This window comes from Ochlerotatus camptorhynchus, unplaced genomic scaffold (assembly GCF_037179485.1).
Source record: "Ochlerotatus camptorhynchus isolate MF236.1 unplaced genomic scaffold, CSIRO-AGI_Acam_v1.1 ptg000434l, whole genome shotgun sequence".
Taxonomy (NCBI): Eukaryota; Metazoa; Arthropoda; class Insecta; order Diptera; family Culicidae; genus Ochlerotatus; species Ochlerotatus camptorhynchus.
Genome location: NW_027040920.1, coordinates 9,622,647 through 9,766,825, shown reverse-complemented (window position 1 = coordinate 9,766,825; position 144,179 = coordinate 9,622,647). Strand labels below are relative to the sequence as shown.

The 144,179-nt window shown below is 40.9% G+C and overlaps 6 protein-coding genes across 8 annotated transcripts; 2 read left to right on the top strand and 4 right to left on the bottom strand.

Annotated features, from left to right (window-relative positions):
• The first annotated feature begins 40,244 nt into the window (after positions 1–40,244).
• On the top strand, positions 40,245–45,185 carry LOC135711590 (mucin-2-like). Its single transcript, XM_065234465.1, has 4 exons — positions 40,245–40,375; positions 40,454–40,650; positions 40,723–41,214; positions 42,175–45,185. The coding sequence occupies exons 1-4, from the start codon at positions 40,353–40,355 to the stop codon at positions 45,183–45,185; spliced, it is 3,723 nt and encodes a 1,240-aa protein (XP_065090537.1). The 5' UTR covers positions 40,245–40,352.
• A 3,577-nt stretch (positions 45,186–48,762) lies between these two features.
• LOC135711589 (uncharacterized) lies at positions 48,763–49,392 on the bottom strand (the record flags this gene model as incomplete). The annotated part of the gene is made up of 1 exon (XM_065234464.1): positions 48,763–49,392. A coding segment is annotated over one exon (630 nt), but the record flags the coding sequence as incomplete, so codon positions are not given.
• Positions 49,393–56,386: 6,994 nt separating this feature from the next.
• On the bottom strand, positions 56,387–59,994 carry LOC135711588 (sterol O-acyltransferase 1-like). Its single transcript, XM_065234463.1, has 5 exons — positions 59,615–59,994; positions 58,246–58,313; positions 57,829–58,181; positions 57,621–57,766; positions 56,387–57,563 (listed from the first exon to the last, which is right to left on the bottom strand). Exons 1-5 carry the CDS (start codon positions 59,706–59,708, stop codon positions 56,500–56,502), a joined length of 1,725 nt encoding a protein of 574 aa, XP_065090535.1. The 5' UTR covers positions 59,709–59,994; the 3' UTR covers positions 56,387–56,499.
• Positions 59,995–75,135: 15,141 nt separating this feature from the next.
• On the top strand, positions 75,136–116,290 carry pippin. Its single transcript, XM_065234638.1, has 5 exons — positions 75,136–75,426; positions 76,670–77,018; positions 90,031–90,166; positions 107,749–107,957; positions 113,479–116,290. The coding sequence occupies exons 1-5, from the start codon at positions 75,410–75,412 to the stop codon at positions 114,556–114,558; spliced, it is 1,791 nt and encodes a 596-aa protein (XP_065090710.1). The 5' UTR covers positions 75,136–75,409; the 3' UTR covers positions 114,559–116,290.
• A 4,865-nt stretch (positions 116,291–121,155) lies between these two features.
• On the bottom strand, positions 121,156–142,005 carry LOC135711686 (uncharacterized). 3 transcript variants are annotated; one of them, XM_065234612.1, is made up of 6 exons: positions 141,934–142,005; positions 141,732–141,876; positions 140,802–141,666; positions 122,415–123,015; positions 122,093–122,359; positions 121,156–122,036 (listed from the first exon to the last, which is right to left on the bottom strand). In XM_065234612.1, exons 1-6 carry the CDS (start codon positions 141,967–141,969, stop codon positions 121,782–121,784), a joined length of 2,169 nt encoding a protein of 722 aa, XP_065090684.1. In that variant the 5' UTR covers positions 141,970–142,005; the 3' UTR covers positions 121,156–121,781. The 3 variants fall into 3 exon arrangements, with proteins under 3 accessions (XP_065090684.1, XP_065090685.1, XP_065090686.1); XM_065234613.1 differs by having other exon boundaries at positions 141,732–141,867; positions 141,934–142,002; XM_065234614.1 differs by having other exon boundaries at positions 141,732–141,864; positions 141,934–142,002.
• Mipp2 (Multiple inositol polyphosphate phosphatase 2) lies at positions 133,921–135,441 on the bottom strand. Its single transcript, XM_065234462.1, has 2 exons — positions 134,255–135,441; positions 133,921–134,189 (listed from the first exon to the last, which is right to left on the bottom strand). Exons 1-2 carry the CDS (start codon positions 135,373–135,375, stop codon positions 134,006–134,008), a joined length of 1,305 nt encoding a protein of 434 aa, XP_065090534.1. The 5' UTR covers positions 135,376–135,441; the 3' UTR covers positions 133,921–134,005.
• Positions 142,006–144,179: the final 2,174 nt, after the last annotated feature.

The following is a 144,179-nucleotide window of genomic DNA, read 5'->3' as shown; positions in this document are numbered from 1 at the left end:
CAAACGACATACAGCTCGACAGCCTCATCCGCGTTGAATACCCAGCTCAGATTACTCAACCATCACTACAAAACGGTCCTTTTCAGTGCCACCAAAAATTTCTTAAAGAGTATTATTTGGACATTGGTCAAGGTCATCAGTTCCCGCAAGCAGCTAGCTATCAAGGCTCAACCTGTCTATAGAAGGTGTGGAATTGTAGGCCTCAATATATTGGTGCAATTAGTTTTTCCTCGGCTTTCATTCCGCACGATTCGTTTCTTTCGTTTAATCAATCACCTTTGTAGTGACGTCGAAAAGATTGTTTCAATCGGCGCTTACATATGAAATTTAATGTGGATTATAGAATTTTTTGTATGTTACCAAAATTTATGAATGGTTTGCCTCTAAATGTTGATATAATTTATTGATTATTGAATTATCACACTGTATACCATGAAAAACAGCCTGTTTGTGAATTTTACTTGTTTTCAAGTAAGGAGTTATCATAAAAAAACAAATCGCCAGCGGGTATTTCCCGGCGACTATACAAATAAATAAAATCAAACAAAATCATCATGCAGAACTAGCTAGCATTTGTTTTACTTCATATTTCACAAAATTGCTTTCGAGTGTTAAGACATCGTCTCCCGCAAAGTTTATATTTTTCCCTCTACCAACACATACATCAGGGCTAGATAGATTTTGTCAGGATCTATAGAATCCACGCAATTTCAAAAAACCAAAATGCACAGCATTACGAAAAGAGGCCAGGTTTCGACCAATAGCAGATAGATTTTAATTCTAAACAAGCCAAACGATTGGAAATTTATCTACCAATATGCTAAATTGAACACTTAGTTAATTTTTAATAGGTCACTATTGAAAAATACCAAATGTCCAACTGTTGCAATGGTGATCAAAATTATCACCGAATGTCTGAAAACAGCGCATTCCCTAACACAGTCTTAAAAATCGAATTCGATGCGGTCCCACTGAACGGTGCTCATTCTATCACCGTAAGTGGTGGTGTCCAGTCCTGCAGCAGCAGTAATAGCAGCAGCAGCAGCAGGAGTGCTTTCAACAACAACAACAACAACGAAAGGCTGCCTGCAAGCAGCGAGCTGCAGAGCTCATATGAGCAACCATTGAGAAGGAGGAAGAAGTCCTACCTCTAGGCTAGGATCGGAATCAGTAGCTCGTCGTGCTCAGCTCAGCATTACTCAACCATCACTAAAAAACGGTCCTTTTCAGGACCACCATAAATTATTTAGTATTATTTAGACATTTCAAGGTCATCAGTTCCCGCAAGCAGCTAGCTATCAAGGCTCAACCTGGTCTCTATAGAAGGTGTGGGCCCGAATGTATTGGTGAGATTAATCATCGTCCGTCCATTTTCCAGAACACGCTGGTAGGAAGTGTTAAAAATCCACTCGAATTTGAGAGAAGTGGGAATAATTCGCTTTGGGTGTATATTCACATTCAGTCCCCAGAAAGCCAATAAACGATACTTCCCGCCCTGCCCCATTCATATAATTCGGAATGAAATCCTGTGAGGGGTGAATTGAATACACTTTAATACCAAAATGCACAAAACTTAAAAATTCATGAATAACAAAAAATTCAAAATACACCTTTTAAAGTCGAGTAGATGAATCGAAAATACTCAAGTTGACAGTCCCTTGGATTCTCTTCATCAACTTTCTCTTTGAAATAAATACTACAAATTTGATACGCTTACAAATAAAAAACGGAAAGAGTTAAGATAATTGATGATTGATCAATTAAAATAACTAAATGTTCACATTTGTTCCGTCCACTAGCGGTCCTATGTCAAGCTTCCGTTCGTGCCCCTAGGCACAGACCCTTCTACTTTTTTTAATAAAAAAAAAAGTTGATTTACACGTATTCTGGTTTGACCAAATTTTGATCGTAACACCCTTTAGTTCACAATTTTCTCACTGCAATCAACAATCAATTCGAAACTAACGATTTTAAATTAACTCACTACTTGACTAGCCTATTGGTCCCAAGCAAATCGATTAACGTACCCCATTCTAGTCGAAATTCTAGTACTACACTATGTTTGTTTTGATTCGCTATGAAAGTTTGACAGATAAAATAAAGGGTTCGTGGATTTTCCTATGTTTCGAGGGGTGCATCGATTAGCTTGGGACCGAATATAGTACCAGAGCTGAGCCAAAAAGTTAAGCACATCTTCTGGACCTTCTGGTCTTAGAGTTACCTCTATGACGCAAGTATGAATGTGAACTTTTAATATATGCTATAAAGTGCATTGCCGGTTTTTTCAGCCCCTTCTCAAATTTTAGGCTGGCAAAAACGGGAAACTGACAAAATCGGGATTTTTTTCCCTTTATTTTTCCGATCAAAATTATTACAGAATAATGAAATTCTTATAGGGTAATGTGGGATAATGCGCGCTATGTGATAATATGACCTACAGCACTAATTTACGTGTTTTTAAAACAACCCATAATCACTAGAGGAGCTGCAGAACAATCATCTGGGAAATTGTTTATGAATTGAGGTGGTTAGAAGGAAAGGGGTGTAAGTGACTTTGATCGATTCTTTTCATCGACTTCCTCTTTTGATAACCACTGCTTTATAAACAGATTTTGTGCTATTTCTGCCACATAGTTTGATAAAGGAGATTCTCATCTAGCATCCAGAATGGTACACAAATCAAGGAATGTGTTTGCAGCTGAATTATTACCGAAAGAGAAAGTCGACGAAGAGAATCGATCAAAGTCACTTATACCCCTTTCCTTCAAACCGCCTCAATTAGTCTTTTAATAGTACGAGAAAAAACGCCGTTGTTCATATTACACCGGGGCGCGTTTTACCCCACCTTACCCTACATATGGTTATTAATTGTAAAAACTCTTCTAAACCAACAAATAATTAGAATTATTGAATCAATTTTCCTTTGACGATAATGAAATATGTTGACAGTGAGCATGCATAAGGGCGTAAACGCGATGTCCTTTTTTTTATCGACTTTCTCTTTACATTGATACAGCTAAGCGAAACAATATTTTGGAATTTGTTCAATGTAGTGTTGTAACAGGTTGTATTGGCTATCAAATGTAATAGCACACGCACCGAGAAACGTTAATCCAAGCGATATTTAACACAAGAGACAAGTGACGAATCGATCATTGCGTTTACGCCCTTATGCATGCTCACTGTCGTTGTATCAACTTTCAACGCACAGCAGTTCCATTTTAAATGACGATTTTTTTTTTTAATTTTTCGATCGACCTTCTACGATTATGTTGAAACTTTGCACAGTTGTTTGTTATTGTCCAACATGCCATTTTACATATTTGGTTCCCTAGTTTTGTACACGACTAACACTTGAAAAGGGCTTATGCAAAAATGATACGCATCAATAGAAAAAAAACATATATTTTGCGAACGATTTGTTTGATTGAGATGGTGTCTTAGAAGAAGTTGCGGTCAAGTATTGTGTCTTTCAAGAAAAAAATATACACTGTAAAAAATTATATATATTTTTACAAAAAAATCAAAATTATCAAAATAAATTAAAATTACTCTGATTGCATATTTTTTTTAAATTATTTTTTTTATATTTATTTTGTAGTTTAGATAAAGTAATACCTATTTGTTATATGCGTTATATGCGATATTAACTGTCGCATATAACAAATAAAAATTGACTTTCAGTCGCTAACCTAAATCGAAAATTAATTTGATGATAAATCATCACTATGGCCCGGTGGTCGGAGGTGAGGCCAGCAGCTCATTGCTCTATTCATACTGCATTGGACATCCCGTATCCAACATGTGTGATGTAGAACAGAGACGAGTTGTGTTTGTTCACATCGACGGTACAAGCACATATCGTCGGTAATAGACGATTGTTGTGTATTGAGAACGCTTGCGCAAAAAGACTAAGGGAGGGAAACGGATTCGAAACTCATATGTCATTAGCCAAATACATCCGTAGACCATAGGTCCACCGTTGTATAATTGGCAATGCACCCGTGTACTGAATGGGAATTGTGGGTTCGAATCCCACCAGTGCCCTTAGATTTTTTCGCAAATTTTCTCACACGCACGTCTCTTGCCGATGATATGTGCTAACCTCTCAGTATCTTCTAACTGTCGCATATAACAAATAAAAATTGACTTTCAGTCGCTAACCTAAATCGTAATACCTATTGACACTGTGCATTTGCTGGGCAAACCATGAACAAAAAAGTTATGAAATATTAAAAAAATAAGTATTATCCAAAATACCACTTACAGTTATCGAATATCTTTAAAATAGTGTTAATATTAAAACACATCAAATTTACAACAAAAAACCTCATAATGCTTAAATTGCCCAAAGTTGTTATTTTCGAGATACTCGTAGGTTAAAATTCCCTTGTCGCATAATTCGAGCAATTTTCACTCTTTTGAGATGTTATTCGTGACTGTTCAATCTTGAAAGTATTTTTAACAAAAAGTCCAAATATTTTCCTTAAACTTTGCTGTTCACAGTTTTTCAATCATACGCATTAGTTAAGATAATTTACTTTAATAATTTAAAAAAATATGCAATTTGAGTAATTTTAATTACTTTGACTATATGTTTAGTATTACTTCTGCGTGAAGTCAACGATTTACATAGTTGAAGATGCTAATTTCAAATAACAGACTAAAGTGGTAATTTTTATACGATAGATGGAGGAGATGAAAGTATAGAGTTGATAATTCCGTTAGAGTACGGCAGTGTGAAAATTGCATATAGATAGTAGATAGCGAGCTAGGGCAACTTTTAAGGTGGAATTCAGTTCAAAAAATTCAACTACATACAAACTCATACTTGCGAGTGTATGTGTGTTTAAGAGACACTACTGAAATTACCCATTTTTACGTGGATTCCGGCACACAGTGAAAATTGGGAATACCATTAACAAAAACTTGAAACACTTACCTTGTTATACCGCTCACATGAATCTGAGTTTTAACCTTTTTCGATTAAAAAAGCTGCCCATTTCAATTGAGGCGCGCTTTCATTTTATTTTGGGCCGCCAACGCACACCCTCTCACTACACTACACTAACACACTCCAAAAAAGCAATGTTTTGGTTCATTGCTAATTTTTTTATGTTTCACAACACTTTCCGCTCTTGTACACGGCTTCACTTTGTTGGTCTATGACTCAACTATTATAAAAACGTTAAAAAATCCGCGGCGACGAGCACAAAATCGCGAAAACTTCACCAAATGAACTTTGCGAAAATTTGGAAACGTCGATCGCTTCCCCCCGGCGCCGTACTAGCACTTTCCTGTTGTTCAATTCTCTATGCATTGGTCTGGCTGTCAGGCTTGTTGTTTCTTTTACTCTCGCACTCTTAAAATGCAAAATGTTTTACGTCATCATCATTGCCAAACATCAGTGAGAAAAGGACAAAAAAAACACATGACCAGTCTTGTTTTGTTGGCACAGTCGGAGAGGGTGTGTGTGTGTATTTTCAGTTGGGCTGATTCACAAGGTTGCTAGAATCATTTCACCGAATTCAAAATAAAACATCAATTCTCAAGTGAATGTTGCGTGAGGATTGCGTTAAAATTGAAAGAAATATTGATTGCGATGGCTTATTACGCGTAATAATGCATTTCTACTTTCGTAAATGATAATGTCGAGTACTAACAGAAATTATGACTAAATACTAAACTTGCTTTTGGCAGCACTGCCAGCTGACTAATGTATGCAAAAATTATGCTCAATTTGTGCGTAACTTCTTCGTGTTCTGGGTGCAGTTTTTAAATCAGAGATAAAAATGCCGCATTTAACGAAGGCAAAAAAGGCGGCTTTAAAACGCGAAGCTTTAAAGCGCAAAAACAGGAATCCAGTATGTGAAAGCGTGGCGATGTATAATCCAGAACCGGAACCGGAAAGCGATGAGGAGTTTGAAGAGATTCTGAACTTTCTCTCTGAATCTGATTCAGCATGTTCGGTCAATTGTGAGGGCAGTGAATTTGAGTGTTTTTTTTAAGTTTAAAGATGCCAATGTCGAGAAAGATGATGTTCAGATGATCGAAATCGGTAATGAGACCTGCGCGTTTGGTTTCGGAAGCGTATGGGAAACTTTTAATGCTTCCACATGCAGTGAGCTTATACACAAAAAATGCCATTATTATCTGTTCTTTCATCAAACATATCAATATCGTCGAAGGAGCATTATTGAAATTGCTGCTTCTTTCGGACTTCGGATCCACAAATTATAGATTAGACCATAACCGAAAACTTGAATTTGTGCTATGGTGTTCGGTGTGTCTATACTAGCATTCATGTAAACTAAATACTTATTCCTATTAGTTAGGACCCCTCCATTAACTTTAAGTTTTTTTCAACCCTTTTTTCTCTAACAAATCCGAGATATAAGTACACAGAGGGGGGTCCCGTGGCGTAGTTGGCTACACGTTTGCTTCTCAAGTGGATGGTCATGAGTTAGATTTCCATACAAACCCCCCCCCCCCCCATTGGTAGCAGTACGGAAAACAAGATCGACGGAAAATAAATCAAAGGAAAAAAAGTCAGTAAATAATGCAATTTTGAAAAATAAGAAAATGTTGAACTCAATTCCCCCGATAAATAATAAACCCTTACGTAATAAGTACATGACCCCTTACATGTATGAATTTATTTGAATCTGAAGTTTACACTTGCCCTGAAGTTTTTAGAAAAAAATATAGTTAAACTTAAAACTGCAAAACTACAATACTTCCCCCCTTTATAAAGAGAAACACTAATTTACTGTATGTATTGGTACTCCTGCACCAAAACCAATACATACGTTCAAATCATTTATGCATACTTATACATACAAAGGCTAAATCCAATCTGATTTGCACCTTAAGGAAGGTACAAATCGGTTTTTCATCTCTCTTTACCAAACTCCCCCTTTGGAGAGGGATGGTGAGGGTGAAAAAATTCGCATGGATCGAAGAATTTGTTATCAAGATGTTTTCAATGATAACTAAATCAGTTATTTTTGTGATATCCAAGGAGTATTCTTTTGTTATGATATTTGTTATGTTGTCTGTTTATTCAACCACAATGATAACATGTTCGGTTATCAAATCTTTATAACCGGGTATCAGAACTTGTGATCAATCTGGTATAATCCTTTACTCGGGTCTCCTCTACCTGGATCCCCTCGGGACCACGGTGAAGCGACTACTTCGGGAGCTGCTCCACTTTCCATTTACGCTGTAACTCCGACATAATCTGCGTGACTGCTCTGCTGACGACATTCCAAGTGCCCGTCTCTCGACACATTTCATCGAAGACATTCTCCACGGTAAGGACGGGCATCTCCCTTGGACAGAGGAAGACCACGTCCGGCGTTTCGTCCACATTGCTACACTCCGGACAGAGGGGTGACACTGCGTGTCCGAATCGATGCAGGTATTTCCTGAAGCAGCCGTGGCCAGACAGGAACTGCGTCAGGTGGAAGCTGACTTCTTCGTGTTTTTTGTTCACTCAGGTCGTAAGAATCGGTATTAACCGATGTGTCCATCTACCGTTCTCCACCGTGTTCCACTCCTGTTGCCACAAATTTTGGGAAAGTTGAGAAAAGAGAGAGTTGTGGCTACACCCGACTTTGAACGAAGGACCAGCGATCGGAACAATCTCTCGCATGCTCTCGCAATCTTGTTCGAAAAAGTTCGCGGAAAAATCGAACTTACGTTAAGTTCAGCCGAGGTCACCTTCCCTAATCTGAGATTTTCGTTTTGTTCGCGTGATAGAATAGTGGGTTAGGTGTCGGCAAGACAAAACGTGCGCACGTATCGTCATATATGGATGCACACCCAACTCTTTAATGTTAGACACCCAGGTGCCAAGCTTTGCCGTTACCCGCTTGCTACATCATCGTGGGATTCACCGAGAAGAAAGACAAGAGCACAGCACAGATATTAGGTAGTTGTACCATAGAGGTAACTCTAAGACCAGAAGGTCCCAAAGAAACGAGCTCAACTTTTTGGCTCAGCTCTGGTACTATCTTCGGTCCCAAGCTAATCGATTCACCCCTCGAAACATAGGAAAATCCAATAACCCCTCATTTTATCTGTCAAACTTTCATAGCGAATCAAAACAAACATAGTGTAGTACTGGAATTTTGACTAGAATGGGATACGTTAATCGATTTGCTTGGGACCAATAGGCTAGTCAAGCAGTGAGCCAATTTAAAATCGTTAGTTTCGTATTGATTGTTGGTTGTACCGTACGCACCCAAGTAGGCCTAGGTAGAGAAATATAATAAAGAGGAGTAGAAAAATACAAGCACCCCAAAATTCGTAAAAGCATGCTTTATTCCGTTTTCCGTTACTGAAGTAAATGTTTGATTTGATTTCGATGTAATGTTGTTGATCATTCCTATAGAGATTTTTACGTCCGCTTGTATTGGTGCCATATGTGAGACCGTGTTGTCAAACTCATTTTGACAGATCTAATTTCATACATTTTTTAGGTTAGCCAGAGGAAAATAATAATACTACTTTACACGGCGATGGACCCGCTAGTGTGCGTGCGTTAAACGTCACTACCCAACTAACAATTTTCGCAATGTAAACGCTTTACTCATTTCATTTATACAGCCTCAAGCTGTATTCAAATGTTATACGATATGAGGAAACTTTTACTCAACCTCTACACAAGCAAATCTAGCGAACTTAGTCAGCTACTTATGGCTGTTGAGCCGGTTGGGACAAGCTCTTATTGCATAACTATTTACGCTTCTATACAGCTTTTATCCTGCTGTTTAGTTGTGTGTGAACTTGAAAGGCACTTACTCAACCTATGTCCAATTATCCAATAATTACTACACAGCTTTCTCTTGATGCCAGGTCAGGTTAAATATTGTTCAAGCTGTTTTTTGTTGGAGGAATTTATCATGTTTATTTTACTGCAAATCAAACTATTTTATAAGCTCACTACCAAATTATTTATGCTGTACGGAACCTGGAATCGAACGCGAGACGACCGCATTGGCGAACCTTGATACTATCAACTTCGCTACGCCAACACTTTGAACTGAAGTAAACAAATTTACATGCCCTTCTACAACAATATTGCTGAGTAGAGGCTTTATAATAGTGCACGCACATGAATCACTTTTCTCGACTAGTTAATTCAGCTTTGTTAAGAAGCACAGTAAAAGCTGAAAAATTGCAGCCTAAAAATAAACCTAGTTGACTGTAAAATAGCTTCCAAAGTAGCGCTAACACAGTTTATTAGTTGAGTACCGGTTGTTTAGTTGATGAAAAAGCACTTTTGATGTTTATGTTATTCAGCTAGAGTGGTTGGTTGTGTAGAAGCCATCAAATAAGTAATATAGGTACCGTAAAACGGGGTATCTTTGATAATGCGGGTAACTTTGATAGTATAATATAAAGAATAAATTTACTCGCTGTGCTTTTTCCAAATAAGAAACATTGGTTCCATATTGTAGTTTAGAGTATTTCTGTTGATATGGTATATGGTTTTTATATAGTATGCGTTACATATTTAACAAAAATACAAAAAAAAAACATTTTCATGTTTATCGCCTTTTTGAAAAAGCAATCAAACCATCACTTATGAAATGTATTTCCGATACAGCTTGAGCTTGAGCTTGATTGACCGCCCACGGTTGCTACTCTGTTATTGCCAGATCAGCTGTAATTACACAGAGAACCAATAGACGATGCTTGGGACTAGCAATCATCCTCAATGTGTAAAAACTGGTGATCTTAAATTAGGCAATACCAGCGCTGGCCGCGCCCGAACACAGGTCAAGAAAGGAATGGGAAGGATTGTGTTGACATGACACTCGCTTTGATGGAAGCCGAGAACACCTCTGCACTTCCACGAGGAATCACTGGGATGTTGGATAAGAGGGTTGGGTTTGCAGCAGGGTTCGTTTTGGTAAACGATAAGCTGAATTGATGTCCTAACGATCATATAACGCGAAGGAGCTTGGGACTAAACCCACGGTCTTCTGCTCAGTAAGCAAAAACGTTTGCCACTAGGCAGACGAGCACCTTTTTAATCACCGAGTTGCTATTATTACCATGTAGTCATATTATCAAATAAAACGATTGACGAATCTTGAATGTAGATGGGCCTGAGATTAGACTCATGATGTTCTGCTCAGTAAGCAAAAACGGTTGCTCTAAGGCCACCGAGCCCCTCATATCACATAATACCGTTGCTCAAATTTTTGTATCCATTCAAACCCGGAACCAACGACAACAACGAGTTTCGCAAAACACACGATACACAAGCGATTTTACCATAAATCTCTTTGATATGTAAAGACCTGGGACCGCGTTTTTCTGCTCAGTAAGCAAGCCACTGTAACCGGCAATCTTTCAAATCCGAAAACTAAAAACTACGAAAAAGTACTTAGGCCTTCATTAAGTTCCACTTTCACGCGACGTTCAATGTTTCAATTTGCTCTTTACGTATTGTTCAGGCTATAAATAGGCTCTTTTCAAAAGTTACGCGAGTAATACGCACAATCGTCGCCTACCCCAGCAGAACTGGTTCCAAACAACAACAAAGGCATAAGCAACGATGTATTGTTGAACTTTGCTGGCGGGTGTAGTGCTGCTGAAAAAAGATAAGTCTATTATTTTGGTTAGTGATCGTTTGGATTTGGGTCACCCCACGTTGTGTTTAGGTTAGTATAAATAAATAATACTATTTAGTCATATAAATCACCACAGCTCATTATCTTCAGCGTTATCGGTTTTCGTTTCTGGATCTTGCGGCATACTATTTTGGGAGTGTATATGAGCGTGTACCATGTACGGTAGCTCATCTCTCATCGTGATGGTGGAACATAGTAGACAAATTAGAAAGAAAACAAGGAGGTATTAGGAGAAGTTATATGTAAACAAACAAAACAAAAGAAGAGAAGAGGAAAGAAGAGCAGACAAATAAAAAAGGGATGAAGTAGATAACAAATAAAAGAAACGTAGGCAGATTATTAGAAAAGGCATTATCCGAGACTCGGCAATCAAATGTCACTCCCGCCGAGATCTCAGCGAAACCCCCACCTCGCCGAGACCCGCACAGCCGAGCTCGGTAGAAAAAACTAAGATTGTAGATAGATTAGTAGGAAAATAAATAAAACTACTTTATGACTCAAAGTGCAATGAATGAGCGTTAGTTTCGGGATCATTTCAGTGTTAGAGTTATGTTAGTTTTGATCCGTAATCAGCCCTGCTGACCCCTCCAACATTAGTTGCAGGCAGTGGTTGTTAGATAATGCGGCACTGTAACTACTACTATTTTAGAGGTATGATTCGTCAAGTTTATACAACTCAATGTTTCAATTGAGCCAAACTATCTATCTTACAATTACAAAAGCAAACCTAAACTTACAATTATAAGCAAATGCAAAATGAAACTTGACAAATCATCGTCAATCCCCTTATTACAGGGCAGGGCCTGACGATTTGAATCTAATTTAATTTTGATCAGTGAACGGGCACCCTATGGTACATTTTCTCACCATGAACCTATCATTTCCAGCCTATCTGAACTATTTAATAAATGGAAGCCATAACATGGGTTACGCTCCCCCTAAGCGGGCCCTCCGCATCCTGTCTCTGTCTTATCTCAAATACAAAATGCCAATGGTATGAATGTATCTATATATATTAGTCAGGCTTCAGAATCGTCGTATTTTACCCATTGAGTGTTGATTAGTCACAATGAAACATTGTGACAGAAGTTGAGGTTACTAGTGTATTAAATAATCTAGGTCCTATTTAGGATTATATCTGAAAAATCCAAATCTGGCTAACGCCCACCCTAAACCTAAACCTGTTCTAATCCACCTGAAATGACTAACGAATGGAAGACTTTGACTACCCAATCATGCAATAGTCTCATTCCGTGCCTTATGGCAACTTGATGATTCTATTGCGCTCATCTTCTTGCACCACCCAGGGGAGACTTGGTCCTGTACCCAATGCTTAACTTATCTCCTTTCCACTCAGCTAATCGCAATTTCTTGTGATATAGTGCGCGGAATATTATTATATGAGACAATTCAATGCAGACGTCTTTCCAAATTTGGCAGATCGACAGGTAATCGGTGAGTTACCACGATAGTTGCTATTCAACAACTCGACAACGTCCCATCGTCAACGCCTTCTATGAGAATTTTCCATTGCAGACGCCAACGAAATGACGTCATCGAGCTATCGATCAACTACCCTGGTTATCGCCTGGTACCTTATAGCACGATGCTAGGAGGCGAACCGGAAGAATCGATGAGCTACCTCTCCCCCTTATGAAATGTATTTCCGATACAGCCATCACAAATTCAATGTTGTATTCTTATTGCGTATGAAGTTTTCTGATTATATACTCATTCAAAGTATCATATTTAAAGAACTAAATTGTTTGAGTTTCACTCATTTTTTTTTCTACATTCATCGAGCATTATCAAAGTAACCCCAAATCAAAATACTGAAGTTCGGTCACAAAACTAAAAAAAATAGTGCAAATGCTTAAATTTTCGTTCAACATATTACTAACGAATTAACTCTTGGATCCTCAGTACTTGTTTTAAAAATATATAAATTTGAAAAACAGTCATTGCTGTACAAAATATTTCGAATATACTTTAAAAATCTATCAATGTTACCCCGTTTTACGGTATTCGTTTTATTAGCTTTGTTTTGAACAGCCCGGTGGCAGGCTAGTAGGCAACATTGTATACGGTGACAGCGGGCCCAGTCAGGGATGGAAAATCATTTACATTCATTTCATGCATTCATTTACATTCATTTGCCTCTAACTTTTTTCATCAACAGAATTGCGTAAAATAGTGTTTGAAGCTTTTGTAGGCTTTGATATTAGCTACATCTTTTGCAAAAAACTCAAATCTGTATCTCTTATGCATGATGAATCAGAGCGATAAGAACCCACCATTGTTTTTCAGTGAATGTAAATTGCATTCACGGAAAAACAATAACATGTTCTGCCAGCTCTATTTCGTCGTGCATAAGAGATTCAGTTTTTAGTTATTAACAAAAGTTGTAGTTAATATCAAAAGCTACAAATGCTTGATACATCATCTTACGGTATTCTGTTGATGAAACAAGTTAGAGGCAAATGAATGTAAATGAATGCACGAAATGAATGTAAATGATTTTCCATCCCTGGGCCCAGTACAGCAAAACAAACTATTTGGGCCCCGGACATGCTGCCTACTGTCAAACATAGCTGTTAGTATAGGCCTCCCGAGCAAAGTAAAATATCAAATTGATAACAAGTTCTATTACCCGGTTATCACTGTTTGATAACTGAATATATTATCATTATGGTTGAATTAACAGCCAACATAACAAAAATGATAACAAAAAATTGCTCGTTGGATATCACCAAAATAACTTATTTTGTTATCATTGATAATATTTTGATAACAAATTCTGTATGCCATGCAAATTTATTCCATAAATTTCAAATCATGTTATCATTTTGATATCAAAGCCTTACGCTGATAACTGAAATATGATTAGGGATTAAGCACTATTTTTTATTGTTTCAATACGAATAATATTTAAAGTTTTGAACTAACCTTGCATCATTAATAAATATATAGTGAATTTTTCATGATAACAACAGATAACAAAATTGATCAAAACTGATAACTAAATAAGTTATGCGATAACAACTGAAAACATAATGATATCTGGGATAACAAGACTTGTTATCTACATGATATCTACATGAGTTGTTATTCTACTTTGTTCGGGCTTGTCACCGGCCTGGTTTTGAAGCTAAAAGTTGAAAGTTGATTAATATTTGCATAGATGTGACATTAGCTTTTATTGGGTGATGTTATTCAGTGCGACTGACAAATTGAATAGTGGTTGTGAAAAAGTTGAGTAAATGCTCTCCAAAACTATTTTGATAGCTTTCTGCTTATAGCTGTATCTGCAGCTTCTTTTCAGCTGTTTTACAGCACAACGCAGTTGGGTTAACACTCTTGCCATAAAATGAAATTAAGCTATTTAATATTCCACGAAAAAGGCACTGGTAACCGGTAGGTGGATTAATCAGGGCTTTTTTTTTACGCAAATCAAACAAGACAAACTGGCTTCTAAAAAAATAAAAACAAACCGTTGGAATACCCCGCATAGTTACAATGTTTCAATTCTCACCAAAAGAAGCCAGACACGTTCGCCGTAATTGTCCTCGTGGAAAACACATGTTTCCTACTTGTGGCTTTTCTTCGTACCGCATTCGTACACGCAGTCATACCTTGGAAACAGACGTTGAAACTCAAACAAAAACGGCAATCCAAAGGAGATCTCCAAACTGTTCCTATAATATGATGAAATCCATCGCTCTGCCACCGTTCGTAGCAGCATTAACCAAACGGATTGATTATAGTTGAGGCACTTTCGAAAAAAAAATAGACGAATTTCGATTCTTGGGTGAGATGGTGAGATAGTCGACTTTAACGACCGTGACACATTTTCCCGTTCGTTTACTCAAATAGTAGATACAGGAATTACAAAAGATGAACGCGTTCCATTGTCGGGTCCGATTTTGATACAGCTGTCGGCCATACATTACCGCTTGCGTTTTTATTATTGTCACACGCTGTTGCTCCTCCTGTGGCTGGTTGCCACTCACTATACTTACCTAATGCCTGTCTGTCTGTATGTCTGGGCACGAAAAGTGTGAGTTAGCTCAACTCTAGATGCGTATGATGTAGGATTAAGTGTGTTTCTACTTGATCAGTACACACACTTTCCGTTTGGATTTGATCGACGACAATTTAGAATGAAGCTTGGTAAGTTTATCAAAGTGTAAGTTTTCTTCATAGGCAGGGTCTTCGATTTGATTAATCTTTTTACCCCTCTCGATTTCTGATTTGGGTGACGTAAGAACGCCGCTACAATGACTTTCAAGAACCGTTTCCTCTTGATTTCCCCCACAACACGGCAGTACCCAATCGTTCGAAGGTAATAAATTGTGTCCCATTCTGCTCGCATCTGGGGTCCACTAATGCGACCGGGGGCCATTCGTGCGACAAATTTATGAAGATATATTTCACACTTTGCACTGTTTTGGCGTGGCATGTGGTCATGTATGTCTGCTTCTGCCACTTGGTAGTTTGAACCTGAACCCTTTCATCCGAAATTCTGTCTCGAAAGATTTGTTTGTGCTATTTATTCCAATGTGGATCTACAACTCCATTGCATTGCTTGCAGCGGTTCCATATTTTAAAAATAGACAAATCAAATGCAAGCTTATGGCAACATGCGCACAAAGGCTAAAATCTTTCCGCCCCTTATCACGTGTTGGCAACAGACAGCAGCATCCAAAATGGCGTCCGCAGCATCCCTCAATCGAGATGACCTGCGGTGATAACGACAACCCTCCGCCACATGGCAGACAAATCAGCGTTCCCTTCTTGGCGTCTAATTAGAGCATGCGCATCGATTACCGGTTTCTTTATTCCACATACCACATGCATGTGTTTACTAAATACCCCACATCAGCTTCGCTCTACACAAAGTGGTTTGATTTCATTCTCATTATCAGCTCGACCAATATTGTGATACACTCCAGTCGGAGTTGACCTGCTGATCCGGCCTCGGCGCTCCGATGTTCACAGAGTAATGACAACTAGCTCAATTCATCAAAACGGTCCAACATGGTGCTCTGCTCAGTGGATGCTGGCTGCATTTCAAAGACGCTGTCGAGATGATGATAACCTCAAACTGGATGAAGGTTAGGCTGAGATTGTGGTCCTGACGACACAAAAAAAAACAGTAAACCGTCATATGCAACCGGGATCTATCAGAGTAATAATAATTGATGAATAAATATAATTCGTTGCACAACCACATGGTCACTGATAAATTGTTTGGAAGTACTGAAAGAGCACGTGGTGCAATGATCAATATATGTTAGATGACTCTTTTGGATCCTACGAATGTCACACACACATGACAACTTCATGAAATTATTGAGGGACAGAATGGATTTAAACATAAATCTTTAAAATAATGGCTATTTTGCCTGATAGACTGATAATATTGATGTTGATTTTCACAATTTTAAGGTATTAACCTTCTGTCAACCTTATTATTGAAAACCGAATCTGAAGTATTTTGGAAAATGTTTTCTAGTAGGCTGACGTAGGGTGATGTCATATCATACTATCGTCGTGGTGGGCTTTTTTGAGTCAATTCCTTTGAGATTGTGACTGAAAATTGCACCACAAAGGTGCATGAAGGGACAAACTTTAATAAGAAATTTTGGTAAAAAAATTGCACCACAGTGGTGCATACAAAAAAATTCAAGTGTTAATTTTTTTTTTTCAATGTGGTTCCTGAATTTAACTCTAAGAATAAAAAAGTAAGAGGTTGTATCCAAGACACGACCGTAGATTTGACGTAGGAAGTTTTGATGTCACAGCAAAAGTATAATAAATATTAAAATGATTTCTTAACTCGTTATCAGTGAAAAAGTTCGATAGGTTGAAATTCCGAAGCAATTTGAGAGTACTGCTTTTGAGGTGCTCTGTCGGTGTCCTACTACAATCCTGGAAAATATGTCTTGGATACAAACTCTTACTTGAACTCCTTCGTTAACTCTTTTATCAGTCATTTGTGGTCCTGAAAATGACCGATAGGTTGGAAGCTTGGAAGTCTGTTTAGAGCAATGTAGTGGATTTTTTTCCTCGATGTTCTTGGAGATGACAACGGTGCGGAAATGAAATATGTATTAGGGAAAACACATCAATAACAGAATCTGAGCATACATTAAATTTTTACATTAAATTAATTTTTATTCAGTTGTTTTGTTTTACCATAGTTTTACAATGTAAGTGATCAACATTTGTTATTCATTCTTTACTAAAATTACTGAAAGCCATTGACTTATTTTTGCTAATTGGTATTTATTATTTTACAGTGTGAACATTTGTTCTATTTTAAATTTTTAAATTTTAAATTTCCTATCTAACTACATTAAATCCTAACTAAACCAACTATTTACAAAATTATGGGTAAAAATTTCTTATTTTTTCGTACACTGAATTGAGAGTCCTAGTTTGGTGCCTACTGGCGAGCGCAGTCATTCTCTGGTCGATTTGATCGAGATTTGCCAGCCGATGAACGTCGGCTATCCGTGTGCGCGGAGGCAGATTCAGAATCATCTTCAGGAACTTGTTCTGCAGGACTTGGAGCTTCTTCCGATGTGTTTTAGCACAACCCTTCCATACCGGAGACCCATACTCCAGCATAGGCGCAACAATCTGCCTGTAGACAGCCAGCTTGTTGACGGTGGATGCTTTCGAGCGACGGTTGATGATCGGATACAGACGTTTCAGCATGATGGTGCCTTTTTTGGCTCGGTCTCCCACGAGCGACCGGAAGAGGAGCTTACTGTCGAGAATCAGGCCAAGGTAGCGTACCTCGGGTGACCACTCAGTTTCAGCGTTCAGAACCTTTATCTTTGATGACGGTTTGAGCCGGTCGGTGTTGCTATGCGGAAACACAATGGTTTGCGTTTTGGCCGCGTTCACACATATTTTCCAGTCGGTGAGATGTTTGGTGTAGGAATCCAATCCGTTTTGGAGCTTCGATACGAGAGTGCGCATTACTCGTCCCTTGTAGCTGATTGCCGAATCGTCAGCAAACAGCGACAGTGTTCCACCTTGCGGCAGTGTCGGTATGTCCGATGTGTACAGATTGTACAATATGGGTCCCAGGATGCTTCCTTGAGGGACACCAGCGGGTACATCATACGGTTCCGAGAGAGCACTGCCTACGCATACTTGAGACGTCCTGCCGTCGAGGTAGTCTGAGATGATCTTCACCAGGTAGCTGGGGAAACGAAATTGCAGAAGCTTGTGCACCAAGCCATCGTGCCACACGTTATCGAATGCCTTTTCGATGTCCAGTATCGCCATGACCGTTGTCTTTAGGACCGACTTCGCCTGATTGATGAGGTTTGAGACCCGCTTGAGTTGGTCCACCGTCGAGTGACCTCGTGGGAATCCAAATTGCTCGTCCAGTAGGATGTCGTTCACCTCGGTGTGCTCGAGGAGTCTGGCGTAAATGAGTTTTTCGAACAACTTGCTAAGCGAGGAAAGCAAACTGATCGGACGGTAGCTTGACGGGTTGGTAGGATCCTTTCCCGGCTTCGGTATCGGTACCACCTTGGACCGTTTCCAGGGAGCTGGGAAGTGTCCAAGCTCTACACAACGATTGAAGACGTTCACCAGAAGAGTATGCGCTTTCGGTCCCAAATTCTTCAGGACAATGTTGAAGAGTCCGTCGAAACCCGGTGCCTTCATGTTCTTCGTCGACTTCATGGTGTCGAGCTCATCAAGTGTGATTTTCCGGTCCGCCGGAAGCTCGCTAGGCTCAGTAGCTAGCTGGTAGACGCTCTCAAGCACCGGACACTCCATCGGGCTGACAATATCTCGACCCAGATTATGCGAAGCCATAAAATGATGAGAAATGGAGTTCGCCTTTTCGACGGCTGATATGTGAACCTCATTATCAACTCTAAGAGGCGGCATGGGCTTTGGTTTGTTTTTAAGCACTTTTGTTAAACGCCAGAAGGGCCTAGAGTAATTTGGTATACTACTAAGGTCTTTTGCAAACTGCCTGTTCCTAAGTTTTTCTACCCTAATGGCAATAATTTTGTTTAATTTGTTATATAAAACTATCCTACTAACGTTTTGCGTTCTTTGGAACTGCCTCCTAACACAATTCCTAAGAGATATTATACGCTTGGTCTCATCATCAAGGTTGGTAGACTTACATGTCACCGGGGTTGTCGGGATGAAGCGTTGTTACGCTTCGCCTATGTCATCGGAGAGCGCTTGCAGCACGCCGTCGATTTCTTCCGTAGTCGTTAACGCAGAATTTTCGACCACTCGATCCTCCATAAACCGCTGGAGTTGAAGCCAGTTCGCTCGATGATAGTTTCGCCTACGATGCTGCTGACGTTGGTTGATGGTTTGATTCATCTCGAAAACCACCGGTAGGTGTTCGGATGACAGATCGGTAATGGCACGGGGCTCAGAGCAACCATCCGCCATGTTGGTGAGAACGATGTCGAGGGTGGATCCGACACCGGCTGGTGAGTAGAAGGTAGGCGAGTCTGGATAGAGGACCACGTAGTGTCCCGCCTGCAGGTCCGTGGCCAGCACTGCTCCGTTCTTGTTACTTTTGCATTGCCCCACAGCGAGTGGCGTGCGTTGAGATCACCCGCGAGGATAAACTAACCCTTCCGACGAGTCAACTTCTGGATTTCATTCTTGAGACGATCGATTGTTCCATCCGACTCCTTACATTTGGCAGGACAGTAGATGGCAATGCGTGTGATGAGACCATCCGGCGATGCCAGCTCGACTCCAATGGCTTCCACGAACGATAGACGAAAGTCAGGCAGCATCCTGTACTCCAGTCCTCTCCTGATGGCAATGGCAACGCCACCACCCCTCTGTGCTCGAACTCGGTCCAGTCTAGCAATTGTGTGATTTGGTAGGCTAAAGTTGACCTCCGGCTTGAGATACGTCTCGGTTAGAAACGCGACATCGATGTTATGTTGGCGCAGGAAATCTACGATTTCCGGCTGTTTTCTCGCCACTGAATGGCCGTTCCAATTAAGGGCGTTGATGGTGAACGTGAAAGTTCGTCATGAAGTGCATCATTTGCACCATAATTTTTTGCATTTCACTGACAAGCGTTGTCAGATGACTGATTACCTGCGTCAGACCATCGGTTGGAGGGACCAACGGTACAGCACCTGGCTGGGTTCCCCAGAATCCATGAGGAGTGCTGCTTGGTTCGGCTTGCGGCGAATTCCTATACTGCCTTCAGGGCAGCGGAAGGGGAGGAAGATTTGGTGCGCATCCTTCGGTTGGAGGAAGCGGTGGAAAATCATTTTCCAGATCGATTCCGAGTAGTTGCTTCTTTTTCTGCTGTCTCGGCTGGCTTGCTTTCTTCCGCAGTGCGATGAATTCAGCCCGCTTGGGACACGATCGACTAGTCGATGTGTGGGCATTCCCGCAGTTGACACAGGTTGGCTGCTTGTCCTTCATTTCCACGATGCATTGGGCAGTGACATGTTGTTGGCCGCATTTGGAGCAACGCGACTTCATATGGCAGTTGCGCGCGCCATGTCCGAAATTCAAGCAGCTGGTACACTGCGTCACTTCACGGTGGACCGGCTTGTACCGCTCCCACTCGACGACGACACGAGCAGCGTTCGGATGCTTTGAAGCTGCCTCATGTTTGTGGATCCGCCAACCAAATGCACCAGGTACAGTTGGTCGCGATACTCGATCGCCTCGTTGTGGCGTTTGATCACGAAAACCTTCACGGGTTGAAGGTTGTTGCGTTTCAGCTCTTCTTCCACAACCGAAACATCCAGCTCGTGCAGCCCGCGTAGAATGACCTTGAAGGGCTTCGTCGACGGCACGTCGTGGGTGAAATATTCCACCTTCCAGAGTTGCAGTGTGGAATTCGGCCCGTAGCCCTTTACGGACTAGCATATTCAGATTGTCAAGCAGCTCGCGTGGCTGTCCCTTGACATAGAAAGGAGGCAACTTCTCCTTTTTCTCAACGCTTTCACGCCTTTCGCCATCATCCTGGAGCAGCGAGAATTAATTAATTTATCTTTATTAGGGAGGCTTTCAGCCTTGGGCTGGTTCGCCTTGGAGCAGCGAGAACTGGTTGAGGGCTAGCACCCGCTTCGGGTGTCTGGCATCGACATTGTTATCCGCCGACCGCTTGCCGCCTTGCTTCTGGCTACCGCTTGGGCCCGGTTTACCCATGCTTGGGTTGAACGAAAAAAACGTTCGACAACGCGCGAGAAAAAACTTGCGAAAACACGGGAGAAAAGAATACTTGCGTTCGACCACACTGAGTGCTGATCGTAGTGTGATGATGACTGACTGAATCTGAGCATACCGGATGGTACCTAAATTTATGCTTTTTGATGCAAATTTTAAGCCCTTTCTATTAAGAGAATTCGGAAAGATCCTTAATCCTCTTAATAGGAGGGGCTAACATTTGCATCAAAAGGCATAAAGATAGGTACCGTCTGGCATGTTCAGTGCTCGGTATCAACACTCGGCGACTGTGTTAGGGAAACCACTTTTCCCATCACAGAAACGCCTCGTTTTCTGATGACAAAATTACGCATTTTCGTGTACAAAACGCACGGATTTTTAGGCTTATTCAATAGATAATACAAAAAAGCTAAAATTGATTGGAGGAATTTCTTGCTAAAATTTTCCATTCGCGAGATATTCGCGATCAATCATATAAATTCGAGATTTTAGTGCTTTTTCTAGCGTCCTGGAAAAAAACCTTACCTTAATTCGAACTCTAATAAAAAATACCATAAACCAACGATAGCCCAAATGATAGAACTATCCCACAAATGGAACACGCCATTAAACGAAATAACCATACACATTTCATTTGAGAAGTGTTTCTGGTTAATTGACATGGTCATATGGTACTCGGGCATTGCGAGAATTTGTATGTACCACTTGACGCATTTGACCACAAACGTTTGGTTGCTGGGTACATTATCAAAGAGCTTTGGGGGTGATGTGGCCAGCGTTGCCAGTATTCCAGATTTATCTGGATTTTCTAGATTTTTAGCCGTCTTGCCAGATACACAGGCAGACTACGTATATTTCCAGACTTTTTAAAATATGTTCCAGATTTTCCCAGATTTTTAAACATGTTGCTTTAAAAATATCACTGCAATTGATATCACTCTAATAAAAAAAAATAAAAATCCAAATTTGCTATTTTAAGTATGAAAGACCATCAACGTTGGACATTATTAGAAGTTTAAGGTAACTCTGAAAATAGTTCACAGTGAAGTGTGAGGCGAATTCCTTGTGAAATCAAAGGAGAACTTCAAGCTTATTATGAGTAGAGTTCCATCCATCTTTGTGGACGTCACCCGTCGTTGAGGCGTACTGTGAGTGCCACGAAGTGAGGGTTCGATTCCCGCTCCAGCCGGTGCAAAAATTGACAACCTAAAAATTTCCCTACTGGTCTACTGAGTGTAGTGTGTTGTCCGTTGTCTAGTGGTAAATATTTAGCCTGTACAACCCCTGGTTGAAGACGATGTCAATTGTTTTGTCAGCTCTGATGACAGTTGCTTGGAGATTTTGTGAATGTAGGAAATACAATCCAGAAGAGAAATCATGATGAAACTTAAGGAGTATGCTGATACGAATCGTGAGAAAAATTTCAATGGAATTCTGTCCATTGTTTCTATGGAGCTTAATTTTAATAAAAATTTAAGACATTTTAACGGAATTTTGCGCAATTTCTGGAAGACTTCCAAGGCCATTTTGGAAAAGTACTTGAGTACTTAGGAAATACTGAAGAGGATTTCAAAACAATTCTGACCTTACCTACAAAGCAGTTCGAATGGAACACTGTACCAATGCACACTGTGCCAATACTTTTCAACTTTTGGATGATTTAGCAATGCTTACAAGTTATTTGCAAGGTTATTTGCTTTATATAATTTATTTAAACATGTAATTCATAACCATTCAAGTAGTTTAAATAAATCCCAGATGATCATACTGACCGATTTTTACGGGAGATTGGCACATCACTTTGATTTCAATTTCAATGTTAAAACTAGGATTTTTTGGAGCATTCCAGATTTTTCCAGATTTTATATTTTAACTGGTTCAGATTTTTCTGAAAATGACTTGGCAACGCTGGATGTAGCTGGCAGCAAGGTGAGCGAACGTTCATTGAAAATTAACTCTTAAACAACAATAATCTATGGTGGTCATGAAAAGAACTGTTTTTTTCGTGATGGTTGAGTAATGTTGAGCTATTAGGGTGTTCAACACAGATGAGGCTGGCGAGCTGTATTTGGTTTGGAACGAGGGTGACGTGCATGGCATAGATGGTCCACAGCGGCTCACGACGAGCAACTGAATCCGATAAGCGGTTGAGGGCAGCCATGATAGCTGGTTGCTTGCGGGTAGCCTTTCGTTGTGTACTAGAGAACACCACCACTTACCACAAGCGGTGATAGAATAAACACCGTTCGGTGAGACTGGAGGCTTCTTCCTCCTTCTTCGGTAAATGGACGCTCATGTGGGCTGCAGCTCGCTGCATGCGAGCAGCCTTTCGTTGAGTACAATATTCAACGCATCGTGCGGAAAACACTGCTGCTGCTGCTGACGACCGACCGGACACCACCACACACGCTGATTTAATAAGCAACGTTCAGTGAGACCGGATGGGATTCGATTTTGAAATCTGTGTTAGGGAAAGCGGGTTTTGCAGGCAAACGGTGATAATTTTGATCACCATTGCAAGAGTTGGACATTTGTGTAATTTTCAATAATGGCCTATTGAAAATTAATAAAAATGTTCAATTTAGCAGATTCGTAGCAAAATTTCTAATCGATTGGCTTGTATAGAGTTAAAATCCATCTTCTATTGACACAGTTATATGTGGTCAAAACCTGACCACTTTTCGTAATGCGGTTGATTTTGGTTTTTTGAAATTACACCCCCAATGTGTTGCCGAAAGACGTAATCCTACGTCAAAAATTCACCTTCATGGTGGTAAATCGAAGAAAAAGCTTTTTATTGAATATTTCTGGTGTAAAAATATTATCAAGGTGGTGCATGGAGGGACTAATCAAAATGAATAACTCTGGTGGAAAAATTGAATCACGCTAGAAATTTGGAGGTGTACATTTAACTGAAAATTTCCGGTGGAAATTTTGCAACACTGTCGTGAACGTAGAAGCAAGGTTCAATCATTTTTCTGATGCATAATTTGCATCGTTCTGATGAATGCAAGCTTCATTGAAAATTTATGGTGGAAAATTTGCACCATTCTGGTGCATGAAGAGGCATAGCCTGAAAATTGCACCACAAAGGTGCATGGTGAAACAAACTTCACTGGAATGGAGGAGCATGCTTTATTGAAAATTTCTGGTGCAAAATTTACATGGCTTTGATAAATGAAATGAACAGAAAATTTCTGGTGGAAAACTTGCGCTGGTCTGGTAAATGAAGGCACAATTTAAAATTAAGCTATATTGAAAATTTCTGGTGGAAAATCTGCACCGTTCTGGTAACGGATGTGCAAGCTTTTCGGCAAATGTTTGGTCTTAAATTTGCATCCTTCTGCTGAATAGAGGAACAAATTTTAATAATAATTTCTGGTGCAAAATTTGCACCATTCTGATGATTGGAGGGAAGCTGCTGTACTGAAAATTTATGATGAAAAATCTAAAAATAAGGGCAATCTTTATTTGGTGGAAAACCTGCAACATTCTGATGATATGAGAAGCCACATATATTGAAAATGTCTGGTGGAAAATGGAAAAAAAGGAAATCTGCACCAATCAGAAGATTGGAAAAGCAATTTTTATTGAACATTAACGGTGGAAAAATTTCCTATCGTTCTGGACAATTGAAATTTTCTGGTGTAAAAATACCTGGGGGCAAGTTTGTATTGGAAATTTCTGGTGTAAGATTTGCAACAATCTGCTGCATGGAGGGGCAAGCTGAATTGAAAATTCCTGATGTAAAAATTGCACAGTTCTGGTGAATGGTGGAGCAAGCTTTATTGCACATTTTTGGTAGAAAAATTACAACGTTTTGGTGAATGGACGGACAGCTTAAACTTGACTTCCGAGAAGAACCTTAAGGGTATTGAATTCTGAGGACAGTTCCAAAAGAAAAGATTTCTGGGGATGATTCCATGAAAATTCTGCGAATAATTTCTAGTGAATCCTGCAGATACTTCCAAGATAATTTCGAAAAGAATACCGAGAGAACCAAATTTTGAATGAAATTCCAAAGGGATGTTGAGGAAAATTTCAAGGGAATTCCGAGGATAATTTCAAACTCATTCTGGTAAGAATTTCTCGAGAATACAGAGGAAGTTCTTCTGAAACTTTAGGGGAATTTCAGTTCCAAGGTGTTCTGAGAAAAAAAAGTTCTAAAAAATCCCGAGAAGAGCCTCAAGGATATTGAATTCTTAGGACAGTTCCAAAATATTTCTAGAGAGAATGCAAAGAAAATTCTGCGGATAAGCAGATAGTTCCAAGATAATTTCGAAAACAATACCGAGAAAATCAAATTTTGAGTGAAATTCCAAAGGGATTTTAAGCAAAATTTCAAGTAAATTTCAAGAATAATTTCTAGATCATTCCGGGAAAAATTTCTGAAACTCTAAAGAAATTTCAGTTCTAACGTGTTCTAAGAAAAAATCATGAAGAGTTTTAAGTGTAATTCCAGTGGACTTCTGGGAAGAATTTCAAAAGAGATCTTGGAGAATTCTAAAAAAATCCGAGAAGAACCTCAAGGATGTTGAATTCTGAAGACAGTTCTAAAGGATTTCTGGGGATTATTACAAGAAAATTGTGCGAATAATTTCTAGTGAATCCTGCAGATAGTTCCTAGATAATTCCGAAAAGAATACGGAGAAAACGGAGTGAAATTCCAAAGGGATTTTGAGGAAAATTTCAAGGGAATTCCGATGATAATGTCAAGCTTATTCTGGAAAGAATTTCTGGAGAATACAGAGGAAGTTCTTCTGAAATTTTAGGGGAATTTCAGTTCCAAGGTGTTCTGAGAAATAAAGTTCTAAAATATTCCGAGAAGAACCTCAAGGATATTGGATTCTCAGGACAGTTCCAAAATATTTCTGGGAAGAATGCAAAGAAAATTCTGCGAATAATTTCTAGCAGATAGTTCCAAGATCATTTACAAAATAATACCGAGAAAATCAAATTTTGAGTGAAATTCCAAAGGGATTTTAAACAAAATTTCAAGCGAATTCAATGGATAATTTCTAGCTCATTCCGCAAAAAATTTCTGAAACTCTAAAGGAATTTCAGCTCTAAGGTGTTCTACAAAAAATCATGAAGAGTTCTAAGTATAATTCCAGTGGACTTCTGAGAAGAATTTCAAAAGAAATCTTAGGAGAATTCTAAAAAAATCCGAGAAGAACCTCAAGGATATTGAATTCTGAAGACAGTTCCGAAGGATTTCTGAGGAGTATTCCGATAATTCCGAAAATAATACCGAGAAAATTAAATTTTGAGTGAAATTCCAAAGGGATTTTGAGGAAAATTTCAAGGGAGTACCGATAATTTCTAGCTCATTCCGGGAATAATTTTTGGATAATACTGAGGCTCTTCTGAAACTCGAAGGGAATTTCAGTTCCAAGGTGTTCTGAGTAAAAGTCAAGAATAGTTCTAAAAATAATTCCAAAGGACTTCTGAATTTCAAAAAGGGCTCATAGAGTTCTAAAAATTTCGAAAAGAATCTCAAGGAATTCTAAGGATGGACTTATTTGCAACTGTAAAAGTTTAAAGACAGCTTTTGGATTCCCTTATTGAAAAGTGGGTATTAGTTTGCCATTGAACCTTGGTCTATTGTTGTCTTAATATGAATTTGTCTAAGATTATTCACTTAAAATTTCAAGTCATTTGTTACCGTGGTTAAAAAGTTACAGCTGTTTATGTGCGTTGCAATAAATTCGGGATTATACATATCATCTTTAAGACATGTTGAATGTTCGGCATCATTTCCTTTCACCTCGACTGGCGGTATTTTGGGACATGCTCAATCCTTTGCACAAGTCGTCATTCCGACTATCGCGCGAAACGTCGATGAATACGCTCTGGAACGCGGTGCGAAGGATGCGTAACCGGTCTTCAAACAACGAGAGTGAGGAGTAGTCAGATCGTTGGATTCACAAGCTCCCGCGAAAAGTGTGTCCTGATTCCGAGCCGCCAAGGATGATTCCTCTCGAAACCTTGCAATCGGTAGATGGGATCAGCCAGCCTTTTTCAATGCTGGAGCTCTCACTCGCGCTCCTTTCGTGTGGCAATTCGGCTCCGGGGACCGATAGGATCAAGTTCAACTTGTTGAAGACGTCGCTAAGAGGCGCATGTTGAACTTTGCTTGGTCAGTTCCTGGAGCTCAATATGGTTCCGGATGATTGGAGGCGGGTGAGAGTTATAGCCATTAAAAAGCCTGACAAACCCGCGTCAGATTGCAAGTCGTACCAACCCATCGCGATGTTGTCGTGCATACGAAAATTGTTGGGGGCGGGGGTTGAGACGTCTATTTACTCATCGCTGAGTTCCTGTACTTTTTGCTATTTATGAGTGAATTGAACTCAATTTTGGGTTGATCTCATTGGCCTCGCAAGGCCTGAAATCGAATAAGGAAAAACTTTGAAAAAAGATAGTGAAAAAGTGCTCTGAACAGAATATCGGAAAGTGGCGCCGGTGGTTGTAGTGGTAAGCGTGATTGCCTCTCATCCCAACAGGCCTGAGTTCAATCCCAGTCGGCGCCGCCGGGATGTTCTGAGGCATCCCTTCGGAAGGGAAGTAAAGCCGTTGGTTCCCGGTTCATGAGTTGATGGGTCGATAGGTAGGGTCCAGGTGTGGGAGCTGCCTTCCTGGCACGTCGGTAGCATTGGTGGCTCAGCACGGAAAACAAGATCGACGGAAAAACAAATCAAGGAGGAGTTCAGAATATCGGAATTTATCGGTATGGAGGTCTAAAATTAGTAGATATACCGACAGGCACAAGCATCATCTGCTGATTCTCTGTGTAATTACAGCTGATCTGGCAATAACGGAGTAGCAACCGCAGGCGGTAAATCATGCCCATGCCTAAAAGTTTATCGATCCACACAAACATGCATGAGATCTGAAGCAGTCTGTTAACGTTGTTCCTCCAGCTTTACCGAATCGACATTATTTATGCAAAATCCAATGTGTTTTCAAGTTTAAATCGAGCTAAGCACATATTTGTACACACAGGGATGTTCAAGGAAGTGTGTTTGTTAGGTTTGTTGAAAGCTTGTGCTCTTGTTTGATCATCCCTCCTTGCCATTTTCACATAGTTCACGTACCTTCACGACACCATGTCCATGTCTACATGGTAGCACGTACCCCTCATCAGATGAAGCAGTGTGTCCTACAATAAACGATGATGATGAGCAGCAGCGAGGGGTCTTGTGGCGAGAGGTCTCCATTCACGCGTAAAACAATTTTCCTCCGATCGCGTGTGTCCGATCCCAACGGTAGTGCTGTTGCCGCCGCGAGGACCTGACGATGCGTGACATTTGAGAGTGAATGTTGAAACCATGCTGTGTTGTGTGCCTACAAGTAGCTACATACATACACTCGATAGCCTACATATGGGATGGGTGGTCGGCGGCTGGTGGGTGGAAGAGGCGCCACAGACCCATTATCTGTGTGTATTGTTTTCTGTCGTTGTCGGTCCCCTTAGGAGGTGGAGGTTTGCATATACCTACTTTTCAACGCAGGGAAATTTTCCAGTGCTCGAAATGGAAAAGGATATTTGCGGTGATATAGCTACACTACAATTGCAAGCAAAATGAAAATGCTTTCACTCACGCACCTTTCCGAAGGAACTTTGGCTATTGCTGCGGCGGATTGGGTTGGTTTATTGGTGCCGCACATGATGAAGTCATGCGTGGTGCTAGACTCTCCCGCTAATTGGGACTGAACATGTGGGTGTGAAATAATTGAAATTGTTGGAAATTTGTCATTGCCACCGACCGCCGTTACCAGGTTGTTGCTATCCTTGCACTGACTGTCAGTCCCGACCGATGATGGGGTTTGGAAAACCAATTTCCCACATGCAAAATCGGTTAAGGCGTTGAGCATGAATGGGAATGTGGGCGAACGCAGGGTGATTGCCATTCGTTTTTGGACTTGGGCTTGCCACGCAATACATATTTGAATAGATAAATGGTAATCTAGGATTTAAAAGCTCTAAATAAATTTTTTGGAGTTCTGGCGTACACACTTAGAAATCATTACCGACTTCGGTAATTTTTTACCCAACAGCTGAACGTTCGGTAAAAGTTTGACCCTCATTTCGAAAGCAGTTTTACTAAATTTTAATTTCAAAACACTACCAGCCTTGTTGTAATAATTGAGTCTTGCCATTGTGGTCTTATAAATTTAAATTCCTGTTCAGCTGTTGAAAGTTTGGTAAAAATTACCGAAGTCGGTAACAATTTCTAAGTATGTAGTGATTATCGAAATTTCAATAGTTTATTCACTTACCATCATACGTCATCCGTATTGTTCCGGTTTGAGAAAGAAGAATTTCATCCCAAAGCTTGTATATTAACAAAAGTACATTTTCACTTAAAAACTAGGTAAACTTAAATTTAATTTCCTGTAGGAGCAGGTACTCCGCTGCTTACTCGTTGATGTGTCGTGGTAGTAACGTGAAAAGCCGTGTGTGTCCGTTTCCTTGATCCCTGTTGAGTAAAGTTGAATCCCGTTGATTGTTGATCTCGAGGCTCTCTGCAACATCCAGTTTCCATGGTGATACGGTTCGTGAAATCGTGATGTCCTCCGTCGATAGTTGGTGGTCCTCTGTGAAGATGTGTTCTGCAACCTTTGATTTGAAATCCTACACAGTATTCATCATCCAGTTCAATCTCCGCCATACCAGCATGGTCACAATCTTCAATATGCATTGGTGCTCCTGTTCCCTCGATCGATTCTTGAAAATCGGATACAAACGAGTGCAGAAAGGTGTCATCATAAGAACAATTTAAACACGAGTTATCTTCACGCAATTCCTCCAAGCACATCTCACTGCATAGCTGAAATATATGCAGACATTACAAATCACCAGTAAAGTAACTTAAATGACGAAAAAATATACCTCAACAGTTGTTTGTTTCTTAGTAGGTTCATTTGGTAGACTTTGCAGCTATACGGGATCCGATTTTCTTTTTTGGTTCTGTGTAGGAATAATGATTGACGAATTAGTTGCATACCATAAATTTAATTTCACAAGATGAAAGCTTTACAGCGGCTTGTGGTGCACTAAACGAAAATTGATCACAGTGTTCCATTCCAAGAGAAAACGGTATCGGGACAAGCGTTACATGAGAGTCTGGTAAATGAATCGCCTAATTAAATGAACATTTTCAAAAGCTTTTTAAATAAGAGTGATGCCGTACATTTACTTACCATTAGGATAAACAGTTGTTTCATATTGATGATTGCTGAAGTGCTGGCTGCAGATTCGAGCTGCCGAAATATTATCAGGAACTCTATCCAGATTAAGGTTCGATAACCACACTGACAACCGGTCAGATTCCTTCGGAAAGGCATGCAAACGTATTTTTTTTCTGTGGATGCATGCCTTTTAATACCGCGAACACAGCAGAAATGAGCCATTTTCACACGACGACTTTCCACATTCTTGAATTTCAGCTCGGATTGGTTTTGTTTATTTTGATTCTTAGCTGTTAATCGGTATTTATTGGATTGCAACTATGCAAAGGTCCTAGACAAACTTTTTATTTTTCAATGTCTCAATTTTTGAATAAATTACTGTAATTCTGCTTGATTTTATGCAGAAAATGAAAATTAATATAGTTACATTCATGAGATGATATGACGAACTAAAACTTACTGTAAAAAAACTTTTGCAAAAATATTTTATGGTGAGCATCTTTTGCAGTTAGGCCCTTTATTTTACATACATTCACTATATACAGTGCCATCTGTGACGTATTGGAGGAATCTTCGAGGTTCGCAGCAAAAATAACAGATTAAGTTGTTGTGTCCCTCTGCCTGTAGAATTGAGCAATTGGAACATAAAATGATCCATTTCTCGTCACTCCCATTCGAAGTAAAAACAAAATCAATTAATTATATGATTTGAGTAGTAGCTATACTGAAAATCCGAGAGATGTCGCCCCTTCAGTGGTAGGAAAATCAGTTTTGCAGTATGGAGAATATCAGAAAATCCACGATTTGTGACTAAACATGCTTTCACAGAAGGAAATAAATAAACGAGTGTTTGCCTTATCACCATAGTAATGTACTCGTGCAATTTTTGTGCATCTAAAACTGCCCATAAAGACGATAATGAATAAAAACTGAAAAATTTCATGCATTTCCAAATGATTTCCTACCATTCCCATACATTCGAAAGTGACTGGCCCTCTGGATGTGGATGATGTCAAAAACAACAAAACATGATTAATTCAGTGCCAACATTTCAAAGGGGCGTAATTGCTTTTGTAAACAATGGCTTTAGACGTCGATTTCCCGCAAATGAAAACCCACCCATCCAAATTACAAATGCTAGCTGATACAGGAAACATACCTCTGCATGCTGGCGTCATTCACTTTCATGAGTGAGCTTTCATTCGCGAGAAATCGAAGACTGAAGCCATTGTTTACAAATGCCATTACGCCCCTTTGAAATGTTGGCACTGAATTGGCGTCTTGCAGTGAAACTTTTCCAAGCTTTCGCCACCTACATTTCGAAGTGAGAACTACTAGTAGGAGGATAGTTTCCAAATTTTCCAAGTAAAACAGACGATTTTTGGGCCAAATCGGTCCATAAACAAAAACTAATAATTTCCCGTGGAAACTTTTGCTTGAATCGTGTAAGAAAACGTGTTTGCAAACTAACTGTTATTATTTCGGTATGGATCGGAGATATTTTCATGGAAAATTATGCATAACAAGTTTACAGTCTTTCAGGGAGAGGTTACCTCCTGCGCACCTGCATTTTTCGGAAAATTGTTAATGTGTGAGATTTCCACTAAAATGAAAGTGGGAATTAAGTGAATTTACTTGGGAAAGATTGTATCATGCTATTCAATAAATGTTCATTTTGGCCTTTTTTAGGCAAACATATTGATACTCACAATTTTCGACGGAAACCGCAACGGAACTTGATTTACTCAACACGCATCATACTTTAAAATTGTGCTAGATGGTTTTCGAAGTGATAACAAGATGACTAATCATCTTTATTTTGAGTAATTGAGCAATTTACTTCTGTTTACATCATATTTATGATGCAGCATTGATGGAACCGTGAAATGAAATGAATATATCTTATGAAAGTTCATCTGGAAAAGTCAAAGATGCACATCAGTCTGATCGTAAAAACGTTTTCTTCTTCAATTCGAATGTTATAATGGAAGGATTTTACGCAGGCTTGATAAAAATAATGTTTAAATGCTAATTTTCACGAATTTTATATGCAGTCTGGCAACATTATCATCATCATGCAGTGGTGACATCTGCGTTGAGCTTTTAGGGCAATCTCCCAATCAGATGACTTTAAAACAAGGGACCATGAGGTTTCATTGTTCAAATGTCTTCTAATTATATTCCTGAATATACTAGAAGTATAACTTCAATGATATTTGTGGCCTAGGTAGTAATTTGCAAAGCCATGTGTGACCGATTCCTTGACCTCTTTTTAACTTCTTCTTCTTCTTCTTCTTCTTCTTTTAATTTCAAGCTTATTAGGTTTTGCAGGATTTTTTCTTGGGTGGATTTTCTCGATAATTTTTCAGACTGCAGTGAGATGTAAACCACAATTCTGCAATGTTGGGAAATTTTAGATTTTTTTTTTTTCGAAAAAACGACTAAGTGCTTGTAAACAGTACCACTGAACTGTCAAAAAGATTCAGCCGATTAACACTGAGTTCATTCGTGAAAAACTATCGAGAAAATCCACGCAAGAAAAAATCGACTAAGTCCACGTAAACAGTACCACTGAACTGTCATCAGATTGAGGTTAACTCCGACGGTGCAAAACCTAATTAATTGAGAGCTTTCAAGCCATTTCTGATTTTCTGGCATTAATTAGCATTGAGCGATCTTGAAGCAAGCATCGATCTTGGTGAATCGATTCATTTTTTTGAAAATAATCGATTCATCGATTTAATCAATCATGTTGAATCGATCTTTTTGAATCGATCTTTTGAACCGATTCATTTTTCAAAATGGCACAAAATGTTTAAAATATAACGGATCATAGGAAAGTTGGTGCAGGTTAACGCCAAGTTCAGTCTAAATTTAATATAACGTATCTGGTTATCTGGTTATGAAATTTTATTTATAATAGTCATTTAGTGTGATGATTGATATCATTTAGAAATAAATTGTGTAGTACGTACTAGAAATACTCAGAGGGAGAGATGGGCGGAGAGAATGTTTTGAGCCATAAGAAATGTCAAAATCTTAGCCAATCGAACATTCCAATTCCGAGGATTTCTTATTGTTACTGGAATAAATTTGAGCGTATTGCAATCGACCAGAAATTCAATCACCTTTACGTTTTGTGTGCTTCTCAAATTCAACCGAGGGGGGCGACACATCTAAATCTCAAGTTTAGATGGTCAACAAATCTCACACTAGCGAATCAATCTTCGAACAATCTTCTTTCATTTGTCGCATCTACTTGCATCGCTCATCAATTTTTTGCAGGAAATCTTCAGAATCGTCATCAATCTTCTTTCTATCTACTCAGCGTGTGCGCAGCTAGCCACAGCAAAACACAATCTTTTTTGCATCGTAGATAGAGTCGTCCCCACTCGAATTCAACTAGTTTTTGAAACCAAAAGCAATATTCTAACTCTATTGATTAATTGATCTTCGTTGGTTAATGAATGGCACCAATAAATGTGCAAAATATTGCGATGCAATCAATTATTATTTTGCACGTAAATCGAATCAAAAATAAAAGTCATTTGAAATGCTAGCTTCTAGCAAGGGTTGTATTGGAGATGAACCAGCCTGCGGCTGAAAATCTCCTAAATAGAGATAATAATAATAATAAATAATAGCAAGAGTTGCAAGATAATTTAGGAACAAATTCCTGCTGCCGAATTGTATTTTGTTTTCTCTGCCTATCTCTCCCTCTGAGTATTTCTAGTACGTACGCAGTAAAAACACTTTATACAAAGACTTGCGGATGTAAAAACAGTAGAACTAGCAACCAGCGAAAATAACAACAAAAGCTACTTAAAAACTGGCCTCACTGCAAATCATGCAAACTTCACATGAACGCTTGATAATGTTTGTTTTGATATCGTAGAAAAAAATGTTCACTTCAACGTCATCAGGCAACCGTTTTTTTTTAATCGAAAAAATGATCCAACGCGTTGTAAATCAGTGGAAATGAACTGTTTTTATAAATATTGTGGAAATAACTCCCGAAGTGGAATGCGTTTCGTGGCGTTTTTTTCGTTTTCCTCGCAGCGAATCAGAGCGCAAAAAATGGCTATCGTTTTGTGAGCTTCCGGAGGATTTAAAAATTTTGGGAAGCGATCGTTTGTGCAGTGTTAGTATTTAGACAAAATAGTGAAAAGAGTTATTATCTCATTAAATTATACAATTTTAGTTGCTTTTTGTCGAATGTGAGCTGTACATGGATTCCAGCGGTAAGGTGCGAAAAATCAAAAGTGCTGTTCCTGTTTACAAGACGGTAGCCCAACTGAGTCAGCGAAAACGTAAAAAGAACGATTTCAGCGATGGCGGTGATGAATCCGTGACGATGTTGCTGTCCACAGAGAAAAAATCCAAAAAATCGGACGAATACGAGGGTGAAAATGATGCTGGCAATTTTTATGGTATGAATCATTTGATTGTTGATTGCTACAAGAAATGTTTTCTTACACATTATTCTCAAACAGGAATCATTGAAGATGTATCAATTATCATTATCAATTATCATTCCTCGAGACAAACGACATGACAGCAAATCTATGGCCATATGAATGACAATATTTAAAATATACACAATTGATTGAAGTTTCACTAGATTTTAACGCTTAATGAAAGAAAGATTGAATTAAAATCGGCATGGAACAACAAAAACATGTTTGCAGCATGTTTGTTTATTTTCCATTTTAAGTTACCTATTCGAAAATGTTAAATCTGGATAACAATGCTTCCCCCTTACCGAACCATCGAATCTTACATGTTCGTTTGGCTGCACTTTTTGACAGCTCGTTTGGCTGCATAAAACAAATCTTCGCAAGTCTTTGTATTAAAGTGTTTTTAGTACGCAGTAAAAGTTGTGAGTGTAACATACATACAGGGGTTATTCAAAATAACTAGGATAGGCAAATTTTTGGTCAACTTTGGTGTGTTGTAACTTCGTCAAATATGATACGATTTTAAATCTTTTTAGCATTTGTCTGGAAAACTAATATTGTTTTACGGTGCAGCCGCGAAAATAATCCGGGTCACCGGATACCGGAGATATTCTGGGCTTCCGGAGGTCTTGTCTAACTTGCTAAATTTTAGATAAGATTTTATATATGATGCTGGTTAAAAATATATATTTCTAGTAAATACAAAGAAAGAAAAACCATTTTTTAATCGAATCATATACCAAGAACAAAATTCTGTCTATATTCAACCGAGATATAGCCATTTCCCTGGACTCGGTTCTGGTGGAGGTGTTATTCGTGGCTAGCTCAGTATAATGGGTTTCTTTTCAGGGTCGGCTACATTCACTTGCTTCGGGAGGACATCACACATACAACCAATCAACATGAGAATAATAGGCGGAACAATAAAGGACACCAAGACAGTCTCTCAAGAAAAAAAAGGCACAAACACAGAAAATAAGCTTATTCATTATACAATTTTCAATTTAAAAGATACATCATAAGGGGGGGTCGTTGCGGCCGATCAGGAAACGGTGGGGCCCATGCGTAGAGGGAGAGAGAGAAAGGGATTTTGTAGTAGGGTTACCTCTGATGATAGGGTGGTCAGCTACTCCAATCAGCACCCATGATCCTGGTCTCCATGGGGGGAACTCCGCCGCTAGGTTACCGATGTCGTTGCGTAGATCCGTAGCTCGGCGTACCTTCTCGATGCTCCGACAGAGTAAGGTTTGAATAACCGACGTTCCGCACGCTCGCAGACGGGGCAGTAGCACATTGGATTTTGGGCACTGGCAAGCGGGGGCGGACCCGCCAGACCTTACCAGACCCTCACTGCCACAGCTTTGGCTACTGCTCGCCCGTTGCGTGTGTCGTAGCAATGGCGGATACTCGCTAGACACCAGCGCGGGACTCGCCGATCCCCAACTCACTTCTTCCTGGATCGTGGTTAGAGCGCACGTGGGAACTATGGTCACCGTCTCCGTTTGCGGGTATTTATATGTGGGGGTCTCCTTGGTACCACTTTCCACACGGTTTCTCCAAGGCCAACACTCGTCGGAGGTCTCTGCTGGAGGAATTGAACCCAGGCTTCGGTCTTCCAATAATGTCCTTTTGGGCCTCAGGTTGACAAGCACTATCCTTGAACCACTTTCCTACTTGTATTCCGTTCTTCGTTTTTCTTTATATATTTTTGATCCAAACTCTTGGACGGTCTACCACTTTCTGCCGGCTTTAGCAAAACTCCTTCATCATCTCCCCTCTCTCTCCCTTTTCTTCCTTTCTCTCTCTCTTTCTTACTCTCCTCTTCTAATTTTCCGGTGATCCGTGATGCCAACATTGGAGATGCATAAATGACATGTAATCGAACGGATAAGATGTGAGCCGTTTTCGAGGGGTTAGTAGATTTTAAACTAGGTAATATTAATGCGGACTTTGCCGTCTTTTGTTTTTTTATTTACATTTTTATTGTTTTTATTTATTTATTTATTTATTCACAGTTATCTGCATGCAAAGATTTACAAACATTAATATAGTGGGCTGGGTAACTAATTGAACGGTTTAGATTTATGTTAGGTATAATTTATTTACAAATGAAAATGTGCCAAGGGAAAATATTGAATTCAAATAATTATTTCTATATATATATATACTAACAAATCTAAACTAATGAAAAAAAGGACCTAACCCTAACCTTAACTAATCTCCTTGTGTGCCTTGCCTTGAACCAGACTATTGTTCCCAAGTTGTTGGTAACAGAGGGATCTGAATGCTTTTTTTTTTTTTTTTTGAATTCTTTATTTAAGAGATTTTTAGCCTTAGGCTAGTTTATCTCTAAAAGATCTGAATGCGGGCAGATCATTTAATCACTCGAAACATGCCATGCGACAGCTCTTTCTTCATGGTTTCTCGGCAATAGACTTTCGATAAATTTTAAATACATCATTGACCACATTGGCCACTCTCGGAACTTCCGGTATGCCCCCGAGGGAACCTGAAGCAGGGGACAATTGCATTTTTACACCAAAACATGCCGTGTGACAGTTCATTCTTCATGGTCTTTCATGAATAGGCTTTCCATAAACTTCAAATGAATCATTGACCACATTGGCCTCTCTCGGAACTTCCGGTATGCCCTCGAGGAATCCTGTAGCAGGGTTCAATTGCGTTTTTACTCCAATACATGCCCTGCGACCGCTTTTTCTGCAAGCTTTTCATGAATAGGCTTTTGATAGAATTTAAATGGTTTAGTGACAACATTGGCCGCTCTCGGGACCTCCGGTATGCCCTCGGGGGAACCTGTAGCAGGGGACAATTGGATTGTTACACCAAAACATGCCGTGCGACAGTTCATTCTTCATGGTTTTTCATGAATAGGCATTCATTAAACTTCAAATGGATCAGTGACCACACCACATTGGCAGCTCTCGGAATCACGGGATACCCCCGAGGGAACTTGTAGCAGGGGTCAATTGCATTTTTACTCAAAAACATGCCGTGCGACAGCTTTTTCTTCGTGAATTTTCATCAATATGCTTTCTATAGACTTGAAGTGAAACATTGACCACATTGGCCGCTCTTGGATCCACTAAGATACCCCGGAGGAACCTTTAGCGAGGACGATTGCGTTTTTACTCAAAAACAAGCCGTGCGACAGCTCTTTCTTCGTGGATTTTTTTTATCAATATCCCTTCTATAAGGCATTTTACGAGACAGATCGAGTCAGCTGATTTTATTCTGTTTACTAAATTTGACATTTACTGGCGGGCCGAATATCTTCATTCGCAACTACACGGCCATCAAAAGTGACTCACGGAGTGTGTTTAGCTTGCTTACTTTTGGGTAAATCCGTGGCAAGCCCATACACTCGTGAGTTACTTTTGTTGGTCGTGTAGAGAATCAAAACAAAAATATCAGACGTAAACAATAACAATGCCACGAGCGGCCCGCCAGGAACTGTCATCAAAACGTCTCGTAAAATGGCTTATTTACTTGAAGTGAAACCACAGACAAACAGACATAACTCTTGGAAGTTGTTCATCGAACAAGCATTTAACGGTCAATTTAAAAGTATCATAGTTGGTAGTACCGCCACCTGTGGCGCGCATAGTCATTTCTCTTGAGTTTGACGTTTACACACTACCGCCATCTGTTCAGCGTACTACCCACCACAGTGTACTCAACAGATGGCGGTAATGTTTTAGCGACGATGTTTTGCAGTGAGAAATATTCAATGTGTTATGTCTGTTTGTTTGTGGTGAAACATTGACCACATTGGCCTTTCCGGAGTCACTGGAATCCCCCCGGGGGAACCTGTAGTAGGCTGCAATCACATTTTTGCACAAAACATTACCATTGGGGAGCTCATTCTCGAACCAGCAGATGCCCCAGGATAACATGTAAAAGGAAAATTGTATTTTCACTTCACAATGCCGTTCGACAGCTCGAACTACCTGAAGTCTTGAAATGGACCATTGACTACTAGCAGTGGATGAGGAGGTTTGGTCTTTAAACTCTGGCAGTAGACCAACAAAAGTCTCTCTCTTGTATAAATGTAAGGTGCAGCAAGAGCACAACAACAACTCGTTAATGAACAAAATGACTGTCGACGTCAGCTCTGGAGATGTTCGCCAGCACTGTTGTGCTCGCTGGTAATCAGGATTGTTTTAGTGGCTACACCGTAAAACAATATTAGTTTTCCAGTCAAATTCTCTTGGAAAATTTAAAATCAGATCATATTTGACGAAGTTACAACACTCAAAAGTTGACCGAAAATTTGCCTATCCTAGTTATTTTGAGTAACCCCTCTACATGATGAGAATATAGTAAATTACTATTTTGATTTCATTTGACATGTGGAATGTTTTGCCCAGGATACTTGATTAGGTGAGTGATTTAACAGACTATAATATTCGTTTTACTGGTATTAAATGAACGATTTAAAAAACAAAAGATTAACATATGACACAAAACGATTAGATGATAATAGCAGATAAGTACGGAAAGTATTTAATTCAGATATCCCAAAACCCATCCGAGAGGGATCCCAAGAAAGCTAATTGATTAGCAAATTCATTAGCAAAATACAATTGTGTGTGCTCGAAGTGGTACTGGAAGAAACATTAAATTTTAACTAAATATATCCAAATAATTACCACTGTTACATACACTGCACGAACGCATAGAATCCACTAGAGAAAATCCGACGGTATTCCTCCAAACTCTAGCCATTTTTTGCGAAGTTCAGCGTTTTTCGGAAACCGGAAAAAAAACTCACATTGTTAGACTTCGTTACACTTCCATGACCGGTCAAGGCAAAACTTTTTCAAAAATTGTAACGTAACAACGTTAACACATTAACTCGTATCGTAGACAAGGTTGAAGTCACGCACTAAGCTGGAACATTTTCTTCCACGGCAAGTGTTGGCAGCTTTGGTAAACATAACAAATCACGTTGCCAAATCGTCTCATAATAGTTCCACGAATCTCTATATATAGGATTACTAATAAGAAGTGAATGTTTCTACTGAACTATCTGTCACATTGATTGTTTGCAGAATCCATGTTCAAGGCAAGTGATGTGTGAAGACAATAAAATATCAATATTAAATTAGTCTCTATCAACTACTAAAATATGCGTATACTGGCATATAATTGCATATCAGTACTATGTGAATAGGAAATCAAGGACTGATACTCGGACTGATATGCAATTATGGGCAATAAACTTAATAGAAAAAAAATGAACGGCTCCTTTTTAGCAATCTATTTACATTCCTATGAAAAAAATACGAAAACCGAAACTAGCGACATCTTTACGCCAAACGCATAACAAAACCTCTCTAACAACCATGCCCACTCATTCATCGAGTCAACCTACTCGAAACAAGCAACCAATGGTATCGCTTTTGTTTTGACACTTCCAGCCGCAGCTGCAATACTGTACACGCTATTTCAAACTCCCCAAATTTGGGTAGAATCCAGATCGATCAAAACTGAACCTACTTAAAAATCGATAAACTAAGTTGGGAATGACAAATTGGCAAATGAACAAAGTCGATCGGATTCATGTTGATGTTTTCAATTTGTCAACTTGTCACACCCCACATACTTTACCCATTTTTGGGTAGGTTCATTTTTGACCGACCAGGGTGGATTCTACCCAAACTTGAGTAGTTTTGAAATAGCGTGAAATAAACCAAATAAACAAACCACCTTCTAAAATTTGTGCATCAGAGCTGCTCGTGCAAATTGTTTTCAATTTTTAGCGGAACACTTTCTCCCAAGCGAATTAAAATGTGCTCACCATTGTGGCTCTACTGCCGGGAATGTTAGAATGACCAAAAAGAAACCATCGCCGTGAGTATATTTTGTTCGCCATCCTTCTCAATCAAAGTGTAAATAAACCCTCCAAATCCCATCGTTCGGTTCGGACAGACAAAACCGCATCTGGGAAAAGGAACGCCGTGACCGGTTGAATCAAACGTTCGACAGTCTATCGAAACTGCTGCCCGAGTATGAACCGGCAACTCAGCTCAGCAAAATCGAAGTCCTCCAGCGGACGATCGAATATGTGGAGAAACTACAGGACAAGATTAAAGCCTTCCTCGAGGAACGGGACACCCTGCTCAAAAGTATAATTTCAATTTGTTTTGCTGTGTTGAGGATTGTGTTCGGCGTGGGTTCATTTAAATTTTTCATTTTAGAACACGTTGATGAACTGGAGGAACGTCTGCAGGTGTTGATAGCAAGAAACGAGGATTTGGCAGCTCTACTGAAGAAATCCAACATCAACGTTCCTCCCTGCAAGCTAGCGTCGCCAATCAGCGGAAAGGATTCACCCGTAGGGAAACAAGATGCTTCACCACTGGACCCAGCTAAATCGAGCAAGAAGCCATCTTCCAAACAGAAGAAAGCGTCGGATAAGGAAGATTCCGACAGAAAAGCGGGGGAAGCTTCGGGTAAAACGGATACAAATTCTGTGATAGAAAACATCAGTAGCGTCAGCAGTGATATTAGCACTGCTGTTTCTACTTCCGAAATTGTGAGCAAATCGGTAGCGGAAGCCGTTGCGGTTGTAACCGTGAGTAATGTCACGGCTACGGCTCTTCCGGTTGCCGTTACAACCAGTGTCTCCGGCACATGTCTCGTTATGGCCAACAATCAAATCGTGGGCACCCTGAAGCAGTCGAATGGCGGTAAGTACGAATGCAATTCATATTTGTTAAAAGACAAAGGATTTTTTTTTCTAAAAGGCCATGAGATTGTATAAAAAATTGGTTCCAATAGAGAATCAGAATTTTTGCATAAAGATTGTAGTTGCAAGGTTTCAGAAACCTGTAGGAAAAGTCATAGATTTCTTTTTAACGATATAATGATGATGCCTTTAGTATGTGTACAACGTCGCTTGCATGCAATTTTCTTGTAGTAAGGAGTCTTCTTTCCACAAGTGTGTAATTGTTGTCAGTCAAAATGATGTCCCTGTAGGTGCTAAGGTGTAAGAAATTTCTTAAATAGACTGAAGTAGGGTAGATGACGGCTTTGGCATTACCTTATTCTATTATCGTCAGGGGGTAAACTACGTCCTTGAGGGCTCAATTTTGGCATGTGGATACATGTTTCAGAGCATCTATTGGCCAAATTTAAGTGCTCTAGGACTTTGTTCACCCCCTGATGATAATAGGTTAAGATATTGCGGAAGCCGACATTTCCCCTAGGTATCTGCTATAAATGTCATCACCGTGGCAGACCGAAAAAATCGGTTACGCTTCGTCTAAGGATGATTCAGAAAGAGTATAAGCATGTTTTAGAAAGAACTAAGCGTTTAGTCTAACCGAAAATGTATTGAGCAATGAAACACATTTTAAAGATCTCTAAAAAAGGTTTAAAATGCTTTCTAAAAGAATCTGCAGTTCCAGTAGTCCTTGGTTTCATTTGAATGTTTGTTTTGGATCGTTTTTCAACAAAATTATACCATTTTTAAAATGTGTAGACATGTCTGAATAAAGCCTCCCATATAATACCTTTTGTCTTCATTAAAGTGTTTCAATAGTAGCTAAATCTTATCAAAAAAGCTTGCTCTGAAGTGATCTTGATACGATCTCTACGCCTCACTTGTATTACTCAAGTTACCAACTAACGAAACCACGCCTTTTTAGTGAACGTCACTCCTGCGCTGCTACCAACACCCATAATGGCCACCGGGGTCATCATATCCAACAACGGGAACCTCCTTCAAATGCCACTGGCAGTACCGCCAACTTCGTCGCTTCTGATCGTCAGCAACGAAGATGTACGGTCGAAGCTCAGCCTGCGAAAGACGAGGGGATCCGGTTCCAGTTCAAAACCATCGTCCTCGAAGACCAACGCTGCTCGAAAGGGGAAATTTACCATCAAATCCATCGATGTCATTCCGGGACGGATTGTCAACGGAAAGATTCCTATCCCACCGCTGAAGCGACCTCCTCCCACAGGAAGATCGAAAAAGGAAACGCGAAAGAAGCGAAGAAAACGGAAAGCAAGTGAACAAAAGGAGAACGAAGAGATTGGAGAAGCGAAGAAAGCGAAGTTGAACGATAGTAAGAGTGAGGAGGTGGTTGATAAAGTCGGTGAAGTACCAGAAGTACCTGAGGCAGCAAAGCAACCCGAAGTTCAACCAACTGAGAATGTAATTCAGGTTCAGGAAAGACAAACAGTTCAAGTGGACGATAGAGCCAGCTCGCTTGAAATTAACCTCGATCAAGGAGATCTAACTGTAGACATCTTCGCTAACCTGCAGGTTCCAGACGAGGAGCCGGACGTCAATCAAGGATCCCTTTCTCCGACCGCAGCTTACCTCATGAACTTCCCGCTGGTTTCCACGGGTGGAAAGGCTAGTGGTAATCACGTGGAAGGTGCTGGAGAGGTGGAGCCTACGGATTGCGTCGAAGGTGATAAGAAGACTTCACAGCAAACTCCCGATACTAGCCTGCTGTTGGACAATTTCTCGTCATACTTCAATCCAACCATATACGCTGGTCTGGACAGTGTGATTCAGCCAATTGTAGAAATCCCTGTTACTTCCGTAGCAGTATCTTCCAGCTTTTCAACGATTTACCAGTCAATCGACAGTATGATCGAGCATAAGACACCCCGAGTAACGGTAACCTCGGACTGCAGATACAACACAACGCCTTTCACGTTTACGCTAACATCTACAAGCAATACCATAACGACTCAATCCTACGATTACCGGCACGCCTCATCGTCCAACTACTTCTATCCCACGGCCGCGAGCGCTACCAAACCCATTGACGACTTCGGCCTTCCAAAACTGCCGATCGTCAGTGAGTTCACCTTCTCTCTGACGAGTACGATTCAGAGTGGTCCAAAAACCGTCCAATCGCAATATACGAACAGTACGATCTTCTCGTCAACCATCACTACGCCTTCCTACAGCACCTATGGTTATCAAACTAAAGCCAGTAAAACCGCCAACTACAACTCCAACTACTTCCCTGAAGTTTCCAAACCGGAGTCGAAGACTCCAAAAAAGTACGACTTCTTGGAAGCGGAGAAACCTGCAACAAGCTTCACCTTCTCGCTAACGTCGACTACCAAAACCAACCCCAAAAATACGTATCCACCGGTAGTGGCTTCTTCGTCATCGTACACCACACCATACGTTACCACTTCGGCATCTTCGTGCGCTAAAATCGAAGACTGCCTGTACAAAGCCTCCAAATCATCTGTCACCAGCCAAAATCTCTACAAAACACCACCGAAGCAGAAGGTCAATCACTACCCCGTAATTTCCACTGTCCAGTCAACATTCCCAACACAAACATCAACACACTCGCAGTCCAAATACGATGTCAACTGGATGACTTCGCAAGATCCGAAACCATCTACCAACAACCAAGACTACAGTCAACTTCTCCCGTCGCTTGACTTCAACGCTGCGCCGTCTCATACCTACCAAACCAACATCGATCTGAGTCGCAAATCGGACATCTTCTTCGCCCATCCATCTGGCGAGGATAACCTGGTAACGTGGTCACCGAACAAGCTTACCAACATCCTCAACGACACCACGTCCTCGTACTATCCATCGACCACCACTAGCCTACCGAACCTGCACGGAGACCTAGCCCTCAACTGCCCCCTGAATACGAACAAACCGATCCATCAGCAACGAAAGCCTAATGATTCGTGTAGCACCTTCCTTTCCGTTCAGCAGCTGGTCGATCAGCCCCGAAAAAGTACAACCAGCAAGAATTACTCCAGTTGCAGTAACTACTCCACCAACCAGAAGCCGTTGAACAACAACTATTCCGCCGAATCGCTCATTGGAACGTCCACTGGCAGTTCCAGCAAAAAAGACAAATTCTACACCGATACCAGCTACAACAGCTACAGTACGTACCAACCCGAAGTGAACTCCGGAGCTGGTCTCTCGTTCAACTTCGATTATTCAACCGACTACAGCAAAAACTACAACTACAGCTGCCAACAGAACTACATGCCTTCGTTCGTTGACAACAGCTACGGTCTCTCTACGATATCATCGGCCACTTTAACGACCCCCTCCTCGTCATCGTTCCCGGTTACCAGCTGCTACGCCGGTTATGGATACCCGTCGGATAAGAAACAATCAAGCTCTTCTGCCACCGGTAGCTACTATCAGAACTCTTCCTACCAATCGGGTACCGTTCCCGATATCCCGTATTATGTCCCTGCGACGGAAAAACGAACACTCCCATCTAACCCTACCAACGCGAAACCGAAGAAGCACCACAAACAGCCGCTGCCGTCGACCGACTACAGCTCCCTTTCATCGAGCTTCCCAACGATTCTACCGCCGCCACCTAGTTTACCGTCAGCACCAACGTTGGACGATCCCCTCAGTGGTTACAATGTGGTAACGACCACAAGCTACCAACAATCGTACCAAGCCACCATGCCGAATTACTCCTTCGGTAGTCAACCGTACCAGCCGTCGCCGGTGGCTTCGGCAGCAGTCGTTGGCGGCAGTGGTAGCAGTTCGACGCTAACGAACTTCAATCTCAGCACCATCTGTCCGGAGATCAACGAGAAGAGGGGCCCATCGAACAATGGTGGAGGACCGGCAGCGGTAATTGGTGGAACGGTGAGTGCCAGGCATACAATTGCCGGGGTCGGCGGGTGGTGAGGGGTATGTAAATATTTAAAGGGTTTATAGGCTGAATATTTGTAAGATAATATAAATAGCGAATGAATTGTAGAACGCTTTGCATTTAATGGCTGTATGAAAGAATGCCGATTTCGAGGAGCTTAAGGGTTTTCAAACATTGGAACCGCACGGCGAATGAGAACGACCCAAATTTGAGTTTAGTTCACTCATAATCGCCAAAAGTGCAGGAACTCAGCGCTGAGAAAATTTGCCTCATGTTTTCCCAGGTTTTTCCAGGGAAAAAATCCCAAATTTGAGAAAAGTTTTTTTTTTTTATTTCTTTATTTGTTTCAAATTCAAAATAAATTACATTTCATTTTAACCTAGGTGCTCCAGTTACTGCAGTAACGTACCAGCCTTAATTGTTATGATATATATCTAAGTGTTTTTACATTGTTCATGTCTTGGCAATTCAGTATTTTAAACAGGTTTTTTAACCTGCATGTCAGTATAACAATTGATATCTTAAAACTAAAAACTAAAACTAAATCTTATCTAAGTATAAAGGGAATTAATCGTTGCAATTGAGGATTGCAACGATTTTTGCCTGAAATTATTAATTATTTTGTTGGACATTTGTGCTAAAGTCTCAACATTCGAAATTCTATGTACTTCGGTTGTACTGTACCAGGGAGGCAACTTCAAAATCATTTTCAGAATTTTGTTCTGAATTCTTTGAAGTGCTTTTTTCCTGGTAGTGCAACAACAAGACCATATTGGCACAGCGTAAAGCATGGCCGGTCTAAAAACTTGTTTAAATATTAGAAGTTTATTCGTCAGGCAAAGTTTGGATTTCCTGTTTATAAGAGGATACAAACATTTAATATATTTGTTACATTTAGCTTGAATGCCCTCAATGTGATCTTTAAAAGTTAATTTTTGGTCAAGTATTAATCCAAGATATTTCACTTGGTTTGACCAGGAAATTGGAACTCCGTTCATAGTGACTATGTGACTACTACTAGGTTTCAAAAACGAAGCTCTAGGCTTATGTGGAAATATTATAAGTTGAGTTTTGGAAGCGTTGGGAGAAATCTTCCATTTTTGTAAATAAGAAGAGAAAATATCTAAACTTTTCTGCAGTCTGCTGCAAATAACACGAAGACTTCTTCCTTTAGCGGAAATGCCTGTGTCATCAGCGAACAAAGATTTGTGGCAACCCTGAGGCAAATCAGGGAGGTCCGAAGTGAAAATGTTATACAATATAGGCCCAAGAATGCTACCCTGAGGAACTCCTGCTCTAACAGGTAGTCGATTAGATTTGGAATTTTGATAATTTACCTGCAGAGTTCTGTCAGTTAAATAATTTTGAACTAATTTAATAATATAAAGTGGAAAATTAAACTTTTTCAATTTAGCAATCAAACCTTCATGCCAAACACTGTCGAATGCTTTTTCTATGTCTAGAAGAGCAACTCCAGTCGAGTGGCCTTCAGATTTGTTTGAACGAATTAAATTGTTAACTCTTAAGAGTTGATGAGTAGTTGAATGCCCATGGCGAAATCCAAACTGCTCATCTGCAAAAATTGAGTTCGTATTGATGTGAAGCATCATTCTATTCAAAATTATCTTTTCAAAAAGTTTACTTATTGAAGAAAGCAAACTTATTGGGCGGTAGCTAGAAGCTTCAGCTGGATTTTTATCCGGCTTCAAAATTGGAACAACTTTTGCATTTTTCCATTTATCAGGAAAGTATGCCAAATGGAAACATCTGTTAAATAATTTTACCAAGAAAGACAAGGTACTCTCTGGGAGTTTTTTGATGAGGATATAGAAAATTCCATCATCACCTGGAGCTTTCATATTTTGAAAATTTTTAGTTATAGACCTTACTTCGTCCAAATCAGTCCCCCAGGAATCATCAAAAATATTTTCCCGAGAGAAAATATTCAGAAAATCCCGAGCAACCTGATTCTCAATAGGACTAGTAAGACCCAAACTGAAATTATGGGAACTCTCGAATTGCTTAGCAAGTTTCTGAGCTTTTTCCAAATTTGTGATCAAAATTTTACCACCTTCTTTAAGCGCTGGAATTGGCTTTTGAGGTTTTTTCAAAATTTTTGTGAGTTTCCAAAAGGGTTTGGAACTCGGGTCTAATTTAGAAACATTATTTTCAAAAGTTTTGTTCCTCAGGGCAGAGAATCGCTTTTTAATTTGTTTTTGCAAATCCCGCCAGATAACTTTCATGGCAGGATCGCGTGTTCTTTGATATTGTCTCCTACGGACATTTTTAAGACGGATCAAGAGCTGAAGATCATCGTCTATTATAATTGAATCGAATTTAACCTCGCATTTTGGTACTGAGGCAGCTCTTGCTTCAACTATAGAAGTAGTCAGAGATTCAAGAGCATAATTAATTTCATCTTTGGTTTGCAAAGGAATGTTTGGATCGAAGTTATATTCCATAAATGTTCGATATTGCTCCCAATTAGCCCTATGGTAATTGAAAGTAGAGCTGTTGGGATTAGAAATTATTTCTTGGGATATTTCAAAAGTTACTGGAAGGTGATCAGAACCGAAGTCAGCATGGGTAACCAATTGGCTACAAAGTTGACATGAATCAGTTAAGACCAAATCAATAGTGGAGGGATTTCTTGCAGAAGAAAAGCATGTTGGGCTGTTTAGATATTGAATAGTGTAATAACCTGCAGAACAATCATCAAACAGAATATTACCATTGGAATTGCTTTGAGCATTATTCCATGAGCGGTGTTTTGCATTAAAATCACCAATAATGAAGAATTAAGACCTATGACGGGTAAGTTTCTGGAGGTCACCCTTGAGAAAATTCTTTTGCTGGCCTACGCATTGGAATGGCAAATAGGCAGCTATAAACGTAAGTTGTCCAAATTTTGTTTCAACAGAAACTCCCAAAGTTTCAAAAACTTTGGTTTCAAATGAAGAAAGAATTTTATGTTTGATTCGTCTATGAATAATGATGGCAACGCCACCACCAAGACGATCATTTCTATAAATCAAGTAATTTGCGTCCTTCTTAACCTTATGGGCAGGTTTAAGGAACGTTTCAGTTATAACGGCAATATGCACGTTATGAACTCTCAAAAAGTTAAATAGCTCGTCTTCATTATCTTTAAGAGATCGAGCATTCCAATTTACAATATTTAATGCTTTAAAATCCATTACTGAATTTTAAAGTCATGACAATATTATTTGCAAATTTTACTCCAGTTTGAATAGCATCAAACATGGAGTTAGATTTAAGCATATCAGAAATCATGTCAATTAATGAATTCTGTAAAAATTCCATTTTGGGGGCAGTAATGCTTCCTAAGTCAAAATTGTCAAAATTTCCGTTAGAACGTTGGTTAGTATTTTGATTTCTACCCGCTGCAATAGCAGCATAGGTAGCTCCATTAACTCGCTGAACATTGTTAGCAGCGAGGGGAGTAGGTACAGATGAAACATTTGAAGCAGGGGAGATATTTGTACCTACGGGTACGAATGTAGAATTTGTTCCTCGCTGACCGTTGTTAACAGCAGAGGAATTTGTACCTGGTCGGAAACGTGGAGCGTTTCCTACCTGACGGTTAGAACGAGATTGTAGGATCGCTTTGCGAGTCTTACATTCCCAAAAATTGGATTTGTGGTTTTCACCACAATTTGAACATTTAAATTTCTTAGGATCTTCCTTCACAGGACAGTCGTCCTTTGTGTGAGAGGAATCACCACAATTCATGCATTTAGCTGGCATGTAGCAATTTTTAGTTCCGTGACCCCATCCCTGGCACTTACGGCACTGGGTGAGGTTTTGGAAATTTCCTCCAGTCTTCCTGAAGTGTTCCCACTTCACTCGGACATGGAGCATAAGGCTAGCTTTTTCTAAGGCCTTAAGGTTGTTTAGTTCACTAGATTTGAAGTGAACTAAATAAAAATCATTAGAAATCCCGTTGCGCGAATCGCCAGGACGGGATTTCATTTTCATTTTGATTACTTGGAGTGGCACAACTCCAAGTAATTTTGCCAGTTCATCTTTGATCTGATCCAGGGATTCACCACTGGGCAGTCCTTTCATGACAACCTTGAACACACGTTCAGTTTTGGTGTCGTAAGTAAAAAAATTGTGCTTCTTCTCAGTAAGATACTTGAGAAGACATTTAAATCCGTCCAAAGTTTCAGCCAATACACGGCATTCACCCCGACGTCCAATTTGTAGTGAAAACTTAACTTTCACGAAATTCAAAAGTTCCATGCGAAGAGCATGGAAATCGGAAGTGGTTATCACAATAGGGGGAATCTTTTCCTTCTTGGCATTAAGCCGGGAAAGTTTACTAGAATTTTTCTTGGATGATGGATCATTCTCATCATCCGTGAGCAAATCAAATTGATTACTCAAATTAATTTCATCAGAAGGGGGGTCAAGAGTTTGCCCCTTTCTTTTGCGTTTAGACGCCATGGCGGCAGTAAATTTTTATCCAAATCGACTTCCAAGCAGATTACTATAAGAATCTGAAGGATCGAAGAGGAATTTTCCAAATCGATATCCAAGAAGGATTACCTCGGGTAGGGTCCAAACAAGGATCGAAGAGGAATAAGAGTTGAACAAGGTAGAAAATTTTTACAGGTTGAGCACTGAAAAGTGCTGTTTAAATTTGTTGTAGCTTTAGGTAGTAGTAACACTTCCTTCAGCAAAAAGCAAATAGATCCGCACGGCAAGAGAGCACGATGCGGACTCATTTGAGAAAAGTAAAGATTGGATTCACTCAGTCTATTGGTACTACTCCGAGACTGAATAAAATTTTCGTCAATTTCCTCATTTTCCGGCAGATTTGTTAGATTTTCCACAGGAAACCATGATACAAATTTAAGGGTTACGCCTACCTGCAAGACCGAAAAAAAGCGAAAGTTTGGATTTTTTTTTTCTCGAAAACGACGCAACATATTGAAAATCGGTTTTCTGCCGTTTATTGAACACACATCAAATGGTACATTTATCAGTCGATGCTGTAAAAACGAGGTCCTGGTGCCCCGCACGGCTGCTCCCCGTGGACGATGTTCTAAAAAACGCTTTTTGCGGTGCCAACCGAGGGGGGCGACACATCTAAATCTCTAGTTAAGATGCTCAACAAATCTCACACTAGCGAATCAATCTTCGAAAAATCTTCTTTCATTTGTCACATCTACTTGCATCGCGCATCATCGTATTGCAGGAAATCTTCAGAATCGTCATCAATTTTCTTTCTATCTACTCAGCCTGCGCGCAGCTAGCCACAGCAAAACTAAATCTTTTCTGCATCGTAGATAGAGTCGTCCCCCTCGGTGCCAACTGCGGTTTGTGATGTAATCATCTGAAAAAAAAACATGCCAAATCGTTAACTAGTCCTTGATCGTTCGGTTTTTTTTTTTAATTTTTTTGACAAAATGGCGGTTTTGCTTTGTTGAAGTAACGATTTTCGATCCTTAAAATTTGTCTTTGATCGGCTGTAAAAAATCGAAATTAAATGATAGACGAAATCCGAACGATCGTGGACTGCACAAAATAGTACTGAACAGAAATCAAAACGAATCGGACGAATCGAATGTATACATTTCGAGAAATGTAAACTTTCAAAAAATCGATTTTTTTTATTGTCCTAATCGAAAGTATATAAAGTCAATATTATTATCCATTTGACAGGTCTTCTGCTCGATTGGAATGACTTTTCCTATGACTTTGACAGACAATCGATTATTCCAATTTAGGCTCTTTAAAAGATATGTTTAATTAGTTTTTGTTACACGGCAGTACATAATTTTGATTTCTTTTCACTCAGGTTGGCAGTTCCGTGCTCCAACTAAATTTAGAGTTCTAGCGCATACTAGGAAGGAATGTTTTGAGCCAAATGAACTGTCAAAATCTGAGCCAATCGAACATTCCCATTAGAATTTTTCCGAGGATTTCTTATTCTTACTACACGGCGAATGAGAACAACTCAAATTTGAGTTTAGTTCACTCATAATCGTTAAAAGTGCAGGAACTCAGCGATGAGTAAAATTTGTCTCATGGTTTCCTGTGGAAAACCTAAAAAATCTGCCAAAAAATGAGGAAATTGACGAAAATTTTGTTCAGTCTCGGAGTAGTACCAATAGACTGAGTGAATCCAATCTTTACTTTTCTCAAATTCGGAAAATTTTTCCCTGGAAAAGCCTGGGAAAACATGAGGCAAATTTACTCATCGCTGAGTTCCTGCACTTTTGTTTCGTGTGCTTCTCAAATTCAACTAGTTTTTTGAATAAAAAACAATATTCTAACTCTATTGATTAATTGATCTTAGTTGGTTAATTAATGGCACAAAGAAATGTGCAAAATATTGCGATGAAATCAATTATTATTTTGCACGTAAATCGAATCAAAAGTAACAGTCATGTGAAATGCTAGCTTCTAGCAAGGGTTGCAAGATTATTTAGGTACAAATCCCTGCTGCCGAATTGTATTTTGTTTTCTCCGCCCATCTCTCCCTCTGAGTATTTCTAGCGCATACTCAATTTTGAGTTAAAGGCCGGCGCACAATAGATACGTTTTCGGGTTTTTTGACAGATAATGCATGGGTTAACTGTCAAAAAACCTGAAAACGTATCTATTGTGCGCCGGCCTTAAGAGACGAGCCAGCTAAATGCTGAAAGTCTCTATAATAAAGCAACAAAAAAAAATTTTTTTTAGTTGTCATTCACTCGCATGTACACGCTATTTCAAAACTCCCCAAATTTGGGTACAATCCACCCAGATCGGACAAAACTGAACCTACCCAAAAATGGGTAAACTGTGTTGGGAATGACATGTTGACAAATGAACTACGTCGATCGGATTCATGTCAATGTTGTTCATTTGTCAACTTGTCACTCCCAACCGAGGGGGACGACTCTATCTATGATGCAAAAAAGATTGTGTTTTGCTGTGGCTAGCTGCGCGCACGCTGAGTAGATAGAAAGAAGATTGATGATGATTCTGAAGATTTCCAAGTAGATGCGACAAATGAAAGAAGATTTTTCGAAGATTGATTCGCTAGTGTGAGATTTTTTGAGCATCTAAACTTGAGATTTAGATGTGCCGCCCCCCTCGCTCCCAACACAGTTTACCCATTTTTAGGTAGGTTCAGTTTTGACGGATCTGGGTGTATTCTACCCAAATTTGGGTAGTTTTGAAATAGCGTGTAAACAGGATTACTTACTTTTAAGTTGTTTTCACTCAACGCTAAGTTCAAACTACTCAAAATTGAGTTTTACACAACTTACTCAATTTTAACCTGGCGCACGGAACTGTCGAGTTGGGTGAATAGAACTCAATTTTGGGTTGTTTTGCTCGAGGGGGGCGACACATCTAAATCTCAATTCTAGATGCTCAAAAAATCTCACACTAGCGAATCAATCTTCGAAAAATCATCTTTCATTCCTCGCATCTACTTGCATCGTGCTTCATCTTTTTGCAGGAAATCTTCAAAATCGACATAAATCTTCCTTTTATCTACTCAGCGTGCGTGCAGCTAGCCACAGCAAAACGCAATCTTTTCTGCATCGTAGATAGAGTCGTCCCCCTCGGTTTTGCTTAAAGTCGGTGTATAATGAGTCACGCCAAGAGAAAAACAGTTGAACTCGCATCACGGTTTCCGAAGGATTCCCTTTCTTTTCACTTGGCAACAGAGGACTTCTACATCAACTTTAAATGACTTCTAGCGAGAACCAAAAATAACGGCTGTAGTGAATCATAATATCAATGATTTTGTCAAATTATCTTATCAAAAAATAGAAGAAATTCTCATTACACACAAAAAACAAATATTGTAGCTCTAAAAATTATGCAATTTTATATTAAAAGTTTCGCAGATTTCGTAGTTTTAACTACGAAAATATTCAAAACGAAACTTTTTTTTTCGTTCAAAAGTGTTTCTTTCACTTTCGACTTGTAATTTTAAAAGTGGATTTTTTTAAATAAAAATTGTATAATTGTCAAAAATACCTCTTAATTACAAAGTTTTGGCAGCACTGCACCTTAGTTTTCTGCTAAATTTTACACGTGCTAAAGTAAACAAGACGTAGCAGTGAGCAGCAGGAGTGCTTCCACTTGTCCAAATTTTTCTTCCGCCGGTTTATTTATGGCATTGGAATCGGTTCCTGCTACTAGCAGAGCGGTACACCACAACTCGAGCCACCACTAATTTCAACAAATTTCAGGTGTCATAGCAACCAACGAAATAAGCTCAGTGTGCCTGAATGATCAGCGAGCAAGGGTTCCGCAAGTGTGACGTCCGGCTCGAACAAACATGCATTCTGATCCTGACAATTGGAACTGCTTATGGATCAACGCCACGAAATAGCTTCTGGAAATGTCGAAAGCTGCAATAAGTAAGAATAGATTTTAAAACCCTCACCGTCAGGAAATAAAACAGTTTTTGTTGTATTTTTGCAGAAAAAACGAGCTTATTTCAACGGAAAAGGTAGGTTGTGAATCGGGAAGCGTACACGGCTAGCAAGCTGCTGATTCAGCCACGCTTGAGGCAGGAAGAAAATTCTCCGATATACAACCCAATTGAGAAGCATACCAGGACGTTTATGCTAAGAAACTCGACTTCCTTAAGGAGCGAATCAGTCCGTAGAAAGGAAATCTTTGGAGGATTCCAAGGCCACTGCACCGACGCTTTAGGAAACCGGGTGGACGAAATGGTCCCAATAGAGGATGTCCGCAGCATCAGCTGATGAGATCAAATTCTTTCGGATAAATCAGACGGATGACCAGAGCAGCTTAGTCCGGAACCAGATAACGGAATCCAGTTTTAATGTAAATAAAATATATTTAGTAATAAATCATTTGAATAGTAATAATTTTTAATGTAATACAAATTAAGTCTTAAAATTAAAATTTTACTGTAAAAATTAAAATACTTGTTTTTAAAATGAAAATATATATTTTTACGATCCGAAATACCATAGTTTCGTATTAAAAGTTGTTTTAATTAAAAAGATCTAATCCGCTTTTAATTTCAACATTCCCACGCTTTCCATTTGACAGTACAACAATTCATTTTGAAAGTTTTAACTTTTAAAAGTAGGGAACGAACAACTTTTGAATTAACAGTTGACTGAGTTTTGTTTTGAATGCTGAAGACTTTCTACCAAAAAGAACCAACGCAAACTTTTAATTTCACCAATGCTTTTTTTAATTTGATTAACGATAATATACGATAAGTATACTGATCAAAACCAAACGTATCCCATGACCATTTAATGCTCGCTGCGTGTTTATGATGATTTCTTCAATTTTATGTTATATTTCATTGCAATACCTTTCGTGGACCTTTCATAGCATCGTAATGTTTATTTACTTTGCACGATAGGTAGCCGATTTGACAGTTCAATAGGTAGACTTGGCTTCACTCTTGGCGTGACTCATTATACACCGACTCTAGTTTTGCTCTTTTCGTTTTTGACAACAACAAGAGAGCAAGTTAGATCAACTCAAAAGTAATTTTAAAGAACTCTGGGTAGTTTTGGTTCTCCGCGTACAACGTTTTCACAGGCGTCATTTCTATTGCAAAACATGTTTTCAAGTACACGGCGAATGAGTTTAGTTTACTCATAAATCACATAAAGTGCAGGAACTCAGTGATGACTGAACTTAGCTCATGTTTTTCCAGGTGTGTCCAAGAAAAACTTCCCGAATATGAGAGAAGTGAAAATTGGATTCACTCAGTCTATTGGTATTACTCCTGGACTGAGTAAAATTTTCGTCATTTGACCTCATTTTCCGGCAGATTTTTGAGGATTTCCACTGTCATGTCTATTTCACTCATCGCTGAGTTCCTACACTTTTGGCGATTATGAGTGAACTAAACTCAAATTTGACTTTAACTATTTACTTTGACTATATGTTTAGTGTGACTTATGCGTGAAGTCAACGATTTACATAGTTGAAGACAGTGTTGGCAAAATCAGAAATCAATCGATATTTTTCCGCTCTCATGGGCTCGCAAAATATCATGCTTGATATTGATTTTACAGGCTCCTTTGATATTGCGAGACTATTCACAACGTGCAAAAATCAAGCTGAGACACAAAAATGATTCCATTGCACATCGTTTTCTTAGAAAGAGAAAGCATAGTTTGCTTGTTGATATTTTTTCTACAAAAATCAAGCGTGATCTTGGGCGTTGGTGAGATTTGATTTTTTGATATTTTCCCAACACTTGTTTAAAATGCTAATTTCAAATAAGAGACTAAAGTGGTAATTTTTATAAGATAGATGAGGAGATGAAAGTATAGAATTGATAGTTCCGTTAGAGTACGGCAGTGTGAAAATTGCATATAGAGAGTAGAAAGCGAGCAAGGACAACTTTAGGAAGGTACAAATCGGTTTGATCATCTCTCTTTACCAAACTCCCCCTATTGGGAAAAGGAAACGCCATTCGTAGCAGCTCGTTTGAATCAGCTCAAACTAGAAATTATTTAATTTTATTTTGAAAGGAAATTAGATAACTAGCGAATATTTGCAGATTTAGTTTCTGCTCCTGCTCTGCGAAAAATGCGCTCCGGACGTACAATTACTTCTGCCTATGCTTTCTGCTGCGTAAGTAAGGTTTGTAAGTAAATTGTCAAGTGAAGACAATGACTGACCAAAAACAATTACCGTTTCCGCCTTCGTTGAACTGTCAGTTCTCCGTCAGTGACACTCGAGCAAAAGGTGAACCAGTGTCGGTGTTGGTGTCCATTACTAGAACGGACCGAGAATCGAACCCAGCCACCTCCAGCATGGTCTTGCTTTGTAGCTGCACCTTTACCGACTGAGCTAAGGGAGGCCCCATGTTCTGCGACCCAATTCGATTGAAAAACGCTGCACCACAGTATATACAATTAATTATATGATTTGAGCAGTAGCTATACTGAAGATCCGAGAGATGTCGCCCCTTCAGTGGTAGGAAAATCATTTTTGCAGTATGGAGATTATCAGAAAATCCACGATTTGTGACTAAACATGCTTTCACAGAAGGAAACAAATAAACGAGTGTTTACCTTATCACCATAGTAATGTACTCGTGCAATTTTTGTGCATCTAAAACTGCCCATAAAGACGATAATAAATAAAAACTGAAAATTTTCATGTATTTCCAAATGGTTTCCTACCATTCCCATACATTCGAAAGTGACTGGCTCTCTGGATGTGGATGATGTCAAAAACAACAATACATGATTAATTACAATCAACAGTCTTTTGTTTATTACTCTTACCAGCAAAAGTAGCACATACAAAGCAGTATTTCTATCAAAATATCACTGACCCTAAACATACAATAAACTACCCCTAATGTCAGTATTCCACGGCACTGAAGGTCCAGTTCGGATTATGGGAGATTCCATGGCACGTCCACGACACCGGAATCATATAATCCACCAGCGATTCACCGCTCACCGGGCAGTTCCTCCTCGCGTAGTACTCTATGTTGTACAAACTCATCTGGATGCCGTTTCCGATGCAGAGCATGAACCACAACAGGATATTCCCCGCATCTTTGCTCAAATTCCGCGTCAGGAACATCAACAGCAGTCCCATGAACTCAAACTGCACGAACATCACCGGATAGAAGAACCGGAACGCGAACGCCAGAATCACCTCGTGAAAGACTGCCGAAGCCGTAAACACCAGCACCGTTGCGAGGGCATTACAGTTTTTGAACACGTGTTCAACGGAATCCTTGTAGATGTAAGTGTACAACCAATCGTGCACCACCACATTCCACGATCGGATATACTCTGCGAACGACGACGCGTTCCACCAGTCCCGATAGAACATGCGATCCGCGAAGCGAAGCAACTCCGAACTTGCGTTGAACCAAGCGTGCAGCAGGCAGTAAAATCCACACAGGAACGACAACGATGCAGGCATAATACTGCCGAACAGAGCCAGCACAAACTTCCCAGAACTGATCTCGGCACCTCCGAACCGATCGAACAGCGGAGTCAGGAATCGTTCGAAGATGAAACTGATGTAGAAGATGACGCCAACCACTTCCAGCATGTGACGGAAGACTACGGACCAGCGGATTCTCTTAGTGCGAGGATACTCGTCCCGATAGACCAAAGTCGGAGCGAACAGGAAGTACAGGAACTTGCCGAACGACGGCACGATAACTGCATGTGGTGGTTTGTCTTCGGTTGAAGTTTTCCCACTTGACGCGAGGGCACGTGGGATGTTGCTCCGTACGAAGGCATGCACCTTCATCACAAATCGGGTCATCTCCATGAGCACGGCTACGGAAGATGCCGGTGGAAAGTCCAGATGAAGAACAGTCTTGATGACCAAAGTGACGAACGAACACTGAAACAGGGCCACTCCGAAAATGGAGCAAAGGTCCCATATTTTCCGGTACTGATCTAAAAGTGAAATCAAACAGTTAGAATTTCGGGAATCGCAGATGACGAAGAACTTACTTGTCTTGAAAATTTTACGAACGTGAGCCCACAGGAAGAAGCACGGATAGACGCACAATACGGACAACTGCATACATCCCCACAACGCCAGGGTTGTGTGGAACTTTCCAAAACCGGCTACGATTGGACGTAAACCCAGGTTTATGCTGAAAACGCAAAACTCCATCAAAGTTATGACTCACAACTCGAAACGGTCAATTCTACGAACCTCCCCCGATCGACGAAGTCGTGCACCACGGTGTTCAGGAACATGATGATCAAAATCACCAAAAATATATGGTAAATGGTCTTGATGTGCTTCACCTCGAACAAATCGGTCAGCAGAGAGTTCCTCGCCATGAATACCTTATCCGGTAGCTTTCCGTCGGTGCGTCGTTTCCTGTCGGATCGCCGCGAGTTCGAATCATCCGCCGATCGCTGCAACGACGCTGAACTGGAATCGCGAAACAACTGCCGCAGTTCGTAGTTCTTCAGGTTGAACAACTTCACCTCGCCGACCAGGTCATCTACCAGCAGGTCCAGCTTCCGTGCGACGTCCTTCTCCAGCTTTTGGACGATGGTCTAGAATGAAGTACGGAGACATTTATCGCACCTGTCACCAGGAGTACTTGATCCCGCAACTTACATCCATCTTCTCCCGCATTTTGTCGATGGCCATGTCCTTGACGATTTCCTCCTTGAACTCGCGTTGAGCTGTAATTCAGTTATTCGTTAGTTGAAAAATCTAGTCTGTCAGTGCGTAGCGCTAAGATGCGTGGTTCGCTACCAAATGCGTCCAATGAACTGAATACTATAGGCGTACAATTCCGTGGGTGTCAATGAACATTTTATCTGTGCTTCATAAATTTCTATTGATAAGACCGTACATAATCGATCGTAAATCGATGTTTACTTAAAAGTGGCATATGACTACGCATGCAAGAATCTAGCATACAACGCGATGGACGGTGGAAATAGGTGGAGAATGGCGGTAATCTGTAATAGCTTTACCTAGTTTTGTTATGCAATTCAGCTCCGTTCGTTCGTAGCTTTCACGTCAGAATTACGTGGTTGTAAAAGCATAAAGGTAAACACTTAAAGATGTTCAACGTAGTTTCACGACTAATCGATTCTAGTCTCAAGAATAATTTGAAGAAACGAATGATTCACGGCCAGATTTGAATGGCTTCTAGATTTGTTCTATTTAGCCTCCAAATAATTGCACCAGTTTTCTTTGATAATCTTTTAAGTCTCAAGCGCAGCGCTATTGTATCTGTGGCTTGGATTCTGGAAAAGTTGCCAGTCTTCTTGATATGATGTCTTCGGTAAAATACAACAATTGACCTTCTTCTCATGAATTGCTATCGAGTTCAATCATTATAAAGGGAGTCTAAAACTATGTTTTCATGTCAATCCATTCTTCATTCTAGTAACTATCGTGTTTAGTTGAAAATTTGTCAAGAAACGTAAGTTTCCGTTGAGATCTCCATCTTGTGAAAGTTGGTTTCGGTAGTTCGGTTCACTTATATATATTAATCAATAGGATCATCGAGCGAGTAGTAATCAATACATAATATTTTTGAAGTGTATGGAATTAAAAACACTTTAAAGATCAAGGTCACAGCGGCATATAGGGTGCGTGACCATTTCGGCATATCGCACTTCACTTCGGCATACCCCCTTAAATCAGTCTTCCGACAGCCCAGTACTATTGTTTTACAGCACTCGTAATTTAGCACGTGGGCAAATAATGTGATGCATGAATGTTGAAAGTAGCTGTTTGTCGTTATTGTTTTTGACACCTATGACGGAAATTGGTCCTATATGCTGAAGTAGTGCTTAGTCCAAAGTGAGTTCAATCAAGTCTATCCATTTATGGCAGAATGGCATACACTATCAGTGATCTTAGATTGTTAAATTTCAATATAAATAGAAAACATTAGAGCCATTTCCCCTACCTAATTGAACCACGCATCTTTTCCACAGTTAAACTATGCACCAACTACTCAACTTACCACGTCTTTCGATTCCATTACTTTCGGCAGAGATATCCTCGTTGGAACTGGATCTGGAGCTGGAATCGTCGGCCGAATTTTTGAGTTCACTCATCTTGTCCGCAGAAATTCCTACTTCAACAAACACACACAACCACACTCGAACCACTTTTACCAGATTCTAACAAGCTTTCACCTCACACCCGAAAACCAGAAATATGACACCCGTTCTAGCAGGTCAACGGACAAATACAAACTGAAGCTCTGAACTGAACTGCAATCGCGTAAGAAATGCGCCCGCACTCTTCCTCGGTTAATCAGTTTATGTGTTTCGTTGCTTTTCTGCTGTTTGTATAGGTTCTCCCATTTGTAGGGAACTAAACAAATGGAAACCTTTATTAACACTTGATGAGAACGCCTGTCTAGGGGAGATGAGGGTTGGACATGCCAGAATCCGTGAATTTTGTGTACCCCAACCAAGCAAACACAGCTCGCTGCAAATGGCACTTAACAACGAGCTTACATCAGAATGGTTACAAGCTTGATTAAAAGTAAATAATTTGTTCAATCAACAACAAAGGTTCTCACCAAGCACCAATCTCCCTTATTCAAACTCCCACTAATCGAAGGACTGACCTAACTCATCAACAGCAAACAAGGCTTAAACACCATTATTACCCATACTTTCTTCTAACCTTCTTCGAAGTTCCAATCATAGCATTTATTTACTTGTGTGTGGTTCCTTATCGCCTTCCCCACGCGTTGAATGTACACATTAGAAGAGGTAGAAGGGCTTCCCGTCGTCGCAGGCCGGGTACATGTGTACTTTCGAGTACGCCTGTACTCGGCGTCCAATTCCGTGATTCCGCGCGGCCTCTCGGTGACGTGTCTTTGTCGTTCTCGTAGCCGTGGTCGGGCGGGATATACCCCCATGCTGCGAACGAGCATAATGGCTGTGACACCTGACTCATCGGCAGCGAGACAATGTGATATCAAGCGAGAGATCATCTGTACTGGGGAAGTGAGTAGCTGGACTGGAATGTTGTGGCTTTTATCGATTGATCAATCTCCCTATGACAGAAAATCATGATAAACAGTGGTATTATAACAAAAAATAAACATTGGCTGACTGATAATCTTGGCAAACTAACAGCAGCAAGCCTATAAGTTTACACTGGCATTATCAGTAAGGTGGTAACACATGAGCTCCGCTAATACGTGGCCGTCTAGTGCAAAGTGATTAGTGGGACCAAGTAAATAGGCCCTGCTCGTGATGGACGAGCATTGTTTTGAGATTGCGAAAGGACTTTGATCTCAATCGCTTCGATGGTTGACGATCTTTCTAGTGGGGCGTTACGTTTCGCATAAGGAACTTTCGCATAATAGATGTTTTGCATAAAGAACATTTCTCATAATGGATGTTTCATATAATTTATGTGAACGGAGTAGACGCATGAAATAGGACTGCTCCAAAAAATTTACGTTTTGTATAATTGTGTTATAAAGAAAAGACAAGTATATGCCAAATCATCGCCACGCTTACTACCCATAATTGAGAAATTCTATCATCACCTGATTCCTGTTAGTCCTGTTAACATTTTAGGCATTGACAATCGGGAAAATGCAGCACAAGCATTAGAAAGAAATATTTTTTTTTATTTTGATCAGTTTCAGGAAATTACCCCGAATGCAATTTCCCAGAATAATATTAACCTGAATTCTATTACCCCGAATATTCTCTGATTTAATTGATACGAATACTACTTTAAATTGACTCCTACTTTAAAACATCCCATTTCTTTGACAGATAAAAACTATACAATAATCGATCCGAAAGCACTAAAAAATATTTTTGGCTAACTCCTTCTTTATACCAGAAACTCAAGAGCAAATTTTCATAATGTCGAAAATAACATTCGCACTGATCCGATAAAATAAAGTTTTGTATTGATGACCGAAAAGCTATCCCTATTTCCAATTAAACACATATAATCTCATAGTGATAGCAATTTTTAACATATTAAGCAGGGTTATAATCATACAAAGCAGATCGCTAGTTTTGACGTAGAACTACGTCTTTGTCGACTATACTGGGGTGCAAATCAAAAAATATGTGTGGTGAAGGGTGTTAGGTTTTGAACGCTTGTAACTTTGTCATTTATAGATGAAATTTAAATCCAAATACGCCAATCGATAGGATATTACATTACAAACCTGCTGAAATAAATATTTTTCCAATTTTTCTATAATTAAACTTTTGAAAATGTACGAATGATAATTTTATCACTGTTTTCGTGAAATAAGCCTTTTTCCCAAACCCAGTCATCATAAACGAATACCACTTGGTTGCACATCATTCTGCTTGAACCTGAAAAAATATAAATCAGCGCTGCTCTCCTGCTTCTGCTCATGATGGTCATTCTCTGCTTGATCATCAAGCAGTTCAGTTCGGAGTTAGCTCGCTCTCTCGAGTTGTTTGTCGTGCGTGTGTGTGTGCCCCGAAATGGGGAAGCATCGGTCGCGAAGCCCGGCGAAGGTCCAGAACCCCGATGAAGGGAGCTCCGGTGTGCCTACCTCGCACAGGTTTGCTGTTCTCCCCATGGATGGGAATATCCAGCCAGCTGTGTTGGAAAAACGCAGCAAGAAAAGGAAGAAGAATCGAGGCCAGTCTGATGTCACTGCGACGAACAACAGTGATGTTGGAGATTTCGGTGACGCTGCCGAAACCGAGAATACTGCCGAAATGAGCACGGCAAAAGTGAAGCCATTGGTAGTGAAAAATGCCCATCTTAATGTGCTCATTGCGGATCTAGCGACGCTGGGCGTTAAAGCCGAGTACAAGTTGGGCAGAGTCGGCACTAAGGTGGTGCTCCGTACCAAAACGGAGTATGACTTGGTCGTCACCCACCTGAGGACTTCCAAGGTGGAGTTCTTTACCCACGACATTCCCGGTGAGAAGTGCCGTGTATCGAATGACAAGAAGAGACGAGAATGTGAAGGCGTATCCGGATAGCCTTTTCCTGGTACACTTCCAGAAGGGAACGGTGACGCTCAACGCACTGAAAGCCATCCGGTCCATCAATTCCATCATCGTTCGCTGGGAGCCATACCGTGGCGGCCATCGCGATGTGACTCAGTGCCAGCGGTGTCTGAACTTCGGACACGGTACCCGCAACTGCAACATTAGGCCACGCTGCGGAAATTGCGCTCAAGACCATGCCACCTCCGAATGTGCTGCGGATGAAGCTGTGGCGTCCAAATGCACCAACTGTGGTGGTGCTCACCAAGGATCTGACAAGCAGTGCCCTAAACGCGAGGATTTCAAGCGCATCCGAAAACAGGCGTCCATCAACAATCAATCAGGACGAAGGAAGGATAAGGCTCCGGCTTTCAGGGCGGAGGACTTTCCGCCTCTTCATGGACAAGTGAATCCAAGGGTGCGATCCGCCCCCCTTCAAAAAACATCTGGTTCTTCTGCCGGACTAAGCTCTCCATCCCCCTGGATTCTGGAGACAACCAACAGCTCAACAAAATAATCCCGATCTGTTCTCAGCCGCTGAATTGATGGAGATTTCCATCAACATGACCGGTGCTCTACATAAGTGCCGCAATAAGCCAATAATCCAATATGGTGTCTAAACCGCTAACCATCGCTACCTTTTTTTTTTTTTTTTTTTTTATACAGGGGGGAATCTGCTCACAGACACCTGAGAAGGAACTCAGGGTGTGGGGATGGGAGAATTTCACTCCCGACCCACTAAAACTTACCCTGTGCGCTTGGCCCTTGGCCTCCCCGGAACCGCCCGAAGGCATTACTTCGTGGGAGGGGCCGCTGTAGCGCTATGGCGCCTCTCTAGCAATACTCTAACGATCTGGTCGGGCAGTAGGTAACTGCTGCTCGGCTCGCCACTGTCGTTGTAATACCGAAACTATGTGGGTGACCGCAGTCACCACCGCGCTCCAGTTCTCGGTGGTACCACACATCCTATGAACGATGTTGTCCGGACTGGTATCCGCTCCGCATATCGCTAGCATAGCGCTCGATACTGGCTCGAAACGTGGACAGGCAAACACGACGTGTTCGGCGGTCTCCTCGACACCAGCACATGTGGGGCAGGTGGGAGTACTTGCATGTCCGAACCTATGCAGGTAGCTCCTAAAGCAGCCATGGCCTGACAGGAACTGTGTCAGGTGGAAGTTTACTTCCCCATGGCGCCTGTTGACCCAGCTTGATACGGAAGGTATCAAGCGGTAAGTCCACCTTCCCTTTGTGGAGTTTTCCCACTCCAATTGCCATCTCGCGGTCGACACAACTCGCGCGTTGTTGCGCACCCCTCGAACGGTCCTCGCGTCATAGCACACCACATCCTCCTTAATGATAAGGCTGATTGGCATCATCCCTGCTATGACACAGACGGCCTCTCTCGAGATAGTGCGGTATGCACTGGCCACCCTTAAGCACATTAGCCTGTGTGTACTCTCTAATTTCTGCCTGTGGCAGTCAATATCCAGTACCGCAGCCCACGCAGGGCCGCCGTATCTGAGGATAGATACTACGACCCCAGCGAGGAGCCTGCGCTTACTGGCATTCACTGCCGAGCTGTTTGACATCATACGGGATAATGCCCCCACAGCCATAGACGCTCTCTTGCAGGCGTACTTGACGTGGCAGCCGAAGCTGAGCTTATCGTCGAGCATGACCCCCAAGAGTTTTAGAGAGCGCACAGACCTAATTGTGCTTCCGCCGACTGTCAACGTTGCATGCTGTACTGACATGCGATTGTTGACTACGACCACTTCCGTCTTGTGATGGGCGAGCTCCAGTTTCCTGGTTCTCATCCATTCCTCCACAAGCCTGACGCAGTGGGCCGCTGTCAGCTCTACCTCCTCGAGGGATTCCCCGCAGACTACCAGCGTGACATCGTCGGCAAAACCTACAATTTTCACGCCTACCGGGAATTTTATCCTCAACAGTCCATCGTACATGACGTTCCATAACACCGGGCCCAGGATGGAGCCTTGTGGCACACCTGCGGTGACTCTAACGCATTTTTCGCCATCTTCTGTGTCGTACGTCAACACACGATTCTGGAAGTAGCTTTCCAGAATCTTATACAGCCCTCCGGGAATTTGGAGCTGGTGTAGCGAGCGGGCTATCGCCCCCCAGCACGCGCTGTTGAACGCGTTCTTCACGTCTAAGGTTAGCACCGCGCAGTAGCGAATGCCCCTTCGTTTCCGATGGACCACCTCTGCCGTCTGGATGACGTCGCGGATGGCGTCCACCGTGGATCTGCCCTTTCGGAACCCGTACTGGCTGCTTGACAGGCCGTCTACACTTTCGGTGTAGGCCGACAGCCTGTTGAGGATGACCCTCTCAAGCAGTTTCCCAGTGGTGTCCAGCAAACAGATGGGTCTGTATGCTGACGGGTCCCCAGGGGGTTTTCCTGGCTTCGGAAGCAGCACCAGCTTCTGCCGCTTCCACGCGTCTGGGAAGACGCCTACGTCCAGACAAGTCTGAAAAACAGAACGGAACATGTCTGGATTTTCCGCAACGGCCGCCCTCAGAGCCACAACCGGGATCCCATCTGGGCCCGGGGCCTTGCCCACCACCAGCGACCTGGCAATACCGCCAAGTTCACTGTTCGTCACTCTAGACACTTCTCCCTGATCCGCGCCTGGGATCCGCGGCCAGGAGTCTACGTCCCTACGCGGGAACAGGAACCCAACGATCGGAGCCAGTACCGCTGTTGATCTCTCCGGGTAACCATCGCTACCTGGAACGCTTGCTCTGCATCGCTACCTGGAACGCTTGCTCTGTAAAAGCGGTAAAAGCAAAACAGATTGAGCTTGCCGACTTCCTCCGCAACCACAGCATCGACGTGGGTCTACTAACCGAGACCCATCTAAAGTTCGGCGACAGCTTCTGGTTGCCTGACTACTACATTATCCGGCTTGATCGCACCAGCTCCAGGTGGGTGGTGTAGCGGTCATCGTCAGAAAGGGAATCAAGTTCTGCACTCTGCCCCACGTCCGCACTTCTATCATCGAGGCCGTTAGTGTGGAGGTGGAATCACCAACTGGAAACGTCCGGTGTATCGCTGCTTACTGCCCACGCCAGTGCACCACCAACAATGGACTAGGAATTCAATTCAAGACCTGACCGTCATCACCCGTACTAGCTCCCGATTCATCGTTGGGGGCGACCTGAATGCCAGATGACCCTACCCTTGTAGACGATGGATGTGTCATCAGCGAACAGAGACAACGATCAACCATCAGGGAGAGCCGGCATATCGGAGGTGAACAGGTTGAATAGGATGGGGCCAACGATGTTTCCTTGTGGAACCCCGGCACCGATGTTGAAAGCATCCGATGTGATGCCATTCAGAGAGACTTGGAACGTCCTGTCTGATAGACAGTTGTTTATTATCTTCACTAGGAAGATTGGAAGACCGTACTGCTGCAATTTGAACACCAGGCCATCATGCCAGACATTGTCGAACGCTTTTTCAACGTCCAATAACGCCATGGCAGATGTTTTCGAAACAGACTTGTTCCGTCTGAGAATGTTTGTTACTCGAGTCAGCTGGTGGACGGTCGAACGACCTTTCCGAAAACCAAACTGTTCCTCGAGTAACGAGTTGTTTTTATCGGCAGATGTTAGGAGCCGGTGGTACAGTGCTCTTTCGAACAGTTTTGATAACCCTGAGAGAAGGCTGATTGGTCGATAACTTGAACGAGAGGACGGATCCTTCCCAGGTTTCCGGATGGGTATGACTTTAGCTGACTTCCAACACGAGGGGAAGTAACCAAGTCTGAGGCACTGATTTAAAATCAGTGCCAGATGGTTGTAGAATCTGGAACTCAAGTGTTTGAGTTCCAGATGCAGGATGTTGTCGAAGCCTTCATGTTTTTAGATGATTTGATATAGGCCAACAGTTCGTCAGGCATAATCTCGGATTCCTCTGAAAAAATGTTAGGAGCCTGAAGAAGATTGGTTGCATTTTCAGCAACCTCAGATTCATGAGGGCTGACGATGTTTTGTCCAAGATTATGGGAGTGTTGACCTATCGTGGCAGCCTTCTCTTCAGGAGTTATCATATGAACCACTGGGTCGCCGGGACGATCCAGTGGGGTCAGTGGGGGAATGGGCCTAGGCTTGTTTTTAAGAATTTTTGTAAGTTTCTTGAAGGGCTTAGCACAATCTGGGAGAGAGCGGATCTTACTAGCAAAATCGTTATTTCTGAGATCCACCATCCTGGCCTGAATGATCTTTGTTAATCGATTACAATTGGTCTTCAAGTTAGGCAGGCCAGTACGCTGGTACTGCCTACGAATGGTGTTACGGAGTCTAATGAGATCTTTGGTAGGGCTGTCAAGGTTCAGAGTGTTACCATAGAGGTAACTCTAAGACAAGTAGGTCCCGAAGAAACGTGCTCAACTTTTTGGCTCAGCTCTGGTACTATCTTCGGTCCCAAGCTAGTCGAATCACCCCTCGAAACATAGGAAAATCCAATAACCCCTCATTTTATCTGTCAAACATTCATAGCGAATCAAAACAAACATTGTGTAGTACTAGAATTTTGACAAGAATGGGGTACGTTAATCGATTTGCTTGGGACCAATAGGCTAGTCAAGCAGTGAGTCAATTTAAAATCGTTAGTTTCGTATTGATTGTTGGTGTTACTCACCTGTCTGGATACTGGCACGTGTTGTTCCCTGGCCCGGGAAATCGCCTCCTCGATGGTTTGTAGCCACCGGTCAACATCTTCGGACGTCCCCGGTTGGACATCGTAGTCGATGGTTGTGTCGACGCAGTGTAGATATTGCGCCCAGTTGACTCGATGGTAGTTGCGCAGCAATGATAAAGTTCCCGCTCCTCCGGGTGAGTTTGATGATGTCTTTGCGGAGGGCCACTGACGACCCGTCCCTGATTTTGGTTTTATTTATTTATTTATTTATTTGTCGTCAATCAGTGTAGACCGTTTTACAATAGTGCTGTTGCCTTACATGCTATTTTAAAACATACGTTTTATTTGAAATTGTCAGCAAATGTAGACTGCATATACAAATATCTAAAAAATAAAAATTGTTTTAAACTTAACGAGATGAAATCCTAGCAGTTAGTGTTCTCCTTACTGTATCTTTAGACATCGTTAGATCTATATGCTCACAATAATTATTATACACTCTCATCATTCTATTAATTGGTCCATTTTTACCATAATTCGTTCTGTGAGGTGACAGTTGAAATACATTTCGAGTTCTTAACATGCGTGATGGTACGTAAAAATTTAATCTTGCTAATATTTTTTCTGAATTTACGCGTTGTGAGATAATATCATTGACAAAGGAAATCATGGAAATTTCTCTTCGTTTCTTAAGTGTTTCAATGTTTATCAACATGCAACGGGACTCATAAGAAGGAAGGGGAAAAGAGGTCCAGCCTAGTTTCCTAAGAGCAAATAACAAAAACTGTTTTTGAACTGATTCCATACGATTTATATAAGTTTCATGGTATGGAGCCCAAACCACACTGCAGTATTCGAGAATTGATCTCACGTAAGCTATATAAAGTGTTTTGATGGTATATGGGTCTTTAAAATGATAACTAAATCTTTTTATGAATCCCAACATATTATTTGCTTTGTGAATTGTGGTATTCACATGATCTACAAATGTCAACTTCGAGTCAAGAATTACTCCTAAGTCCCTAATTTTATCGCACCTTACAACCAGCTGGTTTCCTAGAGTACATGTAAAATCTAGAGTAGTGTTTTTTCTGGAATATGATATAATATTGCATTTTTTAACATTAATATCCAGCAGACTTTTAACGCACCAGTTGTAGAAAACATCAATTTCATTTTTAAAATGTAGCAAATCAGAATTGTCAAAGATTTCCATGTACAGTTTCATATCGTCAGCATATATGAGCACATTTAAACGATTTAACACAAACTTCACGTCATCCACAAATAAAATAAATAATAAAGGACCTAAATGAGATCCCTGTGGAACTCCCGAGGTAACATTAACTGGCGAAGATATTTTTCCTTTAAAGCGGACCATCTGTGTTCTTTCTGTCAAGTATGATCCAATCCATTTTAAAAGTTTACTTGTCATACCTAAACGTTTTAATTTAAAAAGAAGTAAGGGAATGTCTACTCTGTCAAAGGCCTTACTAAAGTCAGTGTATAAGGTTTCAACGGTATTACCTCTATCCATTGCTTCAATAGAAAAGTTTGCTTGGGGCAGTAGGCCGCGATGATGGTGATTGGGCCAAGTGATGTGATCACCTTCACTCCGATGGCTTCAATTGTTTTCAGCTGGAAGTTTGGTAGCAGCCGGCAACTGATGTTCCGTCTTGCAGCGATGGCCACTCCTCCACCTCCAGAGCAGGTGCGATCAAGTCTGACGAGCCGGAAGTCAGGAAGGAATACGTTCAGTTCGGGCTTCAAATGCCACTCGGTGATGATAGCAATGTCGACCTCCTTGGTGTTGAGGAAATCGAGTAGCTCTCTATGCTTGTTCGTCAGTGAGCAAGCGTTCCAATTTACAATTTTTATAGCTTCACGGTCCATACTTGGTGACGAGCAACCCGGGGGCAACTTGACAAGTCCAGTACATTTCCAGTGTACCCCGAAAATTTGGTGCTGGTGGTTCTGTCAAACTCACAAATTTCAGAAGTGTTATCTGAATAGGGCGAATGCGGAAATGATGTACAGTAAATAAAATACTGAACATAAAAACAGATAGCCTCATCTGTTTCTTGAAACTTCAAGTTGGTGGGGAACAATGTTAATGAAACGGACGGGTGTAACAAAAGGCAATCACTGAAATTTATTCGAATTAGAAGCAAATTATGAATATCTTTTTTTGTGAGACGCTTATTTTAATTTATTTTATTTATTTCTTCATGTTTAAATGGATATACGAAATGTTATTGTTCAAACAGCAAACCTGCTACTCACCGCGAATAAGAATAAATTTTGTATTTTTTTTTCACCCCTCAATAGAAAGATGGGGAAGTAAACTCTTTTTATTGATACGGCTTTTTATTGCAAGTCTTCATCGCACAAGTATGCTCAGAAACATGATTCTATTGTGTTCTTTGTGTATTGACTATACCAATGTGTTTTTATTTCCATTTGATTATATAAGACAAACCTCCATCAATCTGTTTTTGTTTGGATTTATTTCATTTCACCACGAAAATCATAAATTCGCTCTTTTCATATGGCATTCTTGTTTTTTGTTTGACACCCACACATGGTGAAACAAAAAGTTGCCTTCCCATAGAGAAATACCGTTGCGGCGGTGAAGGGCAGTCCCTTTGTTTACGTTATGTGGCGACATCTACTATTTGCAAGTGGGTACGTGAAACTAAGGCTATCTGTCACCTTGCCGGGGACTTGGTGACGAGTGACAAGGCAGCATGAAGCTGTTCAGATCGAGTCTTGCAGGTGCGCAGAATGACGATCACCTCTGCAACCAGCGTTACTAGTTCCTCTGATGTTAACGGAGATTCGTCAACTGAGTCACCTGAGGCAACACGGGCATACGATAGTCCAGGCGCCGAGGCAGAAGCGTGATTTGGCAGAGCTGCAGCAGCAGTGAGGCGATGCTGAGCTGAGGGGGCGGCTCGTTGACTGTTGTTGAGAGGTAGCGGGGGAAGATTTGGGACCAGACGACGAGGATGGATTGCCGGGTATTGTTCGTCCGTGATGGCTGGTGGTGCACGTTTATTTCGATGCCGGCTTGGCTGGTTGCTAGTAGCCACCGTCCCGAGTAGTGGCACGGTGAGTTCCGCCGCAATTCACGCACTTTGGGTCAGTGTCATCAGCTTGAGCACAAGTCGCCGTCGAGTGGGCCATAGAACACTTGTCGCAATATGACAGTTCTTCGTGCCATGGCCGAAGGAGAGGCAACTTGTGCATTGGGTCACATCACGGTGTTGCGGCTTGTAGTATTCCCAGTCGATAATTACCTGAAACAGGTCACGTATGTTGCTCTTAAGCGCAGCAAGGGTGGTGGAGCCCTTCGTGAGGTGGACCAGAAACAGTTGGTCACGATAGTTGGTATTGGGTATAGGCCGTCGATTCATTGGGTGGACTGCCTCTGGTTTCAATCCGAGCCTCACCAGCTCATCTTTTATGATAGCCGCTTCGTACGACGGCAGACCTCGTAAAACAACCTTCAATCGTTTCATCGAAGGCAAATCGTGAGTGTAAAACTCCACTGTGCTGTTCTTCAGCAGGTCACCGACCGACTTGTACTGTAGGCTGGAGCACATGATCTTTGTTCCAACGCTACAGATTTTGAATCGCGAAAACAATTTGCGTTTTGCCAGTTCCTTTTTCGCAATTTCAGCGGCGGCACCACCGCCATTTTCTACTCCGAGTACAGAGAATTGGTTGTTCTGTAGCAGCCGATTTGCTGCGTCATCCGAAGCAGCGCTGGGATCCGTTTGGGCCTTCTTGCTAGGGCCCTCCGATGCAGGAGCAGTAGTACGCTTGCGTACCATGCTTTGTTTATTGGCAAGTGCAATTAGACTTGCCAATGCGCCTGTCGATGACGGCACTTCCACGACGCGAACGTAGCAAAAAAAACGAACTAGAAAAAAACTCGATAGCGAAGCGAACGAACGAACGAACTATACTGCTAGACGGTCTAGCAACGAATGATGAGTTGAGGCTAGACAGCATCGCTCTTTTATATCTTTTCAGGTTAAAGCAGAATGACGTGCTACCAAGTGGTACTCGATTATAACGACTGGGTTGGGGAAGAACGTTTATTTCATGAAAACAGTGATAAAACTATCACTTTTTATTTGTTCATTTGATAATGCTTGACATTACCCCTTTTGCAATAGTTTCTTGTTGAAAATCATCAGTCGGAAGCATCACTATTGATGCGTAGAAATATTTCTGATCGATTGGTGATAAAATTATTGAAATTGGTCCAGGGGCAGCTGAATTATTAATGTTCAAAATCTTCCATAATTTTGTTACATGTTCCATTTTCGGTTTTCACAAAGTGTACCCGCATATAGAAATCAGAGACGTAGTCCTGCGTCAAAATACTGGTTACTTAAGTTAAAGTATATTAACCAGGATATTCGGGAGAATTGGGGGAGAGGTAGCTCATCGATTCTTCCGGTTCGCCTCCTAGCACCGTGCTATAAGGTACCAGGCGATAACCAGGGTAGTTGATCGATAGCTCGATGACGTCATTTCGTTGGCGTCTGCAATGGGAAATTCTCATAGCAGGCGTTGACGATGGGACGTTGTCGAGTTGTTGAATAGCAACTATCGTGGTAACTCACCGATTACCTGTCGATCTGCCAAATTTGGAAAGACGTCTGCATTGAATTGTCTCATATAATAATATTCCGCCCACTATATCACAAGAAATTGCGAGTAGCTGAGTGGAATGGAGATAAGTTAAGCATTGGGTACAGGACCAAGTCTCCCCTGGGTGGTGCCAAAAGATGAGCGCAATAGAATCATCAAGTTGCCATAAGGCACGGATGAGACTATTGCATGGCTGGGTAGTCAAAGTCTTCCATTCGTTAGTCATTTCAGGTGGACTAGAACAGGTTTAGGTGGGCGTTGGCCAGATTTGGATTTTTCAGATGTAATCCTGGATAGGACCCTGTCATTGAACGTCGCGTGAAAGTGGAACTTAATGAAGGCCTAAGTACTTTTTCGTAGTTTTTAGTTTTCGGATTTGAAAGATCGTCGGTTACAGTCCCTCCCCATGGACATGGAGGTTGACGATACTGAAGCAAAGGGTTATGTTTAATTTCTTTATATTTGCAACGATGATGATTTCCTATAGTGACACATATCACCTTCTTAATGCTTCAGTATGCCTCAAACGATTAATTCTTGGTTGTTAATAGAACTTCCTTGATGAAATGAGCAGCTTCATGCAGACTGAGCAATTCTGATTATAGTATCAGATTTGTTCTGTATACGGAGGAACTGGGAGGGCTTATTAGAAACTTCTCACCAATAAAGTAATGATTTTCTAGTAAATTTTGCATTTAATTATATTAATACTTTATTTTTAGCATACGATACAAAAGTGCTCGTTTTTGCGTAAAATAATCAATATTTATTTTGTAATTACGTTTAAAAGTTTTTTTTTGTGATCTGAAAATTTTCCTAGTTTGGTTAGAAGTTTCGAAGCTAACGCATGTCCGCAGAACTAATAGAAAGATAGGCAGAAAAAGTGATTTTCGGAGTTTTATTCGTTAGTGGCGGTAAGCTCCAACTCGGATTAACTTTTAATACCGTCCCTGTTTGTATGATCTGAAAAATGTTTGATCAGAATTATGTTGATTAACTCTGATGTCGACATCAAACCAGCCGGACATTCTTGATCGGGATTTAATCCGAGGATAATACCGGTTGGAGCTTACCACCATAGGTGTTGTAATGGAGATTTGTGTTGTTGGATGCAGGAGGAGATTGAAGGGCGGGAGTTTGACGCATAGAGCCTGCCAATTTCGCTTTCAGAATGTCGCAGTCAGCGGTTTTATGATTCGTGAGCGCTCGCGATTCGTAGAACCGTTGATTGTGACTGCAAGTGGATTTGACAGGTTTTGTGAGTCGGACGTTTGCTTTTTGGCCTATTCTTGTGTCTAACATGTGCAGAGTATCATTATAGGGTCTAATGGTTTTGAGATTCCTGGTTGCATGAAATATATTTGTGAGAATATCTTTTTGAGATTTTAGTAGTCACGTTTTGTTTGTAGTTTATATTTTATTTCTTTCATGTAATTATCGTAAATAATAGTTATTCAATAATAGATAGTTCATCCATATATTCGGACTTTGACGCGAAGCGCTGTGGATTATGAGATGCTTGATGACCCTGGAGGGATCGATTTTGCTTACTGAGCAAAAAATCATGGATTTAATTTCAAGCTTTCCACAGCACAATAAATCGCCACCATCATTTGTATATTTGATATTGAACATTAATCTTGGAAACTATTTGCATATCAAGCGAAAACGTAGTCCTGTATTGTCGCGAAGCGTTATGGTTCTGAGATGCTCGATGACCCTGGAGGGATCGTTTTTGCTTACTGAGCAGAAAATCATGGGTTTAATCCCAAGCTCTCCGTCATGACTCTTAAAATTCATGCTCACTAAACAAAATGAATATGTTCTTTCGATAGCCGGCTATCGATAGATTAAATAAACAACAAATAAACAATACATACTTTTGGTTGCATCGCCAACTTGAGGTGAATCCTAACCGAATACCCTACCCAACCCTCCAACTCCGTAGCACTTATGAGGGTGTCGCTAAGTCGGTGGCCTCTCGTTAAGTAAGTACTACATCAACATTTCCTTCCCTATCCCTAGTTATGGTAAAGATGGGCGTGGCCGGGAATAGCGACAGTCATGCTTCTGTTACTCTTGTTTTGATTGGAACCAATGTTTACTCCCCAGCATTATTCCTGAAAGTAGTCTTACTGAGAATTTCAGAAGAGACGTGAGTGTCGCTAGTATCCAATCTACGAAGTATATCATAACAACGCTAACGCTAACGCTAACGCTATTAACCAGGATATTCGGGAGAATTATCAATCACGTCTCCTTACGTGCAGCCCATTCATCATTTTAGGACCACCAAAATCATCTTAGCAACAAACATTTCGATTCATTCACTTTAATAATGAGAAAGCGAAACGACGAACGTACACTTTTTACGGGTTTCCCTGCGCTGTTACTTGAGACAAACGGCATCCCCATAGAAATCGGGTGACTTCTGTAACATCGAAAAATATTTCGATCGGAAGGTGATTACGTCAAAAAGCAATTTGACTGGTAAATAAATTTAAAAATGGGATGTGATCCTATATTCGGACAGTAGACAGTATATCGATTTACACTGATAGCTCGACTTTGTTTACCTTTGTTACTTTCGACGTAATGAAAATTTGCTCTTGAAATATTGCAAACGACGATATTAATGTCGATCGAGTTTAAGTGCAGTAAAATTTCGCAATACAGTAATGACCCGATTTTGCCAGCCCCTCTGCGCATCAGACTTCTATCTTTCAACAATTTCACATTACCGTAATTCCAAATCTTTCTCATTCATCTTCAAGGTGGATGGATGTTTAAGGTGCAATAAGACCACTGAAAAAGTGCATGGTTTTCGTAGAACATTGGAAAAGATTTTCAAAATGAGTATTATACTCTTGAGAAGCCAACCAAAGACATCGGGTACCGAAAGGGTCATACGCTCAATGACACGACTACTGCTACACAAGTCAGCTGTTGGAACCTGTTTCGCTTGTTGATGGTTTCGCTATCGCTTCCAACCGTCAAAACAAAAACAGAGAAGTACTCTCGCAATCACGCAATCGCGCACTCGTCGCTCACAGAACAGCGACGTCATAGTTCTCTCTCGAATGAATCGATGACTATCACGTCACCACCAGCATCCACCGAAACTGGCACGAGACTGCGAGGCATATCAGTCGCCTCACGCGCGAACATCATCACGGAGTCGTTGAAAGTGCAAGTCCACACCACAACCGGATAAAATATATATACCAAATCGATTCTAGCGGCCAGTGGACATTCGCTGCTGGACTGCTGTACTGATAAGACCCTCCAACGACGACGTCGAAGTGGGTGCGCGTGATCTTTGCGATTTTTCACTGGCGATATTGAGTGTTTGATTGATTGAGAGACTGAAGTGCAAACTTGTTCGGTGAAGTGAATTGTTTGAATTGTCTACAAAGAAATTATGTACGGCAGTGTGCAAGTTTAGTAAGAAGAAACCAAAATGAAGTTCGATAAAAGGTAAATAGTCGATAGGTGTGGTTAATGATGCAGAGTGGAAGTACATACAGGCATGTGTAAATATAGCCAAAGGTCAACGAACGTTAGCAGCCCACACATGGATCGGTCCTTTCTGGAAGGATAATACATAAACGAGGGGCAGAAGCGTAGAAAGGTCCCAATACCATTTCGAGTGCGAATGAAAGTGATATGTGGACGAAGAGAATAACCTTAGAGACGTCCCCGAACGTCAAAGACCGACAGTGTGGGATGGGTGGCATCACAGGTCTATATGCACAATGTACGTGCGTGTACCGAATCGAGAACACCAGAATCGCGCTCGTATAGATAAAACGATGGCAATGACATAATTTTGGGAAATGGGCCAGATGATTTTGTGAGCTAAATTTAAAGCGAAGTGATACGAGAGGTGATCTCTGAGTGCCGTCCGTGAAGTCGAACATCTGGACGAAGAAAGTGGGAAGGGAATTCTAAGGCGGCAGCAGAGAAATTACAAGAACACTAAATTTGGTTTCGAAAAATGTTAACTTGATGTTTAAAACTACAATCGTAAGCACATAACATCAGAGGACAACAAATTTACAATTATTTCGACTAGCTTGATTAAGTCCAATACATTCAAAAATAGTTTGAACGAGGACCTGAATACAAATACATCCGTAAATCATCAGATTTTCTGAGGATTATGGTCAAACATTTCAGAAGTAGAAAATTGGAAAAACTCTTTTCAAAGTTTGAGGCGGTTAAAAAAATCTAGGATGTTGAATGCAGCGAATTTAACAAAGATCATGGTTTTCCAAATTTTTAGAGACAAGTTTGAACAAATTTTACATTCACTACAACAGGCCCAGAAAATGTATAGAGACTGGAAATCGCGCACTTTAAGTATTGTGAAGTTTTGAAAAAATTTGAGTATTCCTAGCAAAAATAATTAAAGTTTATCCTGAGTCGGGATTTTCAAAAACAGTTCTAAATCAAAGATTTAGTTTGAAATATCCACAAATTAATTTGTTCTAGGTTTGCAAAGCATTCCAAAATAAAAAAAAAGCAGGATTAACAATTCAAAAAAAAAATGTGTAACAGAACTATAGATGTTCCAAACTACGGTCCGAAGTCCAAGAATCAAACAATAATTCTTACAAATTCCAATCGTCTTGGAATCAGTAACATTTTTCTTTCGGGAAATATATTTTGCAAAACCGTCAATAACCACCAACAATGTGCAAATTATTTACCTCAACAGCAGTGCAAAGTCTCCCCTCGCGGGTGATACCGTCATCGAAACGCAGCTGCAACCGGCCGAATACCAGCACGGCTCAGTCAGGCTGGCAGTCACCGCCAGTAGGGGTAGCAAAGAAAGTTTGAACGGTCAAAGTGAAGTGCAAAAGCTAGACTCGCTGCCATCAGGTCGAGCATTGACGAACGATTCCTCGGAAGCAAAGGATCAAACGGAAGAGCTTCTGGAATCGACTGTTTTGGCTTCGTTCTACATGGATGGGAAGCTAGTGGAACTGGATGCGCAGTATTTGCAGCAGAAAGAGGAAGCCGACGACGAGAAATTCAACTCGACAACCGAAGGAGTGTTTCATCAGGTAGGTTTGAACGTTCTCAAATAATGCATGATGTCAACTGATATACCTATGTAACAGACAAGTGGTGAAGCAATTCAAACCATTTGTTGAGTGAAGTGGTTGGTCATTTAAGGTTTTAACTAGACGTCTGTATCAAGATTAACCTAATTATGTTTACGCAAACGCCACCCACTATCCTAGTTTGGTTGTTTACTAGTTTCACTGTATCTTGTTACATGTTATTGAGTTATTACAGATAACAAGAGCACAACTATTGTTCGGGTGCATTTTCTCATATTTCAGAATGAGAATTTAATATACTCGTTTGGGTGTTGTTTATTTACATGGTTGACCCACATTTGCTACTACTTGATCATTCTGGATGCACATTATGCTACAACTGAAGCATTAAACCTGTCCTTGTATCTTAATCAAATTTTGCATTTTTTTTTTTACTATAATTAATTTTTACAGTTTCTTATTCAGAAAACATATTTGTTTAGTCCAGAAAATCGTTTCTTATGTACAAATCACATAAATATTGCGTGATAAAAAGTTCAAAATTTGGACTAAAAGTTTATGTTTTACAATTTTGGTCAATTTCGAACTGTCCATTGTGTCCATTTAGCATTTTTGATATGCTTTCAAATAAACATAATTTCAAAAAATGCGCTTTTTTGTTATTTAAATATTTAACAGCTTTTTATTTGTTTTTTGACGAAAAGTTTAGATTTTCTTAAGTGTATATTTTTTTTTTTTTGAAAAAAAAACAAACCAGTTTCTCACTACTTTGTCTCAGACGCCATTTCGATTAGATGAGCCGTTTTCGAAAAATATCGAAGACGCCATATTGACAGGTTAGCCTTAAGTCAAAATGGCCGCATTCTAGCACAAACTTGGTTCATTGCCCCTTGCGATCAATTATGCGATGTTCCATGGAATGCTGAGAGGTGAAATCTAAAATTTGATTATTTTTTCGCTATTTGACCTGGAACTTCACATTAGTGGAATCAACTTAATTCAAACTTCGGTGCAGCCCACAGTATCATCAACAATCAATACGAAACTAACGATTTTAAATTGGCTCACTACTTGACTAGCCTATTGGTCCCAAGCAAACGATTAACGTATTCCATTCTAGTCGAAATTCTAGTACTACACAACGTTTGTTTTGATTCGTTATGAAATTTTGACAGATAAAATGAGGGGTTAGTGGATTTTCCTATGTTTCGAGGGGTGAATCGATTAGCTTGGGACCGAAGAGAGTACCAGAGCTGAGCTAAAAAGTTGAGCACGTTTCTTCGGTACCTTCTGGTCTTAGAGTTACCTCTATGGTATGATTGGCAATGTGATTTCTGGGAAGGCTTTCAGTCAGCAAACAAATGAATCGAACCCCTAAGCCTTATGGCCAGGTGCTGACCAAATTCAACGGATATTTTACTTGGATAATGAACGTGACCACCCTAATGTTTACAACCACCAAAAGACCACGTAGGTCTACTCATAAATTCGTTATTATCACTGTGTACTCATTGAAAAAAAACATTGAAAAATAACCGTGTAAATTTTCAATTGCATCACCAAAGAAAAGGTATGTTATTACCATAATTAAAACAAATATTCCTGATTAATATCATGTCAATCTATCCAGCAGGACACTTTTCATAAAAGTTGATAAAATTATGTTTTTCGTAGTGTACCAAAAACGTACCATAGCGTACCTTCAAGGATTGTGAACGTAGCTCTAAAATTCCATGTTTTGGGGTGATTTTTCGAAAATAATCATTTAACTTTCCAAAACCTTCACCAATGTAGTGTACCGTTGTAGTTCCGATTCTGAAGTTCATTTTTAATGTATCTCAAATTTTACCATACTTTAAAACTTTAAAACTTTTGATCGATTCTTCGGAAAATGTTAACCTGATGTGACCAAAAAAAAATTTTTACGCTACTTTATACCCAAAAACGTGTGTTTCAAGCAAGTACATATATATAATTACCAGACCCCCTTCACTCTTTGGAATTTGAAGAAACAGATAACAGCGCCAAACGGTTTGTGATGAGACAACGTTGAACCAACAATCAATTCGAAACTAACGATTTAAAATTGGCTCACTACTTGACTAGCCTATTGGTTCCAAGCAAATCGATTAACGTACCGCATTCTAGTCGAAATTCTAGTACTACAGTATGTTTGTTTTGATTCGCTATAAAAGTATGACAGATAAAATGAGGGGTTCGTGGATTTTTCTATGTTTCGAGGGGTATAGCTTGGGACCGAAGAGAGTACCAGAGCTGAGCCAAAAAGTTGAGCACGTTTCTTCGGGACCTTCTAGTCTTAGAGTTACCTCTATGGTTGAACTGCAGCGTTGGAGGAAAACGTTTGCGTTTACGTTCACCGGCGTTGACAAATACTTCCTATGTTATAAAATAGGAAATTAATGATTATTCCAACGTAATTTTTGAATAGAATGCGTTGGCCAACGAAGACGGCATATTTTATTACGTTTAGCAATGATTTCGATGCGTTGCATTTACAGTGGCTGGGGTGTTGGAATTATTCTTTAGAAATAGGGAAAGTTTTTCCACAGACAAACAGACATAAACTTATTGGATATTTCTCACTGTAAACATTGTCGCTAAAACATTACTCCATCTGTTGTGTTCACTGTGGTGGGAACTACGCTGTACAGATGGCGGTAGTGTGTAAACGTCAAACGCAAGGGAATTGACTATGCGCGCCACAGGTGGCGGTACTACCAACTACGATACTTTTAAATTGTCCGTTCAATGCTTGGTCGATGAACAATTTGCTAGTGTTATGTCTGTTTGTCTGTGGTTTTTCCCTTGTTTGCTTCTATGCTTATTAAAATTGTTTTCAACAACAGCTCCGAAAATCATCAATTACTATTAAAGATTTGCATCTTACTGATACCGGTGGTATATTGGAAACTCTTTCGCTCGAAAGCAAAACATATTACAAGCACATCATGATGCGCACTTGGATGTGTGATTGTTTTCTCAAGTGTTTCTGTAGCGTATAAAGTGGCAATGATTGAAAAGAATCTTGCTATGACAATAGGGTAACTGATGATGGTTGGACCTATTTAGACTGGTTTCACACGACGTCAACATGCATGTCGCATTTTTTCATGAATTCAACATATAATTATGAAAAATGCGTGATTAGGGGAAAGATCTACCTTCCTTGTTTGTAATAATAACCTAAAAAGTTAAATATTATGAACAAATTATTTTATAATACGTTTTTATTCAGCAAAGAATTATGATGTTGATTGGACCTATACTGATTTTGGTTGGACCTAAAAAATGATGATGGTTGGACCTATTTTTGCAAATGCTAGTTTAGCCCATATTTGTTCAAAAACTTTGTTTAGAGCTTATTTGTATTATGAAAAAACCCTTTTTAAACAGTTTTTATGAATTTGCTATTTAAAAAAAATCAAGAAATTTGAGTTTAACTTCTTTTTTAAAAAAGTTCACTTTCCACGCATTAGCTATTCATCATGGCTCATTTTCTCGGTAATCATTGACCCGATTTGGGATTTTTTTTTTAACGTCAAACTATAGGTATTGTGGTCCCTTTGAAAGCTATCGAATATTTTTGGAATCGGTCAACTGGTTCCGGAGATATGGCCGAAACAAGTTCCAGGGTATATGGAACATGGACCTAATTTTGACATGGAAGGAATAAAACTTATCATGCGACACTTCACGTTACTTCCAAATTCGATAACAAGATCAATTACAAAATTGAGTGCCTTGGACCACATTGAAAACATCATTGACCCGACTTCCGGGCATGTTAAAATGACAGAATATCAGAAATTAATTCCGGTTTTATAGTTCTTTTTCTCCTAAGAGTTTCAGTTAGCAATTTTTAGTTTGTTAACATTTTATTTCAAGTTAATTCACACCCAGAAAGTGTATGAAAAGTGCTTAATGTAAATTCATATTAACAGATTCCTTCGGCGCTTTCGTGGTAGTTCGGAAATCGGTGGTTACCCTTTCAGCCAACCTGACGATGGAATTCCTCCTTTAAATTTACGCCCAACTAGTGACGCAAGGTCTTTAGCAGCTTCCAAGATCTTTTTGGTCGTCTTGGGACTGCCAAAAGCAGCGCATATACAAACCCAATCCGCTAGCTGGTTCTCCAAATCAACACTCAACACTATTTCCCTTCCATATTTCTTGCCGTGGATTCCCTTAATTTTTGCGTCGTTTTTGTCGTTTTCGGAATATTGTACCTTTTCTGTGCCTGATACGCGGTAAGTAATTTATTTCTTACTAAAAGAACAGCCTCTTGAAGATTTTCGACCGTATAACTCTTTTCTTTAGCCATTTTTTCAATTGAAGAAACTGATCACTCGGCCAAAACGAAATTGAATTTCAAATCAGCTCTGCATGAAGGATGTAGACAAACCGAAGCGCACCTAGCGGCCGTCTTAGGAAACACATAGGTCCAACCATCATCATGCGTAGGTCCAACCATGATCATATTTATCTATTCGAATTTCGTCAATTATTCAAACATTTTAGTGAAACCAATGGATAAATGACGTACTAACGTGTTGTTTACACCTTAAAGCAGTATTTTACTGCAAGAAAATAAAAATAAATGTAAAAAATATTCCTTTTTTGTATGTTTGAAAGTAAGGCATGATGACGAGCTAATGCGTGGAAAGTGAACTGTTTTGAAAACACATTGAAACTCAATTGTTTTGAAGTTTTTTCAATAAAACACCCATGCAAATTGAAGAAAAAGAGTTTTTATGATAGTAAAATGATCTTTGAAAAAAAAAAATTAGCGCTGGATGTAAGATTCGCTTACAATCATGTGGGATTCATCATCAGAGGATGTAAGTGGAGACCGCATGAACCGAGGATGCGATATACCTAGCTGCGGTCCGATGTAAGAAAATTGGAGACCGAAAAATGTTGCGTGTATTAGTGAGTGAAATTAATTATGTCGAAAAAAATAGAAAAAAGGTTGCCGACTGGACTCGAACCACGGACGTTGCGACTATCATACCTGTGCTTTCTCCACTGCTCTCTCCATGCTTATGAATATGGTCAGCCTAAAAGCAAACATGAAGCGCTCATTTTCTCGCATGCTCGACTTCGTATGCTTTTTCTGCTGGAGAGATTCGAGATAAGTGTGTGCGTCGTTCTACAATGTTCTACAATGTGCGTCGTTCTACAAGCTTACTGGTATAGTCGAAAGCGTAGATGGAACACGAAATAAAAAAAGACAAAAAACCATTACATCGCCTGCATGGTCAATTTCTAACATTCGTTGCGATGTTCATGAACAGAGGATGGTAGGAAACGGAACTAACATTCATTGTAATAGATTTTTGGTTTGCGTGTAGCGATTGAAAAAATAGGTCCAACCATCATCAGTTTTTGGATAGGTCCAACCAGAATCAATTACCCTATAATGATAATGACTTCGAGGATGATATCGTCCTCTTCCCTCGCTGATCATCAAAGTCCGTTTTGACATCTGTCATGCTGACACCTGTCAGTTATTGAGCCCAGGTGGTGAAATTGGCTGGGAACTCCCAACAGTTTCAATGTGCACTTAACAGATGGCACTGCGATCACATAAGAGTGGTAATTATATGCCTTGTATGAGGAATTGACACAGAGAACAGACGTTCAAGTTCGGTCAGAAACTTGTGTAAAATAAGTGGGAACGTCGCCGTTACGTGGTGTTAGCATCTCCTGATTTTCTCTATAAATTTTCCACTTTCGACCAATTTGGCGCTAGTATCGATAAATTTTGTGTTGAAAATTGCCACTTGGCGGTACTAGCACTTAGTGTCTAGTGTAATTTGTGCAACGTCAGCGCCATCATGTTGTCAAAGAGGGTTTTTAAGTAGGGAAGTCACCGTTAGTGGCGCTTAAGTCGAGTAGGAATCTTTACACAAGTTTTTAGAGAAATTTCGGATACCTACATACATCCGAGCATACATCCAGCTAAGCATTCTGTTTACTCCTGAATGTAGACAACGAACAAACGTTGAAAAGGACATATATCTAGCATTCAGAATCATAAGGGCCTAGCTGCGATGATCGATTCTCTTCATAGATTTTCTCTTCGCATAACCACAGTTCAGTGTAACAATTTTCCGAAACTATTATTACAAAACAGTGTAGTGGAAGGTAGTATTAGCTTGCAAATGCAAAATCAAACGCACCGAGAAATGTTAATCCAGCCGAGTTATTAACAAAAGAGAAAATCGATGAAGAGAATCGATCACCGCAGTTAGGGTTAGACCCTTATGATTCTGAACGCTAGAAATATCTTTAATTATACAGAATCAATTCTGTATGAGTCGTCAAGGAATCTCAACTTTATATCGATGGGATAATTGATTTTAAAATGATAAAAAAATGTTTATGATTATTTTAAAAAATACGTTGCTACGTGAAAATTTTGTGATCAGCTAAGGATTAAATCTTCTCAGAAACAATTTGCATGGGTAGATTGATGATGTTACAAGAGGTGGTCACTCTACACACTTATTTTGCGCTAACATTTTTCTCAGTGTGCCGAGAGTGCCACACAGAAAAAAAAAATGTTGCATATTACATCCAAACAGCCGCACAGAGGTCATTCCGCTGGTTTTGTAATATTACGTTGTACGATGTATACCGATTTTACGAACAAAATTACATCCATTGATGTAATATTGTATCTGCTTTTTACTATTACATCATTATTTCATATTTCAGCTTGAATTACGTTGATCGATATTACAATTTTTTTTTTATGTGCATGTCATCGGACTGATTTTGTTTGTGATTATTTGGCAACCCGGTATTTTGACAATTCAAATGTTTTGTTTTGGTATGTCAAACCGTATGAGTTGCCGAAGATAATAGCATAGAGGTAACTCTAAGACAAGTAGGTCCCAAAGAAACGTGCTCAACTTTTTGGCTCACCTCTGGTACTAAAGGGTGATACGGTCAAAATTTGGTCAAGGGAAAACGCGTGTAAATCGGTGAAATCGTTTATTTAAAAAATCAAATTAAATTTCTTGTTCAAGTTCAATTAGTATAAAATTCAGGAAAAATATTCAGTTAGGCTTCCGCTTTTCCAAATCCGAATTGCCGGGCCTTACGCTTGACCCCTGCCATCAGATTTTGTACAGCCACCTTGTCCACCTTCTTCGCCGCAGAAAGCCAGTTTGCCTTGAACTGCTGCTCGCCCTTAGCAGTTTTTTTGGTCTTCTTTAGGTTCCGCTTGACAATAGCCCAGTATTTCTCAATTGGGCGGAGCTCTGGCGTGTTGGGAGGGTTCTTGTCCTTGGGAACCACCTGCACGTTGTTGGCGGCGTACCACTCCATGGCCTTTTTACCGTAATGGCAAGATGCCAAATCCGGCCAAAACAGTACGGAACAACCGTGTTTCTTCAGGAAAGGCAGCAGACGTTTATTCAAACACTGTTTCACGTAAATTTCTTGGTTGACAGTCCCGGAAGCTATGAAAATGCTGCTTTTCAAGCCACAGGTACAGATGGCTTGCCAAACCAGATATTTCTTTGCGAACTTTGACAGTTTCATGTGCTTGAAAACATCTGCTACCTTTCCCCTTCCTTTTGCCGTATAAAACTCCTGTCCCGGAAGCTGCTTGTAGTCGGCTTTGACGTAGGTTTCGTCGTCCATTACCACGCAGTCAAACTTCGTCAGCATCGTCGTGTACAGCCTCCGGGATCGCGCTTTGGCCGTCGTATTTTGTTTATCATCGCGATTTGGAGTCACTACCTTCTTGTAAGTCGATAGTCCGGCTCGTTTTTTGGCTCGATGCACGGTTGTAGACGATACACCCAGCTTATTTGCGGCATCTCGGAGAGAGAGGTTAGGGTTTCGCTTGAAACTACCGGCAACTCTCTTTGTCGTCTCAGCGGCTTCCGGTTTTCGATTTCCCCCCGATCCAGACTTCCTGGCTGTCGACAAACGTTCCCCAAACACTTTAATTACATTTGTAACGGTTGATTTGGCAACTTTTAGCGATTTTGCCAACTTTGCGTGCGAGTAGCTCGGATTTTCGCGATGCGCGAGCAAAATTTTGATACGCTGCTCTTCTTGCTTGGACGGCATTTTGACAACTGAAGAGTGAATTCCAAAATCAAAATAGGAGCAACATTCTACACACACACACCTTCAAAATGAGGGGTGTTCAGGTTTTTTAAATGCAAAATTGAAAGAAATACGTCAAGTTGATATTGACCAAATTTTGACCGTATCACCCTTTATCTACGGTCCCAAGCACCCCTCAAAACATAGGAAAATCCAAGAACCCCTCATTTTAGCTGTCAAACTTTCATAGCGCATCAAAACAAACATTGTGTAGTACTAGAATTTTGACTAGAATGGGATACGTTAATCGATTTGCTTGGGACCAATAGGCAGTCAAGCAGTGAGCCAATTTAAAATCGTTAGTTTCGTATTGATTGTTGATAATAGTGTGATTGTGTCAGTGATTTGTTTTCATCAGGAAATTTTTTTGCTATGAAATTTAGTTCCTGGTGAAAACATTTTGCGTATACGTAAACGCGACGTAGTGTGCGTATGATAGACGTCACATCGGGACTGCACTCATTGAACATTCTGCACCGGGACATCAAAGACGAAAACGTTATCATTAGAAATACTCAGAGGGAGAGATAGGCGGAGAAAACAAAGTACAATTCGGCAGCAGGGATTTGTACCTAAATTATCTTGCAACCCTTGCTAGAAGCCAGCATTTCACATTACTTTTATTTTTCATTCGATTTACGTGCAAAATAACAATTGATTGCATCGCAATATTTTGCACATTTCTTGGTGCCATTAATTAACCAACTAAGATCAATTAATCAATAGAGTTAGAATATTGTTTTTGATTCCAAAAATTAGTTGAATTTGAGAAGCACACGAAACATAATGGTGATTGAATTTCTGTTCGATTGAATTACTCTCAAATATAATCCAGTAAGAATAAGAAATCCTCGGACAAATTCTAATGGGAATGTTCGATTGGCTCAGATTTTGGCAGTTCATTTGACTCAAAACATTATCTTCGCCCAGCTCTCCCTCTGAGTATTTATGATTATCACCGAGCACAATTTCCATATCAAACTGATTGACTTCGGATCGGCGACGTTCGTACAGCTTACAATTATTTTTTTTACCTTCTACGGCACGACCGAGTACTGCAGTCCGGAAGTGTTGGCAGGCAACCGCTACTCCTGCCCGGAACTGGAAATGTGGGCTCTCGGTGTGACACTGTACGTGTTCATGTTTTTCGAGAAACCATTCTTGGACGTTGAGGAAATCCTGCAATCCTGAAGAATCCTGCGAAGAATTGGAATACGTGCTGCTTTCGCTGTTGCACAAGAATCCCAAAATTCGGATCACCATCCAGAAGCTACTGGAGACGGAATGGACGTCAATTGTAGAATCTCTGATTGAAAATAATTGCTCTACACATGCTAATAAGTCGGTAAATTTAAATTATATTTTTAAATAAATAAATATTATATTTTGGGATTCATTTTTAATGATTTTTATTCGGGGTTAAAATGTCTAGTGGCGGAGTTGCAGTGATTTTATTTTAATCAATCCTGAACTAGTCCTGGTTGAGCGCTAAATGCTTCCTGATGATTTGGTCGGTTCGTGGTTCTGTTTGTGTGCCGGATAGCGTATCCATGTCTGGAGTTCTACAACAGACAATGTTAGTGACTGTTTTAAATCAGTGAAACAACTGGAAGTCAATGCAGGGGTTCATAAACTGCCCAATTCCGTGGCAGTTTCTGCACTCCTGCGCTGGCTTCCAAATATTTATATTAAATCCACCCGGTCTTCGTTGTGATATCGGCATCTTCCGTTGATCCGGTTGTGGACCGTAGCAGTAAGGATGAGTTGGAGGCTCCGGCGAAAATATCTGTTGCGGATACCGAAAAAAAAAATTTTTTTGTGTCAACAATCAAATTTTGACACATCCTCACTGCACAGGCGCAGAAATAATTCAGTGATACCAGCTACTTAAGAGATCACAAAAATTATTTACCATGGGTGCCAAACAGTGCCAGTGAGTGAGCCATGGTGTGCCCTACTGTGTTTTTGGCACACTGAAAAAAGTTTTGACTTAGTTTACATTAGGAACGCACATAGTATTTTTCCAAAAACAAAAACAATGATGTTTACCTGAATGTCACATAGCATTAGAAATTCTATATGAGAAATCATATAGATTTCATTGGACACATAACGTTCATGTGATTTAGTGGTGCAATTTCCAATTATGGGATCACATGAGAGTTATGTGAAATTCACATGGATATTTTCCACTGGTTATGTGATTTATTTTATGAGTGCACACTGTGCTGAGTGACCTACACGGAACGAAAATCAGTTATTTTATTCATGTGTTTCACTTATACATTTTTGCCACGGAGATGAACCAGCATCTGGCTGAAAATCTCCTTAATAAAGACAACCAACCAACCAACCATTTTTGCCAAAACATCAGCCTTATACATTCCATAAGACAAACCACATAGGTCCTATAAGAATATATAAAAGATATGTGTGACCGATTATACATTTCATTTGACACATGATCTTCATTAACTTTTTGCAAGGCGTCTGCTTATTAGTCGATTTATACATTTTATGAATAATCAGCAATAGAAATTTGCCAAAAGGTATAAGGAGATTACTATCCGTGGACCCCTTTTGATGTTATTTATTTCCGTCGAATTCGAGAATTTGCGATGACAAAATTTCTTGAAAATTGAAAGTCAATCAAAACTTTTATGCAACTTTTTTACAATGCATTTTCTTAAATTTGTGATGCTCTTTTTTCTTAATTTCTATGAATAAATGTTGTTGACAATAAAGTAATGTTTTCATTCCAATAGTATAGAAACGCGAGGGGGACGACTCTATCTACGATGCAGGAAATATGATGATGCGCGATGCAAGTAGATGCGAGAAATGAAAGAAGATTTTTCGAAGATTTATTCACTAGTGTGAGATTTTTGGAGCATCTAGAATTGAGATTTAGATGTGTCGTCCCCCTCGAGAAAATGTACACTCAAAATAATGTTTACGTCAATGCTACGTGAAAACATACGTAGATTTTTTCCATCGTACTTTTCACGTAAGGGGCTGTTCATAAACTACGTAGACAGTTTTTTGGGATTCTCGACCCCCCTCCCCTGCGTAGACAATTGTCTATTCAAATTTTTTTTAAATTTGTATGGGCCGTGGATAATTGTCACCACCCTAAACTGTCTACGTAGTTTATGAACAGCCCCTAAGAGTTACGTGATTCTCATGTAGATGCACTCATTTCGTCAAGCTTCAACGTCACATGAGTATCACGTATAACTTACGTGATTTTGCTAATGAATGTCATGGTGGTTTTAAGTACCATTGTTATTGATGATACTTATATACTTTTTTTTATTTATTATTATAATGAATTTTCACAATATATCAGAATAATGTCCTTTTATTCAATTAAAAAAAGCCACAATGAAATCCGATGAAACACTAATAATTCCAATCAGGTGCAGGGTGATAACATAGAGGTTGGTGATAATCCAAGTTATTTTTCCGCGGGGAACTGCTGGATTGCTTGACACCTACCTGTAAAAATAATAAAAATTTTATGTGAGTTTTGACAATGGGAAAAAATAACCCGGATCTTATACTTACATCTTGCAATTAATTTATCAAAATAACAAAAACATCTCTACATCTAGCCGCCATATTGTGCACCATGCTGAGTGTCGCACTCTTTTTTTTTTCAGAAGTGGAAACCATGTAAGGTTTACGTGAAACGCACATAGAAATTGTCTCTGTGGAAATCACGTAAATTTCATTGGATGCGTTAGAGTATTCAACAGAAATGTTCTTTAATATTTAAGTGGTATCACATATATGCTACGAGAGTCACGTAAAGCTGATAGAATAAACGAGATACCTTATGTGATTTTTCACGTAGCTTTGACGTGTCGATTATTTTGAGTGTAGGTTTCCGTGGTAAACATATTTTTTTCTAGCAAACAGCAATTCAAAACTAATAATTCCTAGTAGGGGAACAGGGAATAAAATGAACCGATCTCTTCAACAGTTAAGTCATTCAAAATCTTTGAATGTAAATTAATTAAATGTTAAAAGGTACATTGGTTGAAAGTCCTGTGCGTTGAAATGATTGATATTTGCATGCATAAGCACTTAAAATTGTCAAATATTCATTTCACCCTGTATTCCCATTTTACCTCCACTTCCCCTAACATTCAAATTTCAGCGAAGGGTAAGAATAAACATCATTCAGAGCGAAAAGTATGACAATTCATATTAAGAAACTGAAAAGTTTAGTGAAATCTGCAGGCTGACAAAATCGGGAAAAAATGCTGACAAAATCGAGGGTAGACAAAATCGGGAGCTGATAAAAGTTGGAAAGCACTGTAATACAATTTTTCAAAGCAAATTTGCATGTGACACCTCACGTTTCGACGTTTCTTAAATCTAGCTATTTCCACAAGGGCCGGCGGCTGTTGATCGATGCTAAAAAAAATATGAATCGTTTCTAATAAACAAGTTTTGCGAACGTCTCTTCGCACATTAGATATGAATAATTCGATTGCTAATTGGCACCTTGTAAAAATGCAAACAAAACTTGAACACTGTACACGTGACAAAGTCACACATTCCCATCGTCTAGCGATCTAGCCCCGCTCGAAAGCAACTTGTTTTCAATCATCTGACAAGCCTGGCAATCAGCGGGATCATCAAGCAACCGGTTTGATGCAACAAATTAAAACAGTCAATTGACGGTCCTCAATCAAAACCGTCTACCAGCTGATTCAATTCCACGCACTCGTTTTAACCCTCGGTAACCCCAACCACTCTAACCAATTAAAAAGCCCTAATCGATGTCGTCAAAACACAACAGTTGCTGCTGCTACTCAATGATCATTGTGTTTGTTTGTTTGTTCTTTCGTTTCAGTGTCTTGTAACATGTGCAGTGTTGCTGCTGGCAGCAGCATGCGGTATGCCAATTGGCTACTCGGCGGTACTGCTTCCTCAGCTCTACAACGTCAGCGAGCCGCTGCTCATCGATATGGAGATGGGCTCGTGGATTGGTGAGTAGCATAATATGAGATATATGTAGCTCCTCTATCGGCCATAAGTCTCGTCAACAACAAAGGCAACGACGACGGAGACGACTTGCCCAGCGTGCAACTGTTTGAGCAAGGTCCGACCCCCCAACGACGACCATCCGAGAATAATCTCTAATGAGTTGAAAATAAAAAGCATTAATTCTAATGTGTACAAATGTGGATACAGCCCGATACGGCTATGTAGGGAAAAAACTAGGTCAAACACAACCACTTCTGATAAAACCGCATATTCTACATAGACGGTACGGGCAGTATGCAGTGGGTGACGTAAATCAACGTACTACACGCGCCCAAGAACTTTTCGTGTTTGAATTGTTGGTATATTGCCTATATACTATGTATGTGCTTTCTTGAAGATCAAATTTCATTAACTCTGAACTTGGTAAGGTGGTTGGCAGTCGTCGTCGCCATCTGATACAACCACCAAAATTGCCCAAATTTAAAAGATTGTTCTATCGCATTCCACCCTGTCACCGGGCCTTGATAAGAATTTATTATGCACGCATGTATTATACACGCAACTGGACAAGTGTTGGTATATTCATAACAAAACAAAACAGTTGGTTTATATAAAAGTGGAATGCATCCATAGACATGTCCATATATCTTGGATAACGGAGGAATGCAAATTTGACGGAATTCGCATTGGGAAGTAAATTCCTGTTTCTACAGAAAGAGAAAGAAACTAAGAACACTGAAACCAAGCGATACCCATCTAGGATTAACTGAATTCTACATTTTTTGTGTTAATCGTTTTTAACGACCACATTATCTTATTCTTCATGGTTTTAACCACGGTTGTTAATCGATAACCGTTGTTAATGTAACCGTGAATTTATAAATCTTAAAAACATGAAGCAAGTGAATTTCCATTTTGAAATTCCTGGTCAATGATTTAAAAGTTTCCTGGTTTTAAAAACCATGTTTATATACAATTTTTAATAAAAAATAAATAAAGTGAATCCTTGTGCCATCATTCTTCGCGCAATGCGGAATTTCACAAACCAAAATAGGTATTAAGGTTCTTATGAATGCCCGTGAAATCTTTATCTGATTGTTTGCTGTAAAGAAGCTAGTAGGGAGCCGCGCTACTTCGTCGTATCATGGCGCCTATTTCCGTTCTATGTGCTAAAACTATAATAGCAAAGCGTTTTCACTCATGTTTTTGCAAAAACATCTTTGCTTACAAGATTAATTACGATTGACACTGAAACATTTGCGATAACCCGTAAAATGAGCGATTTTAGGGGTGTATGACGAAGAAAAGCTGAGATACGACGGACTAGCGCGGAGCCCTATCTAATGTCTGAAATTTAGAGATCTATAAGCCCCTAAATCTTGAGATTTCCGTTTATGAAACTGCAACTGCCAACGGGCTAGTTTATCTCAAGGTGAAATTGCGAAGTGTGATATGAATGAGGACTCTTTGATAAACCTTTGCTTCTAACAATTTTACGGTTTTCCAGTTTGTTTAAATTTTCCGCAAATTGTCAACGATTAAGGATTTTATTTAGCGGAATTTTGATTACAACATGATTTCAAAATCATATGATTAAAAGATTTCATAAACAACGCTGGTTTAATAACTCTTATTATTAAAAAGACTGACTGCTGAAGTTCAGAAAAACTCCCTAAAGTTCGTAGAACTTCCCTGAAGCGTTCATTGAAGTTTGTATTGCCTTAATTTCATGGGACTTTCCCGAAGTTCGAAGGACTTTTTTTAAGATCTTAGGATTTCCCTGAAGTTCGGAGTTTTTTGAACCACGAAGTTTGTAGAAATTCTCAGAAGTTCGTAAGACTTATTTCAAGTTCGAAGAACTTTCTCGAAGATCTAAGGACTTCCCTGAAGTTTGAAGGACTTAACTAAATATATGCGGACCCTAAATTTAGAAGAGCTTCCCTGAAGTTCATAAGCAGGGTGTCGACTCAAAGTCGAAAAAAAAATTCCCTGACTTTCTCTGACTTTCCAGTCGGTTATCAGAAAAATTTCAGACCAAAAAACTCCGTTATTTTAACCTAAGAAGCTACAACGTGATGTGCTTTATCATAGTGTAATGCAAATTAAGGTTAGTTTAAAATGAGCAGCAGGGAAAGTTTTCGTGGCACGTAAAACAGAACTTGATACTAATACAATTTTTACAGAACATTTGACCGACTACCAACGAAAGATGTTAAAAGGCCTAGGGCTATAAATACATATTATAATAATAACTACTGCTCACAACTAGGCTCACTACTCATTACTAAGTAATAATAGGAATATTTAATAAATGTCACCAAGCTCTCAATTTGTGCTCCTAATTTCACAGCCAAATAAAAATCAACCCGTAGACGATCCTTTCTCTTAACATATAAATTATTGTAAAATAACAGAGCAGTGATCATTCTTGCTTTGGCAACCGAACCTGAGGATACAAGGCTCATGCATAAGTCAGTAAGTTTTCGTACTCTCTGGAACTCCATATGACAACCGCAGACATGGCAAAATAATAGGGGAAATGACGGCTTCGGCATGACAGACTATTTTCGGCAACCTAAATTGAAACACTATTTTCACTGGATTTTCTTACGAAAACACTTCGCTGAATGCATGCAAACGATTCTTTATGCTTTCAGCTTCAATTTGACTATATTTTTACCACTGAGAAAAAGCAATCTAGCAAGGTTTTCTTGAAATGCAACACACGCACTACAAATTGTAGCTGATTTCGAGTTGCCGATAATAGAACAGCAGATTTACATGCAGTTCAAATGGAACGGTTGCCGAAGAAAAACTGGTTGCCGACAATACTCGCTCTCACTAGAGAAGATTGGAGCTTTGTAAAAGCGTTTCAAAACAGTTTTTGACAATTCTTTCGACTGAAATTGTTAGAGCAGCTGGCAGCAAAAGATTGTAAACAAACCAATACTGCATATGTGTGCGTTCCTTAGAGAAAAAGGCTATAGAAAGATGGTCGCTGCTTAGGTTGCCGAGAATACGTAAATTCCCCTATATAAGTTTAATTATCATTAACATTTTATTCTCTCAGTGATTTCACATTACAACGAGAAATTACAAGTTGAATATGTGTTTATGTTCGGATTACTTTTAAAAATGTTTATCATTTGAGCAGAACAATTTTCTCCTGCAAACTCTCGGCTTCTTTTTGAGCATTTTCCAATAACTTTCTTCGCTTATTCTTGAGATGTTTCGCTTCTGTTCCTCTCTGGCGTTTCAACAATTTCGCTTTCTCGGAATCGAAAGCTTCTTTCATACGACGATCCTTGTCTACATGGAAAGCGAATGCGAATTTCCAACTCGCTGTATAAGTTCATTCTGTAGATTTGAAGACATACTTCAAATCTCCGCGTACATCGTACGGGTTAGGCAAAAGGTGTGCGTTTGACTTTGTACTGTCGCATTAATGGCCCTTCGTTCATTTTCAACTTCTATTCAATTTTCATACTTCCGTACTCTACCGGAACTATCTGCCTACCCTCTTCTAAGATCATTCTCTAGCTAATAAATTATCGCACTAAAGCTTCATATTAGATAGCATTTCCAACCAACTCCCAAAATTTGTAAGTTTTCCAACCCACCTGCATGAGTAACACCATCAGAAATCTGACATCGCGCTACGACTGAAGGCCCAAACGCAATGTGGACGAAAGCGGAACGGAAACCGATATCCTGCATTTACCAAAAAAAAACCTCTGAGCATTGGCGTTGCCATGCGATAAGCAGCAAATCATTTTCACAACCAACAATAGTTCTGAATACGCCGACCAATAACCTGTGCCAAAAAACGTCCAGGCGTTCCTTTTTGCGATCATATTGATCAATTGTGCATTTACCTGTGCAATATTGTTCAGATGATCAATATTAATGAACCTTTTCATAATGCGTCCAACCATTTGAGACATCGCGTTGCACAAAAAAGGCACCATAGGGTTGTCCGTCTGACATTCGCATAGAAATTGCTCAACTTCGACAGCAACTGATTTGAAGAAAGCTAGCTTAATACCACGTTCAGACTACAGAGTTATAACATGTTATAACGGTTGTCAAATAATTGCAACACAGTAACCACCATCAAGATACTGCTATAACATGTTATAAATCTGTAGTCTGAACGTACTATTAGCCATCAGCAGCGAGTCATTCAAACAGTTTTTAACATCTTGGTAGGAAGCTGACGTTGGTTCGATTTTGTCTTTCTGGACGCCTTGAATAAATTTTCTTATTTGCGGAGTAATTTTAATTGCCCTCTGAACAGCAGCACTATTTTCCAGCCATCGGTGACCGCAAAACTTCAACGGGAACACATGGTAGATCCAAAATACATCGTAATAAACGCTCGTCTTGCTGGTACATCTTTGAAGATATTGTAGATACCACGCAAATATTTGACAACGTTCCAACTGATACTGCGAACACTATCCTTGAATGCATTATGCAAAATATACAGCCCACAGCTTCCCAGATATATCAGCTTCTCGTCACCTTTTTGTATCTCTAGCTTCAATTCACATTGGGCCCATCCATGGACACTAGCAGCAACTTGTTCGAATAGATACCGGCAAGGCTGTCCATAAACGCAGTGAGTAGATCTGATACCCGGGATCTTCTAAAAAAACTTTGACGTCATGCACTGATAAAATTTCAAAGATTGTTTTTATGTGTCCCACACTTGATTTTTTGAAATGTGATCAACTTTTTTTTCCAGACCTACACAAAAATTCCCTGACATTCCCTGACATTCCTGATCATAAATAGAATTCCCTGGCATTCCTTGACTTTCCAGGTTTTTCCAGGTAGTCGACACCCTGATAAAGCTTTAAATATAGAAGGGTTTTCCAAAAGTTTGTGGGTCTTTCCTTAATTTCATAGAAATTCCCATGAATTTCGTAGGACTACCTGTAGTTCAATCGACCTCTCGGAAGTTCTAGGAACTTTTTTGAGCTTGAAGAACTATGTTAAGTTCAGAGGACTTCCCAAGAGTATTGAAGACTGTGTCATAGGATTATCCTTAAGTTTTAAGCAATGCCTAAATGTCGTAGAAGTTACATGAAATCTGTAGAAGATTATGTAAAATTCGTAGTTATTCCCCAAAGATTAAAGGACTTCCCTGAAGTTCGTAAGACTTCTCTGAAATTTGTAGAACTTCTCTGAAGGTTCGGAGAGATTTCCTGACCGTCGTAGGTCATCACAGTACTTCACAGGATTTTCCTGAAACTTGTAAGACTTTCCCGAGTTTTGTAGAACTGTCATGAAGGTCGAAGGCCTTATCTGATGTTTTTAGAAACAGAACTTTTTTTTATTGAACATGTTGAACAGGTACTTCAAAGTATTTACGCGTCGGCACTGGTTAAGTCTGTTATCAATTAAGCACAGATCATACATGCAATTGATTTGAGAAAAAAATGCAATTAAAAATAAATACAAAATATATTTACTAAATTCTCAGGGTAAATTTTGGTCATCGATGTTTAGTTGTGTGAAAGATTTAGCTTGAACAAAATGATTTGTTTTGACCTGATTATAAAAAGAAGCTTTGAAATACATAAAATTTAAAACCTATTTAAATTGTAAAAACAAGATTATTTTCCTGGTGGAGTTATGAAATTCCTGGTTTTTTGCCGGTTTTCCTGGTTTTCCTGGTTTACTTGCCACCCTGCATAAAGCATACCAAAAAAAATCCAAAATTTTACAAAATTTATATAAATAGGGGAAATGGCTCTAATGTTGGCATATGGATCTAAGATTGGGCCCATCGCTAAAAATCAGCTATTTATAAATTTTATCTAGATGAACGCGTCATTGGGACTTAACTAATGGATATTTTTGGTCGCTATTGAAAATTTAGTCCATTGCTGAATTTATGTATGGGCCCAAATTAGGGGCATTTAGGCCGACATTACATCTATTTCCCCTACATACAAATTTGCTAAGCACTTGAGGCAGAAATATCCTCAGCATATGAGCAAGCATGGGAAAATTCAGCCATCTTCACCTACAAACAGATTGTCGAACGAGTGTAAATTCTTTCAACCAAGTGACTCTGCAGGTAGACTCGGAACTGACAGTTTAGTAGAAGGCAGTACAAGTAGAGTTACCTCTATGGTACAAGTGCCATTTCCAATGCTAAAAGTTTTTGAAAATTTGGCCAGATTTTAGCAAAAATGTGTATTATTGCCCAAAACAAACAGTTATGCAAATTTTCATGCAAATCGGATAAGGTCGAGTTTTTCCGAATCGTCATTTGGCGTAGAATTGCTCTATATTTAAATCTGGTAAACGATCAGATATTAAAAATTACCGCAATAATGTCAAGGATTCCTAAAATGTTTGGAGCAATTGTTAACCAAAAAATGTTCAACCAGATAAAAAACCGCATTTTTAATAATCAATGTTTTTTTTTCAAAGGTAGGTCAACCAGCGTTGCCAGATATACCGATTTTTGAGATTTTAGACTTTCTTTTTAAACATGTCATTTTTTTTAAATGTTCAAAAATGATTCATCTTTAAATATTTCTTATGCTTGATACTCTTTCGACTAGTGTTTCCATTTCCAGGTCGTTTTTGGTTACTCAGGAATTGGGAAACAGTTGATGGCTGATCCCGGTAATTCATGGGAATCGGGAAATACTTTTATATTTTTTGTTACCGAAACGGGTCCATCAGAATGTACCCACTTATCTTTACACAAGTTTCTGACCAAAGTTGGAGGTATATTCTCTGTGCTCAAACTAACTTTCTGTAAAAACTTGTTAAAAGATTCCTATTCGATTTAAGCGTCACCAACGCCGACTTTCCCACTTAAAAACCCTCTGTGACAATATGACGGCACTGGCGTTGCATAACTTACACTAGACACTAAGTGCCGGTAGCGCCAAGTGGTAATTTTCAACAGAAAATTTATCGATACTAGCGCCAAATTGGTCGAAAGTGGAAAATTTATAGAGGAAATCAGGAGATGCTAGCGCTACGTAGCGGCGACGTTCTTATTTATCTTTACACAAGTTTCTGGTGGAAATTGGACGTCTGTTCTCTGTGCCTTAGGTATATAGGCTCAAGCAACAACAAGCGAATGAAATTGAAGAATCAAAGTGACGATTGACTCACAGATGGCGAGTGGGTGAAAATGGTAATGGCGTTTTGATATCTGTCAAATCGCATTTTTTTAGTACATCATAATTTTTGTAATTGCGGATCTGAAAATTAGGTGTCGCATGACCAGTTTTTACTTTGCTTTGATTCGTTTTACCCTTCGGAGTGTTCGAACACCCTCCAAAGGCGCGCCCTTTGTCAGTCAAGATTGGATTCCTTAGCAACAAAATTAAGGAATAACACCGGTAATGACCATACATCAGAACCCTAGTCCAAACCACTTCAAACTAGGGAACAACGAATGGAAGATTAGGAATCACATAGATGAAGACTAACTAACTCATTTTGTCCTTGTTTCAAGATCATCCTGGTGGGCAAATCCGAGTCTTATCACTATCAACAAGGCATAAAAAGTAGCAAGAACTAAGATGTGTTCCTTTGATTACTGAAAAATCCTGTTCCCCTAGTTTGAAGTAGTCAAGAAGACTAGGAATCGGTGGTAGATCTTACATCCCGTAACGTACCACGAAAAGGTGAACTACCCACGGTGCGGGGTATTCCTAATACTTAATTAAAGTTGAAATCTGGGTTGATTAGAAGAATTTGAGAAAATGAAAGATCAAACGTTAACATTTAATGAAGAATCTACGGGTTTGAAAAACAATAAAATTACCAAATAAAGATTTTTGAAATCTCCAACATAACAAAATCGAATTTTTGGGAAATGTGATTGTTACTTCATTAACACTCCGGAACATGATGCCTTCTCTGTAAAATGTGCAACGACAAATTGGCAATGTTTGAAAAATCATTGCCCAGAAATTTATCGATCGATTTTAAATCTATTGATCCCGAATAAATCTTTAAAGTATCGTGCATCCTCGTTAATCTGGCGTGCATACTAAAAAATGCTAAAACGTTATAAAACACATGGAATGGAGTAAAGCGAGACGGAACGATGCGAAACGGAACGCAGAATCAAAACAAAAAAGCAAATAAGGTTGCCAGAAACTCGCTTTTCTGCTGATCATCGGGTTACTAGAGGTTCAAATTAAAAATGAACCCTATTAATAAAGTTAATCCTGTTGTTCAAGTTAATCCTAGTTGGAGCTTACCACCATAAGTGTAGAAAATCGTAAAAACCTAACTAGGGTAGATCAACCAGATGAGCACTTTCAAGCCAAGCCAAATAGCGAAAAAAAAATAATTTTTTACTTCACCTTCTCCGATTTACATGATATTTGTTACATTTTTGCTAAAATTCGGCCATTTTGCATCATATATTTTTTTTTCAATCTGGCATCTTTGACATTTTTCATTGTAGCACGTAAACGTCACTTCTGATCGAAATGACGTCTGAGACAAAGTTGTAGAGAGGAAAAAGGATTTTTGGGAAAATACACACGGAAATTTCGATTTCGACAACAAACCCAAAAAAATTGTTTTGCCAAACACATGTCCTTGTTAAATTTTTGAAGAAAAAATAATAATAAAACACTCATGAAAAATGCAAATGGTTGCAATGTTTAAAATCATGGACACATGCAAATTGACAAAACTCGTAGAACAAGAATTTTCGAACTTTTTGTTAGTACACTTTTTAGGTTGTAGATCAAATCTCGAAGGACAAAAGGTCGTAGGACAAAAGGTCGAAGGACAAAAGGTCGAAGGACAAAAGGTCGAAGGACAAAAGGTCGAAGGACAAAAGGTCGAAGGACAAAAGCTCGAAGGACAAAAGCTCGAAGGACAAAAGGTCGAAGGACAAAAGGTCGAAGGACAAAAGGTCGAAGGACAAAAGGTCGAAGGACAAAAGGTCGAAGGACAAAAGGCCGAAGGACAAAAGGTCGAAGGACAAAAGGTCGAAGGACAAAAGGTCGAAGGACAAAAGCTCGAAGGACAAAAGGTCGAAGGACAAAAGGTCGAAGGACAAAAGGTCGAAGGACAAAAGGTCGAAGGACAAAAGGTCGAAGGACAAAAGGCCGAAGGACAAAAGGTCGAAGGACAAAAGGTCGAAGGACAAAAGGTCGAAGGACAAAAGGTCGAAGGACAAAAGGTCGAAGGACAAAAGGTCGAAGGACAAAAGGTCGAAGGACAAAAGGTCGAAGGACAAAAGGTCGAAGGACAAAAGGTCGAAGGACAAAAGGCCGAAGGACAAAAGGCCGAAGGACAAAAGGCCGAAGGACAAAAGGCCGAAGGACAAAAGGCCGAAGGACAAAAGGCCGAAGGACAAAAGGTCGAAAAGATAAAAGATTGAAGAGACAAAAGGACGAATGGAAAAAAGGTCAAATAGACAAAAGGACAAAATTTATAAAACGTCGAAATGGATAAACTGATCAAATTGTAGGAGAATAAAGTGGGTGGCCACCCTAATAAACAAAAATCATAAACGAACGTTAACCCGAATAGTAAAATTATTCAACAAATAATATGGATGATACCGCGAACACGTCAATAAGTATTTTTTTTATGGTGGTTCTTTTTTATTAGAGTAACTCTCAAATATTTTTCCTTCGTTAAACCATGAGCAGTTCGTTGGAAAATTCAGATAACAAATAGTCAATGTGCGTTTCACTGCAATTCAGGAGACAAATAACTGCCTTTCTCTAGAATATATTCCTACTTAAAATAATGAGCAGTTCTTTGAGAGTATTTGTATAGTTTTTTTTAAGTTCTTTTGAACGCTACACACTTAGAAAAAATCACCGACTTCGGTAATTCATTTACCGAATTCTCAATAGCTGAACGGTCGGTAATGTTTTCGGTAATGGAGAAAATTACCGAAAAATCTGTAAACTGGATCAGCAAAATTAGCTGTCAAATTTACCGAACGATCGGTAACGTTTACCGATGTGCATTGCTTGATTTGTAGTCGACTTTACCGGAGAACTGTAATTTTGAGGACGATATGCAAATCGAAAATTACCGAGAGATCTGTAATTTTTTAAAAAGGTCACCGACTCAACTGTAATCAAGGTGGTGGTCACTGCAACCCATGCAAAAATTTGGCTGCAGTCGTGATCAATAAGTTAGTGTTACAAATTGCACCACCAATGAACAAAACCGTTGGCGACGATCTGAAAACAGCATTTGGAATATTCTTCCAATGCTTCCTTGTTACCAGTGTAGCGCCGATTCTTTCCGACAAAAACTTAAGATTCGGCGCTACACTGAAAACAAGGAAGCATTGGAAGAAGATTCCAAATGCTGTTTTCAGATCGTCGCCAACGGGAATGGAACTTGAACCGACAGAAAAAAACAAGCAACAACATCGGCCATCTGTAATCGGGATTTATTTAGATAACGGAAATTAATTATTTACGGAAAATTTCCACGATTCGCTCATCTTGTTGTTGCATAACAGCCTATATAATTTCACCTTTTTTTTATTTTTGACAAGCACGAACGCTTTTAATGTCGATCGAAAATAACAATATGGTGGATTTGACGTTTACCTAGACCGTTACCGAACTTATGTCCATTTCGACTGTTTGTCCATTTCGACCTTTTACCCATTCGTCATTTTGTTCATCTAAGTTCAATTCTACCTTTTGTCCATTCGAACTTTCGTCCCTTCGACCTTCTGTCCCTCTAAGTTCTATTCGACCTTTTATCCATTCAACCAGTTGTCGCTTCGATCTTTTGTCCATTCTACCTTTTGTCATAGATTGAACTCCGTGATAGTTAGGAGACACTTGAAGTAGATGTTGGCTTCCCATGTTAAACAGCTTCAAACAAATATTACTATGAGCAAGGGTTTCAAAATAGGGAGGACAAAACCTCGAATGAATTGCAGATTTCTACAGTGTCTTGTACTAATACTCGACTGGCAAATTGTAGACGAAATACGCGTATCTATGAAGGATAAGCAAACAAGGTAGTGAAATTAAATGGAAATCACTAATCCACCTCTCTTTCATTATACAGGTATTGCACTAAGACAGCATTTTGAAAATTTATATTAATCATCCATCTCAGAATCTTATTTATTTTCAAGTCAGATTTAGCTTGGAACCCTTTAACATGATTTATTTTGGATTTGTTCAAGAATGTCTTTAAAAAATCGAAGGAATTCATCTTGGGACTCCGATTCTCTATGGTACTACCCACATTATTTTGTTCAAAACATTCTAGAAATGATCTAACTCTAGATCTAAAAATCTAAAGATCTAATCTAGAAAAGAGAACTCTTGAAATCCGCTCTGCAGTTCACATCGAATGTAATATGCTCCTCAATAGAATAACCATCACAAGCATATGATTCTCTTTGAAATTTTAATCAGCATTTTCTTAGTATTCCTAAAAAATTTCGATGGAATTATTCCCTAAATTACTTTTGAAATCTGCTCACAAATTCCTCAAAATATGCTTCAGAATTTTCATAGAATTCCACTTTTAGTTTTCATGAAACTCTCAAAGGAATTGCATTGGAAAACTCCTTGAAATTTTTTTTCAGGCTTCTCTAAGGAAATCTCCTCAAAATCCTTTTGGTATTCACATTAAATTTACTTTGGATTTATCCTCAGAGCATCCATCAAATTCTCCTCATATTTCTCCTGAAATTGTAGCCAGAACTCCCTTGGAATTCTCTTCAGAAATCATTTCAAATTCTCCTTAAAATTCACCTGTAACTCTCCTCACTATTAATGTTTGACATTCATTAAGTTTTCTCAATTTTTTTTTTTTCAATTGGATATTCTCACATTTGCTTGGAAATTATGCTTGAATAATCGTTTGAATTTTCTTCTCCCTTTGGAATTCTACTTGGAATTAAATTGAAGTCCTTCTCGTTTAAATACTTGTCCTACCTAGAAACTCCTCTGGAAATCTCCTGAGTATTTACAAGGTATCAAAAGGTCGTCAGAATTATCTTGGAAGCATTCAATCGCTTGAAATTCTCCTCAAAACCAGTGATGGCATAATCATTAGCAAATTGATATTTTTCTGCTCACATATGCTCTCAATATAACGCGTGAAATTTGAGCAAAATATCATACTTGATATTGATTCTACAATGTCCTTTGATATTGTGAGACTATTAACAACGTGTAGAATTGAAGCTGAGAGTTGAACCGACGCAAAAATGATTCCGTTACACTTCGTTTTCTAAGAAAGAGTAGGTGTAATAATGCTATCCCTTTTTTGTCTTCACCGATGGCAGGCACGAAGCGACTACTGCCAGCCGTCATGGAAGTTTAGGTTGCGTTCGGGTGCAAAGCAAAAATCATGAATATCAATCTCACCACAGTTTGGTGAAATTTGCAGCTGGTGAGTTTTGTAAGCTTGATATTCCGAGCTGCGATATCACAGCTTGCAATATCAACCGCAGTTGTTTGCTTGTTGATTTTTGTCTACGAAAATCAAACGTGATCTTGTTCTTTGGTGAGATTTGATTTTTTTGATATTTTCCCAACACTGTTCAAAACTAAAGCGGGATTCCAGTCTGAACTCTCCTAGAATACTCTTTAGAATTCCCTTTAAATTCGCCTCAAAATTCTTCAGATATTTTCAAGCTAATGCCACAAATTTCCAGAATCGTGAAAATTTTCTAAGATCTATTATATTGATATTTGTTTTCAAATCAGGGATTTTGGAAAACCTTTCAAGATCCAATATCTGTAACTTAGTTCCAGAATCTTGAAAACTTCTTCAAGCTTCTTTTTTTTTTCTTTTTCCAAGATTTGAAGAATCTTACAGTCTTGAAGATTCTTCAATCAATCAAATCGTAAAAAAAATGTGTCGAAGCTCATTTAAATAAATTTCAAAATGTCCAAAATAATTTCAAACTTTATTCCTGTTTGCAAAATTCGTGTTTTGGCACGTATTTTTCCCAGTAGCGTTGACAGACCCTGAAAAATTTCTATGAAGTTTAAAAGAGTCTTTGAAATGCTTTGGAGATCGCACCCATGGAAATATGTAAATTCTAGTAAGGTACCTAAAATTATAAAATGTTGCAAGCTTCTTGAACTTTCGAATTTAAAAAAAAAAATCTGAACATGTATTAAGTTTCTAGCCATGGTACATTGCAAGTATTATAGAAACTTTTTAGCATTCTAAAAGCCTAAATCATGGTTTACAGAACCTTCATAAACCATTTTTTTACTTGGGTGTATTAGTGTGTGATTTTATGATTATGAATAATGACATCAATTGAATTCGTTATTATTAGGGTTTGAGAACGATGGTTCATTTTATTTCAGCAACCTTATCTTCCAGCAGACGCTCTGGACAGCAATTTCCATTCATAAAAAAATCTGCATTTGCCAGCAACAATGACTGGGTGTATCCTACACAGCAAAAAAATAATTTTGATATCACGTCAAAGTGGATGCACTACAATCATGTCGAAAATATGGTGTAATATTACTTGCTTAAAAGGACAAAATTATCATTAATACAATGCATAAACTGACATTACGCTGCTTTTACTGCATTTGTTTATTTATGTGGTCATAAAAATTACATGAAATTTTCGACATGATTTGCATCCACTTTGATGTGATATCAAAATTATTTTTTTGCTGTGTATGGCTTACCTTCCCATAATTCCGAAATTCTCGAGACATTTATGAGGGGTCGTAGAGTGCTCTGCATCTTTCTTAAGTAAATGTTGAACTAACATAACGTTCCTATCCCTACCAGTTGCAAGGACGTGGCCAGGACAATCCTAGGGATATCTCTTTATCTAGGAGATAGTAATCATTTCCTACTCACCAGCTGTCCAGTAATAGATATTCGTCTTGCTCTTAATAGTTTTGAATTCGTACCACCTACGATATTGTGCAACTTTTTCGATGCTAATGCTAATGCTAGTGCTAATGAATAATGACCGTCAATTGAAAAAAAAGAAGAAAGCCATTTCCCCCAGACTCCAACTTTAACAGAAGCGGTGTAGACATGTGAGACATTTATTCGATCTCGTTGAAGACTTTTTATTAAAACTCCTGGCACCCCTGCCCTGACACCATGGACACCAGAAACATGTGGCCGATGAGTTTTGGGTACTCAATATGCCCACCAGTTATCATGTTTTCGCAGTCTCTTTTTTCAGTCTCAGCTTTTAACATCAAAATTCCTGAATTCAGAAGTTCTGCCTTTCATTCGACAGCCATTACTCGTATTCATCGGACGTGTGCTCTTTCTGCTCTGCTTAACTTGGTGAAATATTGTAGCGAAAATGAGTGTAGTTCGCAAAAACACACTTGTTGTTGACTTCAGTGTCCTTCCAGTTCGTCCCAATGCAGGAAAAGTGCAAAAATTCTTCGAGAACAATATAAGGCTTCAATATTCGGACGTTAGATGCATTCAGTTTCATAACGTCCGAAATTGTATTTTTATTGAGATGATAGACAATGAAGTGGCCTTGCGCTATAAAAAGGCGCACAACTATAAACACGTGTTTCTCTGTGCGAAGAGTGAGTTCAAAATCCCGATATATGTGGATTGTGAAGCAGTGACCGTTCGAGTGCATGACCTTCCTCTGGCATGGCCACAAGCCACTGTTATGAACCACATGGCAAAGTACGGGACAGTGATTTCCAGTCGACATGAGAAATGGAAGCACTACTTCCCAGGATTCCTGAGCGGTGTTCGAGTTTTGCGAATGCGACTCGAAAGGACCATTCCATCGTACATCACGGTCGACAACGAAACAACGTTGGTAACGTACGACAAGCAACCGAAAACGTTCCGCCATTGTGGCCGAGCAGCACATCCCAAACAGAAATGTTTGGATGTAGCCACATCGAACAATAGCACCGCTCCAGCAGCTCCACCAACCGACATCGGGTCAATCATCTCCTGCTTTCACCGGGTTCTCAGCAGAAGAACAACAGCGCAGCACCGAGGATCATCACACTTCAAACGGTGAAAGCAACGACGAAAATTCTAGCACCAGCTCATCAAACGCAACAAAGGATCAAATTGAAAATACCAACAAACGCCGGCTATCGAAACCAGCTGGGTGGCATCCCTATCTTGTTTGCCTTGCCTTGAAAAGAGCTAACATCGCTGCGGGCCCGCAAATCGTGGGCCCCACTGACAGCTCATAATTTGTAAACAAATAGAAGATTCAAGCCAGAATTTCAAAAAAGGCGTGACTGATATTATGGATATTCTTAATATTTTTGCTTACATTTTGTGAAAAATAAACTTAGAACTCATAAAATATTATTTTCTGATTTTCTACCACGAAGTCAACCATTTATATGGCATAAAAGGGAAAATAATTTCAGTTGGTAAAAATAAGACAATTCAGTCACGCCATTTTTGCAGTTCACACTGGAATTGTGACGTTTCAGATGTTGGTTTCAATAACATGGCGGCATGTCAGCCAGCTGGTCGAAACACAAGGAGAACGAAAAAAAAAAGTTCGTGCTGATCAGTGCACCCAGAAGACTGGTCAGCAAACAGATCGTTTAGATGAAAATAATGCAACTTATCAAATAGGGAATAATACGTTTTATTTGAAAAAATAAAAGCGGGAAGGGTTCTAATTGTTAATAATGCTCATCGACCCAAACAATGCCTTATAGGCGAGGGGGCCTTATAAATAAACGCAAAAAAAAAGAAGTTCTGCCTTTGACATATCGAGCTATAGAATCAAAATAACACTACATAGAACATCGACCACTTGTGGAAATATCGACTTATGGAGAGTACAATACATGGAAGTTATAGAAAATATCGAGTTGTGGAGAGTTGACTGTATGAAAAATGCCAAAAACGCCATGTTGAAGCAAATACATCATCCAAAATGGACGAATTTCAGCAAAAATATGAATGGTAGCCCATAATACACAATTATGCATCGTCGAATTTCACCGATCCGTCACTTGGCGTGGAACTGCCTCAGTTATAACTATCGTTCCTACTATGGTGTATTCCAACTATGGAACACGTATAGCAATAACTGGAACACCTACCCTATGTATGGAATCTCGTAAAAAAATATTCAAGTCTGAGTAAGCTGCAAACCATTCGGCTTTATTTTCATTCAGCCTATAGGCTATAGCTATAGCTTAGGTACACACAGCTTATAACGAATTTAAGGTCATTTTATTGTATAAAGTAGGGTAAATAACGGCTTCGGCACCCATTGACTGTTTCCGGCAAGCAAAATTTGAACGTTAATTTGACTGTATATTTCCATCAAAACGCTTCGCTGAATGTATTCAAACGTTAGCCCATGCATTATCTGTCAAAAAACCCGGAAACTTATGCATTGTGCGCCAGCCTTTAGTCTATCAGCTTCAATCAGATTACATCTTTACGACTGAGCAATCCTGTTATGACAGATTTTTCTTTAAATTAAATATACGCACTTCAACATGCGGTTGATTTCGAGTTGCCGATAATAGAACAGTTGATTAGCACGCAGTTCAAGTGGAAAGGTTGCCGACAATAGTCACCCTCACCTGAGTAGTTTGGAGCGTTGTAGAAACGCTTTCAAACAGTTTTGAACAATTCTGTCGATTGGAATGGATAGAGCAGCAAGCAGTAGATGAAGGTAAACAATCACGTCATATGTGTGTCTAAAAATGCTAATAGAATTGTGGACGCTACTTAGATTGACGAGAATACGTAAATTCCCCTATTAGTTTTCTCGGTAAGGATGAGAAAAATTATTGTTTTTTTTTTTTTAATTAACTATTTATATAGGGGAATTTACGTATTCTCGGCAACCTAAGCAGCGACGTTCTTTCTATAGCCTTTTTCTCTAAGGAACGCACACATATGCAGCATTTGTTTGTTTGCAATCTTTTGCTGCCAGCTGCTCTAACAATTTCAGTCGAAAGAATTGTCAAAAACTGTTTTGAAACGCTTTTACAAAGCTCCAATCTTCTCTAGTGAGAGCGAGTATTGTCGGCAACCAGTTTTTCTTCGGCAACCGTTCCATTTGAACTGCATGTAAATCTGCTGTTCTATTATCGGCAACTCGAAATCAGCTACAATTTGTAGTGCGTGTGTTGCATTTCAAGAAAACCTTGCTAGATTGCTTTTTCTCAGTGGTAAAAATATAGTCAAATTGAAGCTGAAAGCGTAAAGAATCGTTTGCATGCATTCAGCGAAGTGTTTTCGTAAGAAAATCCAGTGAAAATAGTGTTTCAATTTGGGTTGCCGAAAATAGTCTGTCATGCCGAAGCCGTCATTTCCCCTACACTGAATTTCTTGAAAGATTAATGTGTCATACCTTGGAGAAAAAAAAACTACTATTTCTCAAAAAACAGTCGGATATCTGTCCCGCAATGTACATACTGCCGAAAATCGAGCGATCGACTAACATCGCGCAAAATTATATCATAAATAAACTACCCATAAAAGCATAATTGTCCCATCTTTGCTTGATTTCCTATTCATATGGGACAGTTATGCTTTTATGGGCAGTAATTAAATAACACAAACAATGATAAACATACCTAGATGCATCAGAAACTAATTCCCACTTCCGTTTCAGCCAGCGTCCACAGTCTGGCAACGCCCGTCGGCTCGTTCGCTTCCGGTCCCATCATGGATCGCTGGGGACGCAAACCGGCCCTCATGGTAGCGATCGTACCCCTCATCATTGGATGGATCTTCCTTGCGACAGCGTCATCACACTTCCTCATTCTCGTTGGACGCATCGTTGCCGGCATCTCCGTTGGATTAATCGCCGCCCCCGCACAGGTACGACCACATTCGAATAGACTGTAGCACCTCATACCACGACGGGACTTTCCGTTAAATTTCCATATCAAAAATCGCCGTCACTTGAGCACATAATTTTCGACATCATCGTCGAGCAGACCGACCTGTTCGGCTGAAGAGCCAACGAACGGCCTTGCCGGACAGTTATTCGATCTGCGACGGCGACAACGACTCACGCGCATCTTCTAACGTTCGCCAATTTTCAAGATCAGAAAGTTGCCACTTTCCTTAATTTATGCCTACTATCTGGATATGGGGATGGTCAATCTTGCCCGTTCTCACAAAACGTCTGGTACACTGCCGGAAGAAACTGCGCAACCCGACGGTCTGAAAAGTGCGAAAATGCCTCAATTAGATTGAATCGGCGTAACTAAGTGTCAGCCGGCTCAAGTGGTCGTCGGCAGTCGTAGCAGCAAATCCACCACCCACTCGATCTGTCTTAAACGGTTCCATCCATCCACATCCACATGCATCAAGCCATTCATCCGCAATAATCGCGACCAGGAACTCGTTCCCGCGTGGATCTTGATTTATTTGCGTACCAAGAAAAGATGCTGATGACCATTTGCCGCGTTCGGGCCGTTGTATTCGAGAAAATTTATGGGCTTCGTTCGAATTCGTTCTGGAAAGCGGTAGCAACACCACTGCTAAGAAGGATGGATGACGTGTGTGTGTGTGTGGTGACACTTGCTTCCTCCTTTTTGCACATGCTGAATTATGAATGAACTGTTTTGCACTACAGAGTCTGGAGAAAGCGGTCCGCGGGAGGGGTGTTTATTAGGTCGAATGACCGTGAACCCTGCTCTTGATCGTGAATAATCCACACGAGTAAAACGGACCCGCCGATTGACTGTTGCTTTGCCGGTATTGTTGCAACCGTTTCTTTCTATTTTGGTCGTGCATTCAAATATGGTTAAGCAACCATATCCGTAAACAGTTTTGAGTGACGTTTTGTACGGTGATTGCTGCAAATGGGAATAACAAATTAAAATAATTTCGTGGGACAGGCTGCCACTGGCAATTCAATAAATTTTGTAGCAGGATCTATGGTCCTACTTCAGTCTATCTATCAACTTCAAAATCCAATTTCTCTATAGAATCGATTCCTCAAATATCGAGTGGAGGCTATGTTGGATTTTTAAATAAAGTTTTATATTTACAAAAAGTTATTTTTTTAATCATTGATACGCCTTTACGCATAAATGTCCCATGGGCGAATTTCGCCTCAAAGCTTGTATGGAGCTGGCAACACCCTCTCCGATTCCCTTGAAACTTCCTGGGTGTAAAGATCTGCTTGCTTAAGCAACTTTGCATACTTGTTTTTCTGGGAAAAAATCCAGACTACCATTTGAGAAGGGCTGATTTTTTATTAAAAAAATATAACTTATACGCCTTTTTAATAGAAACCATAGCGATCGATTTAACCTCTGGTGGTGGATAAGAGAACGTCAAAAAGAGTGTTGTGACGTTGTGAGCGACATTTCTACTGTGAGACATAGGAAGTGGAACACTTTTTCTTTGCCGGCGCCGGTGGTGTAGTGGTAAGCGTGACTGCTTTTTTCTCACCCCAGTGGGTCTGGGTTCAATCCCAGCCGAGGTGGGTGGGATTTTTCTGAGGCACAAAAAATTTGTGGTCACGTCTTCCTTCGGAAGGGAAGTAAAAAGCCGTTGGTCCCGGCCCTTGCTGGGGTGGAACGTGCTGTTGAATCAGCTTACTGATCATTCTTGTATGAAATTGGTTCCAAACGTAAACAAACCCTGTAGGTTTCTTAAGGCTTGTTTACGTTTGGAACCAGTTATGAGAGGTAGGCGACGATTGTTCGTATTTGACAGCCACTTCCCTCCCTTGGGCTCATGTGTGTTAAATGGGTGCGATATCCTACGCAGGTGTGGAAGCTGCTTTCCTGCACATTCGATTGCCGTCAATGGATGGCAACCGATGTCCGTCGGTGATTGGCACTAGATTGCGGAATAGAGACCGACGTTAAATAAAGGAAACAAGAAGAAGAAGAAAAAGAAGAACACTTTATTTATTTATCTGAGAGCTCCAAAACTTGATCTACAGTTGAAAATTTTAATTCTGTATCGTTTTTGCAAGGATCCTGCTGGTGTTCAGGAATATTTTTTTTTGCAAAAATAAAAAAATAGAATACTGCTTTTGTGGCTATGATTTTTAGGAGCAAATCAGTTCAGAACTGCGTCATGTTGGCTGCAGCTCACTGCTTACAGGCAACCTTTCGTTGTGTACTGGAAAACACCACCACTCACCACACACGGTGATTGGAACTGAATCCGATGAGCGGTTGAGGCCAGCCATGATAGCTAGCTGCTTGCGGGGAGCCTTTCGTTGTGTACTGGAGAACACCACCGCTCACAACGATTGAGTGATTGAATAAACACCGTTTGGTGAGACCGGATGGGATTCTGTGTTAGGGAAATAGATTTTCGCAGGCAATCGATGATAATTTTAATAATCATAGCCACAGTTGCACATTCGCGTAATTTTTAATAGTGCCCTTTTTGAAAAATGATAACGTCTTAAATTTGACAGATGTGTAGACATATTTCTGAACGATTGGTGATAAAATGATTGAAATTGGTCCAGGGGCAGCTGAATTATTAACGTTCGAAATCTTTCATAATTTTGTTACATGTTCCATTTTTGGTTTTCACAAAGTGTACCCCCATATAGAAATCACAGACGTAGTCCTACGTCAAAATGTTTTACTAGCATTTTAATGTCTAAACCGAAAAAAATCGTGGAAGGCGTATTTCATCCTAAAGCGAATGATATCGGAAAAAACTATTTGAATGATATGTTTAATTGGCAAAAAAATCTTCTTTTAATTGGATGACGTATAAGGAAATACAGTAAAATATCCTTCAATACGGGTATTTTCGAAAGACAGTCAAATACCCTTCAATACTATAGTCGCTATATTCATAGTCTGGCGGACAGAATCTCGGGAACCAATTGAGCTGTCAAACAGTGGAACCAATCGAGCAAATCTCGACCAACAAGAGAAAAGAGCACATCAGTCATTGGGAACAAAACTTTGGAAACCCTTTTCTCGTGACTCAAGGCTCGCTTACGCAAACTAGCACCATCTTTAGGTTAGGGAAAGTTTCCCGATGATGGCGGTAATTTGCGTTCGATTGGCGAGAAAAGAATAATCAACGTTTTGTTTATAAAAATTGATAGTACCTTTTCAATTGTTGGTCTAAAATATATTGAATTGGTTACGCTTTTTGATAGATCGGAATTCTATCCGCCAGACTATGAATATAGCGACTATATTCAATAAGGTGATCCAAGGGACGTTTCTCAGTGGAACTGACAGCTAGAAATCAAGAGTGTGTGGGTGATCTGGTGTTAATGGTGCTGAATGTAAACATAAACAAAACAGAAATTCATATGAGAATAAACTGCCAGTTCTACTGTGATCTGTCAAAAGTTCTTGGTAAACTACGGCGCCGGTGGTGTAGTGGTAAGCGTGACTGCTTTCTCACCCCAATGGGTCTGGGTTCAATCCCAGCCGAGGTCGGTGAGATTTTTCTGAGGCATAAAAATCTCTGGTCACGTCTTCCTTCGGAAAGAAAGTAAAGCCATTGGTCCCGGCCCATGTGTGTTGAATGGGTGCGATATCCTACGCAGGTGTGGAAGCTGCCTTCCCACACATTCGATTGCCGTCAATGGATGGCAATCGATGTCCGTCGGTGATTGGCACTAGATTGCGGAACAGAGACCAACGTTAAATAAAGGAAAGAAGAAGAAACTACGCCTTATACGGGTACTTTCGTAATCGGAATGACGTACCGGAAATCGATTCCCAACGCCATCTTTGAAATCCAAGATGGCGGCTTCCGGTTACAGAAAAACTGGTAAATACAGTCAAATACCCTTCAATATGGGTATTTTTCTAATCGGGGTGAAGTATAGTGACCGGAAATCGATGGCCGACAATATGGCGGCTTCCGGTTGTAGAAAAACAGAGAAATATAGTCGGATATCCTTAAATATGGGAATTTTCAGAATCAGGATGAAGTCTATAGACCGGAAATCGATGTCCGACGCCATCTTGAAATCCAAGATGGTAGCTTCCGGTTATAGAAAAACTGGGAAATTCTGTCAACCATACCGTGTGCAGCGAACTGGTGAACGCTGTTCTGTGTTGCTTGCAACAACAAAACCGAACCGACACCAATAGCGAACACGTGGTACAACATATCAGCACATTGTTTATGATTTAGAAATCCGCACCTCGTAACGAGATCTCGTAACCGTTTTCATGCGTAAAGAAGACATCTTACGTAGGGTAAATGTCGGCTTCGGCACCCATTGACTGTTCTCGGTAACCAAAATTTAAACGTAAATGTCACTGTATTTTCCCATCAAAGCACTTCGCTGAATGTATTCACACGATTCCTTAGTCTTTCAGCTTCAAACTGATTTCAGTTTTACGACTGAGCAATCCCGTTATTTAATATTTTTTATTTTTAAATGATATATACCCAGAGTTGCTATTCTCCTCGGTGTAAGCACAGAGAACAAACGTCCAAGTTCGATCAGAAACTTGTGTGAAGATAAGTGGGAACATCGCCATAACGTGGCGCCAGCATCTCCTGATTTCCTCTACAAATTTTCCACTTTGGACCAATTTGGCGCTAGTATCGATAAATTTTCTGTTGAAAATTGCCACTTGGCGCTACCAGCACTTAGTGTCTAGTGTAAGTTGTGTAACACCAGCGCCATCAGGATGTCAAAAAGGGTTTTTAAGTGGGGAAGTCGCCATTAGTGGCGCTTAAGTCAAATAGGAATCTTTACACTAGTTTTTAAAGAAATTTTGTTCGAGCCTCAACGTCTGTTCTCTGTGCCAATACCTAGCAAGCGGCTTCTGAAATAACATGTTTTCAGACAGTTGTACAGATGAACAGACCTTATTCATTCGTACCCCCACAAACAACATGCAGCAAATGTCGATATTGGTTTCAACATAAATTCATTCCAACATGAAGCAAACATTCCAAATCAATTGAGGACAATAAAAAAGCGCCAACAAAGCACGAATCGATGTTGCAATCACACGGATGTCCCTATGCCTAGTCCATAACAATTGCTACAACACTGCGCATCACACAAATCACCCAGTAGCATCCAAGTCAGCTGCCCGCGTCCGAAATTAGGCCAAGGTCATTTCTACCACTTGAATGCTTACCCGAAAAAAAAATAAACGCCTTCAATCAAAACTTGTCACCGGCGGCAGCTCCCTAAATCAATCCAAACTGCTTCTTTCCTGCTCAGAGTCAGAATTATAGCAGACAGCACTTACCTAAAAATATATACCCTTCAAACCCGCATCTCAGTCACTTGACGGCATCATATCATCCTCACCACGACCGTATAGCTTAATTGTATCTTGACTGTAGCGACTCAGCACCCATATGGTTGGTATCATGCAATTTGATTAATCAAAGTTCGTTTCCCTTTCATCTGATTCAGGTCCTGTTGGCGGAAATTGCTGAGCCACATCTGCGCGGTTTGCTGATCGGGGTTCCGTTCGTATCCTACTCGTTGGGAATTCTGCTGGTCTACGCCCTGGGAAGCTTCCTCCATTGGAGACAGGTAGCTTGGTCAGGAACGATCCTTCCGGTACTGTCGTTCGTAGCCATTGCACTGACACCGGAGACACCCGTCTATCTAGCGAGGAACAATAAACTCCAGAAAGCCGCTAAAGCCTTGCACTGGCTTCGGGGATGTCCTGTACAGGCCAAACGTGAACTCGTGCAACTGATCATACGATTCCGCAACGAGACACTGGAGGGTAACAACGGTGGTATCTGGGCATCCTTAGCAGAGATATCCCTGATCAAACCACTGGTCATTATCAATGGATTTCACGTCCTTCAGATTCTATCCGGAACGTATCTGGTAGTGTTCTACGCTGTGGACATCATCTCGGATATGGGTGGCAGTGACATCAATACAATGCAGGCTGCAGTGTTAACCGCGGTCGTTCGACTGGTCTTCACATGCTTGTACTGTTTCCTACTGCTGGCGATACCTCGCCGACTGATGGTCATCGGCAGTGGAATCGGTTCCGGGCTGAGTTGCCTGGCGATTGCCATCTTCATGTACGTCCGAATGGACGCGCTGAAAACGTCCATGGATACCTACGTGATGGCTGTGTTCATCTTGATCTACATCGGGGCCAATACGGGCTTCATGACCATGCCGGGCATCATGATCGGCGAACTGCTGCCGGCGAAGATCCGCGGTCAGATAGCGGGCTATCTGTTCACCGTATTCAATCTGATGCTGTTCGGGGTGGCAAAGGCGTTTCCTTACGTTAAGGAAGTGTTCAAAACGCAGGGCTTGTTCCTGATATTCGGCGTTGCCTCGTTCGGAGCTTCCCTGCTGGTGTATCTGATGCTACCGGAAACGAAGGGTAGGACACTGCACGACATCGAGGACTACTTCCAGCAGCGGAATTGGTTCTGGGTGAACCGAAGGGTACAACGCGTCAAGGGGGAGCTGGGTATGGAAGAGGAAGGAACGCCGCTGAAGGATTTGAAGAAGTAAGGTGTGGTTTATATGGTATAGGGGAATACCTGGATGAATGGTGGCGGGAATTGGTTCGTTTCGTGCTGTTCGTTGTGGCCGGTTGGAAAGTATTAGATGTACCTAGATGGGTGTCCACTGGGGTGCTTCATTTTGAGAAAAAAGAGACTTATTTCTTATAGGCCACCCGTCAGGTTCGATTCATAATTCCAAAATATGGACCTGGGGCAGAATTGGTAAAGATTGATGAAGGTTTAGAGGTCGCGACCAAAGAACAAGATCACGATCGAAGACAAAAATCAACAAGCACACAACTGCGGTTGATATTGCAAGCTATGATTTTGCAGCACGCTAACAAAACTCACCAGCTGCAAATCTCACCAGACTGCGGTGAGATTGAGTTTCATGATTTTTGCTTTACACCCGAACGTAACCGAAAGTTCCATAACGGCTGGCAGCAGGCGCTTCGTGTCTGCCATCGATGAAGACAAAATAGAGATAGCATTATTATACCTTTTCTTTCTAAGAAAACGAGGTGCAACGGAATCATTTTTACGTCGATTGAACTCTCAGCTTCAACTTTACACGTTGTGAAAAGTCTTGCATTATCAAAGGAACTTGTAAAATCAGGCGTGATATTGAAAGCGTATGAGAGCGGAAAAATATCAATTTTCTAACGATTATGCCATCACTGATTGTCGATACTCTAAATTGAGAATACTCATAAGTTTTGTCAATACTATTTATGGAACCATTGACGAAATTTCGGTCGTGTGAGGTTTACAAATCTCCAACGCCATTTTGAAATTCCTTGGTGACAGCTGATTTGAATTCAAAATAAATCAATAAAAATTTCGCATGATCTAAAAATTCAAAATGCTAGCTACCGATTTCAAAAAAGGATTACTCAAACGACATAATGTAATCAGCAGATATGGATAAATTGTACAAAGAATGTAGCGTTTTTTATGTAAATTGGAAGCTGAGAAGCCTGACGTCGAGGCATTTAAATTTCATGGAAAATTCAGAAGACCCCAAGACTTACTCAATAATAAGTAAAACTCAAGAAGTCTATAAAATCCCGCCTTGATAACGTCAGAAGACACCAACATTAGTTAAAAAAGACATCCAGTGCAGGTAAATTGGACTTCGGGGTTGAGTTCAGCAGACTTAGAGACGTGAACTAAACATGAAAGTCTAAAACACCTCTCTCAAGGGTTGGGAGGGCTTTGGAGAAATTCATTATCTCTGGGGAAAACGGCCAGAGCACTTCGAATGTAAATCCATAGGACAGCAAGTCTAAAAAATCCAACGGAGTATCCAGGGACTTCTAGTACAAATCCTGAGAGCTGAGATTAGTTTTTCCTACCCGGGACATCCCGGTAATTCTACCAAAAATCATATTTCTTTGTTCCCGGGAATCCGTTCCAATTTCCAGGGAAACAATTTTAGAAGGAATTTTTGGTGAAAGTAACAAGAAATCTCCTAGGGGAGTCAAAAGAAATTTCTAAGGAGACAGTTTGAAGAAACTTCCAGAGGAATCTGAAGATCTTCTATGGGAAATCGGAAGAATGTTCTTGAAGCAGTCGGAAGTATTTTCCGAGGGCAGCCAGAAGAAATTTCCGGGGAAGGCTAGGAAAAACTACTGAAGAAATCAGAAGACATTTCCATGCGAAGCCAAACAGATTTATCAAGGAAGTCGGACGAAACTTCTGGAGATGTCGAAAAAGCTTCTGAGGTAGTTGAAAACGATTGAATACTAGATAGAGCTGGAATTAGGGCGTAACAGCTTTTGTAAACAATGACTTCTTTCGATGATTTCTAGAAAACAAAGGATTGCAAACGCAAAGCAACAACATCATCGGATAGGGGAAGGCTTGCCCTACCCGACGGTTATGTTGGTTTGTGTGGGCGTGCCTTGAGTTCCTAGAAATCATCGATAGAAGTCATTGTTTACAAAGGCTGTTACGCCCTAATTCCAGCTCTATCTAGAATAGAAGCTTCAAATCCATGGCGTCACCCTAACCTCAATCTACCTGTTCAACAACTCTCAACATGCTTCAAATTCATACAAATCTGTGAAACTAGAAGACCCTGTGCCTTTTGAAACTAATTTGACTGTAAGCATGACCTTAAATAACGTTTCCAAAGTTTTGAACAGATAAAAAGTGAGGTTACGCGACGGCACTGCCTCCAATGATAGTTAAAAGAAACTTGTCGAATAAGTCGAATGCGAACATTCCAGCGGAAGTCAAAAGCAGCTTTCGTGGAAGCCAGAGGAAGCTTCCGATGAAATCAGAGGATACACTCTCCCCCCCAAGAACGCGAACTCGGTCTACACGAATTCCATTTACGTTGGTCTCGAATGATTCCGTTTACGCGAGGGAATCGCGTAAATAGACCAACATAGAATATCTCGCGATCCTGAACATATAAAAGGTTACTGTCTTGGGCAAAGTTGTTCTGTAGATCAAGACCTAATGGTTGGTGATCAGAAGTTTGGAATTTTATGCGGCGCTAGTGTGCTTGAATTTGTGATTTCCTAGTTTATGTGATATCTTGAAATCCTTACCATCTAGAAAGTTGCTGTCTTGAAGAAAGTTGTTCTGTGGATCAAGACCTAATGGTTGGTGAACAGAAGTTCGGAATTTTCTCACTACGCGGCGCTAGTGTGCTTCAATTTGTGATTCCCTAATTTATTTTATATCTTGAAATCCTTCCCATCTAGAAAGTTGCTGTCTTGGGAGAAGTTCAGATATGAGAATTTTCGTGTTTGTCATTGACGCACGACAAGATGCATTAAAAAATGGTCATCCTGGAAAACTCTCGTCAAACAACAATTTCTTGTCGCACGACAAGATCACCACGACAAAATCAAGAATCCATCCAGTCGCGACTATCTATTCTAGTCATATGCCACTTGTACTGTTCCCTGAGACAAAGTACTATAGGTCATTTAAAAAGGAGCATCACGACAAGAAACCATCCATTCTAATACGGAGGGCAAATTACAAAAAGGCCGGAAATAATGTTATTTTCCTTCTATATTGGTACTTCCGGAATCGGTATTTCGGCGGCTTACGATTTCAGAAAAAAAAACAGTGGGAATTACTCCTAAATAGCCTTCCATATGGATATTTCTAAGATCGGACTGATGTGAATCCAAAAATCGATGCCCAGCGCCATCTTGAAATCCAAGATGGCGTCTGTCGATTTAAGAAAAACTGAAAAAAAAACTACCAAATATCCTTCAATATGGCTATTTCCGGAATCGGAATGGCATTTAAAATCCGTAAATCAATTTCCAAAGCCATTTTGAAATCCAAGATGGCGGCTTCCGGTTTCAGAAAAAGTGGAAAATACTGCCAAATACCCTTCAATACGTGTATTTTCGGAATCGAGATCAACTCTATTATAGGGTATTTTACAGTTTTTCTGAAGTTAATGGCCACCTCTTGGACTAAAAATGGCGTCGGACATCGATTTTCGGCATCTACATGTCGTGCCGTTCCGAAAATGTCCATATAATATATATATATATATAATATATACCCTTCAATACGTGTATTTTCGGAATCGAGATCAACTCTATTATAGGGTATTTTCTAGTTTTCCTGAAGTCAATTGCCACCATCTTGGATTCAAAAATGGCGTCAGACCAAGATTTTGTGGATGTACGCTTAGTACTTATTCCGAAAATACCCAAATTTGATAGTTTTTCTGAATCTGAGAGCCACCATCTTGGATTACAAAATGGTGTCAGACATATATTTTCGGGATGTACACGTCGACCCGTTCCGTAAATACCCATATTATAGGATATAAGACAGTTTTTCAGAATCTGAGAGCCACCATGTTGGATTGCAAAATGGCGTCGGACATCGATTTTCGGTCTCTATACGCCATCTCAATTCTGGAAATATCCATATTTAAGGGTATTTGGCAGTATTTCCCACTTTTTCCGAAACCGGAAGCCGTCATCTTTGATTTCAAAATGGCGTCGGAAATCGATTGACGGGTTTTAGACGTCATCCCGATTCTGAAAATACCCATATTGAATGGTATTTGGCAGTATTTTCCACTTTTTCTGAAACCGGAAGCCACCATCTTGGATTCCAAAATGACGTCGAACATCGATTTTCGGCAGCTTCCAGTCGTGTCCGTTCCAAAAATACCCATCACTAGAAATCACTTAGATACATGCAAACACGAAGTTCAGCGTCAAGATTCAAGCTACTTCGAGTCAGAGGTGAAATCCCGTCAAAACAACACAATTCCAGTTATTCCAATGTCTCGTATGCAAAGCGACAAGCATTTACTAGAAAACGACCAGCGGCAGTTTTGTCGCAACAGAATGGAAGAATGAAGAACGGTATCACAAATTCATGCACAGTAGCACCGCGTAGTGAGAAAATTCCGAACTTCTGTCCACCAACGGTAAGGTCTTGATCCAATGAACAACTTCACCGAAGACAGCAATTTTCTAGATGGCAAGGATTTCACATAAACAAGGAAATCACAAAGTCAAGCACACTAGCGCCGCGTAGTGAGAAAATTCCGAACTTCTGCCCACCAACCACTAGGTTTTGATCTACTGAACATCTTTGCTCAAGACAGTAACCTTCAATATGTACAGGATCGCGAGATATTCCATGTTGGTCCCTATTAGGTCAAATCCCATATGCTACGTGTACTCCATTTATGCGAATTCGATTTACGCGGTACGTATTACTCGCGCTCTTCGAGGGGAGAGTGTAATTTCAAGGAAGATTTGCAGAGACTGCTGGGAGAACTCGGAAATATCTTCTGGGTTAAAAGACACTCAAGGGCCACCCACATTAGATCCGTTTGCGTTGCGTTGACGTTAATTTGACAGTTAGACAATAGATTTAGCTGTCATTTTACCGCAACGCGTCCGATCCGGATCTAGTGTGCGTGGGCCTTCAAGAGCTGAGTGGTGCGGAGTCACTCGTGGTGGTAAGCTCCAACCGGTATTATCCTCGGATTAAATCCCGATCAAGAATGTCCGGCTGGTTTGATGTCGACATCAGAGTTAATCAACATAATTCTGAGCAAACATTTTTCAGATCATACAAACAGGGACGGTATTAAAAGTTAATCCGAGTTGGAGCTTACCGCCATCGAAGTGTTTTTCAAAACAAATCCACACGGCGAATGAGAACGACTCAAATTTGAGTTTAGTTCACTCATAATCGCCAAAAGTGCAGGAACTCAGCGATGAGTAAAATTTGTCTCATGGTTTCCTGTGGAAAACCTAAAAAATCTGCCGGAAAATGCGGAAATTGACGAAAATTTTATTCAGCCTCGGAATAGTACCAATAGACTGAGTGAATCCAATCTTTACTTTTCTCAAATTCGGGAATTTTTCCCTGGAAAATCCTGGGAAAACATGAGGCAAATTAACTCATCGCTGAGTTCCTGCACTTTTGGCGATTATGAGTGAACAAAACTCAAATTTGAGTTGTTCTCATTCGCCGTGCAACTGATCCAAAACAACACCAAGGCTTACACACTTAATCTAGCTCGGTAAAATCTCTAACAGCCGAATACCGCGGCACTTAATTGTGCTGATATCTCTGCAAAATATCTGTTAGCGGAGTCTCGACAATTGTCTTACTGAATCTCAGCTTATTCCGAACTTTATCAAATATTGGCTAAATCAAGCAATTCGACAGTGACCATGCATAAGGACCTAACAACGATGAAATGTGTCCCATACAGTGCTGTAACAGGTTGTATTGGCTATCAAAAGCTACGGCAAACGCACCGAGAAATGTTAATCCAAGCGTTTTAGTAACAAATGAGAAAATCGACGAAGCGAATCGATCATTGCAATTAGACCCTTATGGACACTCATTGTCGAATTAATTGTAAACAAATATTGAGAAAGTCACGAACGCGTTCTCATTATGGTCGCTATATTCATAGTCTGGCGGATAGAATCTCGGGAACCAATTGAGCTGTCAAATAGCGGAACCAATCGAGCAAATCACGACCAACAACAGAAAAGAGCACATCAGCTATTGCGAACAAAACTTCGGAAACCCTTTTCTCGTGACTCAAGGCTCGCCTACGTAAACTTACACCATCTTTGGGCTGATGTAAGTTTCCCCTATCCGATGATGCCGATAATTTGCGTTCGATTGGCGAGGAAAGAATAATCAACGTTTTGTTTATAAAAGTTGATAGTACCTTTTCAATTGTTGGTCTAAAATATATTGAAATGGTTCCGCTTTTTGATAGATCGAAATTCAATCCGCCAGACTATGAATATAGCGACTATAGTTCTCATTTGTATTCTGAAGAAAAGGCTCTGAGCGGTGTTGAAGAAGGGAAGTAAACAAAGGCAAGAAAATGAATGTTTTTCAAGCAAAATAACTTGAAAATTGAAAGTGATCTACTCCGCACTGCTCAGCTCAAGAGTAGTCGAAAATCCGGAAGAAGTTGGATGAAAATTCAAAGGCAGCTTAATGCTTTTCTGGTCTCCGAATTAAAATGTGTCCCGATTCCCGGGAATAGCCATCAGCGGGAAGCCAAAATTGGTCGGGAAATGGAAACAACTAACTAAGATAACCTCACATTCAGAGGACTGCTTGGGAAACGCTGATGGCATTTCTCTAGAATTTCAAAAGCAAAATGATTTATAGACTATATTTAAAGGATAATAATAATGTAACCAAATGTGGAGAACCCAATTCAGTAGATCTGATTAGGCTCAAAAGTTTCGTGGGCTTTTCCCAAAAATGCACCAACTCTGCTTCAGAAGACATTCTAGCGCTTATGACACGTTTTCCGAAATTTTAATGCAATGACCCCACTTATAATCCAAGTATACATATGGAGTGGACGGACTTCTTAGGAAGGAACCCTTGGAAACCCTGAAAGTCCCTACCTCCTTTATAAATTCATAACACGACCCTCAAAGCAATAGTACACGAAACAAAACCAATTTCCCAATTACGTTCAGCATGTCCCTTTTTTTCTCAGTGAACGCAGAGTAGAAAACCTATTGTGATATTATCTCCTAGACGTTAAGCTACGAACTCATAAATGTATTTATATAGAATTAAACTATGTATGTATTTGTACAACAAAACTAGCCAATGATACGGAAATAAATGGAACAACTACTAAATCTATCCGATGAGATGTACTAAAGTATAGCTACATACTTGCCTGTATTTGAAACAACCCAAATAAATGTCCCAAACTTCATTCTGTGCTCAACACCACTTGGTTCTACTATCACACACCTTGAGCGTCCGACTCAGCGATTCCATCGGACGGAACTCGAACGGCTGCCAGGGTCGCACCATCGGCCCAATCAACGCTTCACAGTTGGGTAAATAATCGAAAAATACCTGCCGAAAGCGGTCCACATTCGTCCGGTAGGGATCCATCGTGGACCAGTAAAGTCGGTTCTCCTGCAACTGCAGCCGCTTGAACTGTCGGTAGAACTTGGCCAGCAGCGTTTGGGCCTGGATTTAGATTGGGTTAGATTTTCCGAAGAGAACATTTTGAAACAAAACCTTACATTCCGTTCCAGCCTTTGCTTGTAGTTCCAGTTGACCCGTCCGTGCATGCCCAGATCCTTACAAACCGGCCACCGCATGGCCGTCGCTCTTGGGATAAGCCAATCCCAGAAGTATTTACTTTCGCGAAGCAGTTCATCCCGTTCCTTCTTTGACCGGGTAGCTCCGTAACGATGCTGTATCCAAGCATTCAGGAAAGGTAGCTCGTGCGCATCCGGGAAGGTAGCCAGAACGTACTTGGGATCCTCGCAAAGCTTAAGAAGAGCCCTCTGGAAAGTTCTGTTAGTTTACATCGTCATAATGGAAATTCTAACCAAGCATTACTTTCAAAAGCTGCTGCAGAAATGTGGGATCCTTTGAATCAACGTACTCGAAATCTAGCACATCGATCTCGGTCTTCTTTTCCCTGGCCTCGTCACGACCTTTGAGAAATCTTTCGTTCCACAGCTTCAACTCACAGCGCCACATTTCCTTCATGCAACGTGCCACCGCGCCCGTCTCATCCACGTTGCCTTGCTCCATCCCGAGTGCCACCCGGATGGCCTTTTTCACCGGACAAACCGGTCGTTCGGTGTCGTCTTCCAAAATCTTCCGATAGTCAAACTCAAACGGAACGGCCCCGCGACAACAGCGGAAGTACTTCTGCATTGGTTTCTGTTTGCGATTAATGGCGAGCATACTCCTCAGACAGAATATGCCCTGTTCCTTGTCGCAGGAACATTTGGTCCCATCCAGGAGCATCCGTTGACGTTCGAACGATTCCCAACATTCCGGGCAGTCACTTCGGGGAGTAAGCATACACGATACAATCGAATCGTCGATTAGCTTGCGCAGCAGCAGCTGTATCATTTGGTTGTCCCGTGCCGTCTGTTCGGCTAGCTTCCGCTCGTCACGGACTTTGGCAACTTCTTCGTTGAGCTTCTCTCTGCGAATCGGATTTGAGCATGAAAAAGGTTAAGCCGATGGGTTGAGGGGATCATAATATACGGCACAACGTATGTACATTTTTTTTTTAATTCTGCGAATAAGAAAATCTAAACTCATACCTTGTTTTACGTTTATACGAAATGAATAATAAAACCAACACAGATTGAAATTGGATATTGTAATCAGAATTCGTTCGCCATGAACCCGTGCCAAGGTGTGCAACGTCCAACCCTGGAGTCGACAATCTCTTCCGGATACTCTACTGAATATTATCATTGCTTGTTGCTCTTCCGGCACCAGTGCTACTTGTCCAGCCCATCATAGCCTGCCATGTTTTATATGCTACACAATATCTAGAGGAAATGGATGTAATATCGGCCTAAGTACCCCTAATTTGACCCATGCATAAATCCAGTAATCGACTAAATTTTCAATAGCGACCAAAAATATCCAAAAAATGACGCGTTTATCTAGATAAAATTGAATAGATTTTTAGCGATCCATAGGCAAACATTAGTGTCATTTTCCCTATTCCGTTATATTCTTCATTCTTCTTATTTGGCATTATTACGTCCCTACAGGGACCTTGTGCCGGTCCTCAATTTAGTGTTCTAGCACTTCCAAAATGGTTAAATGATGTTCCACACCATCCTCCTTTGGTTATTGCACTTGAAGGCAACCAAATACTTGAGGTCATTCCACCCGAAATGCTGACCGCGACAGTATCGGGGAACTTCTTTCGAATTTGGACTGGCACAGGATACTCGTCCCTGCCTATGTCGAAGCAGCTGCCCAAACGCTCTCACATATTTTGGCTTACGTCATTGAGCGACGCGTTCCGAAAAAAGTTCCTAAACAAGGTAATTAAAGTCTTAAAGTCTTCCAACGGAAGCTTCGATCTCACCCGAAAAGTTTTTGGAATTATGTGAATGAGCAACGAAAGGAGTCTGGCCTTCCATCGACTATGGTACTGAACGGCGAAGAAGCTTCATCCCCTCAGGACATTTGCCGTCTGTTCTCAACCAAGTTTGCGAGTGTATTCTCGGATGAGAACCTACCTGACGAGCACGTTTCTCTAGCAGCCAGTAATGTTCCAATGTCTGGTCAATCTTTTGCAGCTATCAACATCGACCTAGCTATGATAACTAGGGCAGCTTCGCAACTGAAGTCTTCCTTTAAGCCTGGACCTGACGGAGTTTCCTTCCGTCTTTCTCAAGCAACACATCGATAGCCTGGTAGCTCCCCTCTGCCTTCTGTTCGAAAAGTCCCTCTCCAGTGAGGTGTTTCCTTCCTGCTGGAAATCAGCTGAGATGTTTCCAGTGCATAAGAAGGGATGCAAAAGAAACATCGACAACTATCACGGCATCACATCGTTGTGTACCGTATCTAAACTGTTCGAGTTGGTCGTTATGGAACCATTAGTCTCGCACTTCGAACAGCACTTGAGCGAAGACCAGCATGGTTTCATGGCAGGGCGGTCGACTACTTCCAACCTTCTGTGTCTCACCTCGTACATTACGGAGAGTATGACAGACCATATGCAAACAGATGTCATCTACACTGACCTATCAGCCGCCTTCGACAAGTTGAATCGCCAAACTGGATAGGCTCGGTATAAACGGCAGTCTCCTACGATGGTTCTATCTGATCGTCAGTTGGAAGTTGCAATCGATGACTGCCGACCTCCTACGTTCCCTGCCACTTCGGGTATTCCGCCTCGGCCCGTTGATATTTCTTGTGTATTTCAACGACGTCAATTGCGACGGTCCACGACTGTCGTTCGCAGACGACATGCAAATCTATCTCCAAATCCGAGCCATCGCTGACTGCCACCTTCTCCAACTCCAACTCCAACGCTTTTGCTAATTGGTGCCAACTGAACCGCATGGTTGTAAATCCAACAAAATGTTCAGCAATCACGTTCTCACGGAAGAAACATCCAATTACATTCAGTTATATCCCAAAATGGTGAGGACCACAAGGGAAAGAGCGTCCAACATAGCTCTGGTCTTCACAAGCTCCTACCTCACGCTTCCACGTGTCGGATGATGACAGCCAGTATATGCCCATATATTTGCTGGTAGCGGGGTGTGGGCAATGTCATCACGATTAACCCATATCGTGATGATAGCAAGGCTGAGGAGGTGCGAATCGTCGAGCGTCTGTCCACCAGGAGGTGCGGCTCGAACAGCGTCTGTCTGGGATCCAGCGGCTGAAAAAGAAATGCTGTATTGTGTCAGCTAAATCCAAGATGGCAGCCCCATCTACACAATAACCCGAGCGTCTGTCCACCAGGAGGTGCGGCTCAAACAGCGTCTGTCTGGCTTCCAGCGGCTGCAACAAGAAATGTTGAATCGTGTCAACTAAACCTAAGATGGCAGCCCCATCAACACGATGTAGGTATCGCGACCCTGGTCGGCTAACAACTTCGTCGAAATAGTTAACGGCTTCATCAATCGACGAACACAAGTCAAGCGACTGCCAATCTACCTGGGCCAGTGAGTGATTCAATGCGACGTAGTCAGTTCTACGAAAGTCCAGGCTTTGTACATCAACGATGCTTTCATAGGGAACAGGAACTGATCGATTGATGAATGCTTCCAACGCTGGATGATCAGCGTCTAGATGAATCAGAGGTTCGGATGCCTCAGCGACACTGCACTCTAGTGCGGCGGCTTCGTTCACCAACACAAGATCAAGCAGCCGAGAGTTTCTGTTTGGTACAGAATTAATTTGCATTAAGCCATGCAGGCTAAAACCATCCAAAAGAGCACAGCAGGAAGCAGGCATGTACGACCGAAGAATGTTAATGGTTGGATGATCAATTCGCGGAAATATTCCAAACAAGCCCAGACTGGTTATAGTCGCCAAATACCACAGCTAGATCGTTGTGATGTAATCGGGACAATACAGTACCAATGGAACTGATATGGTTCTCAACGCAGCTCAAATTAGATTTACGGTCAGGAGGAAGGTACATAACGCCGATGCTTATCATGCTGTGTGACGTCGTAATCTTCACCAATAACTGCTCAAGAGAAGTAGCCGGAGCAGGATCTAGGCAACAGTCATTACGAAAAACTGAGAACCTACTGCCAAATAATTGTGCTGAGTGAATTCGATCATCTAGCCAGGTCTCGGTAAGAACTATTGCATCGTAGTTGGACTCAACAGCAGTCAAGTATTGCTTAAACCATCATTAGGACTAAACCCAGTCTGTTGATGTAGAACCAAATAAACAAACAAACAATGAGAGTTTTCTGAGCCAGTACCATTTTTGCATTAGTTCAATTTTGTAGCAACTACAATCATACTCTATACCCAAGAAAGTCGAGAATTTTTTCAACCCGAAAAATTCCTAGACCGACCGGGAATCGAACCCAGACGCCTCCGGCATTGTCTTGCTTTATAGCTGCGCCTATACCAACTGAGCTAAGGGAGTATATTCTTCATATAATTCGTGATTCAAGCGACGCCATCAGATGTCATTTTCTAGATTATCGCCGAGTACTGTTCGCATCGGAAGTTCGGCCGTAGGTGGCTACCAAGAGTACCCAGGGGGGGTTGGGGAGAGGCTTGTTAGGGTTTTCTTCGGTACGTACCACTGCTACCTTTGACGGGCCATGTCATTCGTGTATGGCTTGGAAACCTTTCAGGCGTCTTCCTTCTTTGGTAAGGATTGACACGACCTAGAACGACATCGGATTGACCCCGTGCCAAAAGGGGAATGCTCCTTTTCGGTTAGAGGTAACCTCCCCGAGTTTCAAACCTCCTTTGTGGTCAGTCGGACCAGAGGTTGGAATTGGTCCTTAACTGTTAGGCGAATCGTGTGGTCTGATTGGGCCTGGAGGGATCTGGTGTATAACACACGAATGTCTGATACATGTAACCGTTCTGTTACAAACCTTAAATTCGATGTTTTTTTAATTGCACCATGTGATCGATGTTGCAGGTAAATTTAAACTATAGCGATAAAACCCACTGGGAAGGCGACACGGCCATGCTTAACGGCCTATTGTTGAATACTGAGTCACGGGGTGATGGAGAGAAGGGTCCTGCGATGCTCAGCGAATGGCCATCGTTCACTTTTAAACAGGTGAGCGTGTACACCAGAAGCGATTAGCTAGTGGAGTAATATTAATACCTAGGGAATCTAGTGCAATCGTAGTGAATCGTAGTGACCTGTTGAACACCGATTTTTCAAACCACTTACTGGTTGGCGAGTCTTAGACCTCCATTGCACACTACGGTAGAAGTGACTTTCTAGTCACCGATATCGAATTGCCAATGACCATTGTTCCTCGTGAAGGAGGCCCTAATCACTAAGGAGAGATTCCCTTCCCGGTTTGACAGAGTGTGCCCTTACCGTCGTCGACCAGCTTCGTCTGAAGGAAGCGCCACAATCTGTCATACAACCCCATTACCAAAACACCACACCGCTAAACCAAACCGCCATCGCACGAAAGCGAACGAACGGTAGAAGTGCTTGTCAGACCGCCATCGCTGTATTCTCCGGTAGACCAGTCAGTCTTTATCGTCCACCATTGCCCGAATCGTTCTGAAATTTCAGCGAGCGCTCGCTGGACTGCATTTGTCGTAGTTTTCGAAAAAATATACGTGCCGAAATATCCAATACACCACACTACTCACTCCTAAGTGTATTGAGGAATGTTTGGACAATATAGTTGCTACCACCCCATAGCTACAACCCTGTGGTGCATCGTTATACCTCTATGGTTATACATGGTTATACGCCGTTAACTGTCAGTGCGCTTGGCGCGAAGAGAAAATAAACTTTTTTATCTTTGCTATGACGAGAACTGTACGATTACTAAAAATAAAGAGTTCTGATTATTTTGATGATTAACATGCAAAGCATATTTGGCGACGAGAAGTGTCTCTGAAGAGTCGTCATCGAAAAACCGGAGTTAATATGGCAGAAGGCGGAGAAAACTACCATTTTTCTAGGTTCGAGGAGATCTCCCCACAGGAGCTGTTTAGGCAAAAGGCGGCGCAAAACTCGAAGCTGTTGCTTATTCTGGAGCGCCTTTCCAATCAGCAGGCGGCACCAGCAGCTAATCCGAAGCGGAGCGCTGAACAGATTGTCGAATCACTATCATCGGCAATCAAGGAATTTTGTTATGATCCGGCAGCCGGAATGACATTTGACCGGTGGTTCAACAAATACCGGGACCTCTTCAGAGCGGACGGTAGGGAGCTGGACGACGCTGCGAAAATACGTCTTCTGTTGCGCAGTTTGAGCGTACCAGTTCATGAGAAGTTCACAAACTACCTCCTACCGCAGCATCCACGCGAACTAACCTTTGATCAAGTAGTCCAGAAACTGAAGGTTATTTTCGGACAGCAAAAATCACTTTTTAGCAAACGTTACGATTGCCTCCGGGTGGTCAAAAGTGATGCGGATGATTACGTCACATACGCCGGAATCGTAAACCGGCAGTGTGAGGAATTTGATTTGGCGAATCTCACAATCGACCAATTCAAAGCTCTGATTTTCATCTGCGGAATGCAGTCTTCGAAAGAAGCCTAGGTCAGAACGCGCCTTCTGTCGAAGTTGGAGTCTGATGCCGGAAGGGAGATCAATCTCGAAGTGCTCATCACGGAATGTCAGCGGTTGTCGAACCTTAAACACGACACTGCGCTAGTGGAAAGCCAAGCAACTTCCAGTGTACATGCCGTTCAGCAGCACAAGCAGTAGCATCAGCAACCAAGGCAACCGAAGGCCGGCTCAACTAATGCAACCGTTCCTCGTTCACCCTGCTGGCAGTGTGGGGCAATGCATTTTGTCAAAGATTGTTCCTACACAAACCACATCTGCAAGCAATGTAACAGGCAGGGGCACAAAAAGGACTACTGCAGTTGTTTCAACCGAACAGTCAACAACGCCGGTGACAACAAACAAGCGCCTCAACAACAGAAGCAAAACAAGAAGAAGCAAAGTCAAGCAAACAGGATTCATTCGGTAAATCAAGCCATTCTGTGAAGCTTCAACTTGACTGTGGCTCGGACATTACCATGATCTCCGAGCAGAACTGGAGGAAATGCGGTTCACCCACTCTTTCGCGAACAGATCACAGAGCGAATACAGCATCGGGCGAGCAGCTGCCACTACTAGGAGAGTTTGCTTGTGAAATGCAGATCGGCGAAGAGCAGCAACACGGAACCTGTCACGTCACGTCAGTTAAGGGACTGAACTTGCTCGGTCTGGACTTCATGAACGCTTTCGATGTTTAGGCGAAGCCGTTGTCCACCATCTGCAACCAGGTAAATTGTTCCAATTCATTCGATTCAGCCAACTGGTACCTTACCCGTTTTCCCGAAGTTTTTAGTGATTCCCTCGGTCATTGCACGAAAACGAAGGTGAAACTCTACCTGAAACCCGAAGCGCAACCGGTCTTCAGACCGAAACGACCGGTACCATTCCATGCAGTGCCCAAAGTTGATGAGGAGTTAGACAGATTGCAGCAGCTAAACATCATCCAGCCGGTGGACTACTCTGCCAAGTCAGATTTGTCTCGGTTATGAAAAATTCAAGTCTGCGCCGACTACTCTACAGGATTGAACGCGGTACTCGAACCACATCACTTTCCGCTACCAACACCCGAAGACATTTTCTCCAAGCTGTCGGGTAGCAAAGTGTTCAGCATTGATTTATTGGATGCCTATCTTCAAGTCGAGGTAGACGAAAACTCGAAACGGATGCTGACCATCAACACCCACCGTGGGCTATTTCAATTCAACCGCCGGCCCCACGGTGTGAAATCCGCACCTGGAGCCTTCCAGCAATTGATGAGCAAGATGATTGCAGGCTTGGAAGGTGTGGATTGTTTTCTGGATGACTTCCTTATCCACAGCAAGGACAGAGAAGAGCATGACCTATTTTGGAGAAGCTATTCACTCGCATCCAAGAGTATGGGTTCCGTCTACAACCAGAAAAGTGCAACTTCTACAAAGAAATCCGGTACCTAGGTTTCATCATCAATGCCAACGGTATCAAACCTGATCCTGAAAAGGTAACTTCAATAGCCAAAATGCCGCAACCGAAAGACGTCACCGAACTCCGATCTTTTCTCGGAAAGTTCGTCCACGAAATCCATCGAATCCGGCACCCGCTGGATGATCTACTCAAAAAGGACAGGAAGTTTGTATGGAGTGACCAGTGCCAGAACGCTTTTGACAGCATCAAAAATGTGTTGCAATCAGACTTGTTGCTTACGCATTACAACCCAGACATCGAGTTAATCGTAGCAGGTGATGCTTCGAAGACTGGCATAGGTGCCATCATAATGCATCGTTTTCCGGATGGGCAGATCAAAGCGATAGCACACGCCTCGAAAACATTGACCAGCACCGAACAGAAATACAGCCAGGTGGAGAAGGAAGCGTTGGCGTTGGTTTTCGCAGTAACGAAGTTTCGTCGAATGCTGCTGGGACGAAAATTCACGCTTCAGACAGATCATCAGCCGTTACTCAAAGTCTTCGGATCAAAAAAAGGTATTCCACTGCACACTGCAAATCGTCTTCAACGGTGGGCATTATTGCTGCTTGGATTCGACTTCAACGTGGAATATATCGCAACGGACAACTTTAGATATGCGGATGTACTTTCTCGGCTAATAAGCAACCATCAAAAACCCGAGGAAGAGTACGTTATTGCCACAGTCAGTCTGGAAGAAGAAGTCAACGCAAGCCTGGAGGAATGTCTCACATCGCTGCCAGTGAACTTCAAGATGGTTAAGACAGCTACAAAGAAGGACGTCCTACTGCAACAAGTCATATAGTACATTGACGGATGTTGGCCGAACAGCAGCAGTATCGCAGATCGAACCCTGAAGACCTTCCATATTCGCCGTGAGTCTCTGTTAGTTGTCAATGGATGCATCATGATGAACGACCGTTTAGTGATACCAGAATGTTACAGGCAACACTTTCTAAAGCAGCTGCATCGGGGTCACCAAGGCATCGAAAGGATGAAAGCCATCGCTCGCAGTGTGGTCTACTGGGCCAATATCGCTGATGATATTGAGGATCTTGTTCGTCGGTGTTGCATTTGTGCCAGTACAGCAAAATCTCCGGCGCATTATCAACCTCAACCGTGGCCAAGGGCAGACGGTCCATGGAAGAGAATCCATCTAGACTACGCAGGACCACTTGACGGAATGTACTACTTAGTCATAGTGGACTCATATTCGAAATGGCCAGAAATTGTTCAAACTCGCTTGACGACAGCAGCTGTCACGATCAGATTTCTTCAGGAAACCTTTGCCAGATTCGGTATTCCGGAGACTATTGTCACCGACAACGGAACGCAGTTCTGTAGTGCTAAATTCAAGACGATGTGTCTGCAGCTCGGAATTATCCACATTCGTACAGCGCCATATCACCCTCAGTCAAATGGCCAGGCAGAACGCTTTGTAGATACGCTAAAACGCTCATTGCACAAAATTGTTGAGGGGGAAGAAGTTCCATCAGTCGAAGCGCTCCAAACTTTTCTACAAATGTATCGTTGTACGCCCAGTGCAACACTTGCTGGGAAGTCACCTTCAGAGGAAATGCTGGGCAGGCCGATGCGTACAACATTGGATCTCTTACGACCATCAGCGTTCAACAGTAAGTCCGATCAACAAAGTCCGAAGTTTACATCGGGTTCAACAGTCTACGCGAAGCTGTATCAGAATACGAACAAGTGGAAATGGGCTTCTGGTGCTGTTCTTGAAGCCATCGGCGGAGTCAACTTCAACGTTCTGCTCGACTACCAGTCAGGTCGGAGGAAGCTTATTCGGTCACACGTGAACCAGCTTCGACCTAGATGCGATGATACTTTCAAGCCGTTATCAGCACCAACTCAGTTCGACATCCTAGGGGATTACTTCGAACTTAAGCAGCATTCTTCAGCACAGCAGACCGCTATACAACAGAATATGAGATCGACTGAACCGGAACAAGTTAACATTAGCCAGCATCAGGATGACAGTTCAGACGACGACGAATTCTTCGAGACTGGTTCATCAATATCCAATCAACCACCAGTTTCGCCATCAACATCGAAGTCTCCCAGACCAGCCAGAGATCGCCGGCTTCCAAAACGACTGGAAGACTATGTCGTCGGCTAGAATTAAAGGGGGAGATGCTACCACCCTATAGCTACAACCCTGTGGTGCATCGTTATACGCCGTTAACTGTCAGTGCGCTTGGCGCGAAGAGAAAATAAACTTTTTTATCTTTGCTATGACGAGAACTGTACGATTACTAAAAATAAAGAGTTCTGATTATTTTGATGATTAACATGCAAAGTAGTAGTTAAAGTTAATGAAAACATAGCAATAGTGGTTAAGTTGATCAGCTTCGGGTTTTAATTAATTTGAAAGCTTGAGTACGCCAAGCCCCTCCAGTTTTCCCGGTAGTGTGCCGACACAGTTCGCAGAGTTTCGTGCTGCTGAGTCGTTGTCGGGCAGAACATTTGTTTCATGCAGTATGAGGCACTGGCGGCTTATCTAGGTCTTTCAGGCCATCTAAGCCATTCCTCTTCTCCTCCTTCCACTTCATGAATTGGGAGTTTGTTGCCACTTTTTTAAATTCTTCCACCCAGGATATAGCCTTTTTCCATATCAACTGTTAAGCGAACCCCACACGGTAAGAAATATTGTCAATACTTACAAGTATTGACAATAATATTGATGATGTGAATACAGAAATATTGTCAATACCGATGTATTGACGTCAATATAAAATGTATTGACAATACGATTATTGTCAATACAAACTGTCGTGTAGGGTCCACTTTACACACATTCTGCTTCTACCAACTGGCTTACATTCAACATCCATACAGTTGAAAGTTATATCTCTGAAAGATTATAGATTATAGGTTATAGATTACGTCAACTTACTTTGCTTGACAGCCAACTTTGCAATATAACAATAAGATATTGAGCAACGCGAGTTACTCAGAGTTACTCAAAATTAACTCCGATTTTACTCATGATCGAAAGCTGTCTTACCCCCAGAAAAAAAAACTGAATATTACTGGTGACCAGTGGTGGCACGAGTCCTGGAGTTTAACATTTTTTCCTTAACATTTGATACTTTTTGCGATAACCATTGTGACGAAACACAAAAACAAACTGGCAAGCGGCAAAAATGTCATGACATTTCTAAACTGTTTTCTGCCAGCGACAGAACATTTTCGCACAAATTTATGTCGTGTAGAATTTTGCTGATTTCTGGCTAATTACTGCATTAATTTGATTTTTATTGCATGGAATTAAAAGATAAGAATGAAGACTGACCACTAGCATTGATGTTAAAATTATGCGTAAATAAGGGAGTTGGTAATTTACTGTCACACGCAAGCCTGCATCTAAAATTTCATTACAATAAACTGTTTGGAAAAATCAGGCTGCGAGATTTTATTTATTCTCTATCTCCGCTGTTCGCTTGGAATGTAGTTATAAACAACAGCCCGTGTGCTGGCTGTTTTGTTTCGCTCTGGACGATGGTTTTTCAAAAAATGTACTGTTGCCACCTCTGCTGGTGACATAAACATCCATGCGTGAAAACTTGTATTTCTTTTCACGCAAACTTGAGTGGTATGATTTATTATATTATTATATCGAACACGCCATTTTAAAAAATTAGGCGAGAGTCAAAATGGCCGAATTCCAGCACAAACTTGGTTCCTTGCCGCCCCTAGCGAACTCGCTATTTGGCTCGGAACTGCTCAATAGATCTTTTCGATGCCGTCCGTTGTCCCGTATTATCGTCCAGTCCCACAGCCCTGGATTATCGGAATATCCGGTATCATTGCTGGAATTTCGAAGCAATACAATCAAACCATGAGTAAAAGCCACTAAAAGTAAGCAACCGATTTGGATTCATTTCCTATCCCAGCAGAAAAAGCAGCTACAGTTTCGTTTAATCGGCCCACGGGCCCGTCGTTAAAAGTAAGCCTAAAACTGTCACCAGTTTTACAACTCGTCATTTTTAGGCACATTTAGTGAGCACATCGTCTCGAAAGCACAATTCCCTACCCGTTCGTCGAACAATCGCTTAAAGCTGTCATAATCGCAAAGCGTTTGACCGCTGGAGCAACCGGGAATCTGCACCACCCGTTCCTGATGTGTCAGCATCACGTGGGTTCCGTTGGTGCACCTGAAAATGCGGAAACGTAAGCAACACATTTACCACAGACTTCATCAACACCAAAAAAAGCTTACTCCAGCTGTGTAAAAACCAGATTCGAAGCAAATGCATCGATTTCGCTAACCCTCCACTGTCGTTTTCTCTCGAAATCCCTGTGCGTCAGAGGGTGCTCATCACGATACAATCCGAGGAAGGCCATTGCCTTGAGCAAAGTTCCGGAATGGGTAAAATAGAACGTATACGGTTCCAGGTCCCCGTCGAAACGCTTCAACAAATCACCAAAAGCATTGCAAGCCTGTTCGTACGTCAGCTCGTACCCGTATCCATCGATCCAGTAGTACTCCAAATCCTCTCCAAACTCCAACACCTTTACAGATGATTTATCGAACAGCGAACACCACGGTGAGGTATGCTTTTTGCTCCATGCCGTCTCAAAAGCACACGTCTGATACATCAAATGAATGCTCTCTGCATCCAAATAGGTGCCCACTTTCTTCGAGATTCTCCCAATGACTTCCTTCATCGGTTTACTGTTGTAGAACAGATCCACCTCTCGTACCGCATCCGGATTGCGTTTAATCTCGCTTCTCCACCTATCGCAAAGCTTATAAAACCTCAACACCGGATCCCGGGACAGCGGAGTCGGATACTCCACATCCACCGTCCTTCCAAACAACCCCAAACTGAAATTCCTCGCGCTGTTCTCAGCCCGCTCCGTCTTTGTAAATTTAAAATAGAAGTCCTCTCTTCGATAATCCTTCGGTAGTGCTTCTCCATACCGCGATCGGAATCTCCTGCCCAACTGCTGCATCTCATCTGCTCCCTCTTCGACCAGAATCTTCTCCTGATCCACGCTCAACCGCGGTTTCCATCGCTCAAACATCTGCAATTCCTTCTTGCATAACTTCCCGTGCTGCAGGATGTCGTCACGAATGCCCACCAAATCCGTATTCATCCTTTCGATCACCTTCTGGGATGGATTTCGCGTTCCATGCCGGAACAAACCCCACGTCCTTCGGACACGGCAGCCATCGATACCGGTTGGATTGTATCCCACATCACGGAACACATGACGGTAGGGAGTTTTGGTAGCCAGCCTCCGGTGAATCGCTTCCCATGGTTTCTCCGCACAGGCTTGGCCAAAAACCACCGCTGCCGGAACAGAGCACACAATCAGCAGCAACCGTAGCAGCATTTTAACATTGCACTAACCAGGGATTACTGACAAAGGATTTCTGTATAGAATTTAGTATTATACGATTTACGTGGTCACCTTGACGGAGCGATAGCAAGCGGTTCCGTCAAAACAAAAACAACACCACCCACAATTTCATTCATAAACAAGTCAACGGTAGGCGTGTGATGTTCATTGCTTTCCAAGAGTGGAAATGTATGCGTGATGCGAATGCAATTAGACTACTAGCCACCAGGTGGAGATACAAATAAACGTGTTGGTTAAAGTGGGAAGTGGTCTTAACATTCAGTTCAGGAAGAACTTCTACACTGAACGTAAACATCCGCAAGACTCGAATGATTATTACATTGCTCGAGCCCTTTAACAACATGCTTTCAAAAATTGGATGATTGCCTTATGGTGGAATTCGTCATCAGCTGATAAGCAAGGATGATATTTACTTGAAAATTGGCTGTAAAATATACATCGCTCAGAGTGTATTAGATCAATAATTCAACTGTTTGCATTTGCATATTCATCACTAGGCGCAGCAGCTGGAAGTTGCACTACCCAGGGAAGAGCAGCTTCTCTTGAAGATGGCTGGAGGGACATTCGTTCCGCCATAGGTAGTACTGCTGCAGCGGCACTAGGTACTGCAATCCCGGACCAGCACGGGCGAGAATGCTGCAACACCGCACGAGATTGAATGTAGAGCGATACAGACAAGCGCGGGATAGACAAAACTCGGTATTCCGAAGGAAGAAGCGTCAGCAGGAAGACCGAGATCGCGAGGCGATGGAAAATCTGTACCGCGTAAACGACACACGGAAGTTCTACGAGAAGCTAAATAGTTCGCGCAAAGGCTACGTGCCGCAAGCCGATATGTGCAAGGACTTGGACGGTAAACTTCTTACGAACGAGTATGAGGTGATTGAGAGGTGGAAGCAGTACTATGACGAGCATCTCAACGGTGGAGCACGCGCAGAAGACGACAGGCTACCGGCCCCTGATCTTCAAGAAGTTGAGAAGGAGATCGGTCGGCTGAAGAACAACAAAGCAACTGGTGTAGATCAACTACCAAGTGAGCTATTAAAATACGTTGGTGAAGCACTGGCTAGAGCGCTGCACTGGGTAATTGTCAAGATTTGGGAGGAGGAGATATTACCGGAGGAGTGGATGGAAGGCGTCGTATGCCCAATCTACAAAAAGGGCAACAAGTTGTATTGCTGCAACTACCGCGCGATCACACTGCTGAGCGCCGCCTACAAGGTACTCTCCCAAATTCTATGCCACCGCCTGTCACCATTTGCAAGAGAGTTCATGGGGCAATACCAGGCGGGATTCATGGGTCCCCGGGCTACCACGGACCAAATTTTCGCTATTCGGCAGGTTCAGCAGAAATGCCGCGAATACAACGTGCCCACAGATCATTTGTTCATCAATTTCAAATCCGCATACGACACAATCGATCGAGATCAGCTATGGCAGATTATGCACGAGTACGGATTTCCGGATAAACTGACGCAATTGGTCAAGGCGACGATGGATCGAGTGATGTGCGTTGTTCGAGTATCGGGGACATTCTCGAGTCCCTTTGAATCTCGAAGGGGCTTACGGCAAGGTGATGGACTTTCGTGTCTGCTATTCAACATCGCGTCAGTAGGTGTGATCAGAAGAGTTGGGATAGACACGAGTGGCACGATCTTCAGGAAGTCCATCCAGCTTCTTGGCTTCGCCGATGACATTGGCATTATGGCACGGAACTTTGAGACGATGGCGGAAACGTACATCAGACTGAAAGCTGAAGCTAGGCGGATTGGACTTGCCATCAACGCATCAAAGACAAAATACATGAAAGGAAGAGGTTCTAGGGAAGACAATGTTAGCCTCCCACCCCGAGTTCAGATTGACGGTGACGAAATCGTGTATTTGGGCTCACTGGTGACCGCCGAAAATGATACCAGCAGAGAAATTTAAAGACGCATTATGGCAGGGAATCGTGCCTACTTTGGACTCCGGAGGACGCTCCGGTCGAATAAAATTCGCCGCCGCACGAAGTTGACTGTCTACAAGACGCTGATTAGACCGATGTTCCTCTACGGCCACGAGACCTGGACTATGCTCGTGAAGGACCAACGCGTCCTTGGTGTTTTCGAACGGAAGGTTTTGCCTACCATCTACGGTGGAGTGCAGATGGATGACGGAACGTGGAGGGGGCGAATGAACCACGAATTGCACCAGCTGCTGGGAGAACCATCCATCGTCCACATTGCAAAAAATGGGCGACTACCGTGGGGTGGGCACGTCGTAAGAATGCCGCACGACGACTCAGTGAAAATGGTTCTAGAAAGCGACCCAACAGGAACAAGAAGAAGAGGCGCGCAGCGGGCAAGGTGGATCGACCAAGTAGAAGGTGATCTACGGACCCTTCGCAGACTACGAGGCTGGCGAACTGTGGCCATGGATCGAGTAGAGTGGAGACGACTTCTTCGGACAGCAGAGGACAACAAGGCTGATTGGTAAGGTAAGTAAGCATTTTCATATTGAATAGCCAGGAACAGCCATTCCATTTATGGATACAAAAATCGTTTGTTAGTAGAGGAAACTTCCTTCACCACGAAATAGATAATCTTCGGATCCTCACTTTACCAAGTTCGTACCACATATGATAGCGAAGACTATGTTTGAGCAATTTTTAGTTTGTATGGCGTGCAGATTAGCGGGGTTCAAACTAAAAAGTGATCAGATTAAGAACGGTCAGATTACCAGGATTCCACGGTAGTCAAGAATTGTTCAAAGAAGTTAGAGAACTTTTTAAAAAATTAGGAAATCTTGAAATGCTTAGGAAATGTATATTAATGCTAATAATTTAAAGATCATGTTATTTTATCTTTCAGCCATCGGCTGGTTCATCTCTTGGAACCCTGGGACGGGGTGCCTCAAATAACTGAGTTGAGTATTTGGGGCCCCAGAAGGGGCGAAGCAGCGGTCCCAGCGGTTTGGGACCGCTGCTTCGGCTGATGAGCCATTCGATAGGGTGTTCCTTATGCTATTCGGTACACCGTAGAGAATCCATAGATTGCTAAACACTGGGCAATCCACCAATATGTGTTACACTGTCATGGTAAGGTTGCAAGAGACACAAGTTTTCCGGAATTTGAAGGAGTAGCCCATGTTGTGTGTTGCACGTGTGTGTGCCCGGACCGGAGGCGAAACAAGATGACCTGTTCTTGTCGACTTGGGGTCGACTTGTCGACTTGAATAAAAGATTACCCACTCAAAGTTCCAGGCGTCACGTATAGTGAGCCTGACCCAGCGCTTGAAGAGTCGGTCAAAGCGGCCAGTAGCTGCCAGATGATCTGATTCACAATTACCTCTAATGTCACAGTGACCCGGTATCCAGAGGAAAACGGTATTCGATGGTGATTGTTCTCAGATCCCCTGGATCCATGGATACCTTGGGAACTGGGATTCTAGGGCCGAAAGGCCACTGGCATAGTCTGCTTACATGCAGATGGGTTTGTTGGCGCTCATAGTAATAGCGTGGAGCATGGCTGCACTTTCCACGGAGAAAACGGAGCATTGGTCAGAAAGCCGGAAAAAAATGGCTCTCGGTAGGGTCTGCGATTCCAAATCTGACTTTTCTTCTAGCTTTAAAGCCATCCGTCTATCGGTGGTGATGGTCGTGATACTTAGTCCCTAGAATTTCGGCACGGTAAGCGCTCAGCTCCGGAGAGTTGTCTCTGGCTTTGAAGCGCCTTGCTACTGAGAAATCAACGCAAAGTGGAGGCTCCGTTCCAGTGGACTTCTGATACTGGGGGGTGTTTCTGATGGGTCAGAAATCTGTTCTCCTCTCTGAGGAGGCAGATCTCTTCAGTTCCGTTTGTTTCCTCAAATTGATTGTCCTCGACGCTAGTGTTTCTGACACCTGGTACCTGAATGGTAAAACTCTAAGTTTCACCCAAGTCGAGTCTGCTGGGGTAGAAGAGAGCAGCCCTGCTACAGTGCAGATGACTTTGTTGTAGGTGGGAGTCAGTCTGGTGATGAAGAGTTCAGCAGCTGGGCAAAAGAGCTTTATCCCATAGAAGAATCTACCACTACGGCAACCCTCAGAGTTAGGTCTCTATTGCTGCATCGATGCGGGTCGAAGAGCGTACGGATCAAATTCAGTCTTGTGCGGCAACTGTTCCAGATCTCATTGAAGTGAGGAGCAAAGCTGATTGTTCAATCCAGAAGGGCTCCGAGAATCTGTACGTTTTTTTTCCGTAAAAGGATAAGGATACCATCACATTTGATCGGGTCTTGTATGGGGCGATGTAATAAGCGGCATATGTGTGATGTGACACTTTTCTCGGCTGACAACACAAATCCGGATTGAGACGCTCATCTATGGATGGAGGAGACTGCGGACTTGAAGCTTTCTGCGAAGAACCTTTTGGGTGAGACCTACTGCCAAGAGTACAATGTCATCGGCATAGACAAAGATAAATTTCTCTTTTGGAAGTCCATTCGTTCATCGCAACCAAGAAGATGGGGACCATAATTACAGAGTCCTGCGGGACACCAGTTTCTTCCATGCGAGACGATAATTTATAGAATCTCATGGAAGTGTACGACACTTTGTGAAAGCTCAGAAAGTTCTGGAAAAGTTCATGATAGACTCATAGAGGTACACAGAACATCCAAAAACCCGTTGAAAATTCCTTATTACAAAGTTTTCTTTACACCATTGAATTAAAGTTGAAGCGCATTTAGGGCTGATTTTACTGTAAATGTCTCGCAACAACTCTGAAGAACAGGGCCCGAGGAAAAAAAGCCGCGATACCCTTTAGAGATGTCTTGACGAGCCGAGATCCCGACTATTTGAATTTAATGTATGTGTTTTTAAAACGGATAGATCTGAGGATTTAGTAGTTAGTGTCATCTTGTGTTCTACCAAGTTGTTAGCTGCCCATCGGTGTACCCCCATGTTTGTCTTTTTCATCAGAGTGTCGCTTAGTTCGAGATCAAGAGCACATTGCTCTCTAAATCTTGTGTTCACAATCCCTACCCTGTCATCCATTTGTCACAATTTGTTACCTCTAACCTAGAGATAGCCGCGAGTAATCGACCCTCGCTTCACTAACGTTAGTTTTAAGTAATTTTGTAATCTAAACAATGAATATCGACTCCGCAAAGCTACAGCAAATGAGCATGAAAAAAAAACTTATTATAAAAAAAATCCCTGAAACTGACAGCAATTCGCATTTGGTAATCCCTCCGTTGGAGTAAAAGATAGTCTCCCGGCCCAGAGACAGTCTTCAACGCCAATAATTAACCGATGGCTGTAGGACATTATATCTCTTTCTAATTTGGTAGACTACTATATTAGAGAAAGATCCGCCCTACAGCCACCATCGGTTAGTTGTTGAAAGAATTTAAAAATGTTATGGATACACCCCACTCACCTCACATCCGTCCTCTTCGTCAACAGTCCCATCAGCTTCTTCCGCCTGCGCTCCATATCCTGATGCTTCCGGCATAGTTCCATCCGCTCCTGCTCTCGACCCACCATCAATGCAATCTGATCAGTGAGCAATTCTCGTACAATCAGTTCCGCACTATCACACGCACTGGTGGACAAAGGGATCTTCCGTTGCATCATCTCATCCTGTTCTTCTTCTCCGTCTTTGGTAGCATCAGTCTGATTGGCCCGAACCCGTTTGGCAAACCACCGGGACGCCTCGTTCGGTATTACAAAGTCCGTATTACGATACTGCTTATAACGATTCAAACAGAATGGTACATTCGGTTGGAATGTCTTATTGGAAAAACTCTTCAAACAAGGCTCCCGAACCCGTTGCGGTTCCAGATACGGTGAACAATAGTGATCGGCACTGGTCGGCCAACCTAGTGATTCAGAGCTTCGCTTCGGTCGACAAGGCTTTTGCGGCGCCGGAGGAGGAAGAATTCTCTCCAAACCTCTCAGCGTGGTCATCATATCCAAATGGCAGATAGCGGACATTAGCAAGCGCTCATTATTGGTGTAATTCTGACGCCGTTTTCTGGAATAGTGCAGCTCCAACAAGAACCAAAGGAACGATAAATCATTTCCGCGAGACATAACGAGTGCTTCCCGAAAGATCTTCGGCGGACAAAGCGGATAAACTCCAAGTCCTCCTATCAACTCCCGACAGCGAAACACACTGTCCTCATCCAAATCATCCCGAATCGCTTCCAGCAGAAGGTTCATGACGACGACTTGCCTGTCCGAAAGCTCTTGAAACCAAAGCGGAACCGACCGGCGGTCAAGAATTTTGTTCATTTTGCGTTCTTGAATGGAAAGTGTTTTAAACAAAAATAATTAAGATTTTCCTGATATCCGGAATCGAACGCACCATTTTCCGCCAGCATCAGCTGGAATCCTTCCATGTAATTTTGATACGCCTCGATAGCGGCTTTATATTTTTTGTCGAAAATCTCATCTTGGGATAAAGCCGAAGATCTTCGTTTTGAATGTTGTCGGTTTTTCTGCTGCCCTTTCTGGAAGTTGGGTGAATTTAAGGGCCGTAAAATGTTAACATTGTGTTAGCAACTTACCGCAGCGTAGGAATCAGTACAACTTTCTCTTTCCATTCCACTTTCACAATTTGCAGGAATCCGCAAGAATTTATTCACTAACAGTTGAAAACAATTTTTTTAAAGTTTCTTTCCGTGAGGAGAATGCTACGCAAGACGGCCTACTAACGGGATTTTTCTGCAGATGGTGAAACGGCAAGCATAACGGGACTCGCATGAACACCAACAAATGAGTTCACTCGTTCCGCAATCGCAGCCCAGCGGAAAAAGAATGCGAACTGAACACGGCCAATCATACCAACTCAGTGAGATTAATTGACTCAGAGAATTTTCTTTCCATACGAAATTTACTCAGATTTGGAATAAACTGCAGTTACTCACAAGCTATGAGTAACTGCAGTACTATCAACCTCCATGTCCATGTCGATGGGGAGGGCCTACGTATAATTTTGAAATCAAATTATAATCAAACCATTTATCGATAAAACATAAAAAATAGTTCATTTTTAATCTTTCTATGTTTAGTAATATTTTTGAGTCTACACATAATAGTGGAATGCGTTGATTTCTTATGGGTTCCACTATTATAGGAACACTTCCGCAACTATAGGTGCAAATGACTGAAAATCTTAAGGAAAATTTTAAAAAATATTTTAAGATTGAAATATGCAAATATGCTTTATTTTAGGAGAGCTACCGATAAAAAATAATCATATCCGGGTCCTACTCACTTTTCCGGCACAAACTTCATACCGCAACTATACTGCCGGTGGAAGCATAACTGTTCCATGTGACATTTTGACTTTTTTGAGGTTATGATGCTTAACGCTCGGCTTAACGTTATAAATCAATACAAATTTTTAAAATATTATATTAAAACATGCTGTTTATTCTGGAAAAATCTGGAACAATTTTTAAAATGTATAAGAAATTCTTCAAAAGTTATAGTCTGTTATCCAAATAATTCATCGTAAACATATTACAAGATCCTAACGATTACCCAAATGGTAAAATTAATCTTTGAATTATTTGGATGATACCGTCGTAAGCACATTAACACTTTTTTTTTGGAAAATTTAAGCTATCATTCTCAGTTCTGTTGCAATTTACAAACAAATAAATTATATAATGTACTAATCAACTTGCAACGCCTTGCCCTATTTGCACCTTTTCGTGACACTTATGATAATTTGGTATTGAAAAACTATAGAGTAAAATGATGAGATTTTTTTTTAATAAAAGAAATGCATACAACGGTTAACCTTAAATAACTATCATTCCGAAGACCAACTAAAAATGATATTTCGTCTTCTCCAATAACAAGTACGACAACTGCCAACAGAGAGGCCTTCCTATCTACTTCAATTCAACGAGGAGACCTTTACCAGAGTACGTTAGCTTCAGTAGAGAACGTATCGTTGGCGATCAGCTGGATTTGTTTCTTGGAAAACAGTTTGAAGTATTTAAGGTCCTCACTGTTGATGTTGCTTGCGTATCCTAGCTCATATCGTCCTTTTTGAGAAATTTTTTTTTCTCATTATGTCCACGTACGGGCGAGGCTTGAATAAGTTCAACGTGTAGGGGGAGGAGGGGCATAGTGAGCATACCGCAGTTTGGCCCTGGATCTCTAGCTGCATGAAACAAATCAACTGTTAGTAGGTTGAATATCATTATGATATTGATCATACCACCAATAAATTTGTTCCGAACGGCCGGAAGTCCAAGCTGGTGCACGGAGATTTTGACTTTGATGAGTGAGCTTTTTCCATGAGAAATCGACGGCTAAATCCATTGTTTACAAATGTAATTACGCCCCTTTAAAATGTTGGCACTGAAATCAACTATTTTAAAGAAAAAACTCCAACCGTCACTCACGAAGTGTCAAACATAACAACAGCAGCAACTGAGAAGTTGTTCACGGTGGTACAAATATGCGTACATTTTTCAACTCGTCAGAGAAATTCGCAGCAAAAATTGGAAAAATTTCTTTTTATGCATGCAAAATTTTGACAAACTTTCTATGGAATAGTTGTATTACGCTCGGTATTACCATAGAGATAACTCTAAGACCACTGGGTCCCGAAGAAAATCATTATTATTTTTGGCTCACTCAGTACCAGAACAACGGTCCCAAGCAGTCCCAAGCTATTTCACTCACCCCTGCATGTTCTGCATGAATCCACACACCCCTGATGTTATCTGTCAAACTTTCATAGCGAATCAAAACAAACATAGTGTAGTAATAGAATTTCAACTAGAATAGGGTA

Coding starts and splice junctions, on each gene's coding strand:
- LOC135711590 (XM_065234465.1), top strand. CDS start 40,353: ATGACCAAAAAGAAACCATCGCC. Junction 40,651..40,722: donor ACGGGACACCCTGCTCAAAA/GTATAATTTCAA, acceptor TTTTCATTTTAG/AACACGTTGATGAACTGGAG. Junction 41,215..42,174: donor CCTGAAGCAGTCGAATGGCG/GTAAGTACGAAT, acceptor ACGCCTTTTTAG/TGAACGTCACTCCTGCGCTG.
- LOC135711588 (XM_065234463.1), bottom strand. CDS start 59,708: ATGAGTGAACTCAAAAATTCGGCCGACGATTCCAGCTCCAGATCCAGT. Junction 58,314..59,614: donor TAATGGAATCGAAAGACGTG/GTAAGTTGAGTA, acceptor ACTGAATTACAG/CTCAACGCGAGTTCAAGGAG. Junction 58,182..58,245: donor AAATGCGGGAGAAGATGGAT/GTAAGTTGCGGG, acceptor ACTTCATTCTAG/ACCATCGTCCAAAAGCTGGA.
- pippin (XM_065234638.1), top strand. Junction 90,167..107,748: donor GGAGATGGGCTCGTGGATTG/GTGAGTAGCATA, acceptor CTTCCGTTTCAG/CCAGCGTCCACAGTCTGGCA. Junction 107,958..113,478: donor TAATCGCCGCCCCCGCACAG/GTACGACCACAT, acceptor CATCTGATTCAG/GTCCTGTTGGCGGAAATTGC.
- Mipp2 (XM_065234462.1), bottom strand. CDS start 135,375: ATGCTGCTACGGTTGCTGCTGATTGTGTGCTCTGTTCCGGCAGCGGTG. Junction 134,190..134,254: donor CTGGTTTTTACACAGCTGGA/GTAAGCTTTTTT, acceptor CCGCATTTTCAG/GTGCACCAACGGAACCCACG.
- LOC135711686 (XM_065234612.1), bottom strand. CDS start 141,969: ATGGAAAGAGAAAGTTGTACTGATTCCTACGCTGCG. Junction 122,360..122,414: donor TTCTGCAGCAGCTTTTGAAA/GTAATGCTTGGT, acceptor AGAACTTTCCAG/AGGGCTCTTCTTAAGCTTTG. Junction 122,037..122,092: donor AGCAAAGGCTGGAACGGAAT/GTAAGGTTTTGT, acceptor ATCTAAATCCAG/GCCCAAACGCTGCTGGCCAA.